A 134,544-nucleotide genomic window follows, 5' to 3' on the forward strand; every position below is an offset into this window, starting at 1 on the left:
TGGCCTGAATTAATTGCTGTCAATTGTGTCAAAAGTATCTCAATTAGGGTTGCAAAGGGGTGGAAATTTTCCGATAAATTTCTGGAAAGTTTTCATTAAATTTCCATGTTAAACTGGGGAATTTTAGAAGTATTCCAAGTTAGAATTACACCGGGAATTGGATATAATTTCATGGAAAGGTATCACATTCAACCATAAATGTAATGATTTTGTTTTCTGTAATTGAATCGCAATCGTAACTAAAATGTTGGCTCGCAACACAAAGCAAAAAATTTGACTGAGCAACGGCTCGTAAATGCTAAAGATCCTAAATTAGGTCACTTGTAAATCCAGGTACCACTATTCGTAATTGCATGAAGTTAGGTTGTTTTAGTCAGGATTTTGCGAAAATATAGTTCCCCCAACTAAATTGAAGTTCCCCATTAAGAGCAAAGTTTACATAAAAATTTTCATTCATTCTCATAAATTCCTGTTGATCCCCAATGGGAAGTTTCCAACTTTGAAAATACACAGAATTTTGCAAGCATAAACTCAATTGGAAATGAAAGTATTGATTTATTACGCCCGCCCGTGTGCCAACACAGCTTTTATGTGTAGTTAGACAGGACTAGAAAGTTTTTTTTTTTGTTTTTTTTCCCTCCACTTTGAAAGTTGACACCAGCACCTTAAGCAGGCCCGTGTGTCATAGGTTGCGCTGACATGACCGAACTCCTGTCAAAAACCTCAAAGAGTGACCGGGATTAATAATTCATAGGTGAAGAGAGCAATTATGTGGAGCATCCAAGCGGTGCGGGGGAACCCTAATTGGCGCACCTGCTCTGGGTCGGTACGGATGTGCGGGTGTGAGCGAGTCGTCTTTCTTTGCCGGCCGGCCTCTGAACTCGGGACGACTTCCTCGTCATCCGTTACCCCATCGTTGGACAAGGCCACGCCCGACTCAGTGGGAAGCCCCCCCCCCCCCCCCCCCCCCCCCCCATCCCGAGTGGGCCCCTCACTGCTTTGTGAATGCGAGACTCAAATGAGAGAAAGTGATGATAATGTTCATTCCGGTTGTGTTTTATTGTGATCATCTTTGAGGCAAGTTGGGAACGAAAATGTGCAGATCTTTCATTGCAAAGTGTCTTACGGGCTTCAGATGTGCACTGGCCCGCCGTTGTCTGATGTTTCTGTCTGTGCCTTTTCTCTGCGCTCTCCTTCCATCTCATTTCTCCTTTGTGGAGAAACATTCCAGGCTGTCGGCCCGCTCAATCGGCCCGACTATTAGCATATGAAAGCGGCCCAGTGACTGAATACCGTAGGAGAGGGGAAAAAAAAGAAAGGGAGGGAAGAAAAAGTGTCATAAAACTTCCAACACACTCCCGAGTCGACTGAAGAACGATAGCTAGCACATGTGGCAGACATTTCCCTTTTCACCACGATCCAAAAAGCAAAGTGAGCCTTCTCGACATCATTCCTGGCATTTTATTTACTAAAATTGTTCAAAGTTGATGTAGTTGCAGTGGAAACTGGTTGATGAACTTGTGTTCCCACTCAAGTGGTACCTTGACTGTCACTTGGTTGATATATATTTTTTAAATTTATTTTACCCCCTCAATTGTTTTAAACACATGAAAATCTATTAAAACACAATCAAAAACACTTTTTAGAGTACACTTTACGATTTACTACTCTCAGAATCACATATTCACAGATTTTTCTTTGGAACCTATTTTCCGTTATTTGCTGTTTTTGCATTCTGGCCAAAGCACTGTCTAATATAAAAGTAGTGCTTTTCCGCCATCTTGTGACATGTAGAGGCACTTCTAAACATTTTTGGGTGTTGGGGTCAGCTACTTGTGATATTTTTGATATTCACAGCATTGCTCGATCCACTAGCACTATTTGTGAGCGCTTGTTCTCACTATTGTTCTCAAGAAATGGGAGACTGTCGGATAACATCACTTTGAGGAAATGAAAAGAAGACTCTCACTCACACAGTTCTTCAAGTAAGAGGCAAAGCGTGGTTGCTTCAAGCTGTTTTTTTGGGGGGGATGTTTTTTTGTCACTCCCGGTTAAACCTGAAACCCATAAATCAAAAGCGAATTAAACATCGAAAATACAAAAATGTTCACCCGAATGAAAGTCTATTAGCCTAAGACTAACATATACAGTGAAATACAGACAGGCTAACGGAACGTAGCGTAGATGTTACAGTAATTCTAAACCTTCAGACAACTGCTACTTTCACACAAACGAGCAGCAACACATCTAAACGGACAATTACAGAAGTTCTCAGTGCTGCCCAGCATGTTACTACACCGAAGGGACGCTACGGTGAATTGCCTGTATACTATATAACATTTTAAAAAGAAAAACGATTACTTAAAAATCTGTGCTATAGCATCCAAGAAGAACCGCGATATGACGTTGGGGTTTCAGTGTCCCTTGTAGCATTAATTTCCCAACTGTATCTCAGCACAACCCCCGCCGCGGAGAGAGCAGTTACTGTTTACACGCAGCCAGCACCTTCACCCTGGCCGAAGATTTACACGAGTAGATCGCATGTGATACCCCTGCTGGAAGAGCAGGAAGAAATCTTCCTTTTTGTTTGGGAGGGACTGGGGGTGGGATGCCGCGTCATCTGCGGGGGCTTTCAGAACACGCCTGCCGTAAATTTGAGCTCAGCAGTTTGGCTCGTGAGGAGAATGCTGATTCACCTCGTACTCCCCCTGCTCGTACTCCACACGTAATTCCTCTGACATATGTGCCGCGGGGCGGGGGGGGTGCCATAAACAGATGCAGCTCGCTTATTTGTACGGCAAAAAACAAATATGCACCGCCGCAGATGCCTTTTGTCCACGGCGCGTGTCACCGCGGCAACGACACAGACCGGCGCTCCTCCTGTCGTTCAGCGGCGACAACGAATCTCGGAGAAAACGCCGCAGCGTCCATTTGGTGCAATGCAGACGGGTCGGGGAGGAGCCGGGACCGGGTCCGTGTGACGCGTTGCCATCTCGAAGCGTGGAGCGACCCGACAATTGCCCCAAGAATACACGTAGCTTGGATTCTTTTGAGCTGTTTCTTGGTCGATTTTGTATTTTTATTTTTTTTATTTTGGGGTTTTGTGAGCTTCTGATGCGCTGTTGTTCTAGTGAAGTAATAAAAAATAGGAGAGCGACAGTCACTGATGCCTTTTCATATATTCATCAACGGGTCTCGCCCAGCTCGTCTGTGAAACTCAAGCTTCAACATAACTGTAATGCCAAACAGATGCAGTAGATGGCAGCATTGCACCACTTTGGATTTGCGCTCAGCGCAGCTTTTGAGTGGAAGATGAAATTTGGCAGTGAATCTCGGCTTGTCACGTTGATTATTTAAGTTAAGGCACCTGATGCTCGCAAAGCGTATGTATGGTAGAAAAGGAGTATGTCACGTTAGCTCGTAGAAATTGTGTCGCGATTATGAGAAAAGATGACACAGTTTGTGGAGTGAACGGTGAACGCCACGTAAAAATGTCGCTGACAAACAAAAATCGATGAATTTGTGACTAGTTAAGGGCGAATATGCGGTGGGATTACTGTACTCTGTGGCCATTTTCTGCTATTATAACACAAATGAAATCCATCTGTTTCTTTCTGGCCGCAGTTGTCTTTTCTAAAAAAGAAAAAGAAAAAAAGCCTGCCGTTAGCGGGAGGGGGAGAGAGAGCGAGAGGGAAAGAGAGACTTCCCATTGGATGAGCGTTGATCGCGATGAGGGAGAACACACCGGACACTCCCCTCACCACCTTATTGGGGGGGGCGGGGCAAAACAAAAGGAGGAGGGCGTCGACCAGAAGGTGATCTTGATGTCGACGAAGGGGAGAATAGATCCAGCAAAGAAGGAAAAGTTGAGGAGTTCTTTTCTTATTGTTTCCAGCTGGTTCCGGGTGCGGTCGCTGCAGAGTCCTCCGACGCTTCTCTAACCTGATGTCGGTTCTTTTTTTTTTTTTTTGCATTTGTTCATGAAAATATCCAAAATAACGGTGATTTAATACATTTTCCGAAATACTTCGCAGCTTCCGCCAAAGTTAGTGGCTCGAAACGTAGTGATGACTTCATAGCGTTTCTGTCAAAGACCTGCCAACCTCGTAAAGAGCTGAAGGAAGGAAACGGGCAAGCCCCGTAAACTTTGCAAGCGGGCTCATATTCGGTCGGCTTTGCGGGATTTGCACAGCGGACTAGCGGTTAGCCCGTCTGCCTCACAGTTTTGAGGTTCGGCGTTCAGATCTCGGTTTCGGCCGTTGTCAGGGTACTGTGACCTCCTCGCACGTTTGAAAGCGAGCATGTTTCAGGGGTTTGCCGGCCCAAATCGAGGCGGAGGCGCGACCATTGTGACCGTTCCCGTGTGCGTATACCGTGCCCCAACCGCTGGCTCAGACACACAATTTCTGTCGTTTTTTTTAATTATTTTTTTTAAAAATATGTTATTGTAACATTTTCATTCCGGAAATCCTATTTTACGCAGTGCATTGTGTGTACAGTTAAACGCTGCACTGTTAAATGATTGTTGAACAGGTTTTCCTTTTTACGTAACGTTCACAAGTAGTCTTAGTAGTCGAGTGCTTCCTGGTCCGGTCCATTGATGGCTGCTTTGCAGCAAATGTCCAAGTGGCTCGTTGCCAAGGAGGTGCCTTCGCCTTTCAAAAAATCCAATAATTCATGAAGACATTTTTTAAAATTCTGACACATAAAGGCCTGTGAGTATTGTTTTTTACTGTAATTTGTAATTGTTGTTGTGCCATTGGTCTTGAAGTAGCAGTTTTATAATTACCACAATATTAATGCTAATTTCCGTTAGCCTGTTAATGTTTTTTCACAATTATATGTTTGCATTTAGCGGACTTTCGTTCGATGAAATGATGTGGTTTGGTTGAACATTTGAGTGTTGAAATACACAATGTTTAGTTTTTGCAGTAAACTTCATCTGGGAGTGAAAAATCAGACGAGGGTGTACCTCACCTCTGGCCCAAAGTCGACTGAGATCAAATCCAGCACACCCACAAGCCTAATGGGGGCAAGAACTATAAAAATGGACGGATTTGATTGCATAGCAGGATGCTGTGAGGTGCTCCCAGTTGGCACGTCCAAAACAGACACTCAAAGTGTCACTGACAGACTCCAAGCTGCAAAGCTTAGAATAAAAACCAAACCACTTAACTCTTAACCGCGCTGTCCTTTTTTTTTTTTTTTTTCCCTCTTTCTTTCGGTGCAGTCTTCTTCCTTCTCCCAGTCGTCTTATTATTCAATTAGGCAGTAAAACACAAGCTCGACGTTAACCGCACGGCGTGTCCCCCGTTGGGGTGGAGAGCAGTAAAGATCATCCGGGGAACGCTCCGTCAGCACCCATTTGGATCCTCGGCCCGGTTTCCATTTGGAGAACGATGCCACTCGGCGGGATTCTCGAGTAAAGCCTTCAGGTTTGGATGAGGGCGGGAAATCTGGGGGTTTCCCTCCCAGCTGTGGAGCCGATTGGACGAAGCCACACAGAGTCTTTTTAATTTTAAAGTCAACCGACGGAAATGGTTGAATTCACACACTCGTTATTATTCTTTGAGGAATTAATCACCTTTTGGGGGACCTCAACATGCCAATTTTGGCAAGTGCATGTATGCTGGATGCAGGAATCAGAGACAGATGTAGGACTCTAAATTCCAAAGTTATTTTTTCCTATGCCAGCGAATGTGGATGGAGCATGGTGTTGCTAATTTCAAGGGTTGACCATTTAAAAGTTTTTTTTTGTTTTTTTGTTTTTTTCTCTCAATTCAGCTACTGAAACCAGTTTCATTTGGGACCATGCTGTTTTGTCGCTCATAACAAGAGCTAAATGGAACATGTGACCGCACACAAGCACCCTTTCGGAGGCAATGTGCAGTGCGCGTACGCCTCCTCGACGCACTTTATTCCGGGCCTTTCCAAAGTCCCAACATTCCAGTGACCGTATCTCACCGAAGCCCCAACTGCTTTCAATCAGTTGGGTCACGAGGCTCTCCAGATGGGCCTCAGCTTTGGGCGGGACTGACGTGGTGGTGGGGGGGCTACAATAGTCAACATACTTGTACCCTTCTCCTCCATCCTCAGCCCACCCCAGCCGGCTTGAATTGCGTCACCTTCCTCGGGGACCGGCGCTGGACAGCTCGCCACCGCGCACGCAGTTATTTCTGAGCCCTCGCACTGGTCCGATGTTTTTTACTAGCTGACATTTTCCATCAGTACTTGTGTTTTGAAAAGAGCACTGTGTGCTTTTTGGACAACCGCATAACAGGACGTGCTTTTTACAACCTGATGAAAAACAAACCAAAAATTAAATTCAGGCCAGCGTTGCAATTTGGTGAAAGCTGAGGTCATCTGTTTTCACTCGGGCCACTGAGCACTTGATCTCGGACATGTGGAGCGTAAATACAAATATGCAGCGTTCAGAGTCGTGAAGTGGAGAATTTAATCAAACCTCCGACATCATTGTGCTCACCACCCACACGTCCTATCTGTTCATGACTGCCAAAGAGGAGGGAGAACAAGGCGATATTGACTTGTAATGTGCTAACGCAATCATTCCGCAAGACCGTTAGCGCGAGGAATCTGTTGGCCTTGCTAGCCTCCTACCTTTGAGGCCAAGATGCCACACAGCAGCATGAGCATTTTTTGGGGTAATTTGATTACTTGGCTTGTTTTCGTTGCCCGAAAGCTGCTCTGTATCACCTGCTTATTACACAGCCTTGCACTCTAATTTGCTCTGTCTTCCTTCTCGCTTTGACATTGTTTGCGAGCGTTACCTGGCGACGGTAAAACTAATCTCCCCTTTCCTCGCTGCCGTCATCGCAACCCGCTGCCCTCCGTCGCGGAGGTCTCTCATTACGTTGTCATTCTCGGGGCCGAGGCCCGCTCGCATAATACTCGGGAGCTGGCTGCAACGCCGCGGCTGAAGGTCGCGCGCCTGCGATAGTTGCACAGACGTGAACGCGAGCCCTTCCTCGAAGCTCATCCCCTCCGGTGTGCCTCATAACACCCCTGAGGATGGTGGGGTCCGGTTATCTATCTATTTCTATGACATTTTAATGTTTCAGATCATCAAAGACAACCCAATATACATAAAGACAACCCAACATCATGATAAAGTAATTGCCCCCTGAACCTAAAACCCTTTTTCTCACGGTCTTTCTTCTGGTTAAGTCATGACCACTGAACTTAACGGGGGCCAGTGAGGCCTGCAGCACTTTGGATGCCCATTTGGCTTCTTTTCTAACCTCCTGGATGAATCGTCGTTGCGATCTCGGGGTGATTTTAGTTGGCACAGGGAAGGTTCACGACATTTCCCGGTTTTCTCCATTTGAGGATAACGGCTGTGACCGTGTTTCAATGGAGTCCCAAAACTTCTCCAGATTTCCAACAATTTGTTTCTCGTTCGTTCTCGAATTTCTTTAGGTTGTGGTATAATGTTTCTTTTTAAAATCACACAAATCAGGAATGTGGTGTGATACTTTTTCATCAGAATCATTTTTATTTGCCAAGTATGTCCAAAAAAACACACAAGGAACATGTCTCCGGTAGTTGGAGCCGCTCTAGTACGACAACAGACAGTAAATTGACAGAGAACACTTTTGAGACATAAAGACATTGAGAAAAACAGTCACTGAGCAATAAAGCAATGTTGTCACTGAGCACAACAATTGTGCAAAAAGATGCAGAGTCCTCTAGCACTGAGAGCAGTTCGAATGACTAATCTCGCAATAGTCCGGTGCAATGACCATTGTGCAAAGGGCGCTGAGACTTCAAGGAGTGTATGCAGTTTAAAGTGGCGAGTAGTGGGATAATCTGGGACAATGTTGATTGTGCAAATGTTGCAGATACTCCTCAGTCAGTGTGCAAATGAGGCAGATGCTACTCTGGCATGAGTGGCCAGTATTGGTCAACAACAGATATGCAAATAGTGCAGCGTGGCGAGACTACTACAGTGAGTGCACGAGTAATATATAATTGGCCCGACAGAAATGTGACAACAAACTCAGACAAAAGAAATTGGCAGCATGTTGCAATGGAATTGTAAGTTAGCTGTTTAAGAAGTTGATTGCAAGAGGGAAGAAGCTGTTGGAATGTCTGCTAGTTCATGGCACTGAAGCTGATACTGTATATTTCATCATTCAAGAGTTAAAGTACAGACAGCAATTTTTGAAAGAAGGAACCCCACACCCGAGGATAATCGCTCAGGATAATCTTTTTGAGACACCTTCCAATCAGGCTGAAGGCTGAAGTTTAAATTCACCCTGATGGGCATTATGCGTTGACTGTACCCCGCTTGCAGAGTGACTCTTGAGCCTCCCCCTGACGCCATGGCGGAACACTGACTGAGTGCAGTTTGCCTAGTTTAGCTGCTGATCTCTGCTCCTCTAACAGGATTAGAGTGGTTTGCGGTACCTCCACCACCCTCAGGTTCTTGCTCTGAACCTGCCGGGCGAGCCCGCCCTCGTCTACTTTCTCAGTTTGTCCTTTGACTAATTTAGCCTCGTAGGTTTGCTGAACTAATGGGCTGTATGCTGTGTTTATCCCAATTTGTCAGTGTCATTACACCTCCTCTAGCCGTTTAATCATGACCCTTTGCCCTGTGCTGCTTACATAAGAAGCTGGCGGGTTAAGAACCTCCTGAAGAGTCGAGTTGCAAACTTTTGATTGCGTCTCTATTCTTTAAACGGCGCTCGGGTAAATTGTCTGACATCTTAAGGGCAGGAAACCGTTTTACTACGATATAATCCTGTATTAAATTGGGAGGGACATTCATAGCCATAAAAGAAAAATGTTCTCAACTGGCCAGGAATGATTTTTAACCTACTGCAAGTGCCCAAGTGAAGATAAATGGTTGACATCAACCTGCTTGGCCTTTGATATCTGTTAAAGCAAAGTGTCTCGTCTGGTGCTACTCACATGTAACCCTTCACCTTTAGCCCCAACCTTGAAACCTAATTCCTTTGACTCGCCAGGGAATGCTGTTCATGTGGTCACGGCGTGTTTCTTGGCGCTGGGTTATTAAAAGTGGGCGCAGCGTAGCCGGTAAAAAGCATCAACTCTCCCGCCAACAGATTGGAAACAGATATAATGCTTAATGGGTTGCTCTGGCTCCGTCAGCCGCACCGGCAACCTCTGACGTCGACACTCGTTTGTTCATGAGCAAATGGGCTTACCAACAAGATTTTCGAACAAATTTGCTTCAGTTCGCAGATGGTCACAGCATCCCTGTGAAACGCTCAGCATCACCATCTCTTGCCACATGCGTCACGTATTTCCATCCAATTTCCGTAGCGCTTATCTTCACTAGGGTCGCGGGCGTGCTAGCGCCTATCCCAGCTATCTTTGGGTAAGAGGCGGAGTACACCCTCAACTGGTCTCCAGCCAATCGCAGGGCACATGGAAACAAACAACCATTCGCACCTAGGGGAAATTTAGAGTCTTCAATTAACCTAGCATGCATGTTTGTGGGCTGTAGGAAGAAACTGGAGTGCCCGGAGAAAACCCACCCAGGCACACGGAGAACATGCAAACTCCACACAGGCCAGGCCGGATTTGAATCCCGGTCCTCACAACTGTAAGGCAGATGTGCTAACCAGTCGTCCACCGTGCCCCCGTCATGTATATATCATGGAAATGTTCTCCAATCATAGCTTTGTTACATACCATTTCTCACATTATATGACTTTCTTCATATGAATTAGACTATGTTTGCAGTTGGGGGGCATATTTCGTGTTTGATTAAATCAGAGGATGACAAAGTCAGACAAGGTTATTGTTTGTTTTTTTGCGCTATATTAGCCCAAGTATGGCTCCCAATAAAGTGAAAAGTGCAAGTAAATGCTACTAGGAAGCCTAATTGTATTACTGTTGGAAAAAAAGAAGGAAATAGTAGCTTATCATGAGAATGGTGTTCGTGTTTCAGATCTGTGCGGTTGGGTTTGGTGAATTCTACAATCTGTACTATTCCTAGAAACAAAGAGGCTGGAAAGGGTTATTCATTTTATTACACCTATAAAAACAAGGGAAACATGACTATCTGACTTGGTTGATGTTGGGTCTGCTGCCTGTCGTAAACCAAGATCCCTGCTGTAGGATTGTTTGAAACATCAGCTAAAGTTACACAATCATGTCTTGCGTGCCACCTGCAAAGAGGGTCCTTGAATTCTTCATATTCTGACATGTTTGCAGCAAAGTACAATGAACGCTGTAGTCCAAGTAGTTTCCCAACCCATCAAACATCAACTTGAACCCCGCTGGGTCTTCAGGGTCTCCTGGACAAACTCCTGGAGAAAAACATTCCAGAGAACCGCTGAGCTGCTGCGTGCTCATAGCAAATATGTCTCGTCTTCAGCTCGTCTGCCGCAGGTTCTTGGTTGCATAACCGTGTTCTGCTGCGAGACACATGGGAAGCAGAGAGCGCAGGGCCGGAAAGGAAAAAGCAGGGATTGTTGTTCTTGTAAAGAACGCCTCAATTCAGCTATTAAGATGCACGACTCAATGAATGCTTTGATCCAGCTAGATCCCTGCGTGAAGTTCACTTTCCGAATGAACGGAAGATATCTTAAATCACGTGGCCAACTTGTCGCCAGCTCACAGACTGCATGGAAGCCGTTGAGCATATCTGGCCGGGGCGCTAAAAGTAACTCTCCACGAGGTGACGTTAGCGCTCAGCTGAAAGACGACATTCTTTTCTCCTCAGCGAATACAGGACATCAGTGTTCGGTCACACCTGCCCCTCCCTGGATAAGTCTCATGTCTGTCTGTCTGTATCCACGTCTGCAGCAGCTCACTTGAACTCTGATGAACCTCCCCGGCTAAAGGTTAAAGCGCCAAAGACAGACGCCATTCGCTCTCTCTGTTTCTTTTTTTTTTTTTTTTTTTTGACAATCAAAATATTTCTATCCCGAGACGACAGTGACCACTGGTGTCCACTTTCTATTCCAAGAATCTTAAGTCATCTTCTCCAACTGTCCCTCCCCTAGGTGTCCCACCTCTTAAACACCATCATTATGTTCACATTTCTACCAAACCCAACCCTGGCGTTCCGTAACAGAAAGGTGACATCATCTGGTGACTACAACTGTCTGTTGTACTAGAGCGGCTCCAACTACTGGAGACAAATTCCTTGTGTGTTTTGGACATACTTGGCAAATAAAGATGATTCTGATTCTGATCAGCTTCGCGATCCAACAATGAGTGGCTCCGTGGTCGCAGCTGTCTGTGCCCCCCACGCGTCGACTCAGTGGACGGCGATGGGGAACAACAGCATCCGGCTACAGCTCAGTCGAATAAGTCTTGCTCACCAACAGAATCATTCTGGACAAAATTCTGTCTTGCCCCGCCAATTTAAGGGAAACATGGAATGTGGTTCCCTTTGGCATAGCAGAAGTTAAACTTTGTGATTCCTGCAAACATTTTTGGCTTTTTGCAGGGGCCATGACTGTTTATTTATGACTCGCTACATCACGACGGATACGTTGGCTCATTCTCGCCGGCGTACAGTCGCCTCTGTCGGGTTTGCAACATTGTGCCACTGAGTCACTGGGCACGCATGTCTGAACTGGTGAAGCCGAGCACAGTAAAGGACGGCTGGAAAAGGAGGGAATCAAGTCCCGTCCTTGGATGGATTGGATGTGGCAGTTCCAGTGGCCGTTCATGCCATTTCTTTTTCCAAACAAATCGGATTGTAATAGTGGCATAATTTACAGGTGTGCCGATGGCTACCAAGCAGTTCACTTCAATCATAATGATAACTGTAACAAAATTTAGATTCATACGGCACCTTTTGAGGGACCCACGGATGCTTGGTACGCCGACGGACGGATGCAGTTCCGTTGAATTTGCCACAGTCAGGCTTGCGTTGGGTGTGGCGTCACACTCGGGAAGGCAATTGGTGTGTCAGCTCGATAAATAATGTGACATCATCGATCATCGTGGACCAGTGCTAGCGTAAACAAGTGGTACAAAGAGAATAAATACTCCGTCTATCATTCGTTCTTTTCATTTTCAATTGGAAATCAAAAAAACAAAGAAGTTACTCTTTATTTTGGTATTTGTTTTTAGATCTAACACTGGCTTGGATCAAAAATACAAAAGTGAAAAAGAGGCCACAGGAAAGAGTTTGAATGTATTATTTAATATTATAACATGGTCAAGTATATATTTTATAGAGTAACACAATTTATTTCTCCTTCACCATTGTTTGTCTGTCTGATCTAATTTGTTTTAACTCATTCATATCCACATGGAAAAATGAATGATCAGGCAATTTTTCTTTTTTTTTGGTGCGCGATTTGAAAACTAAACAAAATAAGGAGTCAGTTTTTCCAAAGAGCAAATGAAATAGATTATGAATTCCTTTCTTTTTGAAATGGGTAGTATTTGTAGTATAGCAAAGTAGTACTATTACAAATACTACTGCGACCAGTACCCAAGAGTTGGTGAGACCAAAGCAGTCTCGTTCAGTTGTAGAGTTTGTCTTTGTCAGTCCCAAGCAAGCTTGGATTGGGTGATGGAAATTTCTCATCTGAAATTCCTAGTAAACAAGCTAACCGTAGCATATCACTGAGACCAGTACCCCTGTGAAAACTTGATCAAAAGTGGAATAGTAGCCATCCATCCATTTTCTATACCGCTTATCCTCATTACGGTCGTGAATGAGCTGGAGCTTATCCTTGACCGACTTTGGGGAAAAAGGCGGGCACACCTCGGGCTGCTCGCCAGCCAGTCTTAGTTTGATGTTAACAATAGGATTGCTCAACGAAAAAATCTGTACTGGACCGAAGTGCACTGCACTGCTTGGTGGAAAAGAAAATGGATGAAGGGTGTGTCCCACAGCAGAGAGATCTCTCCTAACCGACTCCAGATCAGTTAGCGCTATTGAACGCGGGATGCAACCTTATCCTCAGGCAGCAGACGTGTGACTCTTCCCAACGAAGTGTCATGAGAACGCCAGCTGTCGCTGCACACGTTCTTATCGGCCGCCGCACGTGAGGGATGTAAACACGGGAATGCCAGACGTGGCCAAAGTGCGCTCGTACCAGGATACATATTTCAAGTTCCGTCACGTTGCAAAAGTGTATTTTTAGAGCTGACGATCGTCTCTCCAGTCCGGTCTGAATTTTAAATGGGTGCTGTGAATATTTCACAGAGCTGAGCTGAAAGCGAGGGGTGGCTTTGCTGTTTTGGTTTTGTCCTAAATGTCTGGTTCGCTTTTATTGCTTGAGCTGGATGAAGGACTCTAATATTTCGGCCTCGGTCAATGAAACCTGACAAGGCGGATTAGGCTAGAAGAAAAACTTAAATATTTGCAACCACCATTACCCAGTTTATCTTCTCTGCTTTGCGGAATGGAAATTGGATGCATGAATAAGCTGTCATCTTGGGTCATTGTTTTTCAAGGGTTTTAACCGATGACATAACTCTCATATTGACACGATCGCGCCGCAATTTCACCTGTTCACCAAGTTGACTTTGCTTTATTTAGCCGTTTGCATGAGCTCCAATAAAGCCCACTCCACCGGTTTGACCAAAATCGATTTGCCGATGAACCGTGACAGCTTTGTGGTGTGAATGTGTCCAGTTGGGCGCCGCTTTGTCAGTTTGATCCAGGGGGTATGCACCAAGAATGTGCGGACCCTCATCCTCTTGACTGGACCGTGGTCCCGCCTCAAACCTCTGCCGTTGATTTCCAGGATCGTCTTACACCGGCGCCAAACAGGCTCCTTTAAGAAGCCCGTGTTTCCTCAAAGGACTCTTTCAGACTTTCAGAGTTTACATTCAGGATGGACGTGTTAGTCAAAAGCGGGTCTGCGTCGTGAATCAGGTGTTTGTCTGCGTATTTCTAAATGCTGAAGTTTCCAGACGTGGGCGGCGGTTACAATTTTGGGGGTGAATCTTTCTTTTATTTGTTTCTTTGCTCAACCGTGGCTCATCAAATTCCTACCGCTTGGCTTTCCAAAAATGTTATTTCTGGCTTTTGTTGCATCGTGGTAGCTTTCCTTTTTCTTGATGCGTGTGTCTCATGCCGACACCCACCACATGGGCAAGTCATGTGACAGGCTACTTAATCAATCGCTCAATTAATTGGGAGTTGGGTTGGGGCCCTTAGATTGTTTTGGACAGTTGTATGCTGAACCACACAGAGTAGTACAGCAGTATACTTGCGTGTTGATGTGTGCCTTTAAGGGGCGTGGTCGAATGAGTGATATCAGGTGCTCCTTGTGAGTGTTTTCATATTTGTATTTGTGCTTTTGTGAGTTTGTCTCATTCATTTAACGGCTGAAAGTGCATTGGTCAGTGAGGCTCTGTGTTTTTTTTTTTTTTTTTTTGCCACTTCCCTCGAGTAGTGGTACATTCTTGCAAGTTGAGGTACCACTGTACTGATTTGCGGTGTTTGAGTTGAGACGGACTTCGTCACAAACATGTTTTCTATGTTTTATTTTTTTGAGAGCAGCTGCAAAGGAGTGAATGAGCCATCTACTGAATGCTTGATTGGCAGAGGCATTTGTGTGGCAGAGTCAGAGGTCGTCTGCAAACAATTGTCCAGATCAGGCACATCTCCTTAACTATGGATCTCGCTAATGTGAGCGAGGTTCCTGCACATGCACGCACACCCCGTTTGCACTAGACTCGTTTTGGGTGAGCGTCCAACCCAAAGCCAAACTCTGAAACCGCAGTGAAGGAAATCCCCTTTAATTTTTCCCCACCAGGATATTGGAGAGTTTGTTTCGTGTGCGCGCAGCTCATCTGGTCTCCACAGCAAAGCGCGAAGCGCCATTATTGTTCTTGCCAGCGGAATGGACGTGACGTAAATGCGTCGCGGACGGGAGTCACGGGCAGTGAGAGCGATAGCGTTCAGAGTTGTTGGATGGTGACTCATGTTTGAGTAGGATGCTTGTCAGAATGAAAACACAGCTGGCGACACGCTCCTCCACCTCACAACGCAAGTGCTAACCAACAGCATCGTGTTCGCCAAAAGCTTCAGCAGCGGTGGAAAGTCACAAAGTACCAATACGCTGACGCCTCGATAAGAGTTTAATTCAATCCGTGGCCACGCTTGCAACTCAAGATTCGTTATCTAGGGTACATAACTCATTTTATATTACAGATTTTTCGTGGGATCTGATTCTTTTTCCACACGGACTGTTACTGCAGACTCGTGTAGCAATAAGTACAAGCGAGGAGGAAAATGTGTCAGAGAGAGAACGTCCAAAGTTAAGTTAAAGTTAATAAAAAAAAAAAAAAAAAGGAAGCAATTTTGTGTGCCGAGCTTTTTATTCATTTTGCCAAGTTATCAAAATGGGTATTGGATATAACTGACATCTGATTCACTTTTACTTTTGTTCATTTCAGTCTGAAATTTACTTCAGGAGTTGAATCAGTACTACTTGGTCTTTTTTAGCTGTACTTTTACTTAAGTAGAAATGTTGAGTACTTTTACCTCCCCTTAGATTGAGAGTCGTGTATTGCTGGTTTGAAAATATAAAAATCCAGAAATATTACAAACCACGGCTGCAAATGGGTTCCATATATTTTCACATTCCTAAGACACTGATCATGGTCAACCTAATTGGGAATGTAAATGTCTTGCAGCTTATTTTTCCTGTAGTTTATATTAAAATTTTCCATAGTTTTCCGCATTGTTTAAAGATGTTCCCAAACAAATTCTCTGATTCATTCGTTTCTCCCCACGGCAGCCTCATTTTCCTCGCGTTCTCTTCCAGGAGAGAACGTCCACCCTCGCTGCCTCTTCCCTTGATGTATTGACACACGAGAGTGCAGGGCAATCACATTAGAAACTCTCCGATTGTGTAGCCGGAGTCACTTGTCTGTGTTGGACACAAGTTTCATGGACTCCCATGAACTCCATTCTTGTTTAATGTTTTGCGTATGGGATGTTGGCACGTGCCAATGATCTCTGTAAGTCTTGAGCTGACACTCTGGGTTCTTTTTGACCTCATTGAGCATTCCACACAGGACGTCCACTCCGTCAAGTAATGAGCTGTTGCTTGGTCGTTTTTGTTTTGTTAATTTTGCTTTGTGTTACAAGCAAACATTTGACTGAGTTTCAGACACGCCGCCACTTGCTGGTGGCAGCAAATATGTATTACATGTATTTTGCCAATTTTCTTTCATCTGACCAGTTTTAAATCTTCCTACTGCTTTTTGATCACTGTTACTTGTCTTTATTTTTTATCTAATTTTAAATTTTGGTTTGAAATAATGTCCCTCAGAAAGTGTGTGTTGCGAAGAGGTGGATGACGTTAATGGAAATAAAGCTTGATAGGATCGTTAAAATCATGAACGAAGTACGCGTGTAGTCGACTCGGTGAAGCAATACGAGCGTAGTACTTCTAAGCCAGCCAAGGGCATTGAAATCATTTCTAATCTGTAGAAAGAAAGAAAGCGGGAGGAGAAATGCAAAAAACTGAAGATAGGGAGGGGGGTAGCAATGAATGAGAAATTCCGTTTTATTATGTTATTACTTCAAGTTGTTGTTGTTGATGGAGGGATTTGCGCCCACTGGCCCCCCCCGAACCCCCCGTGGGCCGTGCGAAGAGGGACTTTTCTGGGTGTGCAGCCGCGTTTGGCACCTAGCGGGAGCAGTCTGACGGTCGGCCCTCATTAGCCGGCCCTTTTGTTACAGTAAGCCATACCTCGCGGAGACCAGATGCAGCGTGTCCAGATTAGGTCTTGCACCCGCCAGCAGTTTTGAAAAGCCAGCCCTGAATCAGGCCTAATCCCCCCCTGCAAGACTTTCTCTTTTCTTCTTGCGCCTTTTCTTCTCCGCATCACACAGCTGCAGATACACACGAGTTCACAACCACTCCTATCACGTCACAATTATACAAACCAGCAATGCTATACAAAAGCACAATTCGGTTACTTATCAAATCATTTTAGAATACAATTTTCGAGTAATTGGATATAAATTGATTTTTCAATATTAAACACAAATCTGAATGTGAGGTGGAGGAATTTTTTTGTCCACTTGGGGTCACCATCCTCACGTTCTACTGCAGTATCTGTTACTTCGAGTGTGTATGGCTTTTAAAGACGCGGCCTAGCACGAAGCTTCAAGCCATCAAGAAATGTTGCGTTGACCTTTTTTGTTATGGAATCGTTAATTACCCAATATAACCACATACATGGACATCATCTGGGGCTGTTCAGAATCAATATTTATCTAATAACATTCAAAATGTATTTAAAATGCATCATACTTTCTGGAGATGCTGGTTCAGTTAATGTACGTATTAATGTGTGCATATCACTACAGAGGAGTTTTTTTGCTCAGGCCAACCATTTAGAGGATGTAAAACAGAAAATGCTGACGTGATTGAGGGCCAGCTCGTTGGCCCTGTGAGGACCAATTAGGCATCTAATTGGTTAAAGAAACTGTGTCATTGCTAATATAGTTGAATTTACTGATTGTGAAGGACTTGCTTACCCACCACTGTTGAAAAACATAATCCAGAGATTCAAGTCAGACATGTACAGATTTGGCATTAGTACACAAAGCAGAGTTTCAGATAATCACCCAACAAACATGTTCAACCTGGTCTTGCTCTCTGAGATGAGTTCCCCAAATCTGGTAACGTCATTTGTCTTTCCACAAGATCTTGGAGTGCATCTGTGGGAATTTTGTCTCCATTCATCCAGAGAAATGTTTTGTTTACGACAGATGCCACTGATGTTGGACCTGAGAGTTGGGCCTACTGGCTCACCTCCTGCGTTGTTGTTATCCCGAAGGTGTTTGATGGGCTTCTTGCACACACACAAAAAAACGGGCCGTTTTGGACTTTTTGGACTTTTGTGGCGTGCACTGGACGTCCGTCAAGTGTTACCACAAACTTGAAAGCACACACTTGTCAACATCTCTTAATTCTTAACCCTTTAGCTACCCACTCCAACAGTCAGTGGAGCACATGAAGTAAGGAAATAATCATGTTTAAAGGACCACAGATGCCATCTCAACTAATTCTGTATTTCTCTTAAAAAAGTAACTTTCCTTCATGTTTTGGCTTTCTTGCAGAAGCCTGAAGTTTTGTGCTATTTGGAGCTGTTCATACATAATTCCTTCTGGCTTGTCTGAGGCTTCAGTTCCAGCTTGAGAAAAACATCCCCAAAATGTGATGGCGCCACCACCTTGCTTCGCTGTAGGCCTGGCGTTCGTTTGGTGATGAGCAGTGTTGCGGTTGGCACCAAACCTTCCTTTTGGAATTCCGGGCAAAAAGTTCAACCTTGGTAACAAAATCTCCCAAACACAAGTGGGAAAATGTGTTACGGTCGCCATTCCACTTTGATACCTTCCACACAGAACCTTGCACGTGCATTTTTATTGCAGGTTGGAAAAGGGCATCGTAGTTGAACAAAAGAAGTTACGTTTCTGTTTTTCAGGGGCAAAACGTTCGTGTATTTCCCCCTGCTTGTCTTGATTTCGACACAGCTGCAGTCTGGATGTTGTCTTTGGCCCCGCTCGTCATGTTGCGTGAAGCCACAAGGTCATTTGCAGAAAGATCAGGCGGGGATTCCAGGACCCAAACTGCACTGTGTTTCAGGTCTGACCGCAGGCGGGCGCCGTGCCACGCGAGGCAACAATGAGGGGGTCCGACCGAGAAAGGTTGCAACACAAACTTGAATGTGTTGTTTTGTTGTTGGCGGCGACGCACCTGGCGGTCGGTCGCGCTGTTGCATTATTTATTATACGTGATTGATCTTGGCTTGCGTTTTACACCTCGATGGCTTCCCATAAAGTTCTTCCCATAAAGAATTGTACCAGCTGGCGTTAAAGAGCCGGCAGACGTTTTTACTGTGTGTTGAGGCAATCTGTCCTTTCGTCGTTCTTTTAACCTGTTGCTGTGCGCTTCACAGTTGAAATACACACTGGTGGGTTTTGTGTGTCTTTCAATATATTTTAGACACTCTAAGGCTGCGTACACTTTGTATACTCTTTATTTGAATGCCGGTTGCCATGACAGGTTTCCCAACAGGCAAAATCTGAAGAGCAATTTAATTAAAATAGCACAATGTGACACTTGTGGTAGGAAGTGTCAAAGTACAAATACTTTGTTACTGTATGTAAGTATTTTTTTCATTTTTTTTTAGGTATCTGTACTCTACTTAAGTATCTTTTTCTGACTACTTTTGACTTTTACCACAGAAAAGATTTGTCTCAAATGCATTGTCTTGTGCCAGCCTAAAAACCAGCAGCTTTTCAGTTCAGCAATTCCTTCTAATTTGAAAAAAATATATGTAAGCTTTATATTTTTTGTTGTGATCACGAACTCATTTATCATGTTTTGAGGTTGGTTTTAAAAAAACAACCGTGTAATGGGATTTATTTCTTCTTCTGAGTTATGAATATTATGTAAGTTATAGGTTATTGCATGAAATTGACAATATTTACTTTTATCCTTTTGTACTTGGTCAGACCCTGAATTGTACTTTTTTTACTTTTAGTTAAGTTCAGAAGTTGAATCAGTACTTCTACTTGAGTCAGCGTTGCGCTCGGACGACTGTATAACCGCAATACCTGAGATGACCCCGATGTTCTGAAAAGCTGTCGCAACTCTTTTGCCAGCCCATTAAAGCATGACCCACTTTCCCCACTTGTAGTGTAAACAGAGAGCAGCCAAATCCAGAAGATACGCACAAATCCTTCTGCTGTGGATTTACATTTGGCCGCGTTCAAGTGCGCGGCTCCCAGTCAGACGAAGCGGTACGCACAAGCTGCTGCGGAGTCACACGGATGTCAGCGGTCCAATGGCTAACATTGTTTGCTGTCACTTGTTGTCATGACAACAGCGGGTCTCATATTTCTGACTTGTTTGTGCGTCGGCATGACCGAAAGCGAGTGGAGGTTTCCTGCCACAAGACTGCGTTGCTGATCATGTGTTTTGGATTTGAAAGAATCCCCCAGAACTTACAAGATAACCCGTTTGCTTCACATTGCAACTGCTTGGACTGAAATTGTTAAATTGCCTTGATAAAAATGGCAACAGCATGTGGTGTTTTTCTAAATTCCCTTCTGAATGCAGCCGCTCCAAAATAAAATCCCGCTCAAGTGACGGTTGGGCCTTTTCTATTTCTGTCGTCTTTTCTATAAGGAATATCTTGTGCTATATTGAGCCCGATGCGGTAACGAGATGCTGCTACTCAAACTCTCTGAAGGGAACATTCCACCGTTGTTGTTGTTGTTGTTCATGGTCACGCCGCCGTCTGAAATATTCCCTGCAATCAAAATATACGGCTGTTTACATTTACGCCGCATACGTGAGCGCTAGGTTGAGCGAGCACACAAACCACAGGCCTCGTTGATGGACGTGCGTCGGCCGCAGTCGGATCGTGAGCTCGTTCCCACCGCGGCTGTTAATTAGCGCAGGCCGCAGGGGAAAGTGTGATGAAGCGTCACGTCGGCCTTTTGGGCCGCTGGAGAGGGGAGCTATCATCTCATCTGCTCCAGTTGTAGTGGTCCAGTAGCGAGCTAGACCGCAAGGCTAAAGCATCCCAAACTGGAGTGTTGATCATTAGATTTCCCCTAAATCTTTATATTAACCCCTTATGTACAAATCCATAACCCAAATTCGTATGCAAGTCTGAACGCGGCGTAGTCCAAAGGTGTGAGTAAAAAAATAAAATAAAGCAAGTCAAGTTGAGTCCGCGCTAAATTTCAAGCAATTCATTAGTAGGGTTTAAACAATGTTGCTCAGTCACAACATAGATTCGCACATTAGCCACTTTTCACTCTGTATTATCATCTAGCGTCAATGCTATCTGTACTTGTTAGTTAGTTTGTACTAACGAGTTCACAGTCAATTCTTCCAAAACCAGTCTTTTACCAGTCAGTTGTCTTTTACTTTGTCTTAGCAATTAAACATGAAACTGACATGAAGCTTAGTTCATGTTTGACCAGCTGTTGGTGTGCTAAATTGTAAAATTAGCGTAGCTTACGTGTTTTTATAGTGACTGAGAGAAGTTAGATGTCGTCACTGTTTTCTCTTATTTTTGAGAAATTTTACCAAAAACAATCCTTGAACACAAATGTCAGCCTAATACTATTGATTATTATGAACTACTAAACACTAGACAGCGATAAAGGCATCTCATTGGCAAAGGTAAAGAAACCCTTTAAGGTAACCCAAATGTTCTTCTACTCATCACCACTGGATTCATTTTTGTACCAAAACCCACTAAATCTTCTCGATCAAGTTGCGTGGGCTATGTGTATCGCATTGTGCAGTTCTGCCTAAGACGACGGTCATTGTCAGTTTGCGTCAGGAGGCGAGTGAGCGTTGTGGAGATGGAGGCGACAGGAAAAGGAAAGAGGCAGCCTGGTGTGCGAGCGTGTGTGTTTGTGTGTGCATACCTCCAAGTTGTGTGTGGGTGTGTGGCCAGTGGGTGGGTGCGTCAGTCAGTCGGTCGGTCGGTCTCTCCGCAGCACACTCAGCTGCTGAGCGGAAGCATCAACGTGCGTCTGCAGGACGTCCCGAGGAACGAGCCTGAGCGGGGATGGACTAGCTGAAGACGACGGGGAGTGGATTTTTGGTTACATTGAATCCGGTCATCTGGTCCCTACCACGCGGACTTGGCGATGCCATGCTGGCCCAGAGGAACGGGCTTCCCTCGGGCTGCAAGCCGGTGCCTCTGAGGGATCTCGCCGACTTGCGGGACGCCGACCCCGAGGGCTGCTGCTCCCTGTCAGCCTCCGCCTCATCTGGAACTTGTCCCTGGGCTCGGCTGGCCGGGGCAGACTGCTGCTTGTCGGAGCCGTACTGCCTCTGGTTCCAGCTTTTAGCCAGAGCCTACTGGGGCGAATTGGAACTGGGTCTCAAGAGTTCCAGCCGTGGCGTCTCCTGGGCTCGGCTGCGGGAAGCCTCCAGAAAGAACTGCGTGCGATCGCGGGTAAGACATGCCGCATGGGAACAATAAAGCATCCCTGTGCAATTTGACATTCCTGGACGTGTGCTTACTTTGAGGAACACTCTGGTGTATAAGTTTACATCGGAGGCATTCAGAGGGGAGGAGACTTACGTTGTGCCGTCTGAGGAATTTTCTGTGCGTCATCCTGCTCTCCTGTGGCAGCGCAGTCCTGCATGGCTGAACGATATCTTTTATTGCGGGTTTATTTGGTTGCGTTAAATGACACCGGAAAGCCCATAATGCCTTTTCCCAGATCGAGAATGGCCACGCTTTAAGTACTGTGTGGCTGGAACCAAGTCAGTCATTGTTCAAGATGGTGTATTAAAGGCATATTTTCCTGCGATAAAGTGAGCACGGGTGACTAATGTTAAATGTCTGCGGTCGGAGAGGTTTGGAAAGGAAAAGTGTGAGGGAGTCGCGAGAGGTAGATGGATGACGTCAGCCGGCCAGGGCTGACTCAGGCTAACAAAAACATACTTTTTGGGTGAAAGTGGACCACAAGTGACATTCAAAATCAAGTTACAGCGCTGAGCTCCTTTCCATAACAACATGCAAATACGCCGTCCTGAAGCCCGTGGCACGCAATGGCAGCGCCGGCGTCCAGCCCTCAGCGTCAATAGTGAGCCCAAGGTTATCGTGGGGGCTGATGAATAAAGATTACTGTAAAACGAACGTGAAAAGCCAAAGATAATCAAAACATTGTATTTCAACCAAACCATGTCATTTCGTATAAAGAAAGTCAACTAGCTTAATACTAACACGTAATTCGAAATTGTATAGAGGGGCTAACGGAAATTAGCATAGCTGTCACAGTAATTCTAAAGCTTCGAACAACTTAAACACACGCAGACTCTGTAGGAACTATTACTGGAGCAATTTTCTTCTGGTTCTTGTTGTTAATTGTGCTGCATCTTCTTCCAGTAGAGCACAGTGCTGCCCAACATGTTGTGGCACAAAGTGGTACTACATTCACAGCAACGCTACAGTCGGTCGGACTTGCTTGTATCCTGTAAAAACCCTTGAACAGGGATCTATCGTTTTTAATAAACAGATTGAAGGCATAATTTAGTGGCAAATATCTTTATGCAAAAGGAATGCTGCCTCTTGCGTCTTGCTTTATAATTCATCACGTTGGCCATATGGAGATAGTCCCTAAACCTCGCCGACCCAAATTGCTTGGTTCTTACATAACGCGACATTCATTTTTCTAAGCGCGAAACCAAACAAACGGCCCAGTGGGGTGACGTCGGCTCCGCTCTGCGTATTGCTGAAGATTTTCAGCAGTCAGAGCGTGAAGCCCACACCCATCCTTCTCCCCGAGGACCTCCACATCTGCTACTCCCAGACAGCCGGGAAGGGAACTGTGGATCGAGAAGCCGGGCGGTGATGAGGACACCTTTGTTATGGATCCATAGCAAGATATGTATTTTGGTAGATTGGAGACTCTAGACTGGCTGCGGTTGCCTGGAGTCGTGATGTTGGTCGCTCGAGCTGCAACATCTGGCGTGTGCATGTGTCCTCCTACGTTGTGTCACTCTTGGCATTGGGAATATCAGCATATTTCAGCATTATGTAAATTAGCTGACTTGCCATGTCATAAATCGGGAAAATTCAGATTGGCTTGCTCACAGACACATTTTTAGAAATAGCCGAACAACGGATTTACATATCGCGGTTCACTTGTGGCGCTCTCACTGTATCGCAAATTTTTTTAATCGTACATATCTCATTTTATATCTTGGAATTTTCACTATATTTTGCGGTGATCATTTCTCCCCCCACCATTGATGTTACTGCAGACTCGCGTTGCTATAAGTGCAAGGAAAAATGCGTACAAGACTGAGAATGTCCAAAGTTTGGGATCAAGTTACACTAAAAAAAGAACATAACAAAATGTGTCTGCTGCAAAGCACAACTAGCATACACAATTGTATGTCTACAGTAAAGTAAAGATTGTTAGCTAACTTTATATAGCTTGCCACCGCTTGTTAGAAGGTATCGTAATCGCTCCACAAGTGGTCAAGGACAGACGCAGCCGATGGTACAGTTTCCATCGCTTTATTGAACAAATGGTAACACCATAAATGCGCAATAAGCACACTCCGACGCCAGCAACACGCCTCACCTGACGCACAGGCACGTAACACACAGACTGGTTAACGCTAACAGCCAACCGCTATCCTGAGCCAACAACAGCTAACTCTACACTCTCATTCGTTGACCCCAGGACCTGCCTTTTGAAGCCACACACATTCAAAGTCACAGATACTACAGTGTAGAATGTGAGCGGGGAAAAAAAAAACAATACCTGCACCTCACATGCATTTTGCATTGGTATTATGCATGCACTCCTACTTTACGTATTTTCATCTATTGCGAGGGGTTCTGGAACCTAACCCCCGCCGTTAACGAGGCACGACTGCGCTTGGATGTTGAATTTCACTCTTGATGGACGGGCAGGCACTCCAGACATGCAACTATTTGTGTACAAGCAATTAAAAAAAATTCACTTTTCATTGCACATTCCCATTAAGTCGAGGGCAATTAGGTCTGATGTTGAGCACGCACCAGTTCGTGATTCACGCGATGTTGTTCTCCCGCCTGAGTCGCGCTAGGAATGCACGAGATAAATCTCTCATCAGGCAAACACGCCAAAGAGCCTCGCGAAGCCCCGAAAGTGCAATAACCAGAGCCACGTGTGCATGTGTGAAGCCCCGGGCAAAAAACAAAAAGGCTCTAAATGGCAAGGCTTATTATTTTGACAGATAATGTTTTCTCCGAATTCAACCGCAGTTAAGAAAGGCAATTATGTGTGTGCGTGTGTGTGTTTGGCCTGATCCCGGGATGCCAGACATTCCTCGCCGAGCGTAACGACGGATGTTGCGCGCCTCTTGTCTGCGTGTCAATCTCTGTCTTGCGTTTTCTGCAGAGTCGTCTAAGTCCACTAAGTCGGGACCGCTGTGCTTGAACAACTTTTGTTGGCGTAGAAGTGCGAGCACGCTTCACTCCTTGGGGGTGCCAAGTGTCTAATTGGAGTCTTTATGAAAATGACGAATTCTGGACAGGCTTACTGCTGTGTTTTCATGGGATAATTAATATGTTTGAAAACAATTTGGTTTCACACACTTAAAAGATGTGGTTTTCTATTGACAAATTCTTTTCTTTTTTTCCTGTGGAAGCTATCCAGTGAAAAACGGTTGGCGTAGAGTCTCCTTATTGTGTGAAAATGTTTATTTTGATGGGTTTCACACAAGGCGAATGTTGTAAGAGGGCGTTGCAATTAAATTGAAGTTTAGGTTTAGTTTGAGTTGTACAGTTTTTAGGATTTTATCTATGAATGTAGGCAATTATCGTAATTTCTCGTGTATAATGCGCACCCCAAAATTCTGGAAATCCCTTCTACCTATGTATAATGCATTTTTACAATGGATGATTTTGCTTCTGCCCATATGATCAAAACATGAAGTATTATCTGTAGTTTGTTAGTTTTTTCAAATAATTCTTCTGAAGTTAAGCACTTTATTTGAACACTGTAATACTTTCTTTTTAAGCCATAAATTCACTGCTGGTATATTTTCTGTTTGTCTGAAACTGACAGCAGTTGAGCGATTTTGCATCTTTATGAGGAATATTGGACGTTTTTTATTTCCAGTGGGATACTTGGATGAACTGGCGCCCAGTCCCGGGTGCGCCCAGCTGGCCCAGCTAGTCTCCAGCTAACCCGCAACCCAAACGCCGGCAATCGCTTTTGCACATGGACGAAAAGTGACGGTCGATTTCTTTTTCCAGGCCAAGCGGAAGGATGGTCCCGAGCAGAGCGACGCGTCGGCGGCGGCCTCGCCCGGGCCGGAGGAGGAGCCCTTCTCCTGGCCCGGGCCAAAGACGCTCCGCCTCCGCCGGACCTCTCAAGGCTTCGGCTTCACGCTGCGCCACTTCATCGTCTACCCGCCCGAGTCTGCCGTGCACAACTCTTTCAAGGTAACCGGGAGCGTCATATGCGCGCGCTCCAATTTCCGTGTCATTTATAGTTTGATACGGAGAGACTGGTCGTGTCACAGAAAGGTATAGAAGTGAATGCAGTTGGTACTTATCATGGATCAAACACGTGAATTTTATCATTCAGCTCCTTGTTGGAGAATAGCAAGTTGAGCAGAATGTACTAAAACATTGCAGGGGCGGTTCTGCGATCAGAGGTTTAGGGGTGCTGATAGTTGGGAGGGTTTGGGTGGAGTAAACCATTTTTGAAGCAGGTTTGGGGTGCTGTAGTTTTGTTGTTAAAATGTTACAACCAAGTGCTGTATATTTGTACACTTTTCTAGCTTATTTGAAAAGGACATGCAGTAAAAAACCCAAAAAATATTCAAATTTTAGGGGTCCTGGGATTCCCTAAATGGAAAAAATGCGCTAGAAACATCTATGGTTCATTCAAAATAAACAATTTTAAAGGTCAAATTCAGTTGACCTTTTAAAGGTTATCGTGCATTTTTAGATAAATTCCTTAAATTTCACCTCAAATTCAAATATCCAGAATTTTTTTGGTTAGTAGTGTAAATATTGTAGCTGGAATGTGTCATTTGGAAACCGGTCAGCGTTCACACTGAAAGTCGCTCGCAAGTTCAAGCGGCCGTTGGACGACTTCTTCCAAAAGGAACCGGGAAAAAAAGAATTATTATTCCCGTTGACATGACGTGGGACGGGAAAACAACAATGCGGACGTGACTGGAATCGCTAGACTGAACTAATTGCATGCAGATGGGAGGAACGTGAGACGGGAGTGGGAAGCTGATTGGCTGACAGCAGCAGGTGGAACTAATGACACGGACAGACAGGAAGTCCCACTGACAAACGAGGAAGGAATGCGAGCCCGGCAACACGCATCTTTTCAACGGCTGCCAGTGTTTTGTTTATCCCATTTAAATGAAGAATAATGTGCTTTTTTTTTTTTGTGTTGTTCCACAATTTAAAACAGGCGTGGCTTTCAGGATGTATTTGGTGACTTTTCCGACCCCTTTCCATAAAACTGACACAAACACCAAAATGTTCAACCAAACTATATAATTTCGTCAAAAAAAGTCCACTATCTTAATGCTAACATATAATACAAGACTCAATAGACAGGCTTACAAAAATGTGCATTCTTCTATCGGTAATTTTAAATCGCACACACAGAGCAGCAACACATACAAACAGAGCAAACAATACTCAAAATGTCGCCTTCCTAAAATAACTTTTTCGAATTTTTTGCAGATCATGCAATTCTACCCCTGAAATGGAATTATTTAAATATGACTCAAATTTAATTTATTCAGTATTTGGTTGAGTCCTCTGTAAAACTAACAGGGGAATTCAATGTACTTCAGGAAATACTAAATAAATAACAAATAATACACATATGAGGAAAGAAATGCACAAATATGACAAAAATATTAGAATACTGACACAGTCTCAGAATAAAACAACAGAAATATTTGGGGAAAGAAAAACAAAAATATTAAATGTGAAATACACAAATACTCAGAAAGAAATACACAAATGTTATGACAGATATTAAAAATAATACAAAATATTAGACAATATTTACATGGTCATCGATTGTAAAATAGAAACTTTAGGAGAAAATACAAAAACAAATTTAAATGTAAAAATACTGGTGGAAAAATACACACACATTCAGAATGAAACTCTCAAATGTTTTGAGTAAAGAACACGAAAACGGCGCAATTGCTCTGTTTTCACTTGCATCAACACAAAGTAGGAAGGAGGCCACGCAGAGGTTCCTGCTCGGCCCTTCAACTTGATCCCACCTGGGACAAGTGCCAGTCGTCCTCTGGATAACAGAGGACCGTTGCCAATCTGCCTTTTTCTACTAATCGCTCGCTCGCTCGCGGGGTCCAATGATGAGCCCAGATTCCCGGCGAGCACGGAAAGGCTTTGACATAATAAATAGGACACAGCTTTAATGGGAACACCTCGGAGGGGTCTTTTAATGACGAACGCCAGCTCAAAACTCTTTATTGACCCTCAGTCACTCACTTACATGGGATGTGTACTTACAGATAGACAGTGGGTATTAAAAGTCTGCACACCCCTCTTCCAATGCCATTTTTTGGTGGGGATATTAAAAAAAAAAAAAAAAAAAAGACCATTTCAAAAAATGGTTTTCCTCTAATGTGACCTGGAAACTGTACAACGCAATTGATGTTATTTATATTTTTTATATTGTTTTCAGCACATAACACATTTTTCCACACGTGGCGGTGGCAGGCAGCATCATGCTTTGGGCTGTTTTTTTTTTTTTTTTTTTTTTTTTTCTCTCCCCCTCAGCTGAACCTGGGGCCTTCGTCAAGGTGGAGGGATTATCAACGGTTCCAAATCGCAGTCAGTGCTAGATCAAAATCTTCAGGCTTCTTTGAGAAAGCAAAAAAAATGTCAGGAACAGCCCGCTAAAACATCTGAAGTTTATTTGGGGTCAATCCGAGGCACTATAAATGTTGGCGGGTGCACGCCGACTCCCATTTAACATGAATTTGAATATGATTGGTTTATTCTCAATATAGCCCCTTCCCAGTAATGAGGGTGTGGACACTTGTGCAACCATCGCAGTTGTTCAGTTTTACTTAATCTCTTGAAAGGATTTTTTTAAAACAGTTGCGTTGTACAGGTTATAGGTCACATTAATGGTGTAAAAAGTTTTGATATGATTCATCTTGGTCTCTTTTTTTTTTTTTTATATATCACAAAAACTGACATTCCAACGGGGGTGTGTAGACTTTGTATCCCCACTGTATATGCCATTATGCCACACAGCAGGCGAGGGAGGGTTAACTCGCGCCCACTCCAAATGACTTTTAAGGACTGGAGCCGTGGACTAATCGCAGGATTTCGGGGTCATCTTGAAGGCCATCAAAACGTTCGAAGGAAAATCCGGGATGTGCGAGCGATTTGAGGACTTGTGTCAGCAGGGGCTTACGCAATGCATGTTTTTTTTGGCGCCGTCCACATTTTGGGACAAATGGGCTCCTCCCGGAGGGACGCAGGTAGCTTTGTGTTGGCGGCCGAGCGAAGGCCAACGATCGCGTTCGACCAGTGAAAATTTGAATAAGTTTTACGACGTGCTTCGACTCTGCTCTGCTTTATGGGAGGTCAGAACAACACTAAAGAAAAACAAAAAAAACTGATTGATCTTTTTGTTTTCTCCACTAGGACGAAGAGAGTGGCAGCCGAGGTAAGTGTGAAAAGCTTGTCTTTTGGTGGAAAAGAAACAACAAAATATTCGCTGATAAATACACAAAAATGTGATTTTTCCCCACTGCAGCAATTAGATCGTTCTGCAGTATTAGATAAAAAATACACACAAACAAAGTGCTGTGCATAAATAAAATCCAACATAAAAACATAAACATTTTTTACAAACAGATAAAACCCTAAAACAAAGGCCAAGGAAATATGTCCAAACAATTAATTTAAAAAATGTGGTTAAAAAAAGACAAATTGGATGAAGAACACAAATATTAGATGGAAAATACACAATTATTACAAGAAAATATTCGATACATTTTTTTAAAAAATTCTGGAAAAATATTGAAATAAATTAGATAAAAACTACAAAAATGTTTTTAGTTTTTTTCGGCCTCTGCTTCGATGTGTTTTGTCCTTTTCGTTGTCTGCTTCGACATGTCTGCAGTGTACTATATGAAACGAGGATCGACAGTCCGTTAGCCGTGCCGCGTCGTCCCGCTCCCTCTTGATTTTGGCCGCGAGTGGCGTCCAATGAAAGATCCTGCTGTTAGCTTCATGCTCGTGCTAGGCCCGTCCAATACATTCCCATTCGCGCCCTGTCGTACGCGTGTTGATTTCCCTCGGTACTGTCAACAAATATTGCGCTGACGACATCACTGATGTCGTCCCCTGTCAGCCATCTCCGTGACATCGCTGATGTCGCCCCCTGTCGGCCATCTCCGATATTATCCTAGAGTAGATATTTATTATTTTTATTTTTTTTTATTTAAGAGCCAACCTTCAATTTAGTACATTCCTGATGTGTTCCTGTTTATTCATATAAATACCCTTAAATTCTCAAGGAAAGTTTCCAAATTTTGAAAATCCCAGGAATTTTGGAACTTCTTGTCCTGAAGTCAAAAGCTACAAAAATGCAGCACAAGTAAACAAATGTACTGTCTTAGATTAAAACACACACACAAACTATAATATAATAAATAATAATAAAATATATTTGTTAAATTGAAAAAATGTACAAAAATTAATAAAATAATATGAAAATAGAGTTTGGAGAACACAATTATTAGGTGGAAAAAAATGTTAGGTTTATTTGTTGATTTCCAGAAAAACTTTTCCAACTTACATTCCAACATTTTGCAACCGTAGCCGTTAGCATTCGACAAACACTACACAAAACATTTCTACAATAGTAGAAGAAAAATACAACAATATGAAAAAAAGCATTATAGTATTTTTATCTATCAGTATCAAGATTTGCCGAAAATATCTAAAAATACAAAAATATTAGACATTTTAAAAAATACATAGAAGAATTTGTATCCATCATCAGGCTTATCAGTTTTTACAGAACTATGCTAAAAATACACAAATATTAGAATATTTTTGAAAATACCAAACAAAAATATTAGACAAACATAAGTATTAGGAAAAAATAAAAAAATACCCAGATACAATTGAATCACTTTACCCGTCATGTCTTTTTAAAAAGAATTTTTTTATTTCACCAAAAATATCTACAGATACACACGTTTTAAAATATTTACATAAATATGTATTAGTGTAACTATAATAAAATGATTTGGTGAAAAAATAGATGCATTAGAATATTTTTTATATGTCCGATTCTTTGTTTTAAAATACACAAAAAAATAAGAAATCCCTTTTTTTATTATTATTAAAAAATACCTCTATGCAATTGAACAATTTTTATCTAGCATTAGGATTTTCTGTTTTTACAAAACTAACCTAAAACTACAGAAATGGTAGAAATAAAAATACCCAAAGGTGTAAGAAAAGAAATACTTTACACAAATATAAAAAAAAAACATTGGGGGGAAAAAGAAAGATTAGAAAAAATACCCAAATTAAGAATAAAATAATGTCATGATACTGACCTATTTTTCTTTTTTGTAAAATATATCTAAAACCACACAAGTATTAGAAAAAAACTAATCAAATATTACTATAGACGAGGAAAAATACACAAGTACAACAAATACCGAGATGCAATTGAAAATGTTTTGTCCATCATGAGTCCATCATCTGTTTTACCAAAAAATCGAAAAGTACCAAAATATTAGCGCCAGAAATGCACATTTAGAAAAAGATGAGCTGAATACACTTTGAAGATGATGATGATGTTGACCAGATGATTTTAATATCTTGTCATTGTTTACTTGCCGTTGACCCGCAAACCTTTCCATCTTCAAAACGATGTAAAAGCCAACAAGCGAAGAGGAAAGCCAACATTTTTTTCTCTCCGTCCAGATGTTTGTCGCTGAATGTTGTTTTTTTTTGTTGTTTTTGTTTTTTTGAGTTTTTTGCTCGACAAGTGACTCATTCAGTGGCCGTGCGCTCTCAGCGATGTGAGCGCAAATCCTGTTTTCCACCGGCAGTTTTTTGCTCTTTGAGATTCCAGGCTTTCCTGCCCTTGGTGGAAAAAGTGTTTTGGGTCGGTGTTTGTGTGTTGTTGTGATGGAGCGCTGTCAAGTGGGCTTTTTCCTTTTTTTTTTTTTTTTTTTTGGTACTGTTAAATTTCCCTGTACGAAGGACTTTTAGTAAACGGCATTTCAGACCCACCTGCGTAAGGTGAAAATGTGTAATACAGAGAGACAACATAAAATCATTTTTTAATCAAATAATTGTATCCTTCCGACACGCTAAAACAACACTTTTTAGTACAAGTATTTCTTCGTGCCTGTTCTCGGTCTCGCTGTGAAGAAATGCGAGACGATCGTATAACGTCACTCTGAGGAAGGGAAACGAAGACTCCAAATAAGAGACAAAGTGTGCTTGCTTCAAGCTATTTGCTTCACACAGCTGAAGTTTATTCTAAAACTGACACATAAAACAAGAGAGAATGAAACATTGTATATTTAAAGGCCAAAGCATATCATGGCATCAAACAAATGTCTCCTAGCTTAGTGAACTGTTGACAGCGTTTTAGCCGTGACATTCTTTGGTGGAGAATATCGGCGCTTGTTGTTGTTGTGTTTACAACCGCTCCCTCAACTTTCTCCTTTCTATTTGCCTTCCACTCAAGTTGATTCTTTTTGCGTCGTGTTAGTCGTCTTCATGGGAACGGCGAGACGCGATTGCGCGTTTTGTTTTCATGTCGTCCGCCGTCGTCAAGCACCCGCGTTTCCGTTTCAGGTGCGTATGGAGAAGATGAAAGTGACGGCGGAATACTCGGAAGAATAACATTAGCCTCCTCCTCGCTTTTGTTGTTTAGTTACAGAAATACCATAAAAACATTTTTCTATATGAAACTTCTCTTTGGTTTAATGAGTTAATAAATGATTGCAATAAAGTGATCATTAAGGAGATGTTTTGTGTTCTTTTTCTGTTCCTGACACGTAAACGTAAAGCGTGCCCCAGTGGAAATGGTGTTAATAGTCTAATCAAAATAATTCATTTGGCATATTTGCAATAAAGAAGTTGGTAAATGAGTAATAAGCTCATCTGTTTTCTAGTCTGTTTAAGTCATGCAGTCAGGGAAAAAAAAGAAAAAGAAAATGTGTAGAATCCAATTTGTACTGCAGAGCTGGAAACCAAACACACACAAGCACACACGCACACACACACACACACTTCATCAGCGTACAATCCAAAAACAACAAAGCAAAGAGAAAATAAGACCACAGAAAATCCTGGCAGAGAAGAAGTCCCTGTGATTTTCTGCCCCCTGCTGGACACGAGCTGTCCAAATTCCCATGTACAGTATGTACAGTATAAAAGAGAGGAAAATAACAAATCGGTGCTGAACTCCCGATTGGGTCTATTCAAATGTATTGCAGCAAAGTGAATGGATGAAATGCAAAGGAGAAGTGCGGCGAAAGGTCATGCAAATGTTTTGCGCGCTCGGCAGGGAGGCGGCGGAGTCGCCTGGAGCCCATGGATACCATTTTCGTCAAGCAAGTCAAGGACGGAGGCCCCGCCCACCGGGCTGGACTCTCGACAGGTACGCTTACATTACGATGTTTAGTAATATCAGCCCTAATAAACACGCCTTTGCTTATTCTATTGCATTCCATTTATTAGTTAATTATTAGACCCAACAGAATTGAATTGTATTAAAATGTCCTCCATTATTTTTATTATCAGTCCTAAAAGCCTATCTTTTTATTGTACTCAATGAATGAATCATATATCTAAACTTTTTATTGTATTTTACTATATTACTCTTATTAGAGCTAACTGCCATACTTTATTCTGTTTTACGCTATTAATTAACAGCCTTAATTAACTCTTACCGTGTTTGTAGAAAGTTTTATTTTTCGACCTAAATATGCCTTATTTTATTATTCAATTTTACTTGCTTCATTATTTTGTACTATTAGTCATAGAAGCCTTTATTTAATTGCTTTAATTACTCTTCGCCTGAACAGGTCTTATTTTATTCTATTTTATTAGAGGAATGCCTTAACCTTTTCTACTCTATTTTTGTTTTTTTATTGTTAGTCCTAATGGCTTTTTGATTAGATTTTATGAGTGATGTATTAAGAGCAAACATTCCTTATTTTGTTCAATTTCACTCAATTGATCATTTTTTTCCATGAGTAATCTCAGCAGCCCATTTATTAATTTCTCATTCAGCAGAACCACCCTTTATTTTGTTCTTTCTTTACTCTGTTAGTTCATTATGAAAGCTAACCTTCTTAATCTTTTACGGTTGCTCCTGACAGCCTTCCTTTTTTTCTTTGACTTTATTTCTTAGCAAAGTCAGAGACGAGGCATCCCTAATTTGATTTCTTGTCCTCCGTGGCCTTGTCGACTCTAATTTGCTGTCCGAAATTGCGCTGACGATGTGTTTGCGGCGGCGCGCAGGTGATCGCATCGTGAAGGTGAACGGCGAGAGCATCATCGGGAAGACGTACTCGCAGGTGATCGCCTTGATCCAGAACAGGTGAGCCGCCCGCCCGCCCGCCGGGTGACATCGTGGCGTCGGTGCCCTCACCTTTTCCTCCTCCTTTTTTTGCGACGGCGCTGCAGCGACGCCTCGCTGGAACTGTGCGTGATGCCGAAGGATGAGGACATTCTGCAGCTGGTGACTTTTTCTTCTTCTTCTTTTTTAACGCTCGCCGTTCGGACCGTGCGCCTTTTGTTCTCGTGACGCGTTTGATGTGCCGGATGCATCGGCCTAACTGGCTTGATTTTAGTTGATGTTTCATTTTGAAACATCAAAATGATGTTTCATTTTGACTCCTTATTGGGTTATTGTTGTTATGATTATATACTGTGGTACAACTAACTGAAATGTTCTTAATTGTTAGCTCCGGTTGAAATAGAAATAATGAATGTAGGTGGTGTAAATGGTGTATTGCAATTTTCGAATATGACCAAATATTCGATGCTTTTCTTGTTGTCCAACCAAATGAGACGTTGGTCACTGGCGACGTTCCCCGAGCGCCGCTTGTCACGTTCTTTCCGTATTTCAGCGCGATGTCGCCGTCGGCGACCTTCTGACAGTCGAGTGAGATGGTCTCGCTTCGTGATGGCAAATCTGTCAACTTCATCCGAGCTCGGACGCGAAGCTCCTCTGCGTGCGCGCGAGTGCGTCGTCACGTGTTGTCGCTAGCTTCCTCGCGACCGAAGACGGCGCCACAGTCGAAATCGCGGGCCGTCTGCAGACGTCTTCAGCCGGCACACGTGGCAGACGAGGTCGAGATGTGCCGCGTCACGTCGGCTGTCCACGTATACGACGGCCGCTGCTCCGTTGCTGTCTTGCTTCAAAATATTCTCAAATGTACCGACTGGCGTTCGTACAGACATCAATGACTCGCAGTTTTAGGCTATTCGCGTCCGAGCTCGGTCGTCCCGATCCCCCGCCAATATCCGAGTTTTACTTTAAAGGGACTGAGATTGTGGCCTACTTTCTTCATTGCGGCTCCTCTGAAGCTTCCTCTTTAATCCGGCCACAATGCGCTTTATTTTTAGGCTGCCTCGCAACATCAGAGGCATTTTTTTCATTTCTTTGTGCTTACCTGTCAACTTGTTTTCACTCCCTTTTCTCCTCGGCCTTCTTTCGCCTGCCGACTGCAGTTTTCCAGGGACATCACGGCTCTGGTAAGACGGGAAACCGTACGACTAACCAACCCCTTTGCTTGTTTGAATCATTGCTACTCCATCGCTCCTTTTTTTTAATTCAGCCCCCAAGGCAAGTTTCACTTCGCTGCATGACATTTGGTTCATGTATGTCTCGATGTGTAGCCCCACCTAAAAGTCTCCAGAAGCCATCCCTGAAAAGAGTCAGCGAGTCTGCCGTATTGGATTGACGTCGCCATTTCCAGGACTCTTTTCGCTCCAGAATATCCCAAAGAGGAGCTCGGCCTATTTTGTCCCATCGCTATCAAATTTCAACCACCCAAATTAGACGCGCGGAGGGCACGAAATCCTAAGAATGAGATTTTTCATCATTGCGTGTGGGCCGAGCACATTTGAGCAAGTTCGATAACCGCAGCTGCATAAGGTCCCGTGACGGCCGCTCGCAGATTCCGTTCCCTCGCAAGGCTCATACCATTGAAGTCGAAAGGCAAAGCGGCTCCTGCTGCCGTTGTGCTTTTTTGCACAGCAGTAACCTGAGAGCGCCATCGATCCAAGTCCAACTCTGCAACTCTTTCCCTTTCATTTTCTCAAGAGCAGTCTGATGTGGAGTCCAGTATTGACTTTGAGCTGAAGCCGTCTGTTTTAGCGGGATAGCACGAGAGGGAAAGGTGTTTGTGAGTGTTTGGTCGCACGGGCGGTCGCTATGCTGCCAGACGTGGCGTTAGCGGCCAGCGGCAAAAAGATACGTGCTCCTCCTCCTCCCATGTTCTCCTTTGGCCTCAGGGCATCTTCTCCATCCAGAAAGGTGGGTAACGCCCTACTGTCCTCTTCCTCGCTCCTTTCACTGCCTACTAGCCTGCTTGAGTCACTTTCGTGTATTGACTGACAAATTAAGAGTTGATAGGTTTGTTTTCTGGGACATCAAAGTTTTTTGTCGGGTTTTTTTTAGCGCTGCAGTTAGCATGTTTGGCCTGGCTTTTTCCTGGCTTGTCGTCCTGTGTTTAGGAAATCGATGTAAAATTGGGGGTTGAAGTGTCCCCTAGTGAATTTGTGGCATCTGAGGCGGAACAGAGACGCAGTGCCAGTGTGTAAGCGAAGCGTAAAGTTAAACACCCACGCTGCCCACACCCCGCATCTAATTATCTGAATGCGCAAAGCCGCCACAGAAGCTTCAGCGAGTTGCGTCTGAAAAGGAAAACCGAATCAATCCCGGCTCTTCCGTTAGGCCTGTGATGCAGTAAGGCCGTGTGAAAGGGGTTTACGTTTGCCTTTGAATCAACGCACCAGGATCCATCTTGTCTCTGGTGTGAAGTTTTACCTCCGTGTCGCCAGGCAGCTGAAGTGATATCCTGTCCCGTATATTCTCTTGCAGGCGTATTCTCAGGACGCGTACCTCAAAGGAAATGCGGCCTACAGTGGAAATGCCCGGAACATCCCCGAGCCCCCGCCCATATGCTACCCTCGGATAGAAGTCGAGACGACGGAGGCGAGCGAGCCCCCCGCCGTCAACAGCGCGCCCCGGGAGGCGGCTCAGGGAGGGGCGGCGGAGAAGAGCTACCGAGTGGAAATTCCAGTTCCCCCCTCAGGCCCAGCCAGCGTCTGCGGCGACGACCTGAGGACAGCGCCTACGACCTCCGAGCGGTCGGCTCGGGCGGGCCCCGGCCACAGGACTGAGGACGACCGATACTGCCCTTCCGCAGAAACGCCTTCTCCTGGACCCGCACCTCTCGTCTCCGCACTTCCGGCAGGCACGCAGCCGCCGCATCCTTCGTCCATTCCCGCAGCGCCGGTGGCGCTCAGCCCTCCCCCGAGCGCTCGACCGAGCCCGTGCCACCCTGGCGACTCCCCGGTACGAGTGTCTCCCGCCGCCTCGCCGGGCGCATTCTCGCCCAAAGCCGAGCGCCACCCGGCCTTGCCCGCGGCCCCCTCCTCGTCCTCCCCTCACCAGAACATCGACTGGAGGAACTACACCACCTACAAGGACTACATCGACGCCAAGAGGCTCCACACGTACGGCTGCCGCACCATCCAGGAGCGCTTGGACAGTTTGCGTGCTGCCGCCGACTCCAGCTCCGCCTACAGCCAGCAGCGGGCATCCCCGCTGTGCGGCAGCCAGAGAGGACCGGCAGCCTCTCAGGTCAGGTGGAGGAGCATATCGACCGATCGAGGGGCGAACGGCGGGACGCGCGCTTCTCCGCTCCGAAGCGCTTCCCAGGACAGGCTCGGCGGGTCGGAGCGGAACGGCAACTGGCCCCGGAGCGCTTCCCAAGATGCGCTGCCGTTCTCCGGCCCCGGGGCGGGCGAACCTCGAGCGCGCTCTTTCGACTACCTGGGCCAGCGGCCCACAGAGGAACGCGGGCTCGGCGCCACAGACCGGACGGGTTTGGAGGAGCGTCTCCTGCTTTGCCAAGGCGAGGAAGCCAGAGCCAGCAGGCAGGGAGCGAGCCAAAGAACTTTCCCTCATCTCAACCGCGGTCTCGCCGCAAAGGGCGCATCAAACTCTTCTTTAGCAGATCGAACGTGCAGCAAACCTCCATTGAGGCCGGACGGCAACGTTACGAGGCCCTCGCGGCTGCCTGTTCAAAATTCAATTGCGGACCCCTCAGCTGCCGCCAAGACCCCGGACTTGCAGAAAGAGCGAAGAACTCGCATCGCTGCAAACCACGTGGGCTACCTGGAGCTCCGGACTCGGGCTGACAGTCTGAAGATGGACAGCAGGTCCGAAGCCAGTTTGGCGGCCAGGTCTTCATCTTGTTCGGGTCCCTCGTGTAAAATCCCCACGCAAAGCGGCGGCGTCACCTGTCCCGACACCAATGGAGCTGGGAGCCAAAAGCCAAAGGCCTCTGTACGGACTAATGGCGGTCCGGCCCAGGCCGTGGAAGGACTCGACGCGACGGCGGTGGTCCTGAGAAAGGACAAAAACTCAGGAGCTGCTCGCGCGCGCCCGCCGTCCTACGTCTTTGCCGTTTGTGACAACCGAGGCGGCGTGAGCCAGAAGTCGCCGCCGTTGGTCAAGGCCGGTTCTGTCGACGCCGTGGCGTGTTGGACCGACAGCCGCAGGGAGCTGCATCTCAGGAGGCTGGGGGGCGCTCGGCAAAGGAGAGGCTCCCGCGACCCGGGTGACTCCTTGGACTCCATCCCCTTCATAGGTAAGCGAGTTCTACTTGAGCGCCATGGTAATAAAGCGTTCCTGGAGGTGTTTGATGTCGTTTAAGCCTTGCGGTTACGGCAGCGCACGAGCCAAGCGTCTCGTGTTTCCCCCCACCGCGTTGAAGAAAAGAAACCCAAGTATGCGCGTTGTCCTGATGGCGGCGGTGATGTCATTTCCTGTTCCCCTTTTTCCAGTGGTGGCAATTGACCAAGCGAAATATTTTGTGATAGTACGTAAGTATATTTTTCACGTGTCTGTGCTTCAAGTACTCCCTGTGTTAGAATATTTGAGTTAAATCATTACTTTTTTCACGTGTCTTTTTTCCTCCACAAGTACAGAATGTGGGTACTATTGCCACTTCTCTTTTTTTTTTTTGTCCCACGTTATCCATATGACTTATTTATTACAAGTACTTAATTGTCGTCTTTTCCGATGAATTCCCTGTGTGACCGCGCTCACACTTGCTGAGGTGTTTTCTGACGACTAGCCCAGATCTGAAGGACTGAAATCTGTCTTCGTCCGCAGACGAACCCTCCAGTCCCAGCCTGGACGTGGACACGTTCAACATTCCGGCCTCGGCCGTCATCTCTACGACGCCCGTCATGGCCACCTCGCCGCTCGTGCGCCGCCACATGTCGCATGACCACGGTACGAGTTGGGCTAGTCGACGTTTCAGCGACATTTTAGGATCAATATAAATGTTCACCCCACATATTTTTTCGAGGGCAACCAATATTCCAGTGTCTGAAAAAATTGCCTCTTCACTCTTCTTGTCTAATTGAAAAGTATTTATTTATTTATTTATTTTTTTCAGAGGAACATGATCTAACCTTACAAGTGAACTAAATTTTACTTTTTCTAGTACTTTTTGCACAGCTTGCTGTTCTCTAACAAGGAGCTGAATGGCAAAATTCATGAAAGATTCCTAGGACGGCATTCTGTGACTCCTCCAGTCTCTCGCTCTCGCTGTTGCAACCTATGACAAGCGCTTTTTTTTTTTTAAACATTTAACAGCTTGCTAAAGATATTTACGACTAATCAGAGTCCATTTGTTGATATCTCAAACAGCAAAAAGACAGATATCTACAATTCCCTTGCAGATATCCATAATTCATATACCGGATGTCTGCAACTGAATTGTAGTTACCTGTAATTTCTCCTACAAGGAGTGTCGAAATGTTGTTTTTGACGATGTAAAACGGAATCGCAGATCTCTGCGACACTTATCCACTCGAGCTGTTAAATGTCATAACGATATCGTGCTCTGAACAGATTCCCTGCGGCTCACCATCATCGAGTCGGACTCCGGGGGTAAAACGGAACGCTCGTTGTCCTGCGACGAAGGCTTGGATAACTACCGGGAAGACAGCGCGGGGTGAGTGTTAGCGGCTGACAGAAATTTCGAATTCAAAAAAGAAAGCGTTTCCCATTCATTGTTGGACATTTTGTGCCTGTCTAGGAGGTCCCTGATAGCTGGGCTGAAAGGCCTCAGGAAGGCGAGTCCAGCTTGGCCACCAGCGCACACACACACACACACACACACACACACACACACACACAAACACAAACAAAAAGATGGACTCAATACCTGCAACATTGTACTGACTTAAAAGAGACATTTTGTCCACCACAGGCGGTGGACAGGTCGTCGGAAGATTCCGGATCCAGGAGGGATTCATCGTCCGATGTCTTTTGCGACGCCGCTCGGGAGGGTCTGCTGCATTTCAAGCAGCTGAATACCGACAAGGGAAAGGTGCGTAGTGAAAGTGACCTAAAGCGGCGTTATTACGCAACATGTCAGATCAGATTGGTGTGTAACAGTAAAAACGGTGTTAGTGTAATATCAAGAGTAGGGTGACCAAAATTGTCTCATATAATTTTTTTATATATAGTTTTCCCCCTCCCATATGCTTTTAAACACATTTAATCTAATTAAAACACTTACACTTTCAAGTCTTCCTTAGCATCTGTTCTCCCTCTCACTGGCTCGGAATGCGAGACTATTGTATGAAATCTCTTTGAAGACATGAAAAGAAGAAAAACAAATGAGAGCCAAAGTGTGCTGGCTTCAAGCTGCTTATTTTGTGCCTCCCAATTGAAGGTTAGCGTAAAAATGACACACAAAGCCATTAAACATTGTATCATCCATCCATCCATTTTCTGAGCCGCTTCTCCTCACTAGGGTCGCGGGCGTGCTGGAGCGTATCCCAGCTGTCATCGGGCAGGAGGCGGGGTACACCCTGAACTGGTTGCCAGCCAATCCCAGGGCGCATATAAACAAACAACCAGTCGCACTCACAGTCACACCTATGGGCAATTTAGAGTCTCCAATTAATGCATGTTTTTGGGATGTGGGAGGAAACCAGAGTCCCCGGAGAAAACCCACGCAGACACGGGGAGAACATGCAATCTCCACACAGGCGGGACTGGGGATTGAACCCAGGTCCTCAGAACTGTGAGGCTGACGCTCTAACCAGTCGTCCACCGTGCCGCCATATTGTATCATTAAACACCAAAATCTAGCAAACCGTATCATTTTGTCCAAACAAAGTCCACTAGCTTAATGCTATCGTACAATACGTAACGGCGTTGACACGCCAATGGAAATTAGCATTGATGTACAATAATTCTAAACCTTCAACCAACTGCTCCTTTAACACACACTGAGCAGCAACACATACAAAGAGCTTTGCAAAAATACTCGGCGACAGATATATAGATAGATGTTGCTGGGGTTTTTTTGGGGACCTTCTCTGCCTCTTCTTCTTGCTCTCAATTACGCTGCATGCTTTCTGCACCGAAGGTGCGCAACTGTAAATTGGGGCTTGTAGAAATATTCAATCAATGTCTTAACTAATGCGGCAATGTTGGTACGGTGAATGTGCGTGATTACAGTGTACACCCGCATGCTCGCCGTTCGGCACCCGCGGATTCACCTATTCACGCATGTGTGTTTGTTTTTTTTAAGTATTTTGTGTTCACATTTTTCTCCAATCTTTTTTTCAGTTTTTCTTTTTTCTTCTTTTTGGGGGGGAACCAATCCCAAAAAGAATGATTTGGGTTTAAAAAAAAAATAAATAAATAATAATTTTAATTTCATTTCATTTTAATGGGCATCTATTATATGCGACTCTAAGCTCTTGGTGCGATATATATATCAGGGTAGCACTTTCCTGTGCTGTTTTTGGGAAATCTGCGGTGTCAGTTTGAACGCAAGGCCTCTCACAGCGCCGCTGTCGTGTCCGACCCGCTTTCCGCAGCGCGTGGGCGGCGGCATGCGTCCCTGGAAGCAGATGTACGCCGTGCTGAGGGGCCACCACCTGTGCCTGTACAAAGACAAGAAGGACGGGCGGGCGGACGAGCCGCCGCCAATCAGCGTGCGCGCCTGCCTCGTCGACATCTCCTACAGCGACACCAAGCGCAAGAACGTGCTGCGCCTCACCACGTCCGACCGCGAGTACCTGTTCCAGGCCGAGGACCGCGACGACATGCTGGCCTGGATCCGCGTCATCCAGCAGAGCGGCGACCCGGACGAGCAGGTGAGACCTTTTGACCAGTTGGCAACAGAACGGGAACAGGAAGTCCTCCCCTTAGCGGGTTGGCACAGCTTGCATGCCTTCAACATCTCAACGGGAATCCCAAGACTTCTTTTACTCTCGTATGTCGTGCTTGTTTATTATTGCCTATGTAAAAACATTTGTATTGATGGACAGTTAATAAAGTATCTCAAATTGTAGCTGATTATTCATTAAAATGTCCCTGAAAGTCCCTAAAAATGTCATTACATTTTCCAAATGTGTGGCAAAATAATAACTGATACCATAATACACTTATGTTAAATTATGAATTGCCATCAAATAACAAAATATTTTTAATATTTTCATGCATTAAAAATTTACTAAAGTAAACATATTTTCATTCATTTAAAATGTACTAAAGTATACATATTTAATGTATGTATGATAATTAATAAACCTTTCCCTGAAAGTGTAAATACAATTGAAAAATATTTAAAATTCTAAAATTATACATTATTAATTAAAATGTTATGAAAATTACCCCCCCAAAAATGTCTTTATTAGACTAACATAAGTACATTTCCCCAAAAGATTACAATTCATTTTGAATGTTAATAATAAACAATGAATTTAAGCAATATATGATTATATATAATTTAAAAATTCCCCCGAAATAATTGTATATATTTGTATTGTATGCAGTATTTACAGGTACTGCATATATCCTGTGTAATAATTATTACGAATGTGATGAAATTCCCAAATTGCTCTGAACAAAGTTGCTCTGGAGTTGAAATAAGTTGTGTGCGTTCACGCATCTTGGCAATGTTATTCCAGTGCGAGCGCGATGATATAGCGAGCAGAGTTTCCCCGTGAGTGAGACTGAGGACGTTGCCACCCGCTTGCACTTCATCCTTTGTTTTGTTTTTTTAGACCGCGGCCTTCACGAGCCATGACCTCATCAGCCGCAAGATCCGAGAGTACAACACCTTGATGAGGTAAGAGACGCGCCTCAGAGGAGCTCTGGTCGGTGGGAATTTGTGGTGGTGGGTCCCGCTGAGGACGTTGCGTCTCTCCCTCAGCCCGACGGGCAGCAAGACGGAGCCGTCGCCGCGCTCGTCTCGCCAGTCGCTGAGCATCCGCCAGAGCCTGCTGGGGGGCAAAGGAGACGCCAAAACTCCTAGCCCGCACTCGCCCAAGCCCGAGCAGGAAAAGAAGAACACGCACAAAGGTCAGCCGTGCGGGGTTTGTTTTGTTTGTTTTTCCAAACCTGTCCTGGTGAGCTGCATGGTCAAACAGAATGCTACATGATAGGTGACTTTTTATTCCAGAACAGGAATTTTGGGGGGGGTGAAATAGAGGATTTTGATCAACAGTGAACTGTCCCATATTTGTTTAGGCAGACGCGAATTTGCCGAGTTGCAGATTTGTTTTTATTTTGGTAGCCTATCCTCCGTTATTGACTGGAAAAACTCACCTATTCACTGTTTTTGTACTCAGGAATAACAGTAATGCTTTGGCGCCACCCGGTGGCACATTAGTGGCGAGAAAATAGTTTGGCGTTCCGGTGCCACTCTGCGGCGGCTAAACACTCGTAGAGACTCGAATGCAAATTTGAGGAAATGAACACGCTCCGCTTCTCCCCGCAGACGACGCCAGCCCCCCCAAGGACAAAGGGCCGTGGAGGAAGGGCATCCCGGGCCTGATGAGGAAACCCTTCGAGAAGAAACCGTCACCCGGGGTCACATTCGGCGTGCGGCTGGACGACTGTCCTCCCGCGCACAACAACAAGGTCTCTAATCGGAGGCTGATGGCACCCTCTGTTGTTGTTTGGTCCACTTTTGCGCCACTGATCACTTGCCGTGCGCGTTTGTGTGCTGCAGTTTGTGCCGCTGATCGTGGAGGTGTGCTGCAAGTTGGTGGAGGAGCGAGGCCTGGAGTACACGGGCATCTACAGAGTGCCGGGCAACAACGCCGCCATCTCCAACATGCAGGACGAGCTCAACAACAAGGGCCTGCACGACATCGACATCCAGGACGACGTGAGTCACCTCATCCTTATGGCTGCTTTTCTTTCTGTTTTTTTTATCTCTTTGCACCCATTCACGTCAGAGCAGCTTTTAAAGCCACACACCACAGCCCCTAAACCCGTAAAAGGAAACCCTTGGCGAGGCATCGTGTTTAATCGCGCCGCATCTCAGCGAGTCTGGCGAAAATAAATCAGAAGTTTCTCACCAGTTACTCAAAGGGGCGCCGCAGCCCTTTTTTCACGGCCGATCCGCCATCAAATTTTGACGCCCACATTCCGCGGCCTAGGCCAGTAAAGCTCGGCAATCGATCATCGCCCGTCTCGTCGTCTCGCAGGTCTGCTTTCCGTCGGGCCTCGTTCGGCTGTCGTACTAGTTTGAGCCAGGGAACTGGCCGCTTCCAACCCCAATAACTGACTTTAGGTCCGCCCACATTACACGACTTCGGCAAAAAAGTTTGGTAATTTATCATCGCCTGTCTGGCTCGGAACTGTACTGCTAATCTGCGTTTATTTGGGAGAATTCCCTAAAGCAAAACAAATTCAGCTTCTTCAAACCAAACCCACTTCCTGTTCAATTTTGAGACTTTTTCGTGCGTCTTGTTTTCATAGACATGTCATGTCGATCAGTGAAAGTGGCGTCAGGGGCTCCGTTTTTCTAACTGTCCACAGCGGGGGCGCTACTGAGTGAGTTTTCGGGGAGTCGAGTCGTCAACTGGAAATGTGGAATCATTATACCAGACCACCATTACGCTTGGAAATAGCAGTGATTCTTACCGCTTAGCTACCGTTTGCTTTGGTATAAGTTTGGTGGAATTGATCCTTTTCGTAATTTCCCACCATTGATCATTGTTGTCAATGTGTGTGGTTTTGCAGAAATGGCGAGATCTCAACGTGATCAGTAGCTTGCTCAAATCGTTCTTCCGCAAGCTCCCCGAGCCGCTCTTCACCAACGGTACGTGCTTTTGTCTCCTCGCGTGTTTTTGCCGGCCTCTAGTGTACAAATTGAGCTGTACTTTTTGTATTTTTTTTTTTCCCACTCTGGACCTGCAGAAAGGTACGCTGACTTTATCGAGGCCAACAGAATAGAAAACCCCGTGGAGAGGCTCAAAGTGCTGAAGCGGCTGGTGGGTTGTTTGGTCACTTCCCGCTTGGCTCGCTCTAAATTCCGTGTCTGCTTTTGTTGGCGCCGATCGTGGATCGTTCAGCGATCGTTTTCCGAAGTCTGGTTGTGTCTTTTTTCAGCTTCACGAACTTCCCGATCATCACTTCGAAACCCTCAAGTTCCTCTCAGCTCATCTGAAAACCGTCGCAGACAACTCTGAGAAGAACAAGGCACACTTTCTTCTTCTGTTTGTTCTTTTTGTGCGTCTTCAACAGCGAGAATAAGTAACGAGACGCTCCTCATTCCAGATGGAGCCGAGGAACCTGGCCATCGTGTTCGGTCCGACGCTGGTGCGCACCACCGAGGACAACATGACCCACATGGTGACGCACATGCCCGACCAGTACAAGATCGTGGAGACCCTCATTCAGAATGTGAGTGCCACCCCGCCACCCGTAAAAATCTGTTTTTAATATTTTCATGTTGTACATTTTAAAATGTTTTTATTTTATTTTATTTATTTTTTTAATTGTACAGTACGACTGGTTCTTCACTGAAGAAGGCAATGGCGATCCAGTGGTGAGCATCGCTTGTTTTTATCTCAGTATGCAAATGTGGGCATTACACAATGAGGTAGAGGTTGTCACCATCTGCCTCGCAGTTGAGAGATTTTGGGTTCGAATCTTGGCTCTGCCTGGTGAGCTTATTGCGCTGTTTAATGAGTGGAAACGAAGACAGTAAATTTGGAACTGGGGATGTTCGATACCACTTTTTATTCACTCTTAAGTACTCACCGATACAGAGTACTGATACTATCAGTACTTTTGATGCCTTAAATTTCAATGAACACAACGGCATATAATTATCAACAAAGACCTTTCTTGCTTTCTGATGCACGCGATGATTTGCAGATGTGTCAAACGGCCGCAGTGCAGCGCCAACTACTGGCGAGGAGGACTTATTTGATGTCAGATTTTTTTTTTTTTTTTTTTTTGCCTTAAGTATCGGTGGTTGGTATCAGTAGCCTTCATGAGTTCCCGATACCTTGAAATAAAGCCGGTGTCAGCTCGATAAAGTAGACTCCTGTTGTCAGTACCCGCGCATCCCTATTTAAGACAAATTCTTGTGGCAGAATTTACCTTAATTTTTGTTATTTTATGAAGCTAAAATGTGTTATTGTTTCAGTTAAAGTGACATTATCGGGCAATATCTGAAATTTCACATTCCCATTTTATATTTTTGTCTCGTTGGCGTTTATGTTTTGATCAAAAAAGTAAATCAGAAGTTGCTCACCAGCACTTGAATAGTTGTTTTTTTCCTTCACGAAATACTTTTTGATTCTCTGGAATCATTACTCGGAGGCATACTTTTTACTTGAGTCATATTAAGTAAAAGTACTCTTACTTGAGTACAATTTGTGGCTACTCTACCCACCTCTTTCCACGGTGCCCCGCCCGCTTCTCTCACCAAAAAGTGCCAGGATCGAAGACAAGTGGTATAGTCGATTTGAGGAAATCGAGGAAAAACAACAACACTTTGGGGCATATCCGGTGGCGGATGTTTTTGTCATCGTTTCAGTTGAGGTCAGCGGCAGTCGATGACTTTTCTGCCGCCGATTGGTCCCAAACGTTCGGAAAAGACACATACGGTGTCGACTCTTGCGTGTCCGCAGACGGCGTCACACGAGGAGAGCGCCGTGGAGTCGCAGCCGGTGCCCAACATCGACCACCTGCTGACCAACATCGGCCGCACGGGCACGCCGCAGGGCGAAGTGTCAGGTAAGGGCCCCGCCCCTCCGCCGTCGTCGCGCCGGCCCGTTGACTCTTTTTCTCTCCGATGACTCCGCTCACACCGTACACCGGCAATTCCTAACCACTCTGCCGCGGCAAGAAAACAATTTCACTTAATTGCTGCAAATTATCACAGTGGTGCCTTGACTTACGCGTGCTTCAATTTATGGATTTCGCTTGGTCAAATTTTATTTTGTCAATTCAGTTTCCCCATTAATTAATCTGTTCCCACCCTCGAAAGACCACCACAATTTGTTTGTGTTTTTTAACACATTCACTGACGGCTTTAGAAGTTAAATGTCAGTGTTAACTGGGAAGGCTAGCAGTGAATGAGTTAATCAAGCAGTCAAATCCGTTTGACTTTATTTATAATGAAGCGCTTTTCATACAGTAAAAAGTGTTTTACATGGTTAAAATCCAAATCAACCCCTCCCACCACACCGAAATGCGTGCACACACACGCAGGTTAAATATAATAACATTGTGACTTAACGACCTACTGCTTAATCAAGACAAATAGCACTGTATTGTAAAATAAATCAGTAAAACTGAACGTTAATGATGAATAATTAAGCCAAAAGTAGGACACTGGTGTATCTGTGTGTTAATGTGTACCTTAAGGGGGCGTGGCCTAGCGTGGGACATCCGGAGCCCGCAGCCAGTCGGTTTATTCCCTTCGGTTCGTCATGCTCCTTGCGAGCGTTTTCATTTTGTAATTGCGCCGCTCGTCCCGTTCACGAAAGGGCTGAAAGCGCATCGGCCAACCAAGGGATGGCTGGGAACAAGAAAAACTGGCTTGTAATTCAAGCTACCACTGTTATCCTTTTTTTTTCTTTGGTTGTCTGCCGTGAGGTTTTTCTGCTGTGCAATATGTGCCTTGGCTCACAGCGAAGGCTGGGAAACCTTGAAAAGCGCGGGCCCGTGTGGCTTTCAGTTTATCAGCACGGGCGACGAACGAGATGCGATAAATTGTGGCTGCTTCTTCTTGATTTGCTTCGAGAGCTTCCCCGCTTTGCGCTGCTGCTGCCGCTATGTGTGACTAATGTTGTTTGCAGTGTTCCCAGTCAAAAGGCCTCCTCTCGATCCTTCTGTCTCTACTAGTGAGGCTCTGTCGGGTGTCCTAAAGGCTTTGCCGCCTTTCACACATACTGATCTTGACACAGGCCAAGTGGGCGGAGTCTATCACGCCGTGATGTCACTGATGGACTCTATAGTGTCCGTGATGGACAGCTGGAACTGTAGGAAGAAGGAGGATTGTTGCCCGCGGTGTAGCTGCCTAGTCTGCCGGAACCCGCAGTTCTTTTAAGAAAAAAGGGTAACAAAAATAAAGAGGAAAAAAAACAAACAAGAAAGCAGCTACACGGTACAGTACGGCGCCCCCTGTGGTGGGTTTTCTGTGGGCGTATAGCCGCAACGACTGTCTGAAAACGGCTCTCCGCTGTCTCTCCTCACTGTTTCTTAGCTGGCCCGCGGGGGAGACGGCACGGTATGGTCCCGCCCGTCGTACCGTCATCCGTACTGCAGGGGGCGCAGAGGGGCACACTGGGCGCAAAGTTTAAGACCGACGCCCACGACCACATTAGGTGGACGCCGGGACCCATTCGAGGCTCGTCCCCCTAGCCCCTCCCGATACTTCCTGTCTCGTGTGGCGTCCTCTCTCCTCATAGGGCGAGCCCCTCTGTGACCCCCCCCCCCACTCTCCCCAACATCACATCACTGTTGTCATGGCAACCACTCGTGTCCATTGTTTTGTGTCAACGTCATCAAAACCAGGAGAGGGATTTGTAAACCTTTTTCCACTTTTGTACACACGGGCCACATTTTATTTTGAAATCAGACGTGTGGGCCAGCTCTGGAAAAAATGATGAGATCACCCAAAAAATACAGGAGCTTTTTTGGGGGGGGGGGTATTTTGACTATTTTTAATTTTCTGCAAATAAATGCTCCAAATGATGATATTTGTATTTGGGGATTATGTCGTCAGCAGTTTATAAGAAATGTAAATGTTTTGCAGGGATCTCTTCATTTTTTTCCAGATGTGTGTATATAACAGGATCTCACAAAAGTGAGGACACCCTTCAGATTTTTTGTAAATATATCTTTTCATGGGACGGCACTGAAGAATTTTCTACAACACACAATAGTCCATGTATATCTTGTATATCAGTCTGTGTAAATTTACTCTGCCCTCAAAATAACTCAACACACAACCATTCATTTCTAAACCCCTTGCAACAAAAGTGAGTACACCCCTAAGTGAAAATGTCCAAATTGGGCCCAACGTGTCAATATTTTCTATGGCCACAATCATTTTCCAGCACTGACTTAACTTACCTTCCACAGGTTACAAGATACAATAACATATTTACCCCAAAAAATGAGGGGTGGACTCACTTTTGTGAGATACTGTACATATTTAAAATGTGAATGTAAAAAATTTAATACTGTTTCCAATCACATTGTACAGAAAAATACAAATAAAGATTACTTAAACCAAATAAGCAAATTGCTGAAAAATACCAAACAAGGACAGACAAAATTTAAAACCTGTAATACAACCAAATACCTTGCATCCGATAAACATGTATTTTGCGTAAACAAGAACATATTTGAAAACATTAAAACTCAAAAATGAAAATTCTACGGCAAATAAAAGCTTTTAAAATAAACAACACAATGAATAAATGTTTAATGGTGCGTCTCAATAAATGAGAATGTCGTAGACTGTCGTTTATTTCGGTAGTTCTATTCAAAAAGTGAAACTCATTACATGTTCAATAAACACATTGGGAAATACTTTTCAGAAGGCCAATTCCTGCCAAATTTCTGTATTAAAAATCTATTTGTGTCATATTCACATTTTTGGGAGACGGTGAATTTGGCGTTTGTGTTAGCTGGAAGATGTAATCCTCACATTTGTAAAAAGAAAATGACAAACATTTCAGTGTAGTGTATCTGTAAAATGAGTCCGCATTTTCACTCATTCTATTTTCTATTTTCATTTTAGAAGAGTGCAACACCAATAGTTTGTCTTCTTTTTAGGAAACAAACAATACAGACCAGCGCAACAATAGCTATTTGACCAGTGTGATTGATTATGCTATAAAAACACAAATATATGCCTTTTTTGTTTAGTTTTTTTGCTCTGCTGTTTTTGCGCGTTTATTTTTTGGGGACAAACGCACTAAAAAGCTATCATGAATGTGAACGCACGTAGATAAAGCGTTAGCGTCAAGGCATCGTGTCGTTTGTGTCCATTGCACGCCTCGCACTTTTCACTTCACGCTTTTTGTGTTCACATGCTTCAAGTTGTCTGGGCAGGGGGCGCTGTTTCACCGTTTTGAGTGTACCGCTGTGTACAGCATGGCCTGCGTGCGTGCGTGCTCGCTATTGTGTCTGACGTCATTGTGCGCTCTCATCACGCCATCAATACGTGACGCTTCTCCATCAAGTTATTTTTTCCTTTTTGACCTTCTTCTTCTTCTTCTTCTTTTATTCCGCAGATTCTCCTACCAGTGACTCGGCCAAGTCAAAGGTGAGTAGAGACGTAACGACGCTAGTTTAGGATGCCAGGAGGTAGGTCACGATTAAGCCCTACCAGACACTTCATTAGGTACACCAGCACCACCTTAGAAGAGAAATTCTGCCTTGGCAAAACCACAAAGGTCCAGTCAGAGAGATTCCTTTACCAGTGTTGATTTTTAGTGCTTTCCCCCATATTTTGCTGCATAAGGTCCTCCCCTTGGAGCAAGGAGAGTAAAAGGCCGGAGTTTGGCTGCAATATCAAAGCCAGTTTAATGGCGAAGAGAAAGCATGTGCTGCGAAACTTTAAAGGACTCTCCTTTTTAGTAAAAACTCAAATTCTTTGCATGAGCAAGTTTGTTTCAATATTTTAGAGCATTAAAACCTTTTGAATTTAATACATGCTCCTTGGTAGACAGTGACAAGGTGCACCTATTGAAGTGGTCGGTGAGTGTTTTTCTTTTCAATTGCCCAACAAGGCATAACTGTCTGCAGTCTTTTCCAAAGGGAAGCTCACGGCAAGTGCGGTCATCCCGTCGCCACCAATTTCAACATTTTATTTTTATTTTGTGCGCACAAATGCATGGCTGGCCGCTGCCTGTCAGACAGCCTGCAGGGACTCACTTGGTGCACTGTTGTCATGAATGTAAGCTTCGCGCTGAGCATCAGGCTGCTGCTTCTGCCGCTTTAAGGTTGCCATGGTTACGTTGTTAATGGTTCTTTCTCTGTCTACTTTGTGACGCTTCACGGGAGCAGGTAGGGAAGGCGAGTGTTAACCGGGGACAGTCAAAATGAAAGCAGGAGTTGTGAAGATGTTCAAAGATAAGGGAGGGCGTGCAGGAGGAGCGTGTAAGGTGGGCGTGGCCACAGTAAAAGGTAGGGAAAGGGGTGCGAAACCACGAATGAAAGGAGAGGGTTGAGAAGGGCAATACATCGGGAAGGGGGATGCGAAGCAAGGAGAGTCAAAGGTCGGGGAGGTGGTGTGAAACGAGAGTGAAAGGGAGAGCACCGGGCGGCAATGCAAAGACAGTAAAAGGTCGATGGGAGGGGAAGTGCTGCGACAAGATTAAAAAATGGGGGGAGGGCAAAGTAATGAGAGTGAAAAGTAGGGTTACGATTGAGCAAGGAGAGTACCATTTCGGGGAAGTACAGGTGGGTGGAGTCCAGATTGATGTTTTCAGGCATGACAGGAGGAGCCCCGTGTGCATGAAGGTTGATCAGATGCGTTCTATGCGCAGGGTTCCTGGGGCTCTGGGAAGGACCAGTGCGGCCGAGACCTCCTGGTCTCCTCCATCTTTGCTGCAGCCAGCCGCAAAAGAAAGAAGTCCAAGGAGAAAGTGCAGCCCAGTAGTTCCGACGATGACCTGGATGCCGTTTTCCCCAGGAAGGAAATCCCCGGGCAGAAGGCGGACCCGCAGCGGGACACCCGGAGCGGCGTCGAGGCCAAAGCGGGCGGCGAGGGGACGGAGAACGGCAGATGCGCCGAGATGACGCCCAAAGCCAAGAGGGACGCGAGGCGCCCCTCCACGGACATCGGCCGCCAAGGCATCCCTCGGGAAAAAGCCTCCTCGTCCGACCCGCCATCATCAGACCTCGGCACCCTGAGCTCCGGCGCGTCAGTCAAGCCGAAGGCACCCACCGCCGGAGTGTCCACCGACCTCCGGGCGGGAACGGCGGGAGTCGCCGAGGTGGACGTGAGCTCCATCACCTCGGACTACTCCACCACCTCGTCCGTCACCTTCCCGACCGGCGCAGAGTCCCTGGCGCTGACCCCCGAGCTGCAGGGCGGTGAAGAGGCGGACGACGAGCGCAGCGAGCTGGTCAGCGAGGGCCGGCCCGCAGGAGACGGACAGCGAGAGTGACTTCCCGGTATTTGCGCCGGGCGGCGGCAGCCGGTCCACCCCGTGCCCCGAGAAGGAGAAGGGGGGCGGCAGAACCAAGATGGAAGGGCGGCGTCTTTTCCCGACGCAGAAGATGATGGAATGCGACACGATATCTCGGCGCCGGTCGCTCCGGCACAAGACGGACAGCGAGTCGTCAGCGGAGGTGGCGGGCGGCGAGGGCCGGGCGGATGCCTCCACGCGACTGGCGCGTGTCCTGGAGGTAATGAAGAAGGGGCGGTCCACCAGTAGCCTCAGCTCGTCGTCCCGCAGCGAGTCGGAGCGCTCGGAACCCGCCGCCTGGCACCTCAAGATCACCGAGCGCCTCAAGTTCAGGCTGCGCACCTCCTCCGACGACATGTTCGCTCCGAAGAGCCGCGCCGGCGACGGCCGGCGACGGAACAACATCCGGCGGCGGCACACCATGGGCGGCCAGAGGGACTTCGCCGAGCTGGCCGCCATCCACGACTGGCGGGAGCAGGGCGGCGCGGACCAGACGGCGGAGCTGTCGCTGCTGGACCGCCTGAAACCTCGGCGCGCCTCGCAGGACTTCAACATCCGCGACTGGCTCGGCCGGGAGTGCAGCCCAGTTCGGGGCGACTCGGGAGCGGGCGCTCCGGGACGGGGTGACCCGGGAGGGGGCGGCCGAGGGTCGCCCCCGCCGGCAAACACGGAGGCGGCGCCCAAAGCCGTCCCCGAGGACACGGACGCCCAGGACTCGGCGACTGCCAACGGCAAAAGCAAATCTCCGCTCGGGGAAGACGCGCACCCTCACAAACTGTCGGGGGCGCAGGTGGTGCGCTCGCGCTTCTACCAGTACCTCTGACCCCGCGCCCCACCCCAAAACCAGAATGAATGTGTTGTTATTGTACGAATGTGCTCTCTCAGCTGCACAATAGTTTTGTTTTGTTTTGTTTTTCTACAAGGTTTATGTGTACATAACGTGTACAGCTGCCATCTTTGTTACTGGCAGACTTGATGATGCGCATCGCTGGCCGGACTGGAACTCAACATCCTCTTGCACGCCCCCGTTTTGCTTTGTTTTTCTTCTGTTTTTATGAAGAATGTATAACTTTCCAACTTGGACGAACACAAGTTAGTTGTTTGTTTCCAACAGTGTACAGGGTTCCTCCGCTACTTGAATAGCAAAAATTGGCAAGTAATCTGCACCCAACCTAGAAAGATTTGTAACTGCAAATATATGCCACAAGATGGCAGCAAAGCAGTACGTTTCTATTAGACGGGTGTGGTGGGCTGTCTTAATAAGCCTTCCCTCCCTTCAACATAGTCAAGATGATGTCAAAGCAATATTTTAATATCAGACATGGCTTTGGCCTGAGCACAAAAACGTAATAGGCGAATTTGCAAAAGCTAAACCCCTAACTATCCGTGGCGGATACGAACTGAGCCCTGCTGGGGATAATGAAAGTCTGTGAGTAGTTGACACCCTCCGAAGTTTGTAGTAGCCTATAGTTGCCACAAGATGGCGACAAAGCACGACTCATGTCAATTTACGTTATTTACACCAAGATCCCAACAGATGGCGCCAAAGTAATGTTTTGTTGTTTTGGCATAAAACAAACTGAATTTCTCTTCGGTGAGTAACGGAGGATAGTTCCCCCAAAAATTTGTGAATGCCAAAGCGCAAATATGCGGGGGTGCACTGTACGTGTACATAAACTGGACATAAGTATCGGGACGCACCTCTCAGTCAATTTCTGGTCAAACTAGAGCCTCAAATCTTGTTTTGTCCAGAAAAGCGTGCTTTGATAAGTTTGTTGTGGAAGAACCCCAGCGAGCAACAAGACAAACCAGACGCACTCCCAAGACATAAATCACATGTTTTGTCCCTTTTGTCCACGTGGTGCACGCGGGGAGGAAGCGAGCCGCGTGCTGTGGGAATGTTTGGTTGGTTGTTTTTGCAGCACAGACAAAACAGCCAGCAATTAGCTTGACGAATATATTACAGTTTTATCGAATAGAATTAAATGTCATAGAACGCTGACATACGAGTATGTAATACTTGGTGTAAAGTCCTTTTTTTCTATTCCCAATCTGAGTCCGGTAATTTTCAATGTATGTTTTTGCACTGCAAAAAGAAAAAAAGTGCCTATCCGCCCCCCCCCCCTCCTTTTCTAACTGTTCCTATGAGCAGTTGTTTTAAGAAGGAATTTGAAGGTGAGGATAGCGTCACCTCGCGCTCAGTCCAACACGGTTTGCTCCGTTTGTTTCTTCGTTGTCTTTCTCAACAGAGACATGAACCAGTCGCATCTGTCGTTTGCATCTCGCCAGCAAAGACATGCGTGCAATGTCCTCCCTCCAAGAACAACACTGGAAATAAATCATCTTTATTATTATTATTGAGTGTTGTCTCTTTTTATTACACGAAATGTACTGTTAAAAATAAAAATTTAAGTTTTTGATCTGTTAATTACATTGGCTGACCAAAACATTAGCTCAAGTTAGAAGCATGCTCATAATGTATCATTGATATGTAATAATTCAATAATAAATAAATTTTTACTTTTGAGTACAGGAGTTGAATTAGTACTTCTACCAGTCTCTCACTCGCTCGCTCTCTCTCTCACACACACACACACACTGCAAAGCAATCTTCGCACAAGAGTGAGAGTTCACCCAGGAAATGGAAAACTGAATTTTAGCGACATGTAGCGGCAGAAGCAGGAACAACATTTCGAAAGCTTGCCTTTGTTTACGTCGTTCTCCAATAAATGGAAATATTCTGCTGCTCATCACAAAGCGCTTGCGAGTCATTCAAAATGAAGACCCTACTGCAGACGTCCAATCAGCGTCGATGTGACGTCACGGCGTGAACACGCCCCCCCCAGTGTTCCAGAGGTTAAACACCTCCAAGAAGCAGAGGAGAGAGTTCAGGACAAAAGGATCAGGATTTATGTGATCAAGGTAAGGGCTCTCACCTGATGCATGATGGGAAATGCATGTTTTTACTGCTTCATTTCAAAAGCTTTGTATTCAAATCGTGTGTGCATAAATGCAGTGATAGTGAAGAGTACAATAGTAGTGTAGTATTAGTATAGTAGTTTGTATGAAAATATTGATTGTAACTTGTATAAGTGCACAGATTTGTAATGATGAGTACAATAGTAGTGTAGTATTAGTATAGTAGTTTGTATGAAAATATTGATTGTAAATTGTATAAATGCACAGATTTGTAATGAAGAGTACAATATTAGTGTAGTAGTAGTATAGTAGTTTGTATGAAAATATTGATTGTAAATTGTATAAATGCACAGATTTGTAAATAACAGTTACAGCTATTATTTAATCACGTCAAGAAAGTCCCACTCGCGTGTTCCACAACTTGTTAAACTTGCACGACGAGTTTGCGCACACAATGTTATTTGTGAAGTACAATGTGGCGTCTCAGATTGCAAGGTTTGTGATAAGGGGCTGTGTCAAAGGGAAGAGTGGAAATTCGCTGTCAAATTTGACAGTCGTGAATTTTCCAACATTTTTGTGTGGATCCATACGGAACGGGTAGTTTAAGTCGGCAAATTTCTCTGCTTCGGCGGTAGTTTCGGAGGCTGTATGAAAGAGAATAGCAGAAAGTCAGGAGGTTTAGCCACAGTTTAAGAGGCGACCATTGTGTATTTTCTGCCTTTTTCACAATGACGAAGTCGACCCATGAATGTCTTGGCTTCTGAGGCGGCTATGTAAAAGGGACGAGCAAAAAGAGACAATAGCCCTTGAATTTTCAGCTTTTTCAACCAGGATCGAAGTCCATCCACAAATTTTTTAGACCGCAGACATGAAATGAAAGGTGAATTTCTACCATTTTCCTGGGTGACCTTTTTTTGTGGACAGCACAGACATGGAATGAAGGGCCGTAGCCGATCCCTGAATCTGCATGCCGATATCCCGGCTGAGGAGGTCGGCACGGTAACTGTCTTAACGGTACTAAAAGCCAGGACCGCGATGTAACTTTGGTCGGGGTTTAGTAAAGATGTGACTTTTCCGTCTTTTTCTTGGAGTTGACCGAATAATTTCCCAGTTTTCAAGGTAGTATCGGGTTTGGCATGATGTCTGTGTGAAAAGGACCGATAGGCCGGGACCAGCAAGGAGTTTCTGTAGTTGTTTCTGATACTTGCTTCTCCTGCAAAGTTGAGAACAACTGTAGCTGTCCAGTGATTTCTTTTTTTTTTTATTTTTTTTTTTTTTTTATACGTCACACCAGAAGTGGAATGTATCAATCTATCAATCTGAGTTTCTCTCCCGTCTGCAAGAAGCATGTTGCCGTTGTGCGTCGTCCTGGCGTTGTTGCCGCTGCTGACCTCGGCGCAGACGTACCGCTGGGGGGCCTGCCCCAGCCCCAAGGTGCAGCCCAACTTCAACCTCCAGCAGGTAACCCAGACGGCGGCCGCTGGATGACGTGGCCGCTCGCCTAACGCGCCTCCTCTTTTCGTCGTGCTCATTAGTATTTGGGCAAGTGGTACGAGATCGCCAAGCTACCCGCCAGATTCGAGAGGGGCAAGTGCATCGAGGCCAACTACGCCATACGACCAGATGGAACCATCCGGGTGTTGAACTCGCAGTTCTAGTGAGTCTGGACTTCTCTTTCTTTCATCGTTTTTCGAGGCCAAGGAGCCATATTTGCTAACTGTGTGTGTGTGTTCTCAGTAAAGACAAGGTGAGGACAGCAGAAGGGACTGCGGTGGTCCACGACCCGAGAGAACCGGCCCGAATCGGAGTCAGCTTCTCCTACTGTAAGTCATTTTTAAACAACACAGAAGAGCACTGTTGCCGGGTTGTTGAAATCGATCACGGTGCACCTCGTGAGCCGTGACAAAAGACGCACAAAAATACAATCGTATCTTTTGTGTGTTTGTGTTGACAACGGAGGCCTGTTTAGTAATGTGCAATCCGGCCCCGTAGTCTCTCCGCGGTCGTCTCTGTCCTGCTTAAGTGGATCCTGTGAACACGTCATCACATTCTTATGACTTCCAACAATGGCCTCATGATTTTGGGATTTAAAAAAAAAAATGGTCACTGGTTGCTGACTTTTATGGCCACAAGAGGAACTATGTCACTGTGTTACAACTCAACCATATATAAGCTAGCTAGTCGTTATCTAGTAGTTAGCTTAGCTCCTCTGTTAGCGAGACAGTTAGCAGAAACACATCAGCCAAAATATGAAATTCTACTTTTTGTTTGTGTGGTCATTCGCAGGTTGATGGTGTGATTTGAATCACATCAACAAGTGCTTTGCTAACTGGTTAGCCGTGTCTGTCTACCTATCCATCTAGTGCAAACTGGTTAGCATGCCAGCTAGCTAGTAACGATCCCTCTATCTAGCGAGATAGCGAGCTCCTGAGCTAACTGGTTAGCATACTAGCTAGTTAGAAGACAGGCAGGTGGACAGACGGACTGACAGATTGTTGACGTATTTCTCTAAGATATGTGTGTTACGCTACCGTTAGCATGTTAGCACAGACTGGCCTGTCTTTAAAAACAAATCCCACTTTTCAACTCATAGGGTCACTATTGGGTCATTATTTTGTTGAATCAAATCAGGACTTTTTGAACCAAGGGTCTAAGCTAGCTACCGGCTAATGACGTGTAGAGGTTACCAGAGGGGTTTGGATAAAAATGCAACGAATCATTTGCACCTGCATCCGCCTCTGCCCGTAGTCACCCCCTACAGTCCGTACTGGATCCTGAGCACGGACTACAGCAGCGTGGCCGTGGTCTACTCATGCACCGACATCCTGCGCATATTCCACGTGGAGTACGCTTGGATCCTGGGCCGCTCGCGTTTCCTGCCGGACGAGACGGTGCGCTACGCTCAGGACTTGCTGCTGGCTGAGGGCGTGGACCTCTTTCGCATGACCACCACTGTCCAGACGGGCTGCGAGGACAAGTAGCCTGATGCTGCTACGTGCTCAAATGCTACATGAATAGCTTCATCATTTAGCTGAGCGCACATTTTCACTGTGATGTCAAACGCACTTCCGGGTGGCTAAACACTTTGCAATGGCACCACGAGCACACAAACACTTTGACACAACCATATTTTGTCTAACAAATGTCCGCTAGCCATAGACGGGGCTTATGGAAATTAGCACAGATGTTACTTACAGTAATTATAAAACGGCAAAAAACAGCGGTTTGTAACACACACGGAGCAGCAACACATACAAACAAACACGCTAACTCGAAGCTGGCTTTTATACATACACCATTTTGTGATTTATTTGATTGTCATCCAGCTGCTCATTTAACAAATGGGGAAAAAAATTGACTAATAATTGAATCATAATCGATTATGATATGGTGTTATAATTTGTACTTATGCTACATTTCGTACCAGAGAGTACTTATGATTACAATAAATGTCATTTATGAGTTGAAAGAAGAAAGTTGATGTCCTCTGTGTAACTTTGCATATAAATTGGAATTATGTTTTATTTATTTATTAGGTTTTAGTGTACCCTCACTGGCCACTTCATTAGGTACACCTTACCTTCACAGTCAAATAACAACCAAAATAAGAGCTGCAAATATTAAAAATTAAACAAACCATTATTAGGTTGACCTTTATGATTCACTTATGTGGTCTTGCAGCTCTTGGATTGATTGATTGATTGATTTCAGGATTAAATGTGCCAATTTAAACAATCCAAAAAAAGTTTTAACATGCATGCGGTGCATCCCATTCTACAAGTGGTCAACTGGGCATGTGCAGGTGTGTGTGTGTGTGTGTGTGTGTTGTGGGGGCGAGTTGTTCTTCTTCCTGGTCTCAGCCAAGACGAAGCAGAAGACCACCGCCAAGCAGCAGATCAACAGCAGCACTCATAACAGGTACATTTAAGGAAGAAAAACAATCTTACTTGTACTCGAATACATTTTGCACTCATAAATGAGTTGTGAGCTTGGATGTATGTAAACATCTGAAACGTGACTTATTGTGTTTGTGTTTATTTGAAGGCGACGAGATGAAGAGTTTGCTTTGCCTCACCGTTCTAGTTTGTGCCTTTGTTTTCCACGTCAGCGGTGAGTTATTTTTTCCATGTTATTTGGATTTTTAATATTCTGAAAAAAAGATTACGTTTACAAACAGGTGCAATAATACAGTGTGAGTTTGATAGTTGTATATTAAAAGGGTCAGTAATAATGTTAAATGTGCGGTTGTATATAAAAAGGGTCAGTAATAATGTAAAATGTGCATCAAATCAGTGGGTTTTTTTTTTTGCACTGTGTGTGTACAAAGACACTTCTGTGTGCTGAATTCCTCCACTTTCAGTGTGTGTGTGTCTTGTCAGTGGTCTGCAATTTTATTTGGAGAAGCTGGCGGGTCCCCTAAAAGTCTGTCCGAACTGAATCCCGTCTTTGTGTGTGGGAATATTTGGAATGCTTGCTAAATGTTTATTTTTCTCCTCTCTCTCTCCTTCCTGCTCCACAGAGGCCAGAGTCATCCCAGAGGGAGGTAAAGGATAAATGCAACTATTCTATAACTACAACTTACACATTTAAATATGTAACTTTTTACAAATGTATTTGGACCCATACTTTAACAAGGAGAATGAAATAAACTACAAATTTAACAAATATTGATTACATTTGATATCCCATTTTATTTTTAAAATATCTAAATTAAAAAAAATAGGTATACATAATGTAAAATGGGGAAAAAATTAATTTGTGGCAAAAGGTGCAACAAATCATTGTTAAATTTATTTGACTATTTTTTAAATAATAAAATATACTATTATTATATTGGTTCTTGAAGTGTTCCTCCTCCTTCTTTGTGAATCTAATTTTGTATTTGAGCTTTGAAATAAACTACTTCATTCATTTTTATACTGCGTAAACACACTTGCGGATTATAATCTATATAAATACTGTATATCAATTTGAGGCAAAAAAGGCAATAAACCATTAGCAGATTTATTTTCAATTCATATTATGTTTTGAAGTCCAATAATAATACACTGGTACTGTATATACTGTATATTTTCATAATATTGTAATTATGAAAAATAAAACAAGGAACTTGAGGCAAAATTTGAAGTGACTCATTGTTCCATATATTATTATTATATTATTTTTTGTAATATTTTAGGTGTGGGCCTTCGACAGAAATATCCTTGATTGATTATTATGTGAAATATGACATAATACACGCCTTATATATTGTCAATATGTGTTAAGAGGAAATGGTCATGAATATAGTGGTGTTATTTTAAAAAATGCTCTATAAATCAAGTTGATGAAGTGCTGGACTGAATGTCCCGGAGGTTGCAGCCTGATAAAAATGGAAAAAAAATGAAAGCGCAATCATCTGGCCTTCTTGGTTTTCAGTGCCGTATGACGAAGCCCCCGCCGTCCCTTACTGGCCATACTCCACCTCGGACTTCTGGAACTATGTGGAGTATTTCAGGTCCATCGGGGCCTACAAGCACATAGACGAGATGGCGCGGGCCTTCTTCGCCCACCAGCACCTGGGCGACACGCTGGGCTACGACAGCAATGCCGGACACGAGCACTGAGGGGCCACGATGAGCCAGGAGACCCTGGAAGTTCCACAAAAGGCCAAACATGCAGTTTGCAGTTTTAGTAGAACCATACTTGTAGATTAAGGTTATGGTAGCATTTTTTTTTTTTTAGGTTTGTATGTTGCTTTCATGCAATGAACTTCAAATAAAGCCACAATTCTTCGACTCGTTTTTGATTTTTTAAATTATTATTCTGTAACGAATGTGAATTTTATGTGAGTTTTGCCTGATTGTAATTTATTCTGACAGGGATGAAGGGGGATATAAACAGAAACAATATTTGTCAAATTTAAACAAGGTATTTTTAAAAACACATCGTTTATTGGTTTCAATTAGTTAATAAGAACAAAATGAACTGTATTTTTCTTTAAATAATTGTTTATTAATGACGAATGTACAGTTTGGAACTATCGTCAACAAGGTACCCGAGTTTGAAACTGAACAGTAAAGCTTTGTCTTGCTCGAGCAACATTTGTCGAACTTGACAAAGAGAAACAAGCAAAACATTTTTTTGACAAAAAATACTTGGTTGATGAATAACAGCATCTACAAAAAATAATTATTATTTATGAGTGATGACGAAAGTACTTGTTAGGAACATTCATAGACAGACAACCGGCTTTGAAGCCGAGTACATTTCAGAGTCGTACGCACGTTCTTTTGTGTTGTAACATTCATAAATCACAATGCTATCAAAATTTAAAGAGAGCTAGGCCCACATATTTGTTAAAACAAATAGTTTATGATTAATATCATCTAAAATAATAATGGCAACATCATTCTAACTTTTAAGCGTTGACGAACGTAAGTACGGAACAGTTATCGTCAGCTGGCGTTTGAAGCCGAGCATATTTCGTGGTCGCACGCGCTTTGTTTTGCTCCTAACAGTTAGCACTTGCTACCACAGTCGCCCAGCTCAAATCTGACCGGCGCTGCTGTTAAAGCGACATCAAAATGAAACCTGCCGTGGACGAGATGTTTCCTGAAGGAGCTGGACCGTATGTAGATCTGGACGAGGTTTGTTGTTAGTTTATTCGTTGAGATTAACTCTGCTAAACTACCTAGTTTACGGCCCGTGTTTGTGTTGTAATCGCTTCGCCTGGTTATCTTGTATGCATAACTAATAAACGGACTACGTGTCTTTATGACACTTACAGTAATGTGCATTTAAAAATAATAATAATAAATTACATGATGTAATATGTTGTAGTCGTCAGTGATGAAGCGATCCAAGTGTGTTGTACTGTCGTGTGCCTGCAGGCAGGGGGCAGCAGCGGCCTTTTGATGGACCTGGCAGCCAATGAGAAGGCAGTTCACTTGGACTTCTTCAATGGTAAACATTCCAACATTTAAGAAACTACAAAACCATCATCAGAAACATCGAAAAGTGGATTTCAGTTTATTGCAAATGATGTATAATATATATCAGGGGTGACCAAAGTATGGCTCCCGCAGTTCTTTAATTAAAAAATACTGTAATCATTATTTTACATGACCAAGAATTCTGTAATATTTGTTGCATTCATATAGCATATTCCCTAAAAAAATGGTTGTTGTTCATTTTATTTTGTGTAAGTAACATTAACAAAATTAATCTTCCATTTTACATTTTATTCAATTGGTTGAATTATTTACTTGAACTAATCAAATAAGAATATAATTAAAATAAACAATTTTACATATGCTTTACATGTAACATTTTTATTTTATTAAATATTTGTTAATTATAATTGAGCTAATTAGTAATATAATAAAAACTAGAATGTATTGTTTTATTTAAAAAAAAATATTTGCATACATTAAATTGTTCTTTTTTTAACATAGCTTCTCCCCATTTTAAAACGCAAAATGTGCGACACCGGATATATGTTACATATGTACATCTTTCATATAAATGTGCTGCACATTATCAGTCCTGTGAGGGGAAAAAATTACATTTGGGGAATTCATTTTAGAATAATTGGAACTGTTTACATTAAAAATCATCCATACATCCATCCATTTCCTGTCCCGCTTTATCCTCACTAGGGTCGCGGGCGTGCTGGAGCCTAATCCAGCTATCTTCGGGCGAGAGGCGGGGTACACCCTGAACTGGTCACCAGCCAATTGCAGGGCACATAGAAACAAAAAAAATATTCACACTCACATTCACACCTTACGGGCAATTTAGAGTCTTTAATCAACCTAACACGCATGTTTTTGGGATGTGGGAGGAAACCGGAGTGCCTGGAGAAAACCCACGTAGGCACGAGGAAAACATGCAAACTCCACACAGGCGAGGCCGGGATTTGAAACCGGTCCCCAGAACTGTGAGGTAGATGTACTAACCAGTTGTGCTAAAATCAATTAAAAATCAATTAATTAGTAAATAATTGCATATATTTATAGTATTTCTTTGGCTTTTTTTATTCATGACATCCAGTGCTGTAAAATTAGAAGTAAAGTCAAATGCTATTGAATACATCTCGTGCCGTTCAGGTCGTCCCGTCGCCCCGCTTCAAAACATGAATTTATGTGCCAGGTGGCACGCACACACAAGAAGTTTAAAAAAAAAAAAAAAAAAAAAAAAAAAGCCCTTAGCGAATGTGTTTTTTTGTTTGTTTTTTTTTTATATATACATGCTGCGTTTGGCTACTGGCTAAACACAATTTAGGCTGAGCAACACAGGAGCGCAGTGAAAAGAGCTGATAGTTAAAAGAAGACGGGCGGCACGGTAAACGTGCTTTATGGCGGAAACGCAGCACGATGCCTCGCCAGTCAGCTGCTTTGAACGCGCACGCAAACAAGCACACACATGGCGCTCGTTAACGGCGCTCGCGCGCACGTCAAGTGGTCACGAGCTCCAGAGATGAGACGCCAACGTCTCGCATTTGAGGCAGCGTAGACGCTCTGCTCGTTCTCGAATACATTTCATCGGAAAGAGAAGAAGGCCATGTCTTCGGAAAGCATTCATTCGTACACAAAAAGGGAGGACATTGGATAAATCTTTTTTCTAGTTCCTTTTATAATAAATACAGAAAACAGTGGGGGAAAAAACTCAGTTTTCTGTTATGTTTTATATTCAGTAAAAAAGCAGAGAGGGAAATACTTTTTTATTATTGTTTTTAAAATAAATTGATTAAATAAAAATGTCATTAAGGGGGGAAATTTGGATGGTTTTTATACTAAAGAGATAAACACGTTTTGTTGCATAAAAAAATTGATGAATTTGATGATGGAGAAAATAGAAAAACATCTTTTTGTAATAAAGAAAATTCACAGTAAGTAGATATATTTTAATACAGCCTTACTAATACATGCATTTCATAATAGAAAAAATTGTAAAAAAAAAAAAATATATATATATATATATTACAATTGCAAAAAGTTATTTTCATATTGAATAGAAAAAATTAAAAATAATTATAATAGATCTTTAAAAATCTGATATTTTATAATAAAATAAAAAAATAATGTATAATAGAGAAATAAAAAATCAGATACATTTTATTTTGTAAAAAGAATCGGACAAAAATTTAAGGAGAAAATTTGGATACCTTTTATGATGGCGAATATTTGGAAAAAGCATCTGATACTTTTACAACACAAATACAGAAAACTTGAAAATAAAACCTTTCTGATGCATTTGAAAACAAATGGAGAGTTCTGTGATAAATTTATAATAAACAGAGAAAAATAGAGGACAAAGCGTTTGTGATACTTTGTGTAAAAGAAAAATATATTCCACGCAGAATGAAGCCACAAGGGAGCGTCTCACCTCTTGAACAACACAAGTTAACCATCAGCAAATAAAATTCAAATACAGTCAAACTACTTGCCCTTTGAAGACGAGGTTGGGACAGGGAGGTTGTAACACTTAATACTGCCACCTAGTGGCCAATTAATGATGACAAAATCATGTGCTGTTTCAATGGTTCTATTGGCTCTAATTGTGCAGAGCAGAAAGTGACAAATGTCCGTATTGTTCTGCACTTTGGAGATTGCAACTCCCGTCTGTCTCGGAGGATGTTTTCATCAAATCTGCCTCGACTGACCTCCTCCTTGCACTCGTCTCCCCCTTCCAATAACGCCGTTCAATTATTTACGCAACCTCATTTGGCGCCTGAAATTCACTCATTCCATCTTGTTTTTGTGTAGATAACACACAAAATAAAGCTTTCAGATTTCGGATTTATATTGCACTTACAGGCAAATAAAATGTAATAAAACCTCAATAAAGTCATTTTCTGTCCTCTTTGTTTCGGCCTCCAGACTTTGAGGACCTTTTCGACGACGATGACCTGCAGTGACTCCACATGCGCGCGCACACACACACACACCTTTCTGAATATGTACATATGAAAGCTGTCTTTTTCAAATAAAAGTTGATTTAAAAAAAGGAGTAGAAGCAACCAGGTGTTTTTTCATGGCCGACATTCCAGCTTTGGGGAAAATTATGCGTATGGTTTTGGGGATTGCAGGTTTGAAACACCTGTCGGCAAAACGTAATTACAAACGAGATGCGGCCCGACAGGACGGGAGACGTCGAGAAATGCCAGCAAACGCTCGCACGTTCAGTGCTGCGATTGTTTGGTCTTGAATTTGGTCTTGATGGTGACATTGTAACCATGGCAACAAAGATTAGAGGAACAAAAACAAGACTTTCTCTTATCTAGACCTTCTGCGTCCACATAAGAGTTCTCATTGTAAACACGGCGATCACAATCATGCTGTGACAAATATTTCAACGCAACATTTGTACGTTTGGAGTCTTTTTCCTGCAAGAAGATGAAAGGACAGAAGGAAAAAAATGAGGTTACGGTATCACTGAAAGGTCCCACTCAGGGCCCAATCAAGAGCTGAGATCTGAAGGAAGTGGGCGTAACCAACGAACCTCTTGTTGCTCATTCTACAATATCAGCGGGAAAAGTGTGGGTGTCGAACCCACTCGACTAGAAAAGGCTCGGTGTCTAATAAACTCGCATGAAAAGTGTGGGTATTGAACCCACTGAACCGGAAATGTGCGGATGTCAAACCAATGACTGAAAAAGTGTGGGTGGCAAACCCACTTGCCAGGAAAAGTGTGCGGGTTGAACCCAATTGCTGAGGAAAAAATGTGGGTGTCGAACACATTCACCAGCAAAGTGCGGGTGTTGAAACCTTTCACCGGGAAAAGTGTGCGGGTTGAACCCAATTGTTGGCAAATGCGTGGGTGTTAAGCACTGCTTCCAGCAGTTCAAGTTTCAGTTTGCGTCCCGATTAGATTTTCATTCCCACACAATTCCCGACGCCATTTTCCCTCCCCGGAGAAGCGCTGCCGCGCATTTGGACGCCACGAGACGGATGAAGATGTTTGATCCATTTGTCGACACTCAATAAAATACGCTCCAACTAATCTAAGTAACTGCGTGGCGGCAAAAGTTAGTTGGGTACGTCAGCTGTGGGTTCGTGGCCGAGCGGCGGCCGTCTGTCTCCAACAGCCGGCACAAAAACACAAACGGACGGATGAGGCTCGCGCGCGCTGGCGCCACCAAACGGGGAAAAAGAAAAATCAACGGGATACTATTCAACTTTGAACTTCACATGTTCTTGCCTTTGCTGAACACGAGCGCGATGCAAACTTCATACCCAACTTGTCCAAACCAAAGCAACAAAAATGGCAACAAAAATAATTTGTTATTGAAGGTTTGAAGTCCTAATTGCTTAAAAAAACAACAACAATGTGAATGACTATCCCACGCATTCTTGCTGTCACAATGTTTTCACACAGAGTCCAAAATGTCCAATTTTGTCTTCAAGGCCAACGTGCCTCGACACATTGGAAGTGTGCAGGAAGCTGAAGATTAGCAGATTCCTCATGTGCAGACCAGCTGTTCTTCTGCGCCAGTGTGAGCGCACGCACTCCCACTGAGCCGCAAGCTGTGGTTTGCGTTTGCGACCTCCGAGAAGTGCTTATGTGGCACCCCTTTAGCTTCTCGTGTTCTGGCACCTCTGTGACGTCGTTGGCACCCAAACGCATTGCGAGTTTCACGGAAAGGTCTTGGGCGCGCTTGAAATCGTGTGTAAATGCCGAGAGATAACGTCAACAACTAGAAAACACAACGACATGTAGAGTAAATTCTTGAAAGTATATCATAGCAATCCGCAGTGGCTGTAATGCATGCGTGATGACATCAGAACAGATCTGATTGGATGTGTAGGGTATGTGCCAATTTTATAGCCACTTTTTTTAGTTGCTTCCTAAGTGTGAATGCTCATCTTTCAGCTTGCGCACAATTTGGTGCATTTTCTGGGGTCATACAACCTTTGTTTGAAAGCTCATCTCTCAGCATTCACACAGTAAGCATAATATAGTATACTGCAAGCATTCCCATGTCAAATCACTCGTGTGAATGTCGTCATCTCTCAGCAGTCAAAATTGTATAAACACATTTTTGGTGAATTCTTGTCTCTGCATTCACACTCAGTATGGGGTATAATATTCATATATATGTAATAAATAAAAAGTTAATAACTTCAACAATAACAACACAAATACATACTTTTGATGCAGAGTATTAGTGTGAATGCATCTCAGCATTCCCATTAGAAGCCAACACTGAAAATCATCAAGTAGCAAAATCAAAAAGAAGAAAAAAAATCCCTCCCACTTTTATTCTTCCTGCTTTTAATTACAGTTCCTCCCATTGGTCCCAGCCTTCAGGGGCTCTCGGCCAATCGGGTCCCTTGTTGAGGTTGCCCTCCACTATGTGTGTGTTAATGAATACCTGTTGTGTGTTTGTGATGATGGGCCTGGTTTAAAACCTGGCCCAAGTCCTTGTGTGGGGCAGTTTGTCTCAGGGAAGCCTGCATCACACACATACGCACACTCGGTGTTCCGCAAGAGTCCCTCTCGGACCCACATTGAGACTTGTCGGCAACTACAGGTAAGAAGGCGTTGGGGCTCTCCAGAGAAGTTTCTGTCGAGGTTATTCATTTTTCTGTGGGTGTTCAAAGTACTTTTTGCAATTCTTTTCCCCTCTGACAGGAGCCGAGCCAAGTCATGGCTGCCCCGAAGAGGATCGGCCTCTCCGCCGTGATGGTTGCCGCATCGCTGGCGGCCATCGTCGTCATGCTGCTGCCCGGTGAGTTGACAACGCTGCGTCGAGAGCGCTCAAGGTTGTTGCCGCCAAAAGTGCTGACGAGACTTGCCGAGAGGCTTTTGAAAAGTGACCGTAAACCACCTTCATCGGTGCTTAATACACTACAGGCACAGATGGCAAAAGTACTCAACTACAGACACTTGTGTTAAAAAAAAACCGTAAAATTTAAGATGAAAAATGGTCTTATTTTAAAAGAAATGTATTTAATATTTAAAAATACATGTATACATCACACTTTTAATATGACATATGTATAACATTAATACACATGCTGTATATATTTGTTAAAAAATACTGTATATATTATATTATATATTTATACATATATAAAATATATTAATGTTTTAAAAATATATTTAATTTATTTTTCTTATATATAATTTAATTAAAAAATATTTGAATGCTGTATATATGTCTAGAATTTTAAATACATATTTGTAAAATATATCTTCACTGACTGGCTGCTGGAAGAAATCATATTATTCTTATTGTAACATGCATCCATTCTGGCTCTCTAAAATTAGACTAAATCGATCAAATCTATCTGTAATATTGACGTAGAGCAATATAATGTAGAATTACTACCATTGAATATATTTACATTCATTCTTATGGGTGTCATTGTCCTAAATGATCCTATTAAAAAAACTTGTAATTCATTTAACTTGATCAAATTCATTTAGTTATTCATTCTGTTTAGGTCATGACGGTGAGTAGCTAATGTGGAGCCTTAGTTTCCAGTCACGTCTCAATAATAATAATAATAATAATTATCATGTCCGTAAATGGGCGGCACGGTGGACAACTGGTTAGAGCGTTACCCTCACAGTTCTGAGGACCCGGGTTCAATCCCCGGTCCCGCCTGTGTGGAGTTTGCATGTTCTCCCCGTGCCTGCGTGGGTTTTCTCCGGGCACTCCGGTTTCCTCCCACATCCCAAAGACATGCATTAATTGGAGACTCTAAATTGCCCGTAGGTGTGAACGTGAGTGCGAATGGTTGTTTGTTTGTATGTGCCCTGCGATTGGCTGGCAACCAGTTCAGGGTGTACCCCGCCTCCTGCCCGATGACAGCTGGGATAGGCTCCAGCACGCCCGCGACCCTAGTGAGGAGATGCGGCTCAGAAAATGGATGGATGGATGGATGTCCATAAATGCTCTAAACGTTAGCTGTGCCCCCACACACCTGCTTCCACTCTGCTCAGGTAGGAGGTGAATGGCAGCTTTACAAGCTCCGCCCCCTCTTTTCCATTTTAATGGCGCTGGCGTTTTTCCCCTGTAGAAAAATGTTTACCTGTCAGCATCTGCCCCTCAAAGTGCCGACTGCTTCCAGATGTGCCAGACAGACACTTTTTTAAGTGGCTCATAAAAAAAATAAAAAAAAATAAAATTTAAAAAAAACATACACTAAGGAAGCATCAGCAAGAGTCAGCCTCACTAAAAATATCTGGAAAAAAGTCAAAAAATAACACTTCCTTTTTTATTTTATTTATTTTTTTTTTTTTTTATTTTGACCAGTTTTCATTTTCTATAAATAAATGCTCCAAAACAGTGGTTCCCAATCTTTTTACACCAAGTACCACCTCGGAAAAAAATACTTTTTAAGTACCACCATCTTGACCAGCGTTCGTAGTGTAGGAGACCTAAGGGTTCATCAAAAGTGAGACAATCTTTATTTGTAAAAAGTATGTTTAAAAATTATTACAAGCCACTGTAACATTTTGCACAATTTGAACATTAACGCAGCACTTAAATATAGGAAAGGAAAAAAAAACGGTACTAAAATAAGGATTCATTTAAAATATAGTGCATGTAGAAGGTAAAACAATTTTTACCTAAATGAAAGAACAAAAATGAAAAATTGTACTTGAATAAAACTTTGAAAACAAAAAGTTCTTCAAAATGAAATGCAAATGTATTGAGCATAAAATAAAACCACTGCCCAAGAATACTTGGGCAGTGGTTCTTTTGCTTACCACTAGAGGGAGCCTGTGTGCCACTAGTACCATACATTCGTAATCAGTGCTCTAAATCAATGACGATAACAAAACTAAATACTTCAATTAAGATTGAATTAAAATCTATTGCACTTTTTTTTACCTAAATAAAAGTTTAAAAACAAACAGTTTGTAACGATGAAATGCAAATGTGCAGAACGTAAAAGTTAAAAACAACTAACTGTATTTAGGCAATGATTAGTACCATTGTTTTTAAGATTTGCTGATCTAAATGACAATACTTCCATTTGAAATGTGTGCATTATGTTGTCAGAAGTTTTGAAAATAAAACAAAATATAAATTTTTCCTCAAACGTATACCTATAAATAGCTAAATTTAGCTGTCCCGAGCTGTACACTTAACATCTTCCCGTTATACAGCCCATTAGTGCTTCCTTTTAATTCATCAGTGATGTGTTGACTCAGCCTTCCTCCCTCGTCATCGTCATCATCATCATTGTCGTTGCCCTCCTGCTCGTCGTCCTCCTCTCCTTCTGTAAAGCATTAACACCTTTTCCCTGTGGAGATGAAAGAAAAGCTGAATTCACTCTTCCTTCACACATATGCACGCGCGCACACACACACACGGACATACAGAGCTTTTAAAACACAGCATGGGGTTAGTATAAAGAGGCCCACCTATAAAAGGTACAAAGAGCTGCGGAGGCGAGCAACCTCTGGCCTGTTTAGGCGGGAATGTGCGGCCGTAAGCGTTTGAGCATCATCGTCGTCGTCATCGTCAGCGTCATAGGTGGCATTGGGGCTGCAAACGTTTTGTTGACACGTGCGTTGCGTTTTCCTCACTTGTGTGTTTGCAGCCGACGTGTCTGCAGGCCCGATCGCCGGCGAGAACAAAAGAGACGGTAAACTCAACAACTCCCTTTCACAACACTCTCCTCACTGCATTTTACACTCCTATTAAGACTTAATATCAAGTCATATAAGAAGAAGTAGTACTTGTAGTAGAGGTAGTGGTAGTAATAGTAGAGGACAGAGGCTGTAGTACAAGTAGAAGTAGTAGTATGAGTAGATGTAGAAGGAGTGCTTAAAATAGAAGTGGTAGAAGAAGTAGTACAAAATGTAGTTGTAGAAATAATAGTAAAAGTCGTGGTGGTAAAAGTAGTACTCCAAAAGAGTAGTAGTAGTGGTAGAGTAGGTAGTAGAAAAAGTAGCAGTGGCAGAAGAAGTAGTAATGGTAGAAGTAATAGTAAAAGGTGTAGTAGTGGTAGAAGAAGTAGCAGAAACAAAGTAATAGTTGTGGTAGTAGTACATGACGTATTTAAGAAAGTAGAAGTACTAGTAGGAGAAGTGGTAAAAGAAGTAGTGGTAAAAGTAGTAGTAGTAATACTCATAAAACAAGTAGGAGTAGTGGTAGAAGTAAAAGAAGTGGTAGTAGTCAAAGTAGCAGTATTAGTAGTAGAAGTAGTAGTGGTAATAGTAGCTGTAGTGATGATAAAAGTAGTAGGAACCGTAACAGTGGTAGTAAAAGTAGTAGTAGTAGTAATGAGGTAAATGATCAGCTGATGGCGAACTCGCATGTGAGAAAGTGCCGTTTGCTTCTACGTCGCCTCCACCCGAGTCAGATCCTGTCCCGAACGACATCGAGGTGAAACTCTTTGACTTTCAAAGTGGCGGGGAACTTTGCTCGGCGGAATTAACGGCCTTTGCCTGCCTTCCTTCAGCGGAGGTGAGCGTCCGGGAGAGGGCGGAGGCAGCGTCGGCGGCCCGGCGGAGGCTGAGCCGTAGCCGCAGGAACATCAGCTGGTACAAGCAGCACTCGGACTTCTGGAACTGGTACAAGTACTTCACTGACAACGGCAACCAGGAGGCGGTGAGTCGGCGCCACCGCCTGCTCTGGAAAAAGTCTCCTTCTCGTATTGAGCTTTTTTTTTTTTCACTGTGACGTTACACACACTCACAGGTACCAACATTTCAGATGGCGCCATGAGGAAACAAACCCTTCCATATCATTGGCCTGAGGAGAAAATGGACTAAATAGCTTGAATAATGATTTGAACATTTGTAGTTTGAACGTCTCAAGTGCCAGCCGAAAAGAAAATGTTTACTCTAGTTCCAGTTTGACGGTTCACGTGATCATTGAGGGACTGGCTAATTATATGACTTGGACATATTACAAATCGCTCTGCTGTGATCTAATTGGGAATCAATACAGAAAAAAATATTGAATAAATGTCATCAAGTTATGATTTACTATCTAAGGCCACGGAACACAATTGAAAAAGGTCATACTATAACACTCAAACCTTTTACACCAAGTACCAACTCAAAAAAATACTTAGTAACCGCCATCGTGGCCAACATTAAAATATGTGTTCATCAAAAACAAGGCAAAAAGTATGTTTAATATAACTGTAAGCCACTGGAACATGATGCTCATTTTGAACATTAACACATACAGGAAAAGAGAAAAAACTGCACTTCAATAATGGTACCTAAAATGTACTTTATATACAAATTTTACCTCCATAAATGTTTGAAAAAAACAGTTCTCAAAAAATGAAATGCAAATGTATTGAACTGAGAACTTAAATACAACTGAACTGTACTGGGCGGCACGGTGGACAACTTGTTACAGCTTCTGCCTCGCGGTTCTGAAGACCGGGGTTCCATCCCCGGCACCGCCTGTGTGGAGTTTGCAGGTTCTCCCCGTTTTCTCCGGGCCCTCCGTTTTCCTCCCACATCCCAAAAACATGCATGGTAGGTTAATTGACGACTCTAAATTCCCCGTAGGTATGAATGTGAATGCGAATGGTTGTTTGTTTGTATGTGCCCTGCGATTGGCTGGCAACCAGTTGGGTGTACCCCGCCTCCTGCCCGATGATAGCTGGGATGGGCTCCAGGACGCCCGCGACCCGAGTGAGGAGAAGCGGCTCAGAAAATGGATGGATGAACTGTACTGTGGGCTCCCTCCAGTGGTGTAAGCAAGAAACAATGCCCATTCTTGCTTACACCACTAGAGGGAGCCCACATACCACTAGTACCACACTGACTCACTGCACTAAATGACAATTTGTATTCGAAATTTGGGATTTAAAAGATTCAATGGAAATGTGTTGTACTTTAAAAGTTAAATAAAACTGAACTGGATCAAAATGTACTCTACTGGATTGCAAAAAATTAGCGTTTGAACATTTCATTCAGTGATTCTTTCTCATACCACTAAGTAGCACACTTTGAGAATCACTGCTGTAACACATATAAAATTACACTCTAAAAATGATCCCAAAGAAAAGTTTCATAATGTGGGCTAAATTGAAAACCGGACCTGTTCAGGTTCAGGAGCTGGACCGCATCTACCTGGCCTACCTTCAGAACAAGAACCGAGCCGAAGGCCGTCGCTCGTACAAGGCCTACCTGCGCCACCTGGGGGACATCTACAAGACGTGCGCCGACTCGGACGACCCCAACTGCGTGGCGTCCCACACCGGCAGGCCCAAGCCCGAGCCCCCCAAGCCTGCGCCGCTCAAAACATGCGACCCCACCAAGGATGCCTCCTGCCTGTACGCCGCCCTGGTGGCCGGAAAGAGTCCCTACCTGCCGCTGGTGTTACCCGCTGCCGCGCCTCCGGTTAAGGCCCTTGCCCCTCTTTTTGCGCGGTCCGCCGCCCCAGCAAAAGCTCCTCAGTCGGGTTACTACTACGCACCGTCGTCAGTTTCTTTCCTGTCCAAGGTATGACATCACACAACATTTAATTGACACCAGTGTGTCCCAACCTTCTGAGCCAAGGCGCAAATCATTTAGAAACAGATTCCAAGTGTTCCCTGTTTTCAGGAGCAGAAGGCCGAGCTGCTGCGCATCTGTGCGGCGGAGGACGTCGAGTGTCTGCAGTACCACCTGAGGGCCGCCTATGGTTACTCGCCCTCTGCCGGGACGCCGCCGGCTTACGCCCACCTGGGCTGCGACCCCCAGACGGATCCCGCCTGCAAGCCCCAGCTGGTGCAGAAGGCCCCCTCTGGCCTCTATCTGAAATACCCTAACTGTGACCCGCTCAGCGACCCGTACTGCGCCTACGCCGCCTCCCAAGTGGTGAGTTTTGATGATGTCCCGGCATGAACAAATCAGTGGTGGCAAAAGTACTAACTAGAAGTCCAGAAAAGGACTGGTGCATCACCTTCGCCTGGCCCGCTGGCGTTTACGTCGATCGGCGCGTGTCACATGTCTGTAAAACGGCTGTTTGATTAAATGGAGAGGCACTCGTAAACACCAGATCAGAATAGATCATGTCACATGTAAACAGTTGACCTGAGATCTTCAATCGGAATGATTTCAATCTGAAAGGAAAAAAAAGTGCATATAAACCCGGCTACTGTGAATTACAGATATCTGTAAAATCTACTTAAGTACAGTACGAAGTATTTTGACTTGGTTACCTCCCATCACAGGCACAAATTCTACGCTACTGTCTTTGTCCTTCCAGGCTCCCAGAGCCCCCAACCCGCCTTCCCCGGCTGGCCCCGGGTCCTGCAATCCCCTCTTTGAGGACGGTTGCAACCCCCTGACCGCCACCAAATACGCCACGCCCCCAGAGGCATACAAACAGGATGAAAGTGAGGAGGCGGCCTCCATCCGCGCCCCCCCTCCCGCCGCAGACCACTACAGCGATCCCTACGGCATGTATAGAGATGCTAACGCTAATGCTGACAGAGTCACCGACCTTTACGCCATGTACCGCCAGGTTAGCGCCCCGGTCCCGCCGCCCGCCAACGACCCGTACGCGATGTTGCGCCGCTTCATGGCCCACGCTCAGGGCAGCGACCCGTACGCGCCCCGCATGGAGGCCACGCCCGAGTCCAACTCCAACGATCCCTTCTCTGCCATGAGAGGTGCCACCGTCACTACGCACCTCCACGGCCACCACGGTGCCCGGCAACACTATTCGTTCTCTCACCCCGCTTATGAGGAGCCTACCCGGGAAGAGCGCCACCCTCTTGGCCCTCCAGGTAAAACTAAGGAGGGCTACGACTGCTTCATCGGCTACGACCGCGAGTGCTTCCCGGTGCAGTCGGCCGAGCCTCGGTCGGGCGCCCACCGACGCATCCCCTACGCCGCCGAGGCCTACGAGCCCCACCTGAACGGCGACGGCACCCGCAACGGTGTTCTGGAGCCGCCTAACCCGCACTGCGACCCCGAGTACGACCGCGACTGCCGCTTGCGCCGCTTCGAACCTGAGCAGCCGCGCCACGAGGCCCAACCCGAGCGCTACGAGGCTAAACCGGAGGCGGCGGACGGTGGGCTGCAGCCGGAGCGGGACCCTTCCGAGGCCGAGCCTTACCAGAGTGGCCAGGAGGAGCCTCACGTGTCCAACCAGCCGCCGCCCCCCCAGGGAATGCCCAGCCTGCAGGACATACTGAAGCACTTCGGTGACCAGTTCCCGGAACAGGATGACTACCGCAAGAAATAAACCACAAATGGATGCCAACTTGTAGATGGACTTGAAAACACAAGCAGTTTCAAAGCTTCTGCCCCACCGGACCCTCACGCGACACCCATCTATGGACACCATGAACCTGAGAGCGTCTTTCGGTCAGCAAGGAGCGCCCTAACTTCGCCTCGCCTCACCTCCTCCGAGCACCGGAATGTGTTGTGACTTGCTCGGTCGGCTTCGCTCCGCCAGCTAGCCAGTGACCAATTATGGAAAGTTATTTTTCACTTTGAATGTTCTAATAAAAAGCTCTTGAAAGCTGTTTTTAGCCCCTTTCTTCTATGCAGGGTAAATGTCTAATCACCGCATCATGTTTTTACATGCGGAATACACAGTTGTGCCGGCATTACGTTTTTAACAACAAATTGAATGTGTAATCAGAAGTCATGGAAACTAGACAACCAAATATTCAAGCATACAACTATTGCTCAATTTATGTGAAGAGGGTTTTGGTGGCTTGTAACATCTGTAAAAAGTGAAGAAAAATGCAAATTTTGGTACTGAGTTTCTGCCAAAGTAAAAGAAAGAAATACATTTCGAAAAAAGATGACAAATTTGATTTGCCTTAGTGGACCACAAAAAAAAAAAAAAGGTGGTGGCCCGGCTCAGGCCCCCAGGCCACGAGTGTGACGCGTGTGCTCTATTCATCCATCCATCCATTTTCTACCGCTTATCCGAGGTCGGGTCGCGGGGTGAGTAACTTTAGCAGGGACGCCCAGACTTCCATCTCCCCAGCCACTTCATCCAGCCCTTCCGGGGGGATCCCGAGGCATTCCCAGGCCAGCCGAAGGACGTAGTCTCTCCAGCTTGTCCTGGGTCGTCCCCAGGGTCTCCATGCCTAGAACACCTCACCAGGGAGGCGTCCAGGAGGCATCCAAATCAAAGCCCCAGCCACCTCATCTGGCTCCTCTCGATGTGGAGGAGCAGCGACTCTACTCTGAGATCCTCATTTCGGGGGCTTCTACCCGGGATCTTGTTCTTTCGGTCACGACCCACAGCTCATGACCATAGGTGACGCTAGGAAGATAGATCGACCGGTAAATTGAGAGCTTCGCCTTTCGGCTTAGCTCCTTCTTTACCACAACGGACCGATACAAAGTCCGCATCACTGCAGACGCTGCACCGATCCGCCTGTCGATCGTGAACAAGACCCCAAGATACTTGAACTCCTCCACTTGGGGCAGGATCTCATCCCCGACCTGGAGAGAGCACGCCACCCTTTTCCTACTGAGGACCATGGTCTCAGATTTGGAGGTGCTGATTCTCATCCCAGCCGCTTCACACTTGGCTGCGAACTGATCCAGTGAGAATCGGAGATCACGGCTTGATGAAGCCAACAGAACCACATCTCCAAAAAGCAGAGATGCAAGACTGAGGCCACCAAACCGGACCCTCTCTACGCCTCGGCTGCGCCTTGAAATTCTGTCCATAAAAGTTATGAACAGAATCGGTGACAAAGACCAGCCTTGGCGGAGTCCAACCCTCACCGGAAACGAGTCTGACTTACTGCCGGATATGCGGACCAAACTCTGACTCCGGTCATACAGTGACCGAACAGCCCGTATCAGGGGGTTCGGTACCCCATACTCCCGAAGTACCCTCCACATGACTCCCCGAGGTACACGGTTTTGGGAGAAGCCCCAAGTCCACAAAACGCATGTAGACTGGTTGGGCGAACTCCCATTCTCTCACGTACGTGGTTAGGGTGAAGGAGAGTAACGCAAGGCAAGAATATGGTGGACCCAATTGCATGGAAGCAAGGCAGGAGTGCGGGAGTCTCAAAATAATAATATTTAATCTTCAAAAAGGGAAAACAAGGATATTGGCTAAAGCAAAACTGAACAAAGTCCCACAACAGATAATCAAACCAAAGTAACAAAGAAACACTTGAATATCTAAAACTGGAAACAAACTATGACCTGTGAGTAAGACGTGGAATAGATAGGGAAAATGACACCTGACAATGACATACCACAATGATAAAGACAACTGACGACTATGACATGGCAAAGACATGTGACAACGACAATGAACCGACAAGAACATAAAGAAACCAGGGAACTAAATACAAACAAATTGACGAGACAACAAGGAACACCTGGACAAGACACGAGTGGCTGGAGAGAGCTGATTGGTCGACACAAAGTAGACGAGAACAGGTGGACACAACAACCTAATGAGCACACGACAAACATGGAACACAGGAAAACATGGAACAAAACTAAACACAACCCAAACCAAAACACAGACCATGACAGTACCCCCCCCTCTAAAGGAACGGATCCCAGACGTTCCCCAAACAACAACCAAAAAGTCACCAACCCAGGGTGGGCGGAAGGGGGCCTGAGGAGGGTACAGAGTCCACCCCTCAGGTCAGTCTGGTGGCCATCCAGGCCACCCGAGGTGAGGTGCTTGGCTGAGCGGTTCAGGAGGTCATCAAGGACGCCAAGCACCAGGGTCTTTACAGGGCCATTCAGGCGGACGGCCACGGTGCCGAACCCAATGGTAATGCAGGGGCCAGGCAATTGGGTTGGGTGGTGGGCGCTGGACGAGCGCCGCCGGAGCGGGGTCGAGTGGCGGCCACTGGATGAGCGCCGCCGGAGCAAGGACGCGCTCTCTTGCGGGAGCGCTCTCTAGCACCCCCTCCAAGGACTCCAAAAAGGGTGGGTACTCTGACCTGCTGTTTGGTGCATAGGCACAAACAACAGTCAGGACCCATCCCCCCACCCGAAGGCGGAGGGAGGCTACCCTCTCGTCCACCGGGGTGAACCCCAACGTACGAGCGCCGAGCCGGGGACCAATATGTATACCCACACCTGCTCGGCGCCTCTCACCGTGGGCGACTCCAGAGTGGAAGAGAGTCCAACCCCTCTCGAGAAGACTGGTACCAGAGCCCATGCTGTGCGTGGAGGCGAGTCCGACTATATCTCGTCGGAACTTCTCAACCTCACACACCAGCTCGGGCTCCTTCCCTGTCAGAGAGGTGACATTCCAGATCCCGAGAGCCAGCTTCTGTAGCCGCGGATCGCCAAGGTCCCCGCCTTCGGCCACCGCACAGCTCGCACTGCACCCGACCCCTATGGCCCCTCCCACAGGTGGTGAGCCCATGGCAAAGGGGACCCACGTTACTGTTACCACGTCGCCCCATGGGTGCAGGCCCGGCCACCAGGGGCTCACCTTCGAGCCCCACCTACAGGCTTGGCTCCAGAGGGGGGCCCAGGTGACCCGCGTCCGGGCAAGGGAAAGCTGAGTTTCCCTTTTTTTCGTCATCATAAGGGGTCTTTGAGCCGTGCTTTGTCTCGTCCCTCACCTTCACACTATATACTCTATATACTCTCTCTATATACATCCTATCTTTATACATCCTCTAAATCACGTCACAAGATGGCAGCAAAGCACTTTTTTTTCGATCAGAAAAAGACAGACTAAATTCAGCTCCTCCCCTCACTTCAACATAGTTCATTGGCCACAAATTGGGCAACACTGCTTTAAATATGCATAATTTTCCACTGCTTTTTTAATTTTCTAGGCGGCGCTATTAAGTGAGTTTTGAAGGGTGTTGTTCGGGACCACTAGAATGTAAATATTTTCATCAGGGTACACCCACTGCAAAAATTGGTGGCATTTTCAAAAGTAAGAAATAAACGCGCACTACTTTTAGTTCTAGGCTAAAAATGACTTTAAGCAATTAATATTTATATTTGGGACATTTGCTTTAAATGTCGTCTGTGTGAGAAAATGGGGGGAAAAAAAAGTTTTGTCTAATAATCTCCGATAGTGCTGAAATGTCAGCGCAGCCTTTAATTATTCTTCAAAAGTCCGGTAAAGGAAAAAGAAACAAAAAATACTTGGAAAAATATTGAAATACTACATACCAATACATAAAAAAGTGTGACGAATAACAGACTCGAATCAGGATCAATCCAGACTGAATTGTAATCTGATCTGGAATGTTTGTTGTTTGGAATGATTATGAATATGATTACATTTAATTGAAATTAAAATCTGATCTGTAATATTTAAAATGTTTCAGAAAATGATAAAATTAAAAATAAAATGTCCATTTTATTTTATTTATATTTGATCTTTTTTGAATCATTGCCAACATCACAGAAGGAATGGTTTTCGATTAAATAATGGCATGTGATGTCGTAAAATATTTGTAAATGCAAACAATGAGAGAAAAATAGACATATATGAAGAAAATAAAAGGTCCACTCAAGTGTGTTTTTCATCAATGTGTGTTTGTTTATGTGTTAGTGTTGTTGTTGAGTGGGAATGGGGGTGCCACCAGAGACGGGTTTCACATTCAAGCTAGGACCGCCACTGGTCCGTACGATAAAAATGGAAAAAAATAAATACAAAAGTAGTGGCGCACAACATTTAATTGCACTCCAAATAACAGTGTAACGTCACAGCAACGTGTGTAAAGATGGAATCGGATGATGTCCCGGCGACAGTATTGTTGTTATTGATTGATTCCCAAGGTTGAACAAGCGAGTCACAAAGCTGCCGACTTCCCGCCAACGTCTAATGAAAGCCTGGTAACGACGAGGAAATAGAAGCCAGCAGGTGTCACACGGCATCCTGCGGCGTTGCTGAGACGTGGTGTCGTGCGTATGTGTGACTCGCGTTCGAGTGAGCGAGACCCCTTTGATCCTAAAATACACAGACCAGCTCTTCGCACATGTCGGCGGGATCCTGTTGACAATGTGTGATTCATTGTGGCACACAACACTGGCATCCACACCGTCAAATCAGATTAATTGGGCTCTCCATCCCTAACCCTATTTAAAACTGATGAGTGTAAAAATCGAATGACCCGGCTACATCGACTTTGAAAATAGCTTGACGCAGAATTCCTGCCTCCAAGCTCTGGTGGGACCAAAAAAGAAAGACAAAAAAAAAACTTTCACCCGGACCCAGAACCATGTTTGTACCGCTGGAGTCAATGGTTCAAACATTTAACTAACCACTCATAAACTTTGCCAAAAAAGACACACTTGCATCTGTGAGTGATTTTTTTAAAGACACTACTAGATGTGTAATGTACATATAAAATGATATATGAGTGAGCTGAATGGTAGTTAGCATTTAATTTCTTACCTAAAATGGTAATTGCTAGATCACTAATGCTAATCACAAATGCTAACCATTTAGCATTACCCTTTAGGGTGCTCTTGTTTCAAACTCTGTAAAGAGTTTATACCATACAATTAGTACCAACATATACAGTTTAAGGATAGAAATGGCGAGTAATTGAGTACTTGACGAAATATCTATAGGATAATTAAAAAGATTGATCGTGACAGCCCTAAATCTAACCCCTAACTGTAACTAACAGTAGCGCTACTTGTAACCATACCCTAACCTGAATCTTATCACTAACTCTAACTAACTCTATCCCCAACCCAAACCCTCGCCAACTGTTACTATAACCCAAACCTAACTGGAACCCAACCCTAATCCCAAATCCCAACTCTAACCCTTGTACCAACTTGTACCTGAACCCTCCCTCTAAACCTGCCCTTACCCTCACCCTAATCCTAAACCAAACCCGACCAACTCAACCCTAACCCAAAGGCCTGATGCACACATAAAGATAATCGGGCTGTTTCTCTCCTAATTTTGCCCCTTCTTGACCAAGTGTCCAAAATGGGTCTGGACTGGCAATCTTCAAATATTAAACGTGTTTAATATTTTTGATCAAAACTCTTCATGTGTGCGGGGAAAGCCGACGTCTCCCGATTCACGACTCTGTGAACTGTGACATGAAACGGACCGTAGCCAATCAAAGAAGCGCCCTATACTGACAAACACGGAAACGTTCATAAATGAGAACAAATATTTCTTACCCGATGTTGTTTTTGGCATTAAAGTGGCTTCACCTGATGGCAAAAAGTATTTTCCAAAGCAAGTCTTTGTTGATGACATCACCACTCTACAACACTCCCACCGCCGGTCCCTTCGGCGACACTCAGGAAACATCGGTCAAACATAGCCGATCTGTCTTGGAGGACTAGATTCTAGATCAGTGGTGGAACAGAATCTTTGTTCGTTTGTGTGTGTGTGTGTTGAGATTATCGGAGAACACCACACACAATATGACCAAAACTGTTAAATGCCTGATTTTTTTTTTTTTTTGTAATTTAATCTTCATGTGTGATTAAAAAAAAATCTTTTAAGATTTGAAAAATCTTTATGTATGTGTGTACCAGGCCTGACTCTAACCTAACCTATCCACTAACCCTACCCAACCCTACCCGTCTAATCATAACCCTAAACGCAATCCTTAACTCAAGCCTGATATTTTCTGTTCTTCTTTTTAAACAATGAAATGAATTTCGGTCATACCACAGGCATGACGCACTCTCTGTAATTATTGATCAACCTTTTGACTTTGTGTATTTTGAAATTTGTTTGGATGACGAATTTATTCAAATGATTTGATTGTGTATCTGGTGCTTTTCTAAACACTTATTGTGGTTTCAGCACTTACTAATCAACAAGCGTGTTTATGGATTGATCATTTGCATGTAGGAAGGTATAAAAAAATAAAATTAAAATCCACCTTTGAGTTGGCCAGACCGTCTCCATGTTAAATCTTCTGACCTCTTGTTTTATTCTCTATCAGAACAAGTCATCCCCCCACAACAGACACTTAAAATATTGTAGATACTTTAATAGGACTTAAAAAATATATTCATTACTTACCAGCCTCCTACGTCCGTGCTACCTGTAGTACGATGTTTCTTATCCAACCTGAGCCCTAAACCCAAACCGTAACCTTTTGGGAAACAGAGGGTGGTAAAAACGGGATAATCGATCGGGAACGTAGCATCACATGTTGTTCCTGGATTCGAGGAGGAGGTCAGTGGGACGAGAGTCAGCAGTTTTCTGCAGGGAGAGCTACTTGGCTCTCAAACTGCAGGATTAGGCAGACGGATGGTGCTCAATATATTAATAATGTCAAAGAAACTTGCCGGCGAGTCCCTCTTTGGATCCGCTTGCCGCAGCTCATTAAGCGGCGTGACTTTCAGGTGCTCTTCACACCTTCACTCTTGAAGTGCATTTTAGAAGCGTAAAAAGTGTCAAACTGTTGCAGGCTCGTCATGGACAAACAAATTTTTGGCAGGTCGTTGATAAAATGTCACTTTCGCCGCTTTGTGCCCAATAAGGCGAACGTTTCTCCTCACAAATGGCAGCCCGCGGCCGCATGAGTGGAACATTGAAAGCATCCGTTGGAGCGCCATAAATCAAATCCAAGCGAGAGGTAATTGTATTGCGACTCTGCTTTGCGTTTCAAAAAATAAGATAAACCAGCAAAAAAAAAAGTGACAGCAACATTTTTGAGATGAACAAGCACAGCTTTAAGCCGAGTTGAGAGAAAATGGCCTTTTGTGTACATAGAAAAAAAGTTTCAGATGTTTGAGTTCAGCTCACGAGAATTGGAAAACAAAAGTGTTGCTTTTATCCTTTTGTTGAGTGTAAATTGGCAGTTGTGTTGCATCAAGTGTCACTTTTATGACTTCATCTTACTGATGCACTTGTGATGCATAACAAACTTTTTCTTTTTCTTTTTTTTCTTCACATTGTGTGCATGCACTCCCAAGGACAGTGAGCCAGTCATCACTTGTCCCTGGGGGGCACGGGGCCAGTGTTGTAGGACAGCATTAGAGGAGGCGGTGGACCGTCTTATCAGAGTGAGGCAGCGTTGCTCAAAGACACACACAGAAAAAACTTCTTTCATAGTAAATTGACGGAGAATTGGCTGCTATTTAATGAGAGTTGGAAGCGACGCCAGCGTCGTCGCAACTTGAGGTGGCACCCAGCGGCCATCTTTTTGTCCACACTCAGTCACTTGTGACCACAGAGGCTCAGCCAGGCCAGGCGGAAACGGTGGCCTTGGGTCGCCGTGGCAACCTTGCGGCGATAGATATCCTCACACCCCTCGTGCCCTTGTGCGGTCCTGGCGATGAGCGCTGGCTTTCTTTTGCCATCCTCGCTCATCCGTCAAGACGCAGCACACCGCTCGAAGGGGGCACGTCCCTCCCTTACTGTGCGTCTGATTAAATATTAATCTTCTTTCAAATCCCTGCCAGCCTGCTCTCTCTCGCTTTATGTGTGTCATCATGTCTTTTAGCCAAACTTAGTGCTGCCCATCAGGTGCCCCCCTCCCTTACCCCCCAATTTAATTAAAGCAAAGTAATGGAACAGTCTGGAAATTAAAGGGGGAATGGCGCTAAAAGTAGAGCAGCCGGTTTGTTTTCTCCCAGCGTGACTAACTGAATAATCGTTGATGAATAGAACAGTACACAGTGCGTGTGTGTGCGTGTGTATGTGTGTGATATTGGAGTATGTGTGTGAATTCTGTAATGAGAAGAATGGAAGAGAGTCTCTTGGCGTCCCTCAAGGATCCTCCCTACCACCACTAGTCCTTGATTGGCAAATACATTTCATTGCTCTACTTTTTGACTTAGAAACTGCTCAGCTGGAAGTTTTAGTGGATCCTAAAATTTGAATATTCCGAGGTGGTAGTTGACAACACAACTGTAAGAAAGACTATTAGATTTTTTTGTCGGTCTACTCATGATGCCAAATTTCATTTTGCTCAGGAAGACCGTGGAGTTGATCACACATCCTCTGTTCTGGGAAGACTTTTCTCCAAGACTTTAGAGTGTGTCTGTGGGACTTTTGGTCCATTTGTGAGGTCAGAGGTGGTCTTCCACACCTAACTCACCAAAGCACACCCTTAGAAACCTTGCTTTGTCCCGCAAACTGATAGTCCAAAAATGTCTCGCCAAGATAATTACAATTTAGAGACATGTAGTCCAACCTCGAACTGATTTGTTGAGTCATTAACTCATTGACTGCCAGAGTTGCTCGTATTGGCAGCAGCCGTTTTGGAGCGTTTTGACAGATATTTTCCAGTTAACGAATTGAGATCTGAAAACGTTGAATGCAGTAATACTGTCGATCGACCAATTGTATGTGATTGGCTCGCACGGTAGGGGGCGGAGCATGAAGCGAGCAAGTCCAGACAATTGAATAAGAAAACAACAAATGTCATAGATTTAAAGTCATCACATTATTAAGGAGTGGAAAGACAAGTTTGGAACCACTCGACCTTGAGAAAATGTCTCCAAACTTTTGATGTGAGGAAGAATTATAGAGCAAAAAGTCCCTTGGAGGAGGACGTACACATGAGGAGATGCAAGATAAGCTTTGAGGCAGAAGAACCACAAGAAACCTTTGTATTTACAATAAAAACCATTATGCATTGCAGCAAATGTTAACATTTACAGTCTAGAAATCCATAAGACGCTGATCTTTGCGAAGCCACACACATTGACGTTAGCTACCCTTAAAGTCTTTTTCTTGACCTCTGATTTACGATTTGTGTCCTCGGACGGACACGACCGGAACACATTTTATCTGGAGGGCACGAAGATGTTGACAAAAGGACCTCGAGTCAAGTTGTTACAACCGGGCTGGCGCCTTTTGACTCGATGTCATCACGTAATCTCTCTCCCTTTACCCTACTTTGTAACCCGATCTTTTCGTGTACTTTCCCCAAATAGAACACTGCCATGATGTCACAAGAATTTCCAAATCAACCACCGAGGATCGCCAGCCACTTTTCTGCCATCTCTTCAGGGCAAGACCTTCATCACACACCAGATGTTGGGTCCAGATCTGACTGACCTTGTGGGGCTGACCTATTTGAGAGTTCATCACATTTCACCGCTCAAACGCACTGATGAAAATGGTTTGCAATTCCGCATCGTCAGCAGGGCAGAGAATGCATGGACGGAATCCGTCAAATTCCCTCACGATCAGACAAACTCGACTCTCCCGTGAAAAGGCCAAAGCGAGCCTAAAATGGCCGCTTTGAGCGGCCCGCCGACGAGCGCTGGTTTTTCGGTGATTTTAAATTTTATTCACCGATGAACGACGTCGCAACGTCTCAGATGCAACAGCCAATCAAAAATGTACATGCTATTGCACAAAAAAAGAAGACGTTTTAGAGTTCTAAGCGTAGGCGTCGATCCTTCAAACGATTTACTTCCTCCTTTATGTTAGCCCTTTTCCTGTCTTTGTGACATTCCGATTCTTCCTGGACAATCACGCCATGTTTTTGTGGTTCAACCCAAAAATAATACAGCATAGTATAGTGCATGTGGAGCCTGAAAACCTGATTACAATCTTTAAGCAGGTGCTGTGCGTCTACGTAAGAAGGGGTGCCGTGCCGTGCAAATTTAGGATCGTTTGGCCTTGGCTGAGGTCACATTCTTGTTTCTCGGACTGTTTGGCTGTTTTCAGGAGATCTCAAAATCGCGAGAAGAATGACTGTTTAATGTCTTGTCTCTTAAAAACTTTAACCAATTAGTGCGATTGTACTGTACCTCAATTACTTTTTATTTGAGTCATTGGAATTTGCGATGGAAATCTGAATGGAATCTGCTCTTATTGACTTTGCGCTGCCCTCGGCTAATTATTCATTCACGATGCGTTAATTCTCGATTCTGTTTTTACAAGGGTGGCTTGTTTGTCGCGGTTTACGGCGCTAATCTTTGCTCTGGCTCCTGTGACTAATGTCTCCGTTATGAAGTCACGGCATGCCGGGCTGGCGGGGAACCATGAGAAATTAGCACGGAAGTACGCGAACATGTTGCTGTTAATTATCGCCAAGATTAAAGGATTATTGATTTGTGTCGTAAACAATGCTGTTGGGTTATTCCAGGTTCGGAGAACAATTTAGAAGGAGAACATTTGTTCAAATATCACCGTGTATTTATTTTTTTTAGGAAAAAAAATACAGTGTAATTTGATTGGTTAAAATCAACCATTAATGGTACAATTTTTATATCCATCCCTTTTCTTCACCGCTTCTCCTCACGAGGGTCGCGGGCGTGCTGGAACCTATCCCAGCTATCTTCGGGTGAGAGGCGGTGTACACCCCAAACTGATCGCCAGCCAATGGCAGGGCACATAGAAACAAACAACCATTGGCACTCACATTCACACCTACGGGCAATTTAGAGTCCACAATCAACCGACCGTGCATGTTTTTTGGGATGTGGGAGGAAACCAGAGTGCCTGGAGAAAACCCGCGCAGGCACGGGGAGAACATATAAACTCCACACAGGCAGGGCTGGGATTTGATCCCCGTCCACCGTGCTGGCCAATTTTTATAATATAATGTATTTTATTTCTTATGATGTGTTTGGTGCAACCCAGTTAAAAATCAGAGCAATTAGTTTGATAATGACATTTCTGCTGAGTCATCTTGCTTACTTTTTTCTTGTAACCTCATGTTGAAGCCCTACTTTGAAACCCTAAACCCGTTTTGAAACCCTACCTCTATTTTAAAATCCCACTTTGAAACCCTAATTCTGTTTTAAAACCTTAATTTGAATCCCTAACCCTGTTTTGAAACCCTACTTTGAAACCGTAACACAACTTTGAAACCATAACCCTGTTTTGAAATCCTACTTTGAAACCCTACTCCGGATTTTGAAACCCTACATTTAAACCTTTACCCAACTTTGTAACCCTAACCCTTTTTTGAAACCCTGTTTTGAAACCCTACTTTGAAACTGTAACCCTACTTTGAAATCCAAACTCTGTTTTGAAACCATACTTTGAACCCCTAACCCGACTTTGAAACCCTAACCCTACTTTGAAATCCTAAACCTGATTTGAAACCCTACTTTGAAACTCTAACCCTGTTTTGAAACCCTACTTTGAAACCCTCATCCCTTTTTGTAACCCTACTTTGAGACCCTAACACTGTTCTAACCTGGAAAACTTAACCCAGTTTTGAAACCCAAGTTTGAAACCCGACTTTGATTCCCTAACCCTCTTTTGAAACCCTAATTTGAAACCATACGCCTACTTTGAAACCCATCTTTGAAACCGTAACCCTATTTTATAACCCTACTTTTAAACCCTAACTCTCTTTTGAAACCCTACTTTCAAAACCTAACCCTGTTTTGACACCCTACTTTGAAACCAGAACCCTGCTTTGGAACCCCACTTTGAACCCCTAACCCTACATTGAAACCCCAACTCCACTTTGAAACCCTACTTTGAACCCCTAACATTACATTCAAACCCTACTTTGATACCCTAACCCTCTTTTGAAACCCTAAATTGAAACCCTAACCCTCTTTAGCAACTCTACTTTCAAAACCTAACCCTGTTTTGAAACCCTACTCTGAAACCAGAACCCTACTTTGAAAGCCTAACCCTACTTTAAAACCCTAACCCCGCTTTGAATCCCTACTTTGAACCCCTAACACTACTGTGAAACCCTACTTTGATACCCTGACCTGCTTTTGAAACCCTAATTTGAAACCCTGACCCTCCTTGGAAACCCTACTTTGAAAACCAAACCCTTTTTTGAAACCGTACATTCTAAACCTAACCCAGTTTTGAAACCTTAATTTGAAACCCTAAACCTGTTTTGAAACCCTAACCCTGCCTTGAAACCCTACTTTGAAACCCTAACCCTGCTTTGAAACCCAAACCCTATTTGGAAATCCTACTTTGAAACGCTACTCCTGGTTTTGAAACACTACTTTCAAACCTTTACCCTACTTTGTAACCCTAACCCTTTTTTGAAACCCTGTTTTGAAACCCTACTTTGAAAATGTAACCCTATTTTGAAATACAAAAACCCTGTTTTGAAACCCTACTTTGAACCCCTAACCCCACTTTGAAACCCTAAACCGACTTTGAAACCCTAAACCTGCTTTGAAACCCTACTTTGAAACTCTAACCCTATTTTGAAACCGTACTTTGAACCCCTACCCCAACTTTAAAACCCTAACTCCACTTTGAAACCCTATTTTGATACCCTAACCCTCTTTTGAAACCCTAAGCCTACTTTGTAACCGTACTTTGAAAACCAAACCCTGTTTTGAAGCCCTACTTTGAAACACTAACCCTATCTGGAAACCCTAGCCAAGATTTGAAATCCTAGTTTGAAACCCTCACTCTTTTTTGTAACCCTAGTTTGATTCCCTAACCCTCTTTTGAAACCCTAATTTGAAACCCTAAGCCTACTTTGAAAACCTAACCCTACATCGAAACCCTAACCCAGTTTTGAAACCCTACTTTGAAACCGTAACCCTATTTTATAATCCTACTTTTGAACACTAATCCTCTTTTGAAACCCTACTTTCAAAACCTAGCACTGTTTTGAAACCTTACTTTGAATACAGAACCCTGCTTTGAAACCCTACTTTGAACCCCTAACCCTACTTTGAAACCCTAACCCCACTTTGAAACCCTATTTTGAACCCCTAACATGACTTTCAAACCCTACTTTGATACCCTAACCCTCTTCTGAAACCCTAATTTGAAACCCTAAACCTCTTTTGCAACCCTACTTTGAAAACCAAACCCTGTTTTGAAGCCCTACTTTGAAACACTAACCCTATCTGGAAACCCTAACCAAGATTTGAAATCCTAGTTTGAAACCCTCACTCTTTTTTGTAACCCTAGTTTGATTCCCTAACCCTCTTTTGAAACCCTAATTTGAAACCCTAAGCCTACTTTGAAAACCTAACCCTACATCGAAACCCTAACCCAGTTTTGAAACCCTACTTTGAAACCGTAACCCTATTTTATAATCCTACTTTTGAACACTAATCCTCTTTTGAAACCCTACTTTCAAAACCTAGCACTGTTTTGAAACCTTACTTTGAATACAGAACCCTGCTTTGAAACCCTACTTTGAACCCCTAACCCTACTTTGAAACCCTAACCCCACTTTGAAACCCTATTTTGAACCCCTAACATGACTTTCAAACCCTACTTTGATACCCTAACCCTCTTCTGAAACCCTAATTTGAAACCCTAAACCTCTTTTGCAACCCTACTTTGAAAACCTAACCCTGTTATGAAACCCTACTTTGAAACCAGAACCCTGCTTTGAAACCCTACTTTGAACCCTTAACCCTGCTTTGAAACCCTAACCCTCTTTTGCAACCCTACTTTCAAAACTTAACCCTGTTTTGAAACCCTACTCTGAAACCAGAACCCTACTTTGAACCCTTAACCCTACTTTGAAACCCTAACCCCGCTTTGAAACCCTACTTTGAACCCCTAACCCTACTTTGAAACCCTAACCCCACTTTGAAACCCTACTATGAACCCCTAACATGACTTTCAAACCCTACTTTGATACCATAACCCTATTTTGAAACCCGAATTTGAAACCCTAAACCTCTTTTGCAACACTACTTTAAAAACCTAACCCTGTTTTGAAACCCTACTCTGAAACCAGAACCCTACTTTGAAACCCTACTTTGAAACCCACACCCTTTTTTGTAACCCTACTTTGATACCCTAACACTGTTATGAAACCCTATTTTGATACCCTAACCCTCTTTTGAAACCCTTAGCCTACTTTGAAACCCTACTTTGAAAACCAAACCCTGTTTTGAAACCCTACTTTGAAACCCTAACCCTACCTGGAAACCCTAACTCAGTGTTGAAACCCGAGTTTGAAACCCTCACTCTTTTTTGTAACCCTACTTTGAATCCTTAACCCTCTTTTGAAACCCGAATTTGAAACCCTACTTTGAAACCCTAACCCTGTTTTGAAACCTTACTTTGAAAGCCTAACCCTGTTTTGAAACCCTACTTTGAAACCGTAACCCTATTTTATAACACGACTTTTAAACCCCAACCCTCTTTTGAAACCCTACTTTCAAAACCTAACCCTGTTATGAAACCCTACTTTGAAACCAAAACCCATCTTTTAAACCCTACTTGAACCCTTAACCCAACTTTGAAACCCTAACCCTCTTATGCAATCCTACTTTCAAAACTTAACCCTGTTTTGAAACCCTACTCTGAAACCAGAACCCTACTTTGAACCCCTAACCCAACTTTGATACCCTAACCCTGTTTTGAAACGCTACTTTGAAACCCTCACCATTTTTTGTAACCCTACTTTGAGACCCTAACCCTGTTATGAAACCCTATTTTGATAACCAAACCCTCTTTTGAAACCCTAAGCCTACTTTGAAACCCTATTTTGAAAACCAATCCCTGTTTTGAAACCCTACTTTGAAACCGTAACCCTACCTGGAAACCCTAACCCAGTTTTAAAACCAGAGTTTGAAACCCTCACTCTTATTTGTAACCCTACTTTGATTCCCTAACCCTCTTTTGAAACCCTAATTTGAAACCCTACTTTGAAACCCTAACCCTGTTTTGAAACCTTCCTTTGAAAGCCTAACCCTGTTTTGAAACCCTGCTTTGAACCCCTACCCCTACTTTAAAACCCAAGTTTGAAACCCGACCCCTGCTTTGAAACCTTACGTTGATACACAACCGTGTTTTGAAACCCTACTTTGAAACCCTCACCCTTTTTTGTAACCCTACTTTGAGACCCGAACCTTGTTCCGAAACCCTATTTTGATACCCTAACCCTCTTTTGAAACCCTAATTTGAAACCCTAAGCCGACTTTGAAACCGTACTTTGAAAACCAAACCCAGTTTTGAAGCCCGAATTTGAAACATTAACCCTATCTGGAAACCCTAACCAAGTTTTGAAACCCGAGTTTGAAACCAGAACCCTACTTTGAAACCTTACTTTGATACACTAACCCTGTTTTGAAACCCTACTTTGACACCCTCACCCTTTTTTATAACCCTATTTTGAGACCCTAACCCTGTTATGAAACCATACTTTGATACCCTAACCCTCTTTTGAAACTCCAAGCCTACTTTGAAACCCTACTTTGAAAACCAAACCCTGATTTGAAACCCTACTTTGAAATCCTAACCCTACCTGGAAACCCTAACCCAGTTTTGAAACCCGAGTTTGAAAACCTCACTTTTTTTTGTAACCCTACTTTGATTCCCTAACCCTCTTTTGAAACCCTAATTTGAAACATTACTTTGAAACCCTAACCCTGTTTTGAAACCTGACTTTGAAAGCCTAACCCTGTTTTGAAACCCTACTTTGAAACCGTAACCCTATTTTATAACCCTACTTTTAAAACCAAACCCTCTTTTGCAACCCTACTTTCAAAACTTAACCCTGTTTTGAAACCCTACTCTGAAACCAGAACCCTACTTTGAACCCCTAACCCTACTTTGAAACCCTAACCCCGCTTTGAAACCCTACTTTGAACCCCTAAACCTACTTTGAAACCCTAACCCCACTTTGAAACCCTACTTTGAACCCCTAACATTACTTTCAAACCCTACTTTGATACTCTAACCCTCTTTTGAAACCCGAATTTGAAACCCTAAGCCTCTTTTGCAACACTACTTTAAAAACCTAACCCTGTTTTGAAACCCTACTCTGAAACCAGAACCCTACTTTGAAACCTTACTTTGAAACACTAACCAAACTTTGAAACCCTACTTTGAAACCCTCACCCTTTTTTGTAACCCTATTTTGATACCCTAACCCTCTTTTGAAACCCTAAGCCTACTTTGAAACCCTACTTTGAAAACCAAACCCTGTTTTGAAACCCTACTTTGAAACCCTAACCCTACCTGGAAACCCTAACCCAGATTTTAAACCCGAGTTTGAAACCCTCACTTTTTTTGTAACCCTAATTTGATTCCCTAACCCTCTTTTGAAACCCGAATTTGAAACCCAACTTTGAAACCCTAACCCTGTTTTGAAACCTTACTTTGAAAGCCTAACCCTGTTTTGAAACCCTACCTTGAAACCGTAACCCTATTTTATAACCTGACTTTTAAACCCTAACCCTCTTTTGAAACCCTACTTTCAAAACCTAACCCTGTTATGAAACCCTACTTTGAAACCAGAACCCTGCTTTTAAACCCTACTTTGAACCCTTAACCCTACTTTGAAACCCTAACCCTCTTATGCAACCCTACTTTCAAAACTTAACCCAGTTTTGAAACCCTACTCTGAAACCAGAACCCTACTTTGAACCCCTAACCCTGCTTTGAAACCCTAACCCTCTTTTGCAACCCTACTTTCAAAACTTAACCCTGTTTTGAAACCCTACTCTGAAACCAGAACCCTACTTTGAAACCTTACTTTGAAACCGTAACCCTGTTTTGAAACCCTACTTTGAAACCCACACCCTTTTTTGTAACCCTACTTTGATACCCTAACACTGTTATGAAACCCTATTTTGATACCCTAACCGTCTTTTTAAACCCTTAGCCTACTTTGAAACCCTACTTTGAAAACCAAACCCTGTTTTGAAACCCTACTTTGAAACCCTAACCCTACCTGGAAACCCTAACTCAGTGTTGAAACCCGAGTTTGAAACCCTCACTCTTTTTTGTAACCCTACTTTGAATCCCTAACCCTCTTTTGAAACCCGAATTTGAAACCCTACTTTGAAACCCTAACACTGTTTTGAAACCTTTCTTTGAAAGCCTAACCCTGTTTTGAAACCCTACTTTGAAACCGTAACCCTATTTTATAACTCGACTTTTAAACCCCAACCCTCTTTTGAAACCCTACTTTCCAAACCTAACCCTGTTATGAAACCCTACTTTGAAACCAAAACCCAGCTTTTAAACCCTACTTTGAACCCTTAACCCAACTTTGAAACCCTAACCCTCTTATGCAATCCTACTTTCAAAACTTAACCCTGTTTTGAAACCCTACTCTGAAACCAGAACCCTACTTTGAACCCCTAACCGAACTTTGATACCCTAACCCTGTTTTGTAACCCTACTTTGAGACCCTAACCCTGTTATGAAACCCTATTTTGATAACCAAACCCTCTTTTGAAACCCTAAGCCTACTTTGAAACCCTATTTTGAAAACCAAACCCTGTTTTGAAACCCTACTTTGAAACCGTAACCCTACCTGGAAACCCTAACCCAGTTTTAAAACCAGAGTTTGAAACCCTCACTCTTATTTGTAACCCTACTTTGATTCCCTAACCCTCTTTTGAAACCCTAATTTGAAACCCTACTTTGAAACCCTAACCCTGTTTTGAAACCTTCCTTTGAAAGCCTAACCCTGTTTTGAAACCCTACTTTGAACCCCTACCCCTACTTTAAAACCCAAGTTTGAAACCCGACCCCTGCTTTGAAACCTTACGTTGATACACAACCGTGTTTTGAAACCCTACTTTGAAACCCTCACCCTTTTTTGTAACCCTACTTTGAGACCCTAACCTTGTTCCGAATTCCTATTTTGATACCCTAACCGTCTTTTGAAACCCTAATTTGAAACCCTAAGCCGACTTTGAAACCGTACTTTGAAAACCAAACCCTGTTTTGAAGCCCGAATTTAAAACATTAACCCTATCTGGAAACCCTAACCAAGTTTTGAAACCCGAGTTTGAAACCATCACTCTTTTTTGTAACCCTACTTTGAAACCCTACTTTGAAACCCTACTTTGAAACCCTAACCCTGTTTTGAAACCTTACTTTGAAAGCCTAACCCTGTTTTGAAACCCGAATTTGAAACCCTAAGCCTCTTTTGCAACACTACTTTAAAAACCTAACCCTGTTTTGAAACCCTACTCTGAAACCAGAACCCTACTTTGAAACCTTACTTTGAAACCGTAACCCTGTTTTGAAACCCTACTTTGAAACCCTCACCCTTTTTTGTAACCCTACTTTGATACCCTAACACTGTTATGAAACCCTATTTTGATACCCTAACCCTCTTTTGAAACCCGAAGCCTACTTTGAAACCCTACTTTGAAAACCAAACCCTGTTTTGAAACCCTACTTTGAAACCCTAACCCTACCTGGAAACCCTAACCCAGTTTTGAAACCTGAGTTTGAAACCCTCACTCTTTTTTGTAACCCTACTTTGATTCCCTAACCGTCTTTTGAAACCCTCTTTTGAAACCCTACTTTGATACCCTAACCCTGTTTTGAAACCTTACTTTGAACCCCTAACCCTGCTTTGAAACCCTAACCCTCTTTTGCAACCCTACTTTCAAAACTTAACCCTGTTTTGAAACCCTATCCTGAAACCAGAACCCTACTTTGAACCCCTAACCCTACTTTGAAACCCTAACCCCGCTTTGAAACCCTACTTTGAACCCCTAAACCTACTTTGAAACCCTAACCCCACTTTGAAACCCTACTTTGAACCCCTAACATTACTTTCAAACCCTACTTTGATACTCTAACCCTCTTTTGAAACCCGAATTTGAAACCCTAAGCCTCTTTTGCAACACTACTTTAAAAACCTAACCCTGTTTTGAAACCCTACTCTGAAACCAGAACCCTACTTTGAAACCTTACTTTGAAACCCTAACCAAACTTTGAAACCCTACTTTGAAACCCTCACCCTTTTTTGTAACCCTATTTTGATACCCTAACCCTCTTTTGAAACCCTAAGCCTACTTTGAAACCCTACTTTGAAAACCAAACCCTGTTTTGAAACCCTACTTTGAAACCCTAACCCTACCTGGAAACCCTAACCCAGATTTGAAACCCGAGTTTGAAACCCTCACTGTTTTTTGTAACCCTAATTTGATTCCCTAACCCTCTTTTGAAACCCGAATTTGAAACCCAACTTTGAAACCCTAACCCTGTTTTGAAACCTTACTTTGAAAGCCTAACCCTGTTTTGAAACCCTACCTTGAAACCGTAACCCTATTTTATAACCCGACTTTTAAACCCTAACCCTCTTTTGAAACCCTACTTTCAAAACCTAACCCTGTTATGAAACCCTACTTTGAAACCAGAACCCTGCTTTTAAACCCTACTTTGAACCCTTAACCCTACTTTGAAACCCTAACCCTCTTATGCAACCCTACTTTCAAAACTTAACCCTGTTTTGAAACCCTACTCTGAAACCTGAACCCTACTTTGATACCCTAACCCTCTTTTGAAACCCGAATTTGAAACCCTAAGCCTCTTTTGCAACACTACTTTACAAACCTAACCCTGTTTTGAAACCCTACTCTGAAACCAGAACCCTACTTTGAAACCTTACTTTGAAACCCTCGCCCTTTTTTGTAACCCTACTCTGATACCCTAACACTGTTATGAAACCCTATTTTGATACCCTAACCCTCTTTTGAAACCCTAAGCCTACTTTGAAACCCTACTTTGAAAACCAAACCCTGCTTTGAAACCCTACTTTGAACCCTTAACCCTACTTTGAAACCCTAACCCTCTTATGCAACCCTACTTTCAAAACTTAACCCTGTTTTGAAACCCTACTCTGAAACCAGAACCCTACTTTGAACTCCTAACCCAACTTTGATACCCTAACCCTGTTTTGAAACGCTACTTTGAAACCCTCACCATTTTTTGTAACCCTACTTTGAGACCCTAACCCTGTTATGAAACCCTATTTTGATAACCAAACCCTCTTTTGAAACCCTAAGCCTACTTTGAAACCCTATTTTGAAAACCAAACCCTGTTTTGAAACCCTACTTTGAAACCGTAACCCTACCTGGAAACCCTAACCCAGTTTCGAAACCATAGTTTGAAACCCTCACTCTTATTTGTAACCCTACTTTGATTCCCTAACCCTCTTTTGAAACCCTAATTTGAAACCCTACTTTGAAACCCTAACCCTGTTTTGAAACCTTACTTTGAAAGCCTAACCCTGTTTTGAAACCCTACTTTGAAACCGTAACCCTATTTTATAAACCTACTTTTAAACCCTAACCCTCTTTTGAAACCCTACTTTCAAAACCTAAGCCTGTTATGAAACCCTACTTTGAAACCAGAACCCTGCTTTGAAACCCTACTTTGAACCCTTAACCCTACTTTGAAACCCTAACCCTCTTTTGCTACCCTACTTTCAAAACTTAACCCTGTTTTGAAACCCTACTCTGAAACCAGAACCCTACTTTGAACCCCTAACCCTACTTTGATACCCTAACCCTGTTTTGAAATGCTACTTTGAACCCCTAACCCTACTTTGAAACAGTAAACTCGCATTGAAACCCTACTTTAAACCCCTAACACTACTTGGAAACCCTACTTTGATACCCTAACCCTGTTTTGAAACCTTACTTTGAAAGCCTAACCCTGTTTTGAAACCCTACTTTGAAACCGTAACCCTATTTTATAACCCGACTTTTAAACCCTAACCCTCTTTTGAAACCCTACTTTCAAAACCTAACCCTGTTATGAAACCCTACTTTGAAACAAGAACCTTGCTTTTAAACCCTACTTTGAACCCTTAACCCTACTTTGAAACCCTAACCCTCTTATGCAACCCTACATTCAAAACTTAACCCTGTTTTGAAACCCTACTCTGAAACCAGAACCCTACTTTGAACCCCTAACCCAACTTTGATACCCTAACCCTGTTTTGAAACGCTACTTTGAACCCCTAACCCTACTTTGAAACCCGACCCTCGCTTTGAAACCCTACTTTAAACCCCTAACACTACTTTGAAACCCTACTTTGATACCCTAACCCAATTTTGAAACCCTAATTTGAAACCCTTACCCTACTTTGAAACCCTACTTTAAACCCCTAACACTACTTTGAAACCCTACTTTCAAAACCTAACCCTGTTATGAAACCCTACTTTGAAACCAGAACCCTGCTTTTAAACCCTACTTTGAACCCTTAAACCTACTTTGAAACCCTAACCCTCTTATGCAACCCTACTTTCAAAACTTAACCCTGTTTTGAAACCCTACTCTGAAACCAGAACCCTACTTTGAACCCCTAACCGTGCATTGAAACCCTAACCCTCTTTTGCAACCCTACTTTCAAAACTTAACCCTGTTTTGAAACCATACTCTGAAACCAGAACCCTACTTTGAACCCCTAACCCTACTTTTAAACCCTAACCCCGCTTTGAAACCCTACTTTGAACCCCTAACCCTACTTTGAAACCCTAACCCCACTTTGAAACCCTACTTTGAACCCCTAACATTACTTTAAAACCCTACTTTGATACCCTAACCCTCTTTTGAAACCCGAATTTGAAACCCTAAGCCTCTTTTGCAACACTACTTTACAAACCTAACCCTGTTTTGAAACCCATCCATCCATCCATCCATTCTCTACCGCTTATCCGGGTCGGGTCGCGGGGGCAGTAGCTTCAGCAGGGACGCCCAGACTTCCCTCTCCCCAGCCACTTCATCCAGCTCTTCCGAGGGGATCCCGAGGCGTTCCCAGGCCAGCCGAAGGATGTAGTCTCTCCAGCGTGTCCTGGGTCGTCCCCGGGGTCTCCTCCCGGTGGGACATGCCCGGAACACCTCACCAGGGAGGCGTCCGGGAGGCATCCGAATCAGATGCCCCAGCCACCTCATCTGGCTCCTCTCAATGCGGAGGAGCAGGGGCTCTACTCTGAGATCCTCCCGGATGACCGAGCTTCTCACCCTATCTCTAAGGGAGAGCCCGGACACCCTGCGGAGGAAACTCATTTCGGCCGCTTGTATCCGGGATCTTGTTCTTTCGGTCACGACCCACAGCTCATGACCATAGGTGAGGGTAGGAACGAAGATCGACCGGTAAATTGAGAGCTTCGCCTTTCGGCTTAGCTCTTTCTTTACCACAACGGACCGATACAAAGTCCGCATCACTGCAGACGCTGCACCGATCCGCCTGTCGATCTCCCGTTCCATTCTTCCCTCACTCGTGAAGATACTTGAATTCCTCCACTTGGGGCAGAATCTCATCCCCGACCTGGAGATGGCATGCCACCCTTTCCCGACTGAGGACCATGGTCTCAGATTTGGAGGTGCTGATTCTCATCCCAGCCGCTTCACACTCGGCTGCGAACTGCTCCAATGAGAGTTGGAGGTCACGGCTTGATGAAGCCAACAGAACCACATCATCTGCAAAAAGCAGAGATGCAATACTGAGGCCACCAAACCGGACCCCCTCTACGCCTCGGCTGCGCCTAGAAATTCTGTCCATAAAAGTTATGAACAGAATCGGCGACAAAGGGCAGCCTTGGCGGAGTCCAACCCTCACCGGGAACGAGTCCGACTTACTGCCGGATATGCGGATCAAACTCTGACTCCGGTCGTACAGGGACCGAACAGCCCGTATCAGGGGGTTCGGTACCCCATACTCCCGAAGCACTCTCCACAGGACTCCCCGAGGGACACGGTCGAACGCCTTCTCCAAGTCCACAGAACACATGTAGACTGGTTGGGCGAACTCACATGCACCCTCGAGGACCCTGCCGAGGGTGTAGAGCTGGTCCACTGTTCCACGGCCAGGACGAAAACCACACTGCTCCTCCTGAATCTGAGATTCGACTTCCCGACGGACCCTCCTCTCTGTTTTGAAACCCTACTTTAAACCCCTAACACTAGCCCTAACCCAATTTTGAAACCCTAATTTGAAACCCTTACCCTGCTTTGAAACCCTACTCTGAAACTAGAACCCTACTTTGAAACCTTACATTGATACCCTAACCCTGATTTGAAACCCTTCTTTGAAACCCTCACCCTTTTTTATAACCCTACTTTGAGACCCTAACCCTGTTATGAAACCGTATTTTGATACCCTCACCATCTTTTGAAACCCTAAGCCTACTTTGAAACCGTACTTTGAAAACCAAACCCTGTTTTGAAGCCATACTTTGAAACCCTAACCCTACCTGGAAACCCTAACCCAGTTTTGAAACCCGAGTTTGAAACCTTCACTCTTTTTTGTAACCCTACTTTGATTCCCTAACCCTCTTTTGAAACCCGAATTTGAAACCCTACTTTGAAACCCTAACCCTGTTTTGAAACCTTACTTTGAAAGCCTAACCCTGTTTTGAAACCCTACTTTGAACCCCTACCCCTACTTTAAAACCCAAGGTTGAAACCCGACCCCTGCTTTGAAACCTTACGTTGATACACAACCGTGTTTTGAAACCCTACTTTGAAACCCTCACCCTTTTTTGTAACCCTACTTTGAGACCCGAACCTTGTTCCGAAACCCTATTTTGATACCCTAACCCTCTTTTGAAACCCTAATTTGAAACCCTAAGCCGACTTTGAAACCGTACTTTGAAAACCAAACCCTGTTTTGAAGCCCGAATTTGAAACATTAACCCTATCTGGAAACCCTAACCAAGTTTTGAAACCCGAGTTTGAAACCAGAACCCTACTTTGAAACCTTACTTTGATACACTAACCCTGTTTTGAAACCCTACTTTGACACCCTCACCCTTTTTTATAACCCTATTTTGAGAAACTAACCCTGTTATGAAACCATACTTTGATACCCTAACCCGCTTTTGAAACTCCAAGCCTACTTTGAAACCCTACTTTGAAAACCAAACCCTGATTTGAAACCCTACTTTGAAATCCTAACCCTACCTGGAAACCCTAACCCAGTTTTGAAACCCGAGTTTGAAAACCTCACTTTTTTTTGTAACCCTACTTTGATTCCCTAACCCTCTTTTGAAACCCTAATTTGAAACATTACTTTGAAACCCTAACCCTGTTTTGAAACCTGACTTTAAAAACCTAACCCTGTTTTGAAACCCTACTTTGAAACCGTAACCCTATTTTATAACCCTACTTTTAAAACCTAACCCTCTTTTGAAACCCTACTGTAACCCTATTTTGAAATACAAAAACCCTGTTTTGAAACCCTACTTTGAAACCCTTAACCTACTTTGAAACCCTAAACCTGCTTTGAAACCCAACTTTGAAACTCTAACGCTGTTTTGAAACCCTACTTTGAACCCCTACCCCTACTTTAAAACCCAAGTTTGAAACCCGACCCCTGCTTTGAAACTTTACTTTGATACCCTAACCCTGTTTTGAAACCCTACTTTGAAACCCTCACCCTTTTTTGTAACCCTACTTTGAGACACTAACCCTGTTCTGAAACCCTATTTTGATACCCTAACCCTCTTTTGAAACCCTAATTTGAAACCCTAAGCCGACTTTGAAACTGTACTTTGAAAACCAAACCCTGTTTGGAAGCCCGAATTTGAAACATTAACCCTATCTGGAAACCCTAACCAAGTTTTGAAACCCGAGTTTGAAACCGTCACTCTTTTTTGTAACCCTACTTTGATTCCCTAACCATCTTTTGAAACCCTACTTTGAAACCCTAAACCTGTTTTGAAACCTTACTTTGAAAGCCTAACCCTGTTTTGAAAACCTACTTTGAAACCGTAACCCTATTTTATAACCCTACTTTTAAACCCTAACCCTCTTTTTAAACCCTACTTTGAAAACCTAACCCTGTTATGAAACCCTACTTTGAAACCAGAACCCTGCTTTGAAAACCTACTTTGAACCCTTAACCGTGCTTTGAAACCCTAACCCTCTTTTGCAACCCTACTTTAAAAACTTAACCCTGTTTTGAAACCCTACTCTGAAACCAGAACCCTACTTTGAACCCTTAACCCTACTTTGAAACCCTAACCCCGCTTTGAAACCCTACTTTGAACCCCTAACCCTACTTTGAAACCCTAACCCCACTTTGAAACCCTACTTTGAACCCCTAACATGACTTTCAAACCCTACATTGATACGCTAACCCTATTTTGAAACCCGAATTTGAAACCCTAAGCCTCTTTTGCAACACTACTTTAAAAACCTAACCCTGTTTTGAAACCTACTCTGAAACCAGAACCCTACTTTGAAACCTTACTTTGAAACCGTAACCCTGTTTTGAAACCCTACTTTGAAACCCACACCCTTTTTTGTAACCCTACTTTGATACCCTAACACTGTTATGAAACCCTATTTTGATACCCTAACCCTCTTTTGAAACCCTTAGCCTACTTTGAAACCATTTTCTGAGCCGCTTCTCCTCACTAGGGTCGCGGGCGTGCTGGAGCCTATCCCAGCTGTCATCGGGCAGGAGGCGGGGTACACCCTGAACTGGTTGCTAGCCAATTGCAGGGCACATAGGAACAAACAACCATTCGCACTTACAGTCATGCCTACGGGCAATTTAGAGTCTCCAATTCATGCATGTTTTTTTTTTTGGGATGTGGGAGGAAACCGGAGTGCCCGGAGAAAACCCACGCAGGCACGGGGAGAACATGCAAACTCCACACAGGCGGGGACGGGGATTGAACCCCGCACCTCAGAACTGTGAGGCTAACGCTCTAACCAGTCGGTTAGTTGAAACCCTACTTTGAAAACCAAACCCTGTTTTGAAACCCTACTTTGAAACCCTAACCCTACCTGGAAACCCTAACCCAGTGTTGAAACCCGAGTTTGAAACCCTCACTCTTTTTTGTAACCCTACTTTGAATCCCTAACCCTGTTTTGAAACCCTACTTTGAAACCCTCACCCTTTTTTGTAACCCTACTTTGAGACACTAACCCTGTTCTGAAACCCTATTTTGATACCCTAACCCTCTTTTGAAACCCTAATTTGAAACCCTAAGCCGACTTTGAAACTGTACTTTGAAAACCAAACCCTGTTTGGAAGCCCGAATTTGAAACATTAACCCTATCTGGAAACCCTAACCAAGTTTTGAAACCCGAGTTTGAAACCGTCACTCTTTTTTGTAACCCTACTTTGATTCCCTAACCATCTTTTGAAACCCTACTTTGAAACCCTAAACCTGTTTTGAAACCTTACTTTGAAAGCCTAACCCTGTTTTGAAAACCTACTTTGAAACCGTAACCCTATTTTATAACCCTACTTTTAAACCCTAACCCTCTTTTTAAACCCTACTTTGAAAACCTAACCCTGTTATGAAACCCTACTTTGAAACCAGAACCCTGCTTTGAAACCCTACTTTGAACCCTTAACCGTGCTTTGAAACCCTAACCCTCTTTTGCAACCCTACTTTAAAAACTTAACCCTGTTTTGAAACCCTACTCTGAAACCAGAACCCTACTTTGAACCCTTAACCCTACTTTGAAACCCTAACCCCGCTTTGAAACCCTACTTTGAACCCCTAACCCTACTTTGAAACCCTAACCCCACTTTGAAACCCTACTTTGAACCCCTAACATGACTTTCAAACCCTACATTGATACGCTAACCCTATTTTGAAACCCGAATTTGAAACCCTAAGCCTCTTTTGCAACACTACTTTAAAAACCTAACCCTGTTTTGAAACCTACTCTGAAACCAGAACCCTACTTTGAAACCTTACTTTGAAACCGTAACCCTGTTTTGAAACCCTACTTTGAAACCCACACCCTTTTTTGTAACCCTACTTTGATACCCTAACACTGTTATGAAACCCTATTTTGATACCCTAACCCTCTTTTGAAACCCTTAGCCTACTTTGAAACCATTTTCTGATCCGCTTCTCCTCACTAGGGTCGCGGGCGTGCTGGAGCCTATCCCAGCTGTCATCGGGCAGGAGGCGGGGTACACCCTGAACTGGTTGCTAGCCAATTGCAGGGCACATAGGAACAAACAACCATTCGCACTTACAGTCATGCCTACGGGCAATTTAGAGTCTCCAATTCATGCATGTTTTTTTTTTGGGGATGTGGGAGGAAACCGGAGTGCCCGGAGAAAACCCACGCAGGCACGGGGAGAACATGCAAACTCCACACAGGCGGGGACGGGGATTGAACCCCGCACCTCAGAACTGTGAGGCTAACGCTCTAACCAGTCGGTTAGTTGAAACCCTACTTTGAAAACCAAACCCTGTTTTGAAACCCTACTTTGAAACCCTAACCCTACCTGGAAACCCTAACCCAGTGTTGAAACCCGAGTTTGAAACCCTCACTCTTTTTTGTAACCCTACTTTGAATCCCTAACCCTCTTTTGAAACCCTACTTTGAAACCCTACTTTGAAACCCTAACCCTGTTTTGAAACCTTACTTTGAAAGCCTAACCCTGTTTTGAAACCCTACCTTGAAACCGTAACCCTATTTTATAACCCGACTTTTAAACCCTAACCCTCTTTTGAAACCCTACTTTCAAAACCTAACCCTGTTATGAAACCCTACTTTGAAACCAGAACCCAGCTTTTAAACCCTACTTTGAACCCTTAACCCAACTTTGAAACCCTAACCTTCTTATGCAATCCTACTTTCAAAACTTAACCCTGTTTTGAAACCCTACTTTGAAACCCTCACCATTTTTTGTAACCCTACTTTGAGACCCTAACCCTGTTATGAAACCCTATTTTGATAACCAAACCCTCTTTTGAAACCCTAAGCCTACTTTGAAACCCTATTTTGAAACCCTAAGCCTCTTTTGCAACACTACTTTAAAAACCTAACCCTGTTTTGAAACCCTACTCTGAAACCAGAACCCTACTTTGAAACCTTACTTTGAAACCCTAACCAAACTTTGAAACCCTACTTTGAAACCCTCACCCTTTTTTGTAACCCTACTTTGATACCCTAACACTGTTATGAAACCCTATTTTGATACCCTAACCCTCTTTTGAAACCCTAAGCCTACTTTGAAACCCTACTTTGAAAACCAAACCCTGTTTTGAAACCCTACTTTGAAACCCTAACCCTACCTGGAAACCCTAACCCAGATTTGAAACCCGAGTTTGAAACCCTCACTCTTTTTTGTAACCCTAATTTGATTCCCTAACCCTCTTTTGAAACCCGAATTTGAAACCCAACTTTGAAACCCTAACCCTGCTTTGAAACCTTACTTTGAAAGCCTAACCCTGTTTTGAAACCCTACCTTGAAACCGTAACCCTATTTTATAACCCGACTTTTAAACCCTAACCCTCTTTTGAAACCCTACTTTAAAAACCTAACCCTGTTATGAAACCCTACTTTGAAACCAGAACCCTGCTTTTAAACCCTACTTTGAACCCTTAACCCTACTTTGAAACCCTAACCCTCTTATGCAACCCTACTTTCAAAACTTAAACCTGTTTTGAAACCCTACTCTGAAACCAGAACCCTACTTTGAACCCCTAACCCTGCTTTGAAACCCTAACCCTCTTTTGCAACCCTACTTTCAAAACTTAACCCTGTTTTGAAACCATACTCTGAAACCAGAACCCTACTTTGAACCCCTAACCCTACTTTGAAACCCTAACCCCGCTTTGAAACCGTACTTTGAACCCCTAACCCTACTTTGAAACCCTAACCCCACTTTGAAACCCTACTTTGAACCCCTAACATTACTTTCAAACCCTACTTTGATACCCTAACCCTCTTTTGAAACCCGAATTTGAAACCCTAAGCCTCTTTTGCAACACTACTTTACAAACCTAACCCTGTTTTGAAACCCTACTCTGAAACCAGAACCCTACTTTGAAACCTTACTTTGAAACCGTAACCCTGTTTTGAAACCCTACTTTGAAACCCTCACCCTTTTTTGTAACCCTACTCTGATACCCTAACACTGTTATGAAACCCTATTTTGATACCCTAACCATCTTTTGAAACCCTAAGCCTACTTTGAAACCCTACTTTGAAAACCAAACCATGTTTTGAAACCCTACTTTGAACCCTTAACCCTACTTTGAAACCCTAACCCTCTTATGCAACCCTACTTTCAAAACTTAACCCTGTTTTGAAACCCTACTCTGAAACCAGAACCCTACTTTGAACCCCTAACCCTACTTTGATACCCTAACCCTGTTTTGAAATGCTACTTTGAACCCCTAACCCTACTTTGAAACAGTAAACTCGCATTGAAACCCTACTTTAAACCCCTAACACTACTTGGAAACCCTACTTTGATACCCTAACCCTGTTTTGAAACCTTACTTTGAAAGCCTAACCCTATTTTGATACCCTCACCATCTTTTGAAACCCTAAGCCTAATTTGAAACCGTACTTTGAAAACCAAACCCTGTTTTGAAGCCCTACTTTGAAACCCTAACCCTACCTGGAAACCCTAACCCAGTTTTGAAACCCGAGTTTGAAACCCTCACTCTTTTTTGTAACCCTACTTTGATTCCCTAACCCTCTTTTGAAACCCGAATTTGAAACCCTACTTTGAAACCCTAACCCTGTTTTGAAACCTTACTTTGAAAGCCTAACCCTGTTTTGAAACCCTACTTTGAAACCGTAACCCTATTTTATAACCCGACTTTTAAACCCTAACCCGCTTTTGAAACCCTACTTTCAAAACCTAACCCTGTTATGAAACCCTACTTTGAAACCACAACCCTGCTTTTAAACCCTACTTTGAACCCTACTTTGAAACCCTAACCCTCGTTTGCAACCCTACTTTAAAAACTTAACCCTGTTTTGAAACCCTACTCTGAAACCAGAACCCTACTTTGAAACCCTAACCCTGCTTTGAAACCCTAACCCTCTTTTGCAACCCTACTTTGATACCCTAACCTGCTTTTGAAACCCTAATTTGAAACCCTAACCCTACTTTGAAACCCTCCTTTGAAAACCAAACCCTTTTTTTAAACCGTACTTTCAAAACCTAACCCAGTTTTTAAACCTTAATTTGAAACGCTAACCATGTTTTGAAACCCAAACCCTGCCTTGAAACCCTACTTTGAAACCCTAACCCTGCTTTGAAACCCAAACCCTGTTTTGAAATCCTACTTAGAAACGTTACTTCGGGTTTTGAAACCCTACTTTCAAACTTTTACCCTACTTTGTAACCCGAACCCTGTTTTGAAACCGTACTTTGAACCCCTAACCCTCCTTTGAAACCCTAACCCTACTTTGAAACCCTAAACCTGCTTTGAAACCCTACTTTGAAACTCTAACCCTGTTTTGAAACCCTACTTTGAACCCCTACCCCTACTTTAAAACCCAAGTTTGAAACCCGACCCCCGCTTTGAAACCTTACTTTGATACCCTAACCGTGTTTTGAAACCCTACTTTGAAACCCTCACCCTTTTTTGTAACCCTACTTTGAGACCCTAACCCTGTTCCGAAACCCTATTTTGATACCCTAACCCTCTTTTGAAACCCTAATTTGAAACCCTAAGCCGACTTTGAAACCGTACTTTGAAAACCAAACCCTGTTTTGAAGCCCGAATATGAAACATTAACCCTAGCTGGAAACCAGAACCAAGTTTTGAAACCCGAGTTTGAAACCATCACTCTTTTTTGTAACCCTACTTTGATTCCCTAACCATCTTTTGAAACCCTACTTTGAAACCCTAACCCTGTTTTGAAACCTTACTTTGAAAGCCTAACCCTGTTTTGAAACCCTACTTTGAAACCGTAACCCTATTTTATAACCCTACTTTTAAACCCGAACCCTCTTTTTAAACCCTACTTTGAAAATCTAACCCTGTTATGAAACCCTACTTTGAAACCAGAACCCTGCTTTGAAACCCTACTTTGAACCCTTAACCCTGCTTTGAAACCCTAACCCTCTATTGCAACCCTACTTTCAAAACTTAACCCTGTTTTGAAACCCTACTCTGAAACCAGAACCCTACTTTGAACCCTTAACCCTACTTTGAAACCCTAACCCCGCTTTGGAACCCTACTTTGAACCCCTAACCCTACTTTGAAACCCTAACCCCACTTTGAAACCCTACTTTGAACCCCTAACACTACTTTCAAACCCTACTTTGATACCCTAACCCTCTTTTGAAACCGAAATTTGAAACCCTAACCCTCTTTTGAAACCCGAATTTGAAACTCTAATCCTCTTTTGCAACACTACTTTAAAAACCTAACCCTGTTTTGAAACCCTACTTTGAAACCAGAACCCTACTTTGAAACCTTACTTTGAAACCGTAACCCTGTTTTGAAACCCTACTTTGAAACCCTCACCCTTTTTTGTAACCCTACTTTGATACCCTAACACTGTTATGAAACCCTTTTTTGATACCCTAACCCTCTTTTGAAACCCTTAACCTACTTTGAAACCCTACTTTGAAACCCTAACCCTACCTGGAAACCCTAACCCAGTTTTGAAACCCGAGTTTGAAACCCTCAATCTTTTTTGTAACCCTACTTTGAATCCCGAACCCTCTTTTGAAACCCTACTTTGATACCCTAACCCTGTTTTGAAACCTTACTTTGAAAGCCTAACCCTGTTTTGAAACCCTACTTTGAAACCGTAACCCTATTTTATAACCCGACTTTTAAACCCTAACCCTCTTTTGAAACCCTACTTTCAAAACCTAACCCTGTTATGAAACCCTACTTTGAAACAAGAACCCTGCTTTTAAACCTTACTTTGAACCCTTAACCCTACTTTGAAACCCTAACCCTCTTATGCAACCCTACTTTCAAAACTTAAGCCTGTTTTGAAACCCTACTCTGAAACCAGAACCCTACTTTGAACCCCTAACCCAACTTTGATACCCTAACCCTGTTTTGAAACGCTACTTTGAACCCCTAAACCTACTTTGAAACCCGAACCTCGCTTTGAAACCCTACTTTAAACCCCTAACACTACTTTGAAACCCTACTTTGATACCCTAACCCAATTTTGAAACCCTAATTTGAAACCCTTACCCTACTTTGAAACCCTACTTCGAAAACCAAACCCTTTTTTGAAACCGTACTTCAAAACCTAATCCTGTTTTGAAACCCTACTCTGAAACCAGGACCCTACTTTGAAACCTTACTTTGATACCCTAACCCTGTTTTGAAACCCTTCTTTGAAACCCTCACCCTTTTTTATAACCCTACTTTGAGACCCTAACCCTGTTATGAAACCCTATTTTGATACCCTCACCATCTTTTGAAACCCTAAGCCTACTTTGAAACCGTACTTTGAAAACCAAACCCTGTTTTGAAACCCTACTTTGAAACCCTAACCCTACCTGGAAACCCTAACCCAGTTTTGAAACCCGAGTTTGAAACCCTCACTCTTTTTTGTAACCCTACTTTGATTCCCTAACCCTTTTTTGAAACCCGAATTTGAAACCCGAATTTGAAACCCTAACCCTGTTTTGAAACCTTACTTTGAAAGCCTAACCCTGTTTTGAAACCCTACTTTGAAACCGTAACCCTAATTTATATCCCTACTTTTTAACCCTAACCCTCTTTTGAAACCCTACTTTCAAAACCTAACCCTGTTATAAAACCCTACATTGAAACCAGAATCCTGCTTTGAAACCCTACTTTGAACCCCTAACCCTACTTTGAAACCCTAACCTCACTTTGAAACCCTACTTTGAACCCCTAACACTACTTTCAAACCCTACTTTGATACCCTAACCCTCTTTTGAAACCGAAATTTGAAACCCTATCCCTCTTTTGCAACCCAACTTTCAAAACTTAACCCTGTTTTGAAACCCTACTCTGAAACCAGAACTCTACTTTGAACCCCTAACCCTACTTTGAAACCCTAACCCCGCTTTGAAACCCTACTTTGAACCCCTAACCCTGTTTTGAAACCCTACTTTGAACCCCTACCCCTACTTTAAAACCCAAGTTTGAAACCCGACCTCTGCTTTGAAACCTTACTTTGATACCCTAACCCTGTTTTGAAACCCTACTTTGAAACCCTCACCCTTTTTTGTAACCCTACTTTGAGACCCTAACCCTGTTCTGAAACACTATTTTGATACCCTAACCCTCTTTTGAAACCCTAATTTGAAACACTAAGCCTACTTTGAAACCCTACTTTGAAAACCAAACCCTGTTTTGAAACCCTACTTTAAAACCCTAACCCTACCTGGAAACCTAACCCAGTTTTGAAACCCTATTTTGAAACCCTCACTCTTTTTTGTAACCCTACTTTGATACCCTAACCCTCTTTTGAAATCCTAAACCTCTTTTGCAAACCTACTTTCAAAACCTAATCCTGTTTTGAAACCCAACTCTGAAACCAGAACCCTACTTTGAAACCTTACTTTGATACCCTAACCTTGTTTTGAAACCCTACTTTGAAACCCTCACCCTTTTTTGTAACTCTACTTTGAGACCCTAAACCTGTTATGAAACACTATTTTGATACCCTAACCCTCTTTTGAAACCCTAAGCCTACTTTGAAACCCTACTTTGAAAACTAAACCCGGTTTTGAAACCCTACTTTGAAACCCTAACCCTACCTGTAAACCCTTACCCAGTTTTGAAACCCGAGTTTGAAACCCTCACTCTTTTTTGTAACCCTACTTTGATTCCCTAACCCTCTTTTGAAACCCAAATTTAAACCCTACTTTGAAAACCTAACGCTGTTTTGAAACCTTACTTTGAAAGCCAAACCCTGTTTTGAAACCCGACTTTGAAACCGTAACCCTACTTTATAAATCTACTTTTAAACCCTAAACCTCTTTTGAAATCCTACTTTCAAAACCTAATCCTGTTATGAAATCCTACTTTGAAACCAGAACCCTGCTTTGAAACCCAACTTTGAACCCTTAACCCGACTTTGAAACCCTAACCCCACTTTGAAACCCTACTTTGAACCCCTAACACTACTTTCAAACCCTACTTTGATACACTAACCCTCTTTTGAAACCCTAAATTGAAACCCTAACCGTCTTTAGCAACCCTACTTTCAAAACTTAACCCTGTTTTGAAACCCTACTCTGAAACCAGAACCCTTCTTTGAACCCCTAACCCTATTTTGAAACCCTATCCCCGCTTTGAAACCCTACTTTGAACCCCTAACACTACTTTGAAACCCTTCTTTGATACCCTAACCCACTTTTGAAACCCTAATTTGAAACCCTAACCCTACTTTGAAACCCTACTTTGAAAACCAAACCATTTTTTGAAACCGTACTTTCAAAACCTAACCCTGTTTTGAAACCTTAATTTGAAACCCTAGCCATATTTTGAAACCCTAAACCTGCCTTGAAACCCTACTTTGAAACCCTAACCCTGCTTTTAAACCCTGTTTTGAAACCCTACTTTGAAACTGTAACCCAACTTTGAAATCCAGAAACCGTGTTTTGAAACCTTACTTGGAACCCCTAAACTTCTTTAAAACCCAAGTTTGAAACCCGACCCCTGCTTTGAAACCTTACTTTGAAACCCTAACCCTGTTTTGAATCCCTACTTTGAAACCCTCACCCTTTTTTGTAACCCTACTTTGAGACCCTAACCCTGTACTGAAACCATATTTTGATACCATAACCCTCTTTCGAAACCCTAATTTGAAACCCTAAGCCTACTTTGAAAACCTACTTTGAAAACCAAACCCTGTTTTGAAACCCTACTTTGAAACCCTAACCCTACCTGGAAACCTAACCCAGTTTTGAAATCCTAGTTTGAAAACCTCACTCTTTTTTGTAACCCTACTTTGATTCCCTAACCCTCTTTTGAAACCCTAATTTGAAACCCAAAGACTACTTTGAAACCCTACTTTGAAACCCAAACGCTACATTGAAACCCTAACCCTGTTTTGAAACCTTACTTTGAAAGCTTAACCATGTTTTGAAACCCTACTTTGAAACCGTAACCCTATTTTATAACCCTACTTTTAAACCCTGACCCTCTTTTGAAACCCGACTTTCAAAACCTAACCCTGTTTTGAAACCCTACTTTGAAACCAGAACCCTGCTTTGAAACCTTACTTTGAACCCATAACCCTACTTTGAAACCCTAACCCCACTTTGAAACCCTACTTTGAACCCCTAACATTACTTTCAAACCCTACTTTGATACCCTAACCCTCTTTTGAAACCCTAAACCTCTTTTGCAAACCTACTTTCAAAACCTAATCCTGTTTTGAAACCCTACTCTGAAACCAGAACCCTACTTTGAAACCTTACTTTGATACCCTAACCCTGTTTTGAAACCCTACTTTTAAACCCTCACCCTTTTTTGTAACCCTACTTTGAGACCCTAACCCTGTTATGAAACCCTACTTTGAAAACCAAACCCTTTTATCAAACTGTACTTTCAAAACCTAACCCTGTTAAGAAACCTTAATTTGAAACCCTAACCATGTTTTGAAACCCTAACCCTGCCTTGAAACCCTACTTTGAAACCCTAACCCTGCTTTGAAACCCAAACCCTGTTTTGAAATACTACTTACTCCGGGTTTCGAAACCTTACTTTCAAACCTTTACCTTTGAAACTGTAACCCTACTTTGAAATACAAAAACCCTGTTTTGAAACCTTACTTGGAACCCCTAACCCTCCTTTGAAACCCTAACCCTACTTTGAAACCCTAAACCTGCTTTGAAACCCTACTTTGAAACTATAACCCTGTTTTGAAACCCTACATTGAACCCCTACCCCTACTTTAAAACCCAAGATTGAAACCCGACCCCTGCTTTGAAACCGTACTTTGATACCCTAACCCTGTTTTGAAACCCTACTTTGAAACCCTCACCTTTTTTTGTAACCCTACTTTGAGAGCCTAACCCTCTACTGAAACCCTATTTTGATACCCTAACCCTCTTTTGAAACCCTAATTTGAAACCCTAAGCCTACTTTGAAACCCTACTTTGAAAACCAAACCCTGTTTTGAAACCCTAGTTTGAAACCCTCACTCTTTTTTGTAACCCTACTTTGATTCCCTAACCCACTTTTGAAACCCTAATTTGAAACCCAAAGCCTACTTTGAAACCCTACTTTAAAACCCTAACCCTACATTGAAACCCTAACCCTGTTTTGAAACCTTACTTTGAAAGCCTAACCCTGTTTTGAAACCCTACTTTGAAACCGTAACCCTATTTTATAACCCTACTTTTAAACCCTAACCCTCTTTTGAAACACTACTTTCAAAACCTAACCCTGTTATGAAACCCTACTTTGAAACCAGAACCCTGCTTTGAAACCCTACTTTGAACCCCTAACCCTACTTTGAAACCCTAACCCCACTTTGAAACCCTACTTTGAACCCCTAACACTACTTTCAAACCCTACTTTGATACCCTAACCCTCTTTTCAAACCCTAATTTGAAACCCTAACCCCCTTTTGCAAACCTACTTTCAAAACTTAACCCTGTTTTGAAACCCTACTCTGAAACCAGAACCCTACTTTGAACCCCTAACCCTACTTTGAACCCCTAACACTACTTTGAAACCCCACTTAGATACCCTAAGCCGCTTTTGAAACCCTAATTTGAAACCCTAACCCTACTTTGAAACCTTAACCCTGCTTTGAAACCCTAACCCTGTTTTGAGACCTTTAAACATATCAATACCTCTGATGAGGAAGTCAATCAGCTATGAGATTTTTTTCATCTTTTAGCGTCTTTGTAAGGTGCTCATCGAAGGATTGTAGCTTTCTTTTAGCTTTGTTAGCACACATTTAAAAAAAATAGCTTCACAAGTTCATAAATCTTTTTTTATTCTTGTTATTATTTTGAGTACAGTGAGTTGTATTTTGCTTTCTAGGAAACGAGCAGCTCAGCAACACGTTTTTGTTTTCTGTGCTTCCACGTGCAACGCTAATTGCGCTAATCGGCGGATTGTGTCTTTCTTTCAGTTTATTGCCTCGTGTCCATTCGTAAATGTTGAAAATAATCAACACAAGTTGGCAATTAGAGGCCTATGCTTCAACTGGGCTCATGTGTGATTCATCACTTTAGCGTTTGGCGACACACTTCAGCGAGCAGCCTTTCCATGTCGCCTTCTGACATTCCAGCCGTTTGCCGTGACCTCCCGCAACCCTCAACAACTCCCAGTGAAGTCGCTGCAATCGTGTCCACAAAAAGTACACCAAGCAACAACACTTTATTACATCTCAACTGAATGTTCATCGGAGAAGAGCTTCAAGGAAACGCGTGCGCTTCCCACGACGGCCAGTGGGAGAGTCCCGTTAGCCTTGAAGTCCCAACGGGTCCGAGTCCAGTAGTTCTGTCACAAACAGTTCGGGATAGGCCAACATCCCGAAGTTTCAGGATGCAGTCTCCGACCGTCACATGTCAAAAGAGCCCTCGTTTTCTGTAATGAGCCACCAGAGTCACTTTCGGTTTCGGACGGCTCGTCGGGCTCGGCGGCGGCGTGGCCCGGCCGGAGCACGAGCTGGCGGCGGACACGGGGCGCTCGTGGAGCTCCGGCCGCACGCTGCGCAGCGTCTTGGTCGCCCCGGAGAAGGTTTTGAGGGTCGAGCCTCGGTCCACGTCGGAGCATCTGAAGAAGGCTCGGAAACAGCGGTAGAACTACACACAAACACACACACACACACACACGCACATACAGAATTGGTATATCGTGTATTAACAAAAAGACTTTTTCCATCGACTGTGAAACGTCTTCATATCCAACAGCTCAATAACTCGGTATGTATCTCTCCATGTCTGTATCTCCGTATCTCTATTCTTCCATTCCTGTTGTGCGATATCTCCATATTGCCACGGCTATTTACCTTCATATTTCCATGTCTTTGTATTTTCATGTCTCTGTATTTGTATAGCTCTGTATTGCCATACTTCTATAGCACTACATCTCTGCATCTCCATAGTTGTACAATTTTTGTGCGTGTCGAAAAAAATATTTCTTTGCTCTTCTAAAATGTATTCTATGTTAAACCTAATAGAATATTTTGTTTGAGCATAAGAAGTAGACTCTCGCGCGCTCATATCGTCTCGTCACTTTGCTGCGAGACGAAGCAAGACGTCTGCGTTTGTGAAGGGGCAGCGTCAGTTGCATAAGGCAGATGATAACTGTCCATTTACGTGTGTACATGACCTCGCTTTAGGGAAAAAAGACTTCTTGACCTGTGTCCTTGCGTACAAGTTTTTTTTTTTTTTTTACTGTATTTCTCATTGTCAAAATGCTTGTCCTACTTCGTCTACTAAAGGGTTAACATTTTCCCCTTGACTCTATCTTAATCTTTAAAGCTCTATAGCGCGACATATTTTTTTATGTCCACAACTGTTTTTTCATGTCTGTATCGTCGTACATCTTTATTTCCAAATGTCTTCCCCTCTATAACTTCGCCACTCAAAATCTCCGCAACAGCACGCCGCTGTCCGCGTACGTCGTCGTGGGTTTTACAACCTAAACATTTTTCAAACTGAACGATCTACATATCAACTTTTGTTTGCAAATGAGATGCAGCAGTCCACAACAGTTACATGACTCACTCCCAAAAGTTCAAGATAAACGAGGTAATAGCAAAAAGCTCGACAACAAAAAAAAGACATTTATGAGGATAAAAGCTTTAAATTAAAGACAGTACCAAAAAAAATTATAATGGTGCTTAGCTCAAATCATTCATCTGTTGAAATGTGAGTGATGACAACGAAATGCTCATCATCGCCATCATTGAAATCACTTCAGAAGGCTTGAAAAGATGCGTTGGCGTCGTCTTGGTGGCCTCCATGGATAAACGTAGTGTACTTAGTATACTCTCCCGTTCCACACGTATACTTGAAGTCTACTACATTTCCCCAGGGGGCCACATGACTCCTAATGTACCTTTGCCACCATTTTGACCAACGTTTTCGTTGTTGTTTTTCTGACTAGATAGATGGAAGGCTTCGTTCGCCTGACTTGCAGCTCTGCGCAACTCTTAACTCAGATTCACAACAGGTGTTTAGGATGTCTACAAATGGCTTTCTGTGACTCTTCCAGTCGTCGTCTTGGTCTCATAATGTCGAAATGCACAAAGAAGAGGAGAGCAATTTGAATTCAAACATGCTCAAACACGCTGCCGTTTAAGATCATGGCCACTGAACTCCGAGTGTCATCGCAGGCTGCAGTAGTGATACAGAGAGACTGGAAGAGTCACAGAATGGCACGGAAGTGGACGTCCTTGGAAATTTGAATGGATCCACTGAATCTTGCCGTTCAGCTCCTTGTTAGAGAACAGCAAAAAGTACAGAAACATTCACCAGTTGGACATTTAAAAGTTTACAGAAGGTCATCTTAAGTTCACCTGTAAAGGTTATAGTGCATTTGAGGTTCATCCTAAAATTGCACTTGGAAGCCCAATATCCCCAACGTTTGGGAAAAGTGCATGAAGATTTCCCACTGTTTATAGGACACGCTGGACACGCTACATGTCGGGAATACACCAAACCCCTTGAAGACCTTTGATTAGGAACGGCAGGACATATTCCACAGTTTGTTCCCAGCGGGGGCGTCCGCTCGTGGACATTCTGTGCGGCGGTTGAAGTCTTCAACTCGCCTCGACACACGGCTGGGAGGAACTGAAGACTGAGAGCGCCACGTAGATCCGGCCCCGAAACGCCGGCGAAGCGGCGGAGAAGCCGCGAGATTGTGGGAGGTGAAGGAAGACACAACGAGATGAAATAACAGTGCGCAAAAAGGTCAGCGCTCTGCCGTGACCTCTCTCTTTGGAGATGGTAAGAAAGGTCACTGACACACTTTCATCTTCACATATGCCTTTCATCCGTTTACGTTGGGTTTCTTCCCATCTGAGCTTTGCCACCTTGTCTTCCATCCGACTCTCTTTTGGGCTTTCTATTTTCATATGGCAATAGAAAATCAACCTACAAAAATCGATTTACCCGAACCTTAAAGTGAATATTTCGTTATTTTTTTTTTTAACCTAACCCGAAAAAAATGCAGTTTGTGACTTTCGTCTTAATTGCACTTGATAAAATTGATGTTTACATTATGTCTTTACATTGTCTTTTATTGTTTTATATTTTACCATGCAATGTTATTTTTATTTATTAAAATCCTAGAACAATAATGTTTTTTTTTTTTTGTCTTTAGATTACATAAATGATTGCTGGGCCTCAAAATAAAAAAGAACGGAGTGGGCCAAATGTGTCCCGCAGGTCATACTTCTCAAGCTACAAACTTCTACAAGCTCACAGTCCAAAGTATTAGGTACACTCGCACAATCCAATGAGGGGGAAAAAAACAACATTTAAAAGACAATATTGTTCCGTTTTTAGATCTTATAGAGTGCTTCTCTGTTTGAACATTGAACTGTAGTCCTAACAGAGACCTCGCTCTGGCTATGAATAACTCTGTTTCTCATTAAGCTGACGTGTGACGCCCGCGAGACAAAAAGCAGTCCAAACAAAAGCGGCGCAATAAATAGCGTCGCTTGTTAATCCCGCACCAGACGCGACCCACGCCTCGCGCTACGTAAAATGGGTAAAATCACGGGCGCCTGACGAGCGAAAGAAAAAACCAGCAAACACTGTCAGAAATCTTATCAAAGATCTTATCTTGTCAAAGAGTGTGTCTTGATTCAGTTCAAAAATAGAAATCGGGCAGTTTTGCGGGTCCTGTCCCTCCTCTACTGGGGACATTCTGAAACGCTTAATTTAAGCGTAAAAAAGCTTAACGTCGCTTAATGCCAGAAAACTGCAACTGATTGTCACCAAAATCTATGTGGACATCTCCACTTATGCTCCCTTCCACCTCTGAAAATATCAAAACAAGAGCCGCAATATTATGGATTTTATGGACGTTGAGCTTTTTCCTCATTGAGCAATGTTAAGCTTTTTCTGCAAGTAAGCGCCTATGGAGAGGAAAACACTTTTACGTGCATAAAAATCCAAAATACTGGGGCAATCATTCCACTATTTTTAGAGGTTGAAGTGGGCATGGGTTGAGATGTGGGTGATGATTGATAGCAGTTTTTGGACATGAAGTGAAGTTAAGCATTTTTACGTTAAGCATTTTAGACTGTCCCCTCTACGGTGGGGTATTTTCACTGCAGCTTTCTGCAACCAAGACGGGTAGCGCTTAAGCTGTTTTGAGGCCTATAATCTGAATTTCCCTTTCAACGCAAAGTAACCAATGCCCCCCATAAAGACAGTAAAAGCCTTGATTGTATTTTCACTGGAGGGGGCGGCATCACCAACAATTATATTCAATTACGTTTGTTTACGTCACAGATAAAACACATGTGCCACATCAAAGATTTTTTGTTTTATTTCTGATTTAATTCAGGTTTTGGATTTTGGGGTTAAATTACTGGCTTGGCGCAAGCGGCATTCATTCGCAGTCTTGACGTGGAAACCTTCTGGACGGAGGACGAGATTTGTGGCTAGTAGCTATTTTAAAAAACTGTCACCCCAAAAAATGTGTGGGGTTGTTTCTGTCCAGATGTGGTGAGTACACACACAGTTCTTCAGGCTCTTTCCAACTCCCCCGTGCACACGGTCCCATAAAAAGACATAAACATGACTTGGATTCTTGTCGAACGAGTGCACGTTCCTGTGGGAAACTACAAATGTGGCGGGAACGCAGACGGAACCTTTTGAAGCGCTCGCTTTATGGTAAATCTAAAATCCATTTTAGTGGACGTGGGTCAAGTTGGATCTGGAGCAGCCTCAGTGTAAAATCATGTACAAAATGTTTTTGTGTATTTTGGGTCAGATTGACACGCATGATATATGTTTTTTGTTTTGCCGTCAAATGCCAAAACCGGCTCGAGGTGGTTGCGGCCGAGCCCACCTGCTTGTTCATAAAGATGTAGATGAAGGGGTTGACCACCGTGGACGACTTGGCCAGCAGCGACGGCAGGACGCCGGCCTCCGGGCCGAGGGGGTCACCGGAGCCCAGGGTGGCCATCAGGGCCACTGCGCCATAGGGCAGCCAGCAGACCAGGTAGCAGACCACCATGGTCAGCACCATGACCAGAACCCGCTGCTCCCGCCGCCGCGTCACCACCGAGCTGCCGCTGCGCACCTGCAAGACGGAGCAAAATGAATGCAAATGCCATAAATGCCTTGCGGCGCCACCCAAAAAACACAAGAAAAATTGCACTGCACCGTATCAGACTGTATAAAAACCTTTTTTTTGGAACTTCACGTTCACTGAACTGTTTTTCACTGTTTCTTTCTTTGCCTTTTTCGCCACACTTCCAGCAGCTTCTCCATCTTTTCGTGGACAGACGTCAGCAGTTTAGAAATGATCGTAACGGTGATTTCAAGCTTGAATTCAATGGACATCATTGACTTCTTCTCAGCAGGCACTTTCTTATGGTTAGAAAATATTAACTCATTTAGCAAAATACCAGCTCAACAAATGGAAAATGGGAGCACAAAATGCAAGACATACTTGCACTAAACCCTCCTTAAATGATGGCAGATGTACAATTAGATTTTAAAGGAAGAAAATTTGTCATTAAGTGCTACTGGAAGTACGAAAACGTCACAGAAGCGCAAAGACAACGAGGCGAAGTTTGGCTTGGATCGAGTTAGTGTTGAATTCCCTGACAAGTTCCCCAGTTGTCATGCCAACGACAAGTTTTAATAAGGTTTACGTTGCAAAACCAGAGACAGTCGGTGAGTTGAAAGAAGAAATTGGAACACAATGTCAAAATTTGAATAATGACCAACACGCAGGAATGAGCAGAATAGAACACTGGAAAAAGTCAATTATTTTCTTTTATGCCATTCAGGAATTTGTTCCCATTTTCTTTCTTTCTCCTATGGTGACTTTCTTCCGATGTCTGATTGGCTCAAAGTGCCTCACCGTTTCGGTGACGCTCAATAAGTAATCGTTTGGTCCATTAGTTGAACCATTAGCCCATTAGTGAGGGAGCCAAAGCAGAAAAAAAGCCATCACAGTAGAGCTCCATTTGATACGGTTCCGACAACCTTCAGCCTCTACATGAATGAACCTCAGGAATGAGCTTGACCGCATCAGTGGCATTTTCTTGTCGTTTTCTACTCGCGGAATTGATTTAGCTGCGGTTGATGTGTCGACAAGCGTTCCGTAGAAACGGCTCACTTAAAGTGGAGCCAATATTGGAGAGTGTGAAGGTCAACACCCAAGAAAAAAAATTGACGTTTAACCCTAAAGCTAACTCTAAATATAATCCAACCCAAACACCTTAACCTCCTCAACTCCTCCAAGCAGCGTTTTAAGGACCCTTCCGTTTTCCCACACAGTTAGAAGCATATATTTGTCCAACCAGATTTGGCAACATTTTTAAGGACTCCAACCCAATCTTAAAACGATTCAGTAATTGATTACGAGGTATTTCCGTAAAACTGGAAATCGCTGCGTGCGAGTGTGAATCATCTCTGCGCCAAAAACAAGCAGTGCTGATGTTTGAGATGCAAGGACGTCAATAAAATGAGTCAGAGGTCGCAAACAGACCTCCACTAATTGGATTGGAGTACTTGATCGGATTTTGTCTCGTTAAGATAACGAGTCAACCCCTGATTGATTAATTAATGAAAAAAAAGGTCTCCCAACACGTTTGTCCAAACATTACATGGTCTTGGAGGTAAACAGAAGGATTCACACAACAACAGTGCAAAACAAAATCATCCAGGCTTTAAATGCTGGTCTCTGTGCAAATTTAATGATAACCACCGTATGTGCTGTGTGCATTGGTCGCCGTGGTTACGGGTGGCAATAAATGTAAATGTGCAGTGTTCAGCAAGATGAAGAGCTACCTTATGTCACTTATCACCTGCCAATCACACACGATTTACATTTACATTTGATTTCAGAACGATTATGGCTGGCCCTGCTGTTTTGGATTATTTTTGCAGTCAATTTGAAGTTATTGTCACTTTTCCAACACCATAAAAGAGTGAGAATAAAAACAGCAGCACAGAATATAAAATGAAAATGCTAAATAGTTTTTTCTCGGGACTGTCAGTCACACTCAAGGGACGGACAATGAAGAAAAGCATCATGCACAATTTACACATGGCCTTCATAAAAACAAAATGCACTGACTTCATTATTAGGTATTAGGCACATGGCATGCGGAACAAAAGCATAACTAAGCAACGCAAAGCACATTTATTTATGCAGCACATTTCATACGCAAGATGCGTTACATGATTAAAAGCATTTTAAAACACAGGAAAAAAAAACTGCTTATAAACATTTAAAACAAAGAGAAAAATAGTTAAGAGTCCGGCGAGGGCGGCAGACGGGGCGAGTCGAGCGTCCTCCGTAAATCTTAGCAGCTTTCAAAACTTCAAACGTCGATGCGGAGTCGTAAAGTCGATTCATTGACGGGTCGGTTCAACCCTTAATTCATACGGGATACAAAGGCGACCGATTTAAACCTATACTTGTAAGAATTGACCTCGAAAAGTTGCTATCTGCAAATCTCTAATCTGCTCATATTTTGTCCACAGGCTTGTGCTTATCTGCTCTCGTTCAAATCTGCTTCTTGTTTACATACGGTACAGCACATGGTGGGCAAGCGACAGCCCGTGGGCCGTATCCCAGCCCACCACAGGATTTTGTGCATTTCACTCCAGTTAAAATCAAACCCCCAAAACATTTCATCTGCAATTGCGCAGAATATATAACTGTTGTATCATACTTTCCCCTAAACATAGCGCGGCCCTCGGAAGGGCTAATGGACTGGATGCGTCCAATATACGCACCGCAAACGACTTACTGATAAATAATTGAATTCTGTACGGCCCCAAACTATAGTTACAGCTCATCAAGTACTTAATTATAACATTAGTAGTTAATGAGACGCTACGCTCATATTTGGGCCAATTGTTCCCCATATGCACAAATTAGTCAGACATACTGAGAACTGTTGTCAGTCCAGTTCCTGGTAGCCAAGCGTGACCCCCATCATGCAAACATTTCACGGAAAAAGGTGTTACAATTATTCAACGTATTCTACGTAAAAGGATTGAAAGGTAAAATTCAAACGCCACCCAATGCTAACAATGTGTTAATTCATAGGCAAATGTATACAAACATTTACTCTTAAAAATTATTAGGATTATTCTGTCAACCAAATTGCATTTTGGGGTCTTTAATGCACTAAAAACCTCACTGAGTGTTGCCCTTTTTCTTTTTTTTTGTATCTGTCGTGGCAAATGATAAAGTCAACTTTGCAAATTTGACCGGTTGTTTAAATGTTGAGATGTTTAACTTTGAGAATAAAGTCTCACAGGTTGTTTTGTTTGTTTGTTTTTGTTTGTTGTGTACGAGGTAACGTATAAGTAACAGACCATCGAAGATTCCTTGACTTTAATTTGGAGGAGACATTAATAAGACATATTCCTCTGACTGCTCCTTTCCAATTGTGAAAAGAGTTGATTCAAAAGTTATTGTGTAATTGTGTAACATCATTTTGTGTTGTACTCTCTACTTTCAAAAGAGGAACAAAAATGAATAAATAAATAGCGAGTTTGACCATTTCCCAGGGTCGTAGGCTACAAATCCAAGACTTTGCATGTTTTGGGGCTTTGATTTTTTTCTCTAATCCGCTTCAACCGAAAGACACATTCCTGAACCCTCACCGTGAAATCTTTGTCAGGCCAGCAAAAGATTAGCCCGCAGGGATTAGCATTTCTCACTAACCGAAATGCAAGATCAAGTTCAAGCTGGAAAACATGAGATCATTCTCTGTTAAAAGCAAGCAAGCCTCTTTAAATTTTGGGTTGTTTTTTTTTCCCAGAGAATCTTTTTCCAAAATTGTATTAAAAAAAACAACTTTCAGATGAAAATAAATGCCTTGGCAAAGCCAAACAGTAATCCCCAATCCCCCAAAATCTGTTGAGTTGTACAGACCAAGTATCGTGTTCAATTCGAACGAGACCTAAACACTTTATACACGAGCTCCCAAAAGTGAGTACACACCTCACATTCAAAATAACTCAACACACAGCCATTAATGTTTAAACCACTGGCAACAAAAGTGAGTACACCCCAAGGTGAAAATGTCACTCATTCCCCCCCCCCCCCCCCCCCCCCCCCCCGGTGTCATGTGACTCATCAGCGTAACAAGGTCTCTGGTGTGAATTGGGAGGAGGTGTATTATATCCGGTGCGCAAGAAAGCCCGCAAACACTTTGCTGAAGACAAGCAGACGAAAGACGCGGATTACCGGAACCGTGTCCTGCGGTCTGATGAGACCAAGATGGACTTCTTTGATTCGGATGGCGTCAAGCGGCAATTTGGACATTTTCACGAAGGCGTGTACTCGCTTTCGATCAGAGACACGTTCCCTCATGAATATGAGACTTCCCGTACCACCCCGCAAGAACCAAATGGTTGATTTTTTCCTGTTTTGGCAATCGCTCTGCCTTGGTCAAATGACGTGGGAGGTTTTGCGTACTAGCGGTGCCATCGTTTCGAACTCCAAGAAGGCACCGAACCGAGATCTCAGCTGCCGATGTTCTCCGAGCTGCTCGTCCCTCACCTGTCTGATGGCGAGCAGCAGCTTTCCGTAGGAGAAGACGATGACGCCGAAAGGCAGCACCAGACAGAAGGCGAACAGGCACAGCACGTACGAGACGTTGTTGGCCGTCCGCGAGCGCCAGTCCACCGAGCACGTGGTGCCGGGACCCTCGGGCCCGTAGCGGCTCCAGCCCAGCAGGGGGGGCACCGTCCAGGCCACGGAGTAGAACCAGGAGAAGCAGATGCCACCCAGCGCGGGACGGAAGTCGCGGCCATCCGCCACGTTGGCCACCGTCATGGTGCAGTAGCGCTCGTACGACAGCACGGCCAGAGAGATGAGCGACACGATGCCTGAGAAGCAGAAAGAAAGTCCATCGCATTTACCAGGAAACGTGGACATACAACTTGCCCAATATGTCCCCCCTCAGACCCCCTTTCATAATCCACACACAATTTATTCGATGACCACACTTTCCCCATTGAAACGAACGTGATTCCGTTGCAGCCTCCCCACAACGCCGACACATTTTTCTCACAGGTTTATTGAATAAGGAAAATGGCACTCTGAAACAGTTTGTGCATCATGATAATTCAATGGGCATTGTACTGCTGCTTCTGCTTTGTAGGCTGTGGCCACCAGGGGGAAGTATAATACATATACACACACATTACACATGGATTTCACAACAAAACACAGAAGAAGACTGTCGCAAGTCAGTCAAGTGCAGATAAGACGTCAGCGTTAGAAAAAACAAATCATTCAGAAGTCCAATTTTTGCTTGCACATTTTGAGTCACAACAAGTGAAGTTGCCCGAGTGAAGTGAAAATATTCATAATCATAATAATAAAAAAGAAGAGCCCGGTGTCATTTTAGTATCATTTTTGTCCAGTTGCATGGATTAATTTTAAGTCCATGTGCATGTATTATTATTACTTTTGTCGCTTTCAATAAGAATCATCTTTATTTGCCAAGTATGTCCAAAACACACAAGGAATTTGTCTCCGGTAGTTGGAGCCGCTCTAGTACAACAGACAGTCAATTTACAGAACACTTTGGAGACATAAAGACATTGGCAAAAAACAATTGTGCAAAAAGATGCAGAGTCCTCTAGCACTTAGAGCAGTTTGAATGACTAATATCGCAATAGTCCGGTGCAATGACCATTGTGCAAAGGGCGCTGAGACTTCAAGGAGTGTATGCGGTTTAAAGTAACGAGTAGTCTACTAGTTCTACTAGAATGTCTACTAGTTCTAGTTTGCATTGATCGGTAGCGCCTACCTGAGGGAAGGAGCTGGAAGAGCTGGTGACCGGGGTGGGGAGGGTCCGAGAGGATTTTGCACGCCCTTGTCTTAGTTCTGGCAGCGTGCAAGTCCTCAAGGGTGGGTAGGGGGGTACCGACAATCCTTTCAGCAGTTTTGATTGTCCGTTGCAGTCGGAGTTTGTCCTTTTTTGTAGCAGCACCAAACCAGACTGTGATGGAAGAACACAGCACTGATTCGATGACCGCTGTGTAGAACTGTCTCAGCAGCTCCGGTGGCAGGCCCTGCTTTCTCAGAAGCCTCAGGAAGTACATCCTCTGCTGGGCCTTTTTGAGGACGGAGTTGATGTTGGTCGCCCACTTCAGGTCCTGGGAGATTGTAATTCCCAGGAACTTGAAGCTCTCGACGGTTGACACAAGGCAGCTGGACAACGTGAGGGGCAGCTGTGGCAAAGGATGCCTCCTGAAGTCCACGATCATCTCTACAGTCTTGAGCGTGTTCAGCTCCAGGTTGTGTCGGTCGCACCACAGCTCCAGCCGCTCCGCTTCCTGTCGATATGCAGACTCGTCACCGTCCTTGATGAGGCCGATGACAGTGGTGTCATCTGCAAACTTCAGGAGTTTGACAGTCGGGTTCGCTGAGGTGCAGTCGTTCGTGTAGAGAGAGAAGAGCAGCGGAGAGAGGACACAACCTTGGGGAGCCCCAGTGCTGATGCTGCGTGTGGATGAGGTGGCCTCCCCCAGCCTCACCTGCTGTGTCCTGCCCGTCAGAAAGCTGTAAATCCACTGGCAGATGGCAGGTGAGACGCTGAGCTGGAGAAGCTTGGATGAAGGAGTTCAGGGATGATGGTGTTGAACGCTGAGCTGAAGTCCACGAACAGGATCCTCGCGTAGGTCCCTGCACTGTCGAGGTGTTCTAGGATGAAGTGCAGTCCCATGTTGACTGCATCATCCGCAGATCTGTTCGGGACCTGTGACACTCTTGAGGTGGTCCAGCACGAGACGTTCAAAGGACTTCATGACCACAGATGTCAAAGCGACAGGCCTGTAGTCATTCAGACCCGAGATTGCAGGTTGCTTGGGGACTGGAATGATGGTGGAGCGTTTGAAACAGGATGGAACTTCGCACATTTCCAGAGATCTGTTGAAGATCTGAGTGAAGACTGGAGCGAGCTGGTCCGCGCAGACTTTGAGGCAGGATGGGGACACGTGGTCCGGGCCTGCCGCTTTGTTAATCTTTTGTTGTTTGAAGATGCGTCTCACATCCTGTTCATGGATGGTTAACGCAGAGGTCAGAGGTGTGATTGTGGTCGCGGGTGCGGCCGGGTGGGTGTGTGGTGTGAAACTGTCCTTTTCAAATCTGCAGTAGAAGGTATTCAAGTCATTGGCTAGTGTGCTATTGTTCTCAGCTTGGGGGGATCGTCGCTTGTAATTAGTCAGCGATTGGAATGCATGCTAGACTGATTTAGAGTTGTTTGCGCTAAACTTATTTTCCAACTTTGCTGTATAGATCCTGTTTGCAATGTTAATTTCTTTAGTCAGCTGGTTTCTAGCTCGATTATACAGGGCCCTGTCCCCGCTCTGATATGCGTCCTCCTTAGCTTGGCGAAGCTGCTTAAGTTTAGCAGTGAACCACGGCTTATTGTTGTTGAATGTGCGAAATGATTTTGTTGCTACACAGACCTCTTCACAGAAACTGATATAGGATGTGACAGTGTCCGTATATTCATCCAGGCTGCCAGCTGAATTTTCAAAGACACTCCAGTCTGTGCAGTCTAAACAGCTTTGAAGTTCCATCTTGGCTTCATTTGTCCACTTTTTCACTGTTTTCACTGTAGGCTTCGCACATTTAAGTTCTTGCCTGTACGTCGGTATTAAGTGAATTAAGCAGTGATCAGACGAGCCCAGGGCTGCACGAGGTATAGCACGGTATGCGTTTTTTACCGTAGTGTAGCAGTGGTCTAAAGTATTCTTTTCCCTGGTAGGACAGTCGATGTGCTGCTTGTATTTAGGGAGTTCGTGGTTGAGTTTAGCTTTGTTAAAGTCCCCAAGAATAATGAGGGGTGAGTCGGGGTGTTTTTTTTCAATTTCGTTGACTTGATCGGCGAGCGTTAGCAATGCGGCGTTCGTGTTAGCTTGAGGCATTATATAGACTCCAGCCAGTATGAATTATGCGAACTCACGTGGCGAGTAGAATGGTTTACAGTTTAAGAATAGCGACTCCAAATGCGGGCTGCAGTGTGTGCTGAGCACCGTGACGTCCGTACACCATTTTTCGTTGATATAGAGGCATATCCCGCCGCCCTTTGTTTTCCCCGATGATTCCATGTCGCGGTCCGCTCGATGAATGTGGAAGCCGGGAAGCATGACGCCGCCATCGGGTACAGCGTCGCAAAGCCAGGTCTCCGTGAAGCACATGGCTGCGGAACGTCTGAAGTCTTTACTGGTCTTTAACAGAAGATGAAGCTCGTCCATTTTGTTGGGTAGGGAGCGTACATTCGCGAGGTGGATCGACGGGAACGCCAATCTGTGTCCTCTCTTGCGGAGTTTCACCTGAATGCCGGCTCGCTTCCCTCTGTGGCGCCGCTTCCGTCTCCATGCGCCGAAAACCGCGGACGCCGCTCCGGTGAGTAACTCGTGGAAAAAACTGAGCGGATATTCGAAAGTTAGTGACAGAAAGTCCGGAGTAGACTCCTTGATGGTTAGCAGGTCTCCCCTTGTGTAAGTGAGTCGTGTAAGGTCTCCAAAGACGGACGAAAAACACAAAAACAAAGACAATACTAGAGAGCGCGTTACCGAGGCGCTCGATGAATGTGGAAGCCGGGAAGCATGACGCCGCCATCGGGTACAGCGTCACAAAGCCAGGTCTCCGTGAAGCACATGGCCGCGGAACGTCCGAAGTCTTTACTGGTCTTTAACAGAAGATGAAGCTTGTCCATTTTGTTGGGTAGGGAGCGTACATTCGCGAGGTGGATCGACGGGAACGGCAATCAGTGTCCTCTTTCACCTGAATGCCGGCTCGCTTCCCTCTGTGGCGCCGCTTCTGTCTCCATGCGCCGAAAACCGCGGACGCCGCTCCGGTGAGTAACTCGGGGAAAAAACTGAGCGGATATTCGAAAGTTGGTGACAGAAAGTCCGGAGTAGACTCCTTGATGGTTAGGAGGTCTCCCCTTATGTCAGTGAGTCGTGTAAGGTCTCCAAAGACGGACGAAAACACAAAAACAAAGACAATACTAGAGAGCGCGTTACCGAGGCGACCACACTGGTAGGCGCCATCTTACAGAATTCAAGTGATTTTAGTGACCAGTGACAGCTCTTTTATTGGATTGGTGAAAGATTTTTTTATTTTTTTAAAACAACCAACATCAGTCCTCCTGATCTGAGTCCTTTTGTTGCTGATTGCTTGGAGTTTTTTTATTTATTGTTTTTTTTTTTTTTGGGGGGCGGTAGGCTAATTAGCTTCATGGTGCATTACAGCCACTGACTGATATCGTCGTTCCATTTCGAACCGATGTGAACTGATGGTGGCCAGAAATTGTGACATACGCTGGCGCTGTCTAGCGGTGGAGGTCTGAAGCGCTCATACTGTATCTCAGATTTTTGCTCATATCTCAAGACAAAAAAAAAAATAAATCGTCCAATCAACGAATCGCATCTTGAAAAACTAAAAACTAAAAACGAGGCACTAGTATCTCAAGTATAAAAGGTGGTAATGTAGTAAGAACATAAAAATTTCATTTTGAGGTTGTTTTAAAACCTGAGCATTGTGCAAACGATTCTGAAGTGTTAAAAATTATTATTATTATGATCCATCCATCCATCCATCCATTTTCTATCGCTTATCCGGGTCGGGTCGCGGGGGCAGTAGCTTTAGCAGGGACGCCCAGACTTCTCTCTCCCCAGCCACTTCATCCAGCTCTTCCGGGGGGATCCCGAGGCGTTCCCAGGCCAGCCGAAGGACGTAGTCTCTCTAGCGTGTCCTGGGTCGTCCCCAGGGTCTCCTCCCGGTGGGACGTGCCCGGAACACCTCACCAGGGAGGTGTCCGGGAGGCATCCGAATCAGATGCCCCAGCCACCTCATCTGGCTCCTCTCAATGCGGAGGAGCATCGGCTCTACTCTGAGATCCTCCCGGATGACCGAGCTTCTCACCCTATCTCTAAGGGAGAGCCCGGACACCCTGCGGAGGAAACTCATTTCGGCGGCTTGTATCCGGGATCTTGTTCTTTCGGTCACGACCCACAGCTCGTGACCATAGGTGAGGGTAGGAACGAAGATCGACCGGTAAATTGAGAGCTTCGCCTTTCGGCTTAGCTCCTTCTTTACCACAACGGACCGATACAAAGTCTGCATCACTGCAGACGCTGCACCGATCCACCTGTCGATCTCCCGTTCCATTCTACCCTCACTCGTGAACAAGACCCCAAGATACTTGAACTCCTCCACTTGGGGCAGGATCTCATCCCCGACCTGGAGAGGGCATACCACCCTTTTCCGACTGAGGACCATGGTCTCAGATTTGGAGGTGCTGATTCTCATCCCAGCCGCTTCACACTCGGCTGCGAACTGCTCCAGTGAGAGTTGGAGCTCACGGCTTGATGAAGCCAACAGAACCACATCATCAGCAAAAAGCAGAGATGCAATACTGAGGCCACCAAACCGGACCCACTCTACGCCTCGGCTGCACCTAGAAATTCTGTCCATAAAAGTTATGAACAGAATCAGCGACAAAGGGCAGCGTTGGCGGAGTCCAACCCTCACCGGGAACGAGTCCGACTTACTGCCGGATATGCGGACCAAACTCTGACTCGAGTCGTACAGGGACCGAACAGCCCGTATCAGGGGGTTCTGTACCCCATACTGCCGAAGCACCCTTCACAGGACTCCCCGAGGGACACGGTCAAACGCCTTCTCCAAGTCCACAAAACACATGTTGGGCGAACTCCCATGCACCCTCGAGGACCCTGCCGAGGGTGTAGAGCTTGTCCACTGTTTCACGGCCAGGACAAAAAACACACTGCTCCTCCTGAATCTGAGATTCGACTTCCCGATGGAACCTCCTCTCCAGCACCCCTGAATAGACCTTACCAGGGAGGCTGAGCAGTGTGATCCCCCTGTAGTTGGAACACACCCTCCGGTCCTCCTTCTTAAAAAGGGGGACCACCACCCCAGTCTGCCAATCCAGAGGCACTGTCCCCGATGTCCACGCGATGTTGCAGAGGCGTGTCAACCAGGACAGCCCCACAACATCCAGAGCCTTTAGGAACTCCGGGCGAATCTCATCCACCCCCGGGGCTCTGCCACCGAGGAGCTTTTTAACTACCTCGGTGGAATTGAGGAGGTCTTCGAAGTATTCTCCCCACCGACTCACAACGTCCCGAGTCGAGGTCAGCAGCGCCCAATCCCCACTATACACAGTGTTGGTGGTGCACTGCTTTCCTCTCCTGAGACGTCGGATGGTGGACCAGAATTTCCTCAAAGCCGTCCGGAAGTCTTTCTCCATGGCCTCACCGAACTCCTCCCATGCCCGAGTTTTTGCTTCAGCGACCACCAGAGCTGCATTCCGTTTGGCCAGCCGGTACCCATCAGCTGCCTCAGGAGTCCCACAGGCCAAAAAGGCCCGATAGGACTCCTCCGTCAGCTTGACGGCATCCCTCACCGTTGGTGTTCACCAACGGGTTCGGGGATTGCCGCCACAACAGGCACCGACCACCTTACGGCCACAGCTCCGGTCGGCCGCCTCAGCAATGGAGGCGCGGAACATGGTCCACTCGGACTCGATGTCCCCCGCCTCCCCCGGAACATGAGAAAAGTTCTGTCGGAGGTGGGAGTTGAAACTCCTTCTGACAGGGGATTCTGCCAGACGTTCCCAGCAGACCCTCACAATACGTTTGGGCCTGCCACGTCGGACCGGCATCTTCCCCCACCATCGGAGCCAACTCACCACCAGGTGCTGATCAGTTGACAGCTTCGCCCCTCTCTTCACCCGAGTGTCCAAGACATGCGGCCGGAAGTCCGATGACACAACCACAAAGTCGATCATCGAACTGCGACCTAGGGTGTCCTGATGCCAAGTGCACGTGTGGACACGCTTATGCTTGAACATGGTGTTCGTTATGGACAATCCGTGACGAGCACAGAAGTCCAATAACAGAACACCGCTCGGGTTCTGATTGGGGGGGCCGTTCCTCCCAATCACGCCCTTCCAGGTCTCACTGTCATTGCCCACGTGAGCATTGAAGTCCCCCAACAGAACAATGGAGTCCCCAGTGGGAGCGCTCTCCAGTACCCCCTCCAAGGACTCCAAAAAGGGTGGGTACTCTGAACTGGTGTTTGGTGCATAGGCACAAACAACAGTCAGGACCCGTCCCCCCACCCGAAGGCGGAGGGAGGCTACCCTCTCATCCACCGGGGTGAACCCCAACGTACATGCGCCGAGCCGGGGGGCAATAAGTATACCCACACCTGCTCGGCGCCTCTCACCGTGGGCAACTCCAGAGTGGAAGAGAGTCCAACCCCTCTCGAGAGGACTGGTACCAGAGCCCAAGCTGTGTGTGGAGGCGAGTCCGACTATATCTAGTCGGAACTTCTCGACCTCACACACCGAGCTGGTGTGTCAGGCTCCTTCCCTGCCAGAGAGGTGACATTCCACGTCCCTAGAGCCAGCTTCTGTAGCCGGGGATCGGATCGCCAAGGTCCCCGCCTTCGGCCACCGCCCAGCTCACACTGCACCCGACCCATATGGCCCCTCCCACAGGTGGTGAGCCCATGGGATGGGGGAACCACGTTACCCTTTCGGGCTGTGCCCGGCCGGGCCCCATGGGTGCAGGCGCTCGCCTTCAAGCCCCACCACCAGGCCTGGCTCCAGTGGGGGGCCCCGGTGACCCGCGTCCGGGCAAGAGAAAACGAAGTCCATTGTTTGTCGTCATCATTAGGGTCTTTGAGCCGTGCTTTGTCTGGTCCCTCACCTAGGACCTGTTTGTCATGGGTGACCCTGCCAGGGGCATAAAGCCCCAGACAACTTAGCTCCTAGGATCACTGGGACACACAAACCCCTCCACCACGACAAGGTGACGGCTCAAGGAGGGGTATTATTATTATTATTAATAATGACGAGCTAATGTTAGTTAAAAACGTTATACAGTGTAACAGCGAAAAAAAATAATCTTTTAAATCTTGGCCATGAACAAGCTGGAAGGGTAATAAAATCAAATAAGGCCTATGGGTTACTTTTATTATTATTGTTATTATTATCATTATTATTATTATTGTGTGTTTGTTGTTGTAGTCGTGTTCTAATTGGGTTGGCGGTTCAATTTGCCGCTGATCGATCCGGACCGCTTTAACCGCTTTGTTTACATTCTGTAACTCAAAACTACAGCAAAATCTTGTGGCCGTAATAGAACAATGTGTGTTTTTTGTGTTATTTTTGCATTGAAGTGCCATAGCACGAGGCTCCGACTCCACTTTTAAAAGCCCAAAAGTGACCAAGTTGAACCACGGGCCGACGTGTACAAACGACCTCCATTTTTTTCTCGGCACCTCTAATGGTTTGCGACCCGGGTGCTGGCGTTGACTCAAACGCAGCCCTTTCTGATCCTCCGCTTGGGGATTTTAATGGGCTTTCCACCTCAAGCCCAATTCTTCTTGCCCCCCAACACCCCCCCCACCCCCGCTCCAGAGGGGCTAAATGAAGCGAGCCGGGCCAGCGTCCCTCTGCTGAGTCAGCAAAAGGCCTAATCATGGCTCAGTGTTCTATCTGTAGCCAATTCGCTTCATTTATCACAAGTTGAACGTCTTCTTCTTCCCCACTGCTGCACAGCGCAGCTCGATCACAAGTTGTCGGTGCCACTCAATTAGCAGGTCACTTGCTTCTCATTTGGACGTCACACAAACAAGAGCCTTGCTTGCTGCAATCAGGAATTTTTGGGGTTAAACACGAACAAGTGCATGACAACATTAAACAAGCGGCGTGTCTGTCTGCACCAACGACTTGAACAATAAGTGTTACGCATACACACAACCTTTGATTTACAGTACATTATGTCCACATATACAGTCCATTTTTAAAATAACATTTTACCAAATTAGGGTTTAAGCAAAAAAAGAAAAAGGCACAGTGTATGTTCTTATTTGCGTACATACGACAACAATATTTTAACAAATATGGTAGGATTTGTGATAAATTATGAATCTGTTCCAGAAAGTCTTACCAAAACCAAATCATACGAAATCCGAAGCAATATTTCCAACAGGAAATAATGTAAACCCAATTAATCCGTTCCAGACACCCCAAAATATTAGAGACAATCTATAGTTTTACACACAAAAAACGCGTGAAATAAATATAAATGACAAATGAAGTGGATGCATGATTGTTTAACAACACTTTTCCCATTCTTGAAGACTCTTGATGATGAATACAGCAAGCTTATTTTCAAGGATGTGTAATGTATTTAGAAAGAGATGTGTGACTTAACTTTCCAGGGTCCTTAAGTAAAGACTGACTACTTTGTGCTCAAAGTTGCCGCATGCTAATTGTGGCGGACAATGTCTCATTAGCGCGGTAGCAAACCTTGACTCTCCGAGGTCAACGAGAATACACTGAGGGGGGGGCAAAAGTATTGGGACACACCCACCCAACTATCTACAAGAAATTGTTCCAAAACTTTGCCCTTAATTCTGCTAGGTTAATGCTAATGCTAACACATCATGGGAAATGCCATATGTGCTAACACATAGAATCTATGTGTGAGTTATAACCCTTAAAGCAACAGATATTTGAACATAAAAAGTGGAGCAACGCATGAAGACAGATAATATAATACTTTTACAGGCATATATTCTTTATCCTCTGTGAAGAACGATTAATATTACTGCTGAGTTGTGACGTCTCCTCTGTATCCATGTCTGTATTATACCACCCCCACGTGGCCAAGGAACGCACAACGGAACGAGCACATTTTCACTGATTAAAATGCGTGTGAATTCGTTTTGTAAACGGAAAATGCAACTAAGCTTCATTGTTACAAATTGGGACTGACAACCATCCAACCACAACACACATTTGACTTATTACGTTTTATAGGGGGAAAAAAGTCACAATGGTGTTCTTATCTGCTTCTATATGATGAGCATTTTCTAATAAAACCTTTTTTTGGGGGGAGGGGGGTGGGGTATAGATATTTCTATATATTTTTTGTAATGATTTGGTTTTGTCAACATTGTCAACATGTCAACATTTTAAAGAGATGCCGCTCCCAGCAACTTTTTTACTTGTGTGTGTTTTATTAGGTAATGTTACATAACTAATGTATACAGTATATGTAGCAAATCAAAGCATGTTGACACGCTAAATGTTTGCCAACTAAGCACGGCATGGTGTTTCCTGGTGAGATTCTTCAAGAAAGTCTACAATACAACTAGAATCGGTCAGTGCTGAACAGATTTGTTGTAAAAGTAGTTAAATTTTCCTTTTTCAAATCCATATTTTCGAGGCAAAATGTGCATTATTGTTGGCAAATGAGACGTGTTGTCAATGTGCGCGCACAAAAGTGTTGCAACGATGAGTGCACCCACAGGCGGCTTAAAGGGGGAACCCCTGGGGTGCACGTGCCCCCCATTTCTTACCCACAGTGCCCCTGCGTGTACGGCAAAAAGTGCCCTTGAAAATGGGAGCTCAGATAAGATGACTTTTCTCATTGACATTGCCCGCCTTTTTGCACACTATTGACAGGACGTGTTTCAGTTTGTGCAAAGTGAACGCGGCACGTTGAAGGAAATGCCACTTCACCAATTATGCCTATTAGAGCGCAAATGACGTATTTTCTTGACTTCAAACTAAAGTGCATTTTGCAGTACACTTCCCCCCAGCCCCCCATTTAGTACTCCTGTCATATGCGCACCGTTTATTCGAGGTGACTGAAAATCTCCTCCGGGACCCCGATCCGAGGTCGTCATGCTCGTAATGTTTTGCTCGTCTTCAAAGCCGCGCGCACTCACCCAAGCATGCGTTGACGAAGCCGTACCACACGCAGCCGGCGCGTCCGATCAGCCAGCGGCCGCGGACGCTGGCGGCGAAGCTGAAGGGCGTCCCGAGCACGCTGACCAGCAGGTCACTGACCGAGATGCTGACCAGCAGCAGGTTGATGGGCGTGCGCAGGGCCCGGTAGCGCAAGAACACGGCCAGCACCGCCGAGTTGCACACGAAGCCCAGCGTGCCGATCAAGCCCAAGCACGCGGCCACCAGCGCGTGACCCGTCGGGCTGAGCGACGGCGACGGCGGCGGCGAGCCGGACACCTCCGCCGTCACCGCCGCCGCCGCCGCCGCCGCCGGGCACTGCGCGCAGCTCAGGCTCACGTTGGACGAGTCGATCATGCCGCCGCAGAGTTCCGAGCCGAGCGGAGCCGAGTTCGGGAGCCTTCGGTTCTCGCCATGCAGACGAAGAGGAGCGAGAGGAGGGGAAGCGCCTTTTACGCACGGGCCGGGCGGGGTCGTGTGGCTGCTGCTGAGCGGCTCCAAAGACTCGATACTCTGCGAGACTCGAGACCCCCTCGGTGCGCTCCTTCCTCGCGCGTCTGTTGCGCTTTTATCGCCCTGCGCTGCGATGCACGCGCAAATACGCGCCCCACGCCAATCACACTTGAGCATTTATTACATAGAGTTTTGGTTTGTCCTCCCCAGTAAGACAGGTCAGCATACTAGAACCACAACCTTGCCCGATACAACAAATAGTTTTTGTTCCATTCCTGCCAGAGAGGAGGGGTGGGGGGGAACTTAACATCTGTAAAGGGGACGTGACCATTACAATAATAAATGAAATATATATTACCAATATTGAAATACTATTTTCGGCATAAACGTTTTTGTTGAACACTTCAGCCTACTATGGTTTTATATTTTAATGTTATTCATTATGGTGCCACTTGGAGAGCTAAGTATTTTTTGAGGTAGCATTTTGTGTAAAAAAAAAAGAAAAAAAAAAAGAATGATATACTGTAACACTGGTGAAACTAAAATCCATTATAGTAAAAACAGGTCAAATGTGACCCGGAACAGCCTCAGTGTACACAACATCTTATGTCCCCTGTACAAATGAAAGACATTGAAATCTTTTTGGTTTATGTATTTGGGTCACATTAGGAAAAAGTCATCCAATTTGTGAACAGCAATCGAGTGTGAAGCGTCAACATTTCTTGTAATCGTATTCTGTGGTATTTCACACCAATAGCGACATTTCTCAGTATTCGCACTGTAAAATTGAAAATACAATTTGGGTTTTCCCTTCATCACAATTTTTGGTATCATGAAAA

General features: G+C 44.3%; 6 protein-coding genes and 1 long non-coding RNA gene across 10 annotated transcripts; 5 read left to right on the top strand and 2 right to left on the bottom strand.

The window, feature by feature from the left end:
* Positions 1 to 1,013: 1,013 nt before the first annotated feature.
* LOC133469903 (uncharacterized) lies at positions 1,014 to 21,721 on the bottom strand. Its single transcript, XR_009785810.1, has 5 exons — positions 21,596 to 21,721; positions 21,386 to 21,518; positions 11,798 to 11,959; positions 1,974 to 2,057; positions 1,014 to 1,285 (listed from the first exon to the last, which is right to left on the bottom strand). It is a non-coding gene; the product is annotated as an uncharacterized LOC133469903 (long non-coding RNA).
* On the top strand, positions 21,221 to 54,572 carry LOC133469902 (rho GTPase-activating protein 21-like). Its single transcript, XM_061757502.1, is given in 26 exon segments — positions 21,221 to 21,921; positions 25,729 to 25,917; positions 29,143 to 29,164; positions 33,047 to 33,139; positions 34,006 to 34,084; positions 34,171 to 34,225; positions 35,221 to 35,244; positions 36,596 to 38,372; positions 38,900 to 39,022; positions 39,647 to 39,749; positions 39,834 to 39,870; positions 40,008 to 40,127; positions 41,635 to 41,913; positions 42,826 to 42,890; positions 42,975 to 43,123; positions 43,542 to 43,684; positions 43,776 to 43,934; positions 44,795 to 44,873; positions 44,972 to 45,045; positions 45,164 to 45,253; positions 45,332 to 45,457; positions 45,561 to 45,602; positions 46,696 to 46,801; positions 50,317 to 50,348; positions 51,574 to 52,176; positions 52,178 to 54,572. Coding segments are annotated over 26 exon segments (5,739 nt in total). The 5' UTR covers positions 21,221 to 21,615; the 3' UTR covers positions 53,042 to 54,572.
* Positions 54,573 to 54,996: 424 nt separating this feature from the next.
* Positions 54,997 to 58,661, top strand: apodb (apolipoprotein Db). Of its 4 annotated transcripts, none has more exons than XM_061758850.1 (5): positions 54,997 to 55,140; positions 56,484 to 56,598; positions 56,673 to 56,794; positions 56,875 to 56,960; positions 57,886 to 58,661. In XM_061758850.1, exons 2-5 carry the CDS (start codon positions 56,485 to 56,487, stop codon positions 58,116 to 58,118), a joined length of 555 nt encoding a protein of 184 aa, XP_061614834.1. In that variant the 5' UTR covers positions 54,997 to 55,140; position 56,484; the 3' UTR covers positions 58,119 to 58,661. The 4 variants fall into 4 exon arrangements, with proteins under 4 accessions (XP_061614834.1, XP_061614835.1, XP_061614833.1 ...); XM_061758851.1 differs by having other exon boundaries at positions 55,032 to 55,140; positions 56,481 to 56,598; XM_061758849.1 differs by lacking the exon at positions 54,997 to 55,140 and adding an exon at positions 55,609 to 56,136.
* Positions 58,662 to 58,670: 9 nt separating this feature from the next.
* On the top strand, positions 58,671 to 60,914 carry otos (otospiralin). Its single transcript, XM_061758853.1, has 4 exons — positions 58,671 to 59,055; positions 59,182 to 59,247; positions 59,657 to 59,680; positions 60,556 to 60,914. The coding sequence occupies exons 1-4, from the start codon at positions 58,932 to 58,934 to the stop codon at positions 60,741 to 60,743; spliced, it is 402 nt and encodes a 133-aa protein (XP_061614837.1). The 5' UTR covers positions 58,671 to 58,931; the 3' UTR covers positions 60,744 to 60,914.
* Positions 60,915 to 61,580: 666 nt separating this feature from the next.
* cops9 (COP9 signalosome subunit 9) lies at positions 61,581 to 65,130 on the top strand. Its single transcript, XM_061758949.1, has 3 exons — positions 61,581 to 61,766; positions 62,010 to 62,082; positions 65,001 to 65,130. The coding sequence occupies exons 1-3, from the start codon at positions 61,704 to 61,706 to the stop codon at positions 65,036 to 65,038; spliced, it is 174 nt and encodes a 57-aa protein (XP_061614933.1). The 5' UTR covers positions 61,581 to 61,703; the 3' UTR covers positions 65,039 to 65,130.
* Positions 65,131 to 67,526: 2,396 nt separating this feature from the next.
* and1 (actinodin1) lies at positions 67,527 to 75,569 on the top strand. Its single transcript, XM_061758975.1, has 7 exons — positions 67,527 to 67,654; positions 67,756 to 67,852; positions 70,683 to 70,727; positions 71,547 to 71,695; positions 73,159 to 73,554; positions 73,657 to 73,911; positions 74,303 to 75,569. The coding sequence occupies exons 2-7, from the start codon at positions 67,771 to 67,773 to the stop codon at positions 75,284 to 75,286; spliced, it is 1,911 nt and encodes a 636-aa protein (XP_061614959.1). The 5' UTR covers positions 67,527 to 67,654; positions 67,756 to 67,770; the 3' UTR covers positions 75,287 to 75,569.
* A 36,678-nt stretch (positions 75,570 to 112,247) lies between these two features.
* On the bottom strand, positions 112,248 to 133,922 carry tmtopsb (teleost multiple tissue opsin b). The gene is made up of 4 exons (XM_061758861.1): positions 133,234 to 133,922; positions 121,996 to 122,324; positions 117,307 to 117,540; positions 112,248 to 113,078 (listed from the first exon to the last, which is right to left on the bottom strand). Exons 1-4 carry the CDS (start codon positions 133,880 to 133,882, stop codon positions 112,842 to 112,844), a joined length of 1,449 nt encoding a protein of 482 aa, XP_061614845.1. The 5' UTR covers positions 133,883 to 133,922; the 3' UTR covers positions 112,248 to 112,841.
* Between the last annotated feature and the right edge of the window lie 622 nt (positions 133,923 to 134,544).

Source organism: Phyllopteryx taeniolatus, chromosome 20, assembly GCF_024500385.1.
Source record: "Phyllopteryx taeniolatus isolate TA_2022b chromosome 20, UOR_Ptae_1.2, whole genome shotgun sequence".
In the NCBI taxonomy this organism is placed as follows: domain Eukaryota; kingdom Metazoa; phylum Chordata; class Actinopteri; order Syngnathiformes; family Syngnathidae; genus Phyllopteryx; species Phyllopteryx taeniolatus.

Bases quoted from the DNA above. Each gene is read 5' to 3' on its own strand.
- apodb (XM_061758849.1), top strand. From the start codon at position 56,105: ATGCCGATATCCCGGCTGAGGAGGTCGGCACG. The intron at 56,795-56,874 runs GTGAGTCTGGAC...GTGTGTTCTCAG, and splicing joins GTGTTGAACTCGCAGTTCTA to TAAAGACAAGGTGAGGACAG. The intron at 56,961-57,885 runs GTAAGTCATTTT...CTCTGCCCGTAG, and splicing joins CGGAGTCAGCTTCTCCTACT to TCACCCCCTACAGTCCGTAC.
- otos (XM_061758853.1), top strand. From the start codon at position 58,932: ATGTGCAGGTGTGTGTGTGTGTGTGTGTGTGTTGTGGGGGCGAGTTGT. The intron at 59,056-59,181 runs GTACATTTAAGG...GTTTATTTGAAG, and splicing joins AACAGCAGCACTCATAACAG to GCGACGAGATGAAGAGTTTG. The intron at 59,248-59,656 runs GTGAGTTATTTT...CCTGCTCCACAG, and splicing joins CTTTGTTTTCCACGTCAGCG to AGGCCAGAGTCATCCCAGAG.
- cops9 (XM_061758949.1), top strand. From the start codon at position 61,704: ATGAAACCTGCCGTGGACGAGATGTTTCCTGAAGGAGCTGGACCGTAT. The intron at 61,767-62,009 runs GTTTGTTGTTAG...GTGTGCCTGCAG, and splicing joins CGTATGTAGATCTGGACGAG to GCAGGGGGCAGCAGCGGCCT. The intron at 62,083-65,000 runs GTAAACATTCCA...TTCGGCCTCCAG, and splicing joins TCACTTGGACTTCTTCAATG to ACTTTGAGGACCTTTTCGAC.
- and1 (XM_061758975.1), top strand. From the start codon at position 67,771: ATGGCTGCCCCGAAGAGGATCGGCCTCTCCGCCGTGATGGTTGCCGCA. The intron at 71,696-73,158 runs GTGAGTCGGCGC...GGACCTGTTCAG, and splicing joins ACAACGGCAACCAGGAGGCG to GTTCAGGAGCTGGACCGCAT. The intron at 73,555-73,656 runs GTATGACATCAC...CCCTGTTTTCAG, and splicing joins CAGTTTCTTTCCTGTCCAAG to GAGCAGAAGGCCGAGCTGCT.
- tmtopsb (XM_061758861.1), bottom strand. From the start codon at position 133,882: ATGCTCAAGTGTGATTGGCGTGGGGCGCGTATTTGCGCGTGCATCGCA. The intron at 122,325-133,233 runs GTGAGTGCGCGC...TCTGCTTCTCAG, and splicing joins CTTCGTCAACGCATGCTTGG to GCATCGTGTCGCTCATCTCT. The intron at 113,079-117,306 runs GTGGGCTCGGCC...GTTTGTGTGTAG, and splicing joins ACATCTTTATGAACAAGCAG to TTCTACCGCTGTTTCCGAGC.